Below are 144,179 nucleotides of genomic sequence, written 5' to 3' on the forward strand. Positions count from 1 at the left end.
CTTCCTTTTATGGCATGAGATGTTGAAGTTGCAAAGAAACTGAAAACAGGTGAGTATGGCAAACTAAAATCTCTGGAGTTTCTTATAGGCTTTTGCGGGTAATGTTTGATGCAACATTCTCTGGAGTCTCTGAGGTGTTAGCTGGAATTTTTCTACTGTTCTTACATGTGCAATTATCTTAGTTGATATTTATAAAACTCAGAACTGAACAGTTCATACCTTAAAAGTATGCTGGGGAGTTAATTTCTACTTCACTTGTTTGGATTTACGGAATTTGACCTTGCAATAATAACTGGATCTCCACTAGACATACAAGGATAATAGATGAAAAGGCAACGAAGTTTGTAACTGAAATAGATGCACAGTGGAAGGAATCCGCTAAACCAAGGAAACCAAATAAAAATTCTAGGCTCAATTACAATTACACTTTCGGGTTGGATATCTAAGTTTTTGAAATCAGAGGAAGTATTTTAGCAACTTCATTTATTGATTAACTTGGTATTAGTACAACCTTAAGGGTATGGAAAAATATAAGTAGATTGCATCTTCTTTAAGTTAATTTTTTTTAAAACAACTTATGTTTCACAAACTTATATAAAAGGAAATCCTTGGTGATTTTACCAGGACAGGTAGAGATAGAAAGAGAGAGTATGTGAAGGAAGTTTTGGTGGTGGTGATGGTAGATCCAAGTGAACATCTCAGATGCCGGTTCAGCGCATATTCGGATATTTGAAAGTTGGGTCCTCTTAGTTATTTGCTTTTAAGTAGGAAAGTTTATAATTGCTGAGGTTTCATTTTGTGAATTACTATGCTTTTCTGTTTTGCAACCTTGTATTATTCTGTTGAATTATTTGCATGTTAATACTTAATAGGACAAGAAAATGAGAGGCCTTTTTGATATGGAACGAAGCTTTTGAGAGAGTGCCTGCTCTACTAGATGGTAAACTTTTACTTACTCTCTAGTTTTAATTTATTTTACATTGGGTTGATGTCATAGTGTCTCTGCTTGTCAAACTGTCTGGGACTTGAGGATGGTGCATGGGGTTTCTCCAGCCTCTTATTGCAACTGCTTTGAATCTCCTCAAGGGGGAGCTGTTTTATTTTAGAAGCAAGAAAAAATATTAGCTTTAGCAAAAAATTACACTGAGACACATCTGGAAACAGGTAGTCCAAGACTGGCCTGTTTCGGTTCCATTTTGGTCAGTTCTCAAGCATCTCTTATTTCTGGTTTGATTCGGATTTGTGGTGAAACAGGTAAAAATTAGATTCCTCAAGTTTTCTTGTTCTACTTATTTTAGTTGGTATACTTAATGTATATTTAGTATGCTTAATGTATCGTTTATGTCTGTTTTATCAGAAGGAAGCCACACTCGGTTGTCGTAATTAATATTCTTTGACTTTGTCCAGTAAAGCCGTCCCTGTGATTTCATTGGTAGTCACAGGCCCAACCCAACATATAGGTTACCGTCCTCTTTTTCTGATCTGAGCTTTAAACAGTTATATCCGTCATTGATGAAGAATCTTATACGTGAAAACTACATGGAGATCCATTCTACAGATTTTTTACACCGTGAAATCCACGGGCGGAAAAGTTCACGCACGCACGCACCCAATTTTCGAGAGAAAATTTCTTCCAAACCCACAATTTATAAAATTTGGTTTCTTCGTATCTTTTCTTCTTCTTCTTCTTCACGGGAATTTCTTCTTCAATTATTTTTCTTCTTCCTCCCAACTGTGACTTACGATCAGTAATATTGATAGACAGTATAATCACATGAAGATTGGAAACAATAGATGAATGAAATCGAAAGTTAGGGTTTGAGGTGATGTTCTGAGATGAATCGAGATCTTGCTGTTTGTTATTTCCGAAAGATGTATGAATGGTTTTTTTTTAATTAGGTATTATGATTGAGAAGATGGATCTGAGATGAAGATAGGGTTTGTAATTGTTTCAATCAAGTAGAACAAGAAGAAAAGTTGAATTGAGATTTAGAAAATACAAGGAATAATAATAAAGCTTATTTGAGCTGGGATGATGAACAACGAAGAAGAAGAAGAAGAAGAAGATGATGATGTTGTTATGAGTGCATAACATGTCATGCAGTCGAAAAAATGGATGCATAACACATTATCCGGCATCTTTGTTATTTTGTGTGAAATTGAAAATTGATGCATAATGCATCATGCAGTCGAGAAAATGGATGCATAACCTGATAAATGCAACCTTAAATATGGCTGCATAACCAATTATGCATCAATTTTTTATGTACGCACTAAAATCAATTAAAACAATGGCTACATAACTCGTTACAGATGCACTTTGTTATGCAGTTGAGAAAATGGTTGCATAATTTGTTGTGCGTCTGCATAATGTGTTATGCATCTTTTTTGGAGGCTGCATAATGAATATGTAGTCAGTTTTCGAATTAAAACGATGATCACCTCCGATTTTTTCGTGAAAAACAAAAAATTGATATTGTTGTTTGTACTCGTTGCGTAGCTCTTTTAAAAAGATTTCCAACGATATAAAATTTGTAAATTTCAAGGTGCGGATTTTTAAATATGTTATATCCAAGTTGCGTTGCCAATTATACCCCTGATGCATAATCCGTCATGACGACATTTTTAATAATTTCATATAATTATGGGTGTCACGGAACTAAAAATTAATTGTGGGCCTGACAATGAGAATATTATTTTTTTTGGGCCTGTGCCTAAGTTTCCCATCTTATATTGAAGCCTATTATCGGGAGTCGCATTCCAAAAGAGGGGCTTCACTTAATAAGACAAAAACGGGTCACCCATAAGTAATTTCAATAACCCCTTATCTAAAATAATTTTATAATGACTAAATAACCCTTATGTGGTTAGTGCTAATAATCTAACTAACTAATAATTAGACGGTAAGATTTTTTATATAATTAGTGATAAAAAATCATATTAAGTGATTTTGGTGGAAGAAAAAGTTGAAAAAAATGAGAAACTTTTGAGATTTTTTTCTAACTAAAACCCTAGGTTTTAAATCACCCACCAATGTTCTTTTATTTCTCAAAATTGATGAAAGTAAGTAATTTTTTTTTGAAAATGTTAGCTTTTCAGAGCGGTTTACGGTTGGGTTTTTCGGACGTGTTTCATGGTATCACTCTCCATAGTTGGCTAGTAGAAGCCTCCTTCATATAGTTGTAGAAACAGTTTCCGCATTCCTTGATGTTCCGCATCGTGGGGCCGGGTCATGACTTCTACCGCTTCTTGATTTGACAGACACCGTAATGCGGCGTTACCATAACTTCTGCGATAAAGGACGTTCACGTGTATGAAGAAGCGCGTCGCTTTCCTTTGGACTTTAAGGGCCGCCTGTCTGTCGCTCGGTAATCTCCCGTGCTGGATGAAGTCGAAGTAGGGTTTCCTCCAATCTATTTCTTCGATGGTGCATATTTCCGCCGATTGTGGTGATGCTTGGCAATCAGCGCAGCTGTACTGGAGCGTTGGTGCTTGAGCCGACATGCTCGGCCAGTACATGCCCTTCCTCTGAAGTTTTCTGTAGAGGTGAACAACGGAAGTTTTTCCACACATTTCCGCGTGCAGTTTCTGGAGCAACTTCTCAGCTTCCCTTTTATTCAGACACCTCGTGAGAGATCCTCCGGCTGCCCTGTAATACAAGGATCCCTGGATTACGACGAATTTTTTCAAGGCTTGGGTGGGTATCACTCGTCCCTCGTCCATCCGGGTCAGATCGTCGATATACACTCGTCTTCAGTCATCTGCTTCTTCAATGGATAAGTCTTCTTTCCAAGTGCTGGGTAACTTCTTTCTCTTTATTGTGACAGTACCCTCTTCCTCTCCGTTCAATTGCACTTTGCTTTACAAGGTTTCCAGAGCGTCTGCGTGCTTGTTTCCACCCCTGCCGGTGTGATCCAGGGTTGACCCTGTTTGGTTCATCAATCTTTGGTCCTCTGCCCGGTAGGGCGCTAAATGCGTCTCTTTGACATGAAAATCATCATTCACTTGGTTTGTCACGAGTCTTGAATCACCTATGACTTCCGCGCTTCCTAGATTGAGCTCCTTAGACATTCGCAGTCCCGAAATCAAAGCTTCATATTTTGCGACGTTGTTACTAAATGGGAAGTCCAATTTAAACGAGTACAAAAGAAGCTCTCCTTGAGGCGCTTCGAATACCACCCCGGCTCCTCCGACAGTACCATATGATGACCCATTGAAGAACATGGTCCAAGGCTTGGAATATCAGCGGTCGCCACTTCTACGGGTATATATTCGTATACCGCGTCATCACCTTCTCCCGGGAACATTGCCATGAGATCGGTTATTGCATGTCCTCTCACCGCATTCATGCATTGATATTTGAGCTCGAATTCCGATAGATGTAGCAGCCATCAGGCGGTCCTTCCTGTTAGGACAGGTTTTGAGTCTAGATAGGCTATGGGGTTCGCCGCCGCCGCCACGATAGTCTCGTGTGTCAAGAGATAGGGCCTCAACTTCTGTGTTGCATACATGAACTCTAAGCACGCCTGCTCTATGCACGGGTACCTTAATTCCGCGTCTGGTAGAACTTGGCTAACATAATAGATAGGTGACAGTTCGTCTCCTCCCATGTCTTGCGCGAGGACCGCTTATTGCCGAATTAGTGAAAGCCGTGTAGAGGTAGAGTGGGACTCCTCGTATTGGGGGATTAAGGATTCTGGTGCTAACAAGGCATTGCTTTAGCTTCTCGAAGGGTGTGTCTTTTTTTCAGGAGAGGAAGGAACGCGGTCATCAGCTGTGCCAAACCGGGAACGAAAGGTCATATGTACGATATCCGCCCTATAAAAGATTGCAGTTCTTTGGCGCTGGATGGCGGTGCCATTGTTGTGATCGCCTCTACTTTGCTCGGATCCACTTGGATTCCTTCGTTAGTTACTATGAAGCCTAGGAACTTCCCCGATGTCACTCCGAAGACGCACTTGAGGGGGTTCATTTTTAGTTTGAATTTTCTGCACCTCTCAAAGGCTGTTTTCAGGTGAGAGATATAGTCTCCGGATTCTTGCGTCTTGACCACGATGTCGTCGACATACACCTCCACCGTCTGGTGCAATAAGTCGTGGAAAATGGAAGTCATGTCCCGCTGGTATGTGGATCCGGCATTTTTCAAGCCAAATGGCATTAGCACATAATGGAAGTTTCCGTACGGAGTTTGGAAGGAGGTTTTCTTGGGGTCTGAGGGATCCATCTTTACTTGGTTGTATTTGTTGAAGCCATCCATAAAGGAATACCTCCCTTTTCTCCCTGTCGCGTAAAGCGTCATATCGATGTTTGGTAGCGGGAAGTCGTCCTTCGGGCAAGCTCGATTCAGGTCTCTATAATCCACACAACATCTGACTTTCCCATTCTTCTTGGTTACGGGTACAATGTTTGCTAGCCAGGTAGGCTGCTGGATGGGCTTGATGAACTTGGCTTTAAGTAGTCGTTCGACTTCTTCCGTTATCGCGAGGGCAGTAGATCTGGGGAATTCCCTGCTCCTTTGTTTCACAAGTTTAAATTCAGGTGATACTCCGAGATTATATACCACGAGGTCGTTGTCCAGACCCGGCATTTCATCATAATCGTAGGCGAATACGTCCTTGTAATTTTTAAGTAGCGCAATCAAGGTTTCCCTTTCTTCCCTGTCTAAACTCTTGCTTATCATGATAGGGCGCTTGTCTCCTTGTGTCCCTATGTCAACTTCCTCAATTTCATCTGTAGTGAGATCTCTTGGTGTTCGTTCTTCGGCAACCTTGGTGATATTATCTACCGATTGGTTTCGTACCTCCTCATCATCGATCGTGCTATAAGGAAGCTCGGACAAGCTCTGTTCGGCGCTTTCATCGGGAGTTTCCGCTTCGTTCATTGTTATGTCGGCGTAATCTTGTGTGCTTGCGGATGCTCCCTTGGTTAATTTCTATAAGCGGTACACATGTCCCCCATTCGGCTTGGAGAAACGTTGAAAACCGGGTTGCTCACCTTGCTTCCTCTTCTTCTCTGTTGGAAACACTAGTCTTGACGGGATGAATACAGACTTGGTTGGCTCTGATTTTTCTTCTTCCCCCCACTTTGGTAACGGGATAAGTTGCACTTCTGGCATCTCGTCTTCCTTTTTGGGCTCATCATAGAATATTGCGTCTGCCATGTATGCTTCTTCTGGCTCGAAGGGGTTACTCGTAGCGGGGATCCGGTGCTGCTTACCACCTATATTGGTCTTTACGCACTGGTGGTATGTTGACGCGACCACCTTGTGGTTAAGTAACCATCCTCGCCCTAGTAACATGTGGAACGTAGTGTCATCCTCCAGTACGTAAAACGGTGTTGGCCCTCGGATGGGACCAGCCTTCATGACCAATCTGACGATTCCAATAGCTGTCTGAACGTAGCCTCCGAACCATTTCACCGTTGTATCCCACATTCTGATGGCATACCGTTGCACGCCTAGGACTTCTAGTGTGTGTAGTGAGATTAGGTTTAAGGACGCGCCCCCGTCAATGAAAGCCCTTTTTAGCGATTGACCGTTTATGTGCACTGTGATATACAACGGTCTGAGGTGTTCTCCCGGATAGTAGATATCTTCATTTGTGAATACGATCGCTTCCTTAGGGAGAAGACTACAGGGCCTTCCTGTCGCTATGGAAGATATAACCTTGGATGTCTTCGCTGAAGCCAAGGGAGTCGAATAATTGTTGAGCTAACACTGTTTTAGCGAACTGGACAGCCACACTGTCTGTGTTTGGAAATGTTGGGTTTTCCATCTCGACTTCGCACACTTCTTCCTCCTCGTCATCCCACGTCTTCCAAACATCCCCGCTCGGATCGTGGGAGAGCATCATGATTTGGTGTTGGGTCGTTTTGCCACCTTCCGGATTGTTCATCTTGGTCTCGTCTATGTTCAACTTTTTCTGGAACATCCTCCGAAGGTTGAAGCAGTCAATCGTAGGATGTTGTACTCTGCGGTGGTAATGACAATACGACGTCATTTTTGTCAACAACACTGGGGTCCGTCTTCGTCGGTGGAAGTTGGATTTCCTTGTTTGCTATCCATTGTTCTAATAATCCCCCAATTTGTTCTTTGCTGCAGGGAAAGGGCGGTGGAAGCGTCTGTGTTCCCCAACCCTCTCGACTGTTATTTGCGCGGATATTTCTGGGCGCGGTTGATATGGTGTTCACCGAATTTTTCCAGATGTAGTCTGAGTTTGGCTCCTCGATACAGTCAACTATTCTTGGGGCCGCTTCTTCTAACCCGACAAATGTGGGGAAGCGGAATTTGACCAAGCTTTTCTTAAAGGATAGGTTCATTCCTCGTACGCAAATTTATACTAGCGCTTCTTCCCTGACATCCTCATGGCAATCGAGGGTGAGCAGGCGGAACCTGACGATGTATTTTTTTATCTCCTCGCATGAGCGTTGGTTGCACTTATTCAAGTCTATTGTTGTGACTTTCCTCTTTGACGAGTAGAATTTTCTGAGGAAGAGTGTGGAAATGGTCGACCACGAAATGATGCTTCCCGAATTCAGGTTATCGTACCAAGTGAATGTTGTATCAGTTAGCGACTTTGGGAACTCTCTCAGACATAGTTTTCCATCAGTTGCGCGATCATTCATAGCGGATAGGAACCGACTGAGGTGCTCCCTTGCATTGCCTTGACCATTATAGACCTTGAATTTAGGTGAGGTTTAGTCCTCTGGGTACTAATATTCTGTTATTTCATAGGAATAAGGGCTCGCCATGAAGTCGTAATTGTCTTTCTTTACGACTCTATAATTCGCCTCTAAGTATCTTTCCGTCGCCTCTTGCGTCATAGCTACAGGTTCTTCCTCTTTTTCCTCTGCGTTCTCCGCTATTTCTTTGGCGCTCTTTTCGGCATTGGATACCTTCATGTGTTTTCTTAGTTCTTTTTCCCTGCGTACGTGGTCTTCAATTTCCTCCTGCATCTCCTTGAGGGAAGGCTGGGTGGGTGACGCTTCCTTTGTTTCCTGTTGTTCGTCTTCTTCACGTGTGGTACTTGGTTTTCTCGCTTGATCGGGTCTGTTACTATCCCCACCCTCTCGCTTTCTTGATTGTGTGAGGGAATGTTTAGGCTCCCTATCGCGCCCGAGTTAGCGCCTTCTATGTGTGTCATGGTGAGCTAGGCACGAGCCTCCTGGTGTGGTCGCCAAATGTTAATACCCAAATTCTCGTTAGGTCCTACCCGTCCTATCTAACCAAATGACCTTACCTTTGCTAAGAATAGTAAGAGAGATATTTATCTTTTCATTGTACCTTGTCCTTCCTTATATAGACTTTCCAAAATCCCTTTCCTTTTATGACATCATGCCATGTGTCCTAAACTCCTTTAATTACTACTAATGTCATCCCTTCCCTAATATGGTCTCTTCTTTCGTATTAATTCCTCCCTTATCCCTTTTGCTCCATAGGTGTTTTCTATTAGACTTGGGCCTAATTCCCAAGTCCCTCTTTCTTACATTGGATTACCTCCCCTTTGGGGGGAGGGGGGAGGGCACCCAGACCCGTTAAGGGGTATTATTTTTCATGTATCAACAGTAACTATATATGATTCTTTTGACTTTTTGCATTACTTTTAATTGATTTACGATTTTCATTAATTAGTTGTGACCTTGTTTGGTGGTGTATGCTTAGATGTAAGAGCTTTTGATACATCATGCTTATAGTTCACAATTGATGTTTTAGAAATCTTCTTTTGGCAAAGAAATAATGTCCATATAAAAGTTATAATTGTTAAGAATCATTATAACCTATTGAATTTGATTGATGGTGAAATCCCGAATCCCAGTTTCTCCCAATATTGTCATTATCTTTTGTATATTTTCTTGTTAAATTAGAATTAGGTCTAAAATATGAACCTTGTTTTAAGGCATACTAAAAAGTTTCGAAACATACTGAATAAAGACAAAAATGGGTTATAAATAGTAAATCCAAAAGCCCCTTAACCAAATATTTTTTGTAATGGAAAATGTGCCCTTTTTGTATTAGTGTTAATAATAATAATTAGTTGTTAATAATCTAGATTAATGGTTAATGTTAATGATTAGTGGTTAACATAATTAAGTTATAAAAATTTGTGTTGATGATAAATTTTGGGGACGAAAAAAATTTAGTTTTTTTTGGAGAAGGAGAAGAGGAAGTGAGGAAAAAACTTGTATTTTGATTCAAGTAATCTCAATGGATGAGGAGGGACAATCTTCATCTAAAAAACCTAGGAAAATACACATCAACTACAACAATGATTCGGAAATGGCTAATTTATTAGATTATGAGAATGATTTTACCCAAACTCAAAGTCAAGATCGAATTGAAACTCAAACCCATAACAATGATTTTTATGAGCCAAATCCAGATGATGAAACCAATGCTACTATCTTCAGTTTCAGTTATCAGAAGAAAGGTTGCGCGTGAAGATATCCGAATTTCGTAGCTTAAAGCTTTTATTGAAGTAGAGATGTTGAATATACTTTATATGTGTATATGTTTGTTAGTCTGTAAAACAATACATTAATAGATTCATATCACTCGAGATACTTCAGTTTCTATAATATCAGAGAGTTTGGGTTTTGTTATTAGCACTTTATGTACTTACGATTCTTAAAATCGATAATATGGATTTGATGCTTCAATTAGGTTGTAAATTTTTTATTTAAGCAGGTGATTAGGTTGGGGCGTCACAACATCTTTGTCAGTTTCTCTGCCTCCTGCTCCTAATTTTTTGTGACCTCCTCCTCAAGGATCGGGAGTTTTATAATTAGAAAGCGTAACCTCCATCTTCTTCCTCTTTTTAACTTCGTTATTCCTAAAAAAAGTATAGACTTGATTAATATATTGAACAAAAAAGCAAAATGGTAAATTAACTCAAGTCTAGGACTGTAAGTAATAGCAAATCGTCGGGTTCAGCTAGCCCGAAATACCCATAATGAGTCGAACCCAACAAAACTCATTTGCCTTTGAATAACAGTGAGTTGTTCGGCTTATAATTGGTATATTCTAACAAGCCGGACATCGAAGCTTATATACGAGTACTAAACTAGACGAACCATCTCCGTCTCAAAAGTAAAATCATCAAATAAGCTGAACACCAAATGCACCTATTATCCGTGACTAGGTTCGGCATAAAATATATATAAAATTTTAAGCCGAACTGTTCATAAACACTTTCAAAATGAAATTTCAGGAACAATTTGACTTATAATATTACTGATCAATTTGGAGCCGAACCCAATACTGTAACCGTCAAAAACTCTAGTTTTTCAGGAATTAAAACTATTCAATTGATGAAAAACAACAAATAAAGAAATGAGTTTTTAGAACTTACTTTCTTATCCTCAATTCAGGAGTTGGTGATTCACTAGGTCGAATTTCTGGCTCGATTTGTGGTTCAATTTTAGTTTCTACACCTTCATCTTCAATTGGTTCTTCTTCTTCAATTGATGGATTAGAAGACGATTTATAATGCCTAAATCCTTTTTTTTCTTTGTACGAACCATTATGTAGTTGAGTCTAACCGACGATTAATCACGACGAAGAAATTTTTTTTCTTGTGAGGGGAAAAATTCAGCTAGAGGAGGAAAACTGACTTTTATTTTTTAAAAACAGTTTTTTTTTTGTAGTAGAATATTATGGAAAGAGAAAGATAAAGAGGCAGGGAAAGACAAGGATTTCATTCATAAGAGTTCTCTAGGTTACATGGATAGATTATCCTTTATATACATAGAGAGGAGAAAACTAAAAGAATTTTGTTTTGGACCGCACATCCATGGGCATTGTCCCTTTAATACTCCCCCTTGTGCGGTTCGATAAAAATTCATATGCTGTGATTCACATACAGTTCTTCGAGTATAGTTCTTCAAATGTCGTCCTCTCTTTGATGACTTGTGCCGGAATCAATTTCCTCATTAAAACTTTGATAAGGAAAAACCCAGTGGGAGAAAACCTTCGTGCAACTCTTTACATGTTGTCTCGTACTTCACATGTAGTTCATCACATGCAATACAATCTTCAAAGACCGAAGAGTCTAAGTTAATTGCCTCACTAAAACTTCGTCAGGAAAACCCAAAGGGAAAAAACCTGAACTAAAGAAAGAGAGTACAATATTAAGCAAACTTAGAACACAGTTGGACTCGAATATGTTGCCTCGTTAAAACCTTGACAAGGAAAAACCCAGTGGCACAAAACCTTGACGAATGGAAAAGAGTACAACGTGACAGATGCAAGTAAAGATGATCAGTTACAGATGATCACTTTTCTCCGTTGAAGTTGACTAGTTGCTTCACAACTCCTAAGGTAGAAAATCCTTGTAGGAAAGACAATAGCCTTAGTGATTTAAGTTTTTTTTGATGGGTTGTAGTAATGAAGGTTCGAACTCTAAGACTTGTGAAGGTGAAGGATTTTTAGATTTATAAAAATTATATACAAAAATATTGACAAATTGGTAGAGAGGTACTGGGACTAATGATTCGGCCAATCTTCATAAAATAGGGCTCAATGAATTATTCTCGACAATAATCGCTCAAAACATAAGTTATATGGACTCTTATTTTTCCAAAGTAGATTCTCAAAAAATTGATTGTAAATGTTAAGCATGGAACATCAAATCACCTAAGCTAAGCATGACCCATCTAATCAAATAACACCCAATTTAATCAAATCATATTTCAATTAATTTTTAATGTAAAAGTCTTAAAAAGAATTAATAAAATTACCCATGTATGAAGCTCGGCCTCCTCCGTCGTCCCAGTGTTGGGGTTTAACTCATCACAGTAAAAATGCTCTCAAAATAATTTATTATGGCTCAAAAATGGTTTACAAATGATGAGAATATGAGAAATACAATAAAACCAGAGAACTACGACCCTCAGTGAGAAAATAAGACTGCTGGAGCTCTGTCGCAAACGCTATGGAAAATAAGACTGCCTGATTACGACCCACAGGTGTTAGTCGTTACTACTGTAGAAAAATGACAGATGTTGCAGGTCCGTTCTTCGTGTTCTTCATGTTCATCAGCAGCAGCAGCAGCAGAAACCGAGTTTGGGAAAACTCGAATTTCTTCTTCTCTGGCTCTCCTCAGCCCCCCAGACTCTCGACACCCTCTCTAGTAGACCCAAAGAGCCTATTTATACTGTTTAATGCCTTCAAATATTCACAATAACTCCCAGAAATCTCCATTAACGTCGGGAATATTTTCTTTGTATTTCATGCAGGATATGGGATTTTCTTCCCTGTTTAACTCTTCTACGCGTCTCTGGATTGTCTTAAATTGTTCGTATAATATCATGAGAGAATATCTTCCCAAATATCTTCTCCCAATCTTCACACAGCTTCCGTAATTAACATAATCTTCTAAAATATCTCGGTCCCCTGTTTACTTCCAAACTCGGATTTCTGGCCCAAGTTACTCGATCAAATCGCTTGCATATACCCTGTCTAGTGTATTCAGGCCCAGCCCAACCGTTTCTAGCGATTGAATCTCGCTGAAATCCCTCCAACAATCCGACCCAAAATCAACAGCGTCTGCATTAAGTATTCCCGCCAAAACCAAATTCAAACAAAGAAGATGACCTCCCCCTATTCAGTTCAGGGGTGCGAATAGCAAGTGGTCACCCCTTATCAAGTGGGTGTCCCTTATCCAAAGCAGGGAGTCCGAATAACAAATGTCCTCCGGGGATGCTCCGCATAATTTTTCGAGCCGATTATTCCAGAATTATTTATTTCCAAAAAAAATACCTACAAACACACAAAACACCATAATAAGGACGAAAACGAGTACTAACAAAACACACAAAAGAGATGAAAATAGACACATAAATGCGTCTATCAAATACCCCCAAACTTATTATTTGCTAGTCCTCGAGAAAATTTATTCTAGAAAGGAAAATCATTTGAACCCCTAGGTGGCCCTAGTGGTGGAGTGTTGTCTCCGGAGGGTTTACCAGAGGTGTACCCACAAAACCTTTACTCCAGACCCTAACTATCTACGCAAAATCTTGGAAAACACTAAATAACCTCCTTGGTTGGCATACTTATTAATTATAGGAGGAAGTACCTTGATGCGAAATTCCAATTACTGTACACGAGTTTTCACTCAAGCATACTAAAATTCATATAAGTGACAGAGCTCTACTAAGATAGTTGCACTATGGACATCATATTCGGAGTCAAACTAATCACATGGAAAGATTAAGAGATGGATATAGAAAAACATAGATGGTTTTGATGTTTACTAAGTGAACGGCGTTTCCGATATCTGTCTGAAGGCCTCCGCCAAAATGAACCTATCCTAATGGATTAAGATACTAGTCTGACTAATATCAACACACTGGCATATACAAGGGTACTAGTGGTCGATAACCTAACTCTAGGTCAACACAACTGGCATATACAAGGGTACCAGTGGTCGACTTTATTGAATTTATTCCTTTTGGTCAAATGGTCTGGTCTCAATTTTTTTTTTTCAACTTTTTGGTAACTACCATTTTTTTCTTTCATGGTATCTCAATCACTCTAATTCACCCTAGCATTGGTAACAACTTGAATCGTGGACCCCACCTATCACTTATAGAAACATAGTTTAAAAACAAAATAAAAATAGAAGTGAAAAGGACTCAACGAGATATGGTGCAACTATCATGTTATTTCTAACACCTGAGTTCTATGCTTTTATGAATAGAATCTATAGATGTTTCCATCTATTCAGATTGGTTCCTCAACTCCTACAACCAAAATGCTTCCATCCACTTAGATTGGTTAGTGCCATCCTAAATACGCATAAATTTCTAGGCTCTGGAGTTTATTTATTGCAACTAAAAAGTTTCTCCCATACCCCCAAACTTAAATCTAACATTGTCCTCAATGTTCTAAAGATGAAACTAAAAGCATGAACAAGGAGAAATTGTTACCATTTGAAGCGAAAGAGTTAAGGAAAGATATTACCGTGTTGCATGAGATTGGGTTACCTCCCAAGAAGTGCTAAGTTTAAAATCTTTAGCCAGACTTAGGAAAGGATTAGTCAACTCGAACCATAAAGTAACAGTCGAAATAACTGTGGGTCTTCAAAACAAAATAGAGCTGACCAAAGGAAACTACAATAACCCAAGAAAGTGAACAAGAATAACATGCCCTTTTCTAGTTTCCTGATTAAGATATTTATATCTAATTGTGGTTCAGGTTCAGGTTCTATGAAAGGGTCTAAATAAAATATTTTTCTCGGATGCATTTCCTCATAGGTTAGATCCAAATTATTAGGTCCTAGAGTCTGGAAAAACTCAAATAAGAACTTAGAATCACAAAATAATAATAACCTAAATAACTGAGGATCCTCTAAGTCAATCAGTTTTGACTTACATAAGTGACCACAATGAGAGTAGTGGTCATTCTTAAGCAAATGTGTCGATTCTAATTTCCTAAGGCATTTAGGTTTAGTCTCACAACTTAATATTCGACACATTTGAAATCTATATGTTCCCACATTTGGAAGAAAACTATTTGGTGGGAAAAGAAAATCAATCTGGGTATCATAGCTTGGGCAAACCACATCAACCAGAGGATGGGTTTCTAATAACTGAACTCCTTCATGGACATCATTAGGCTTGGGAAAACGAGTATGAAGGTAATCTTGTAAAATGGTCGAGGCACATATATCAAGTCCTAAGTGTGGGTACTTTCTGAGAGTTAAAGGTAAGGCACTAGGGAAGTGATAATCACCCCCAAACTTAGAGTTTTCAGTGTCTCTAGATAGACCTCTAATTATTTCTTGAATTTCCGTATCTTCAGAGTCCTTAAAATATTCAAGAGATTCTACTAAGTTATTATCAGGTAGTGCATCTTTACTCATCTCTACCGGTCTATCTTCTTCTTCCAAGACCATTAATTGTTTCTAAGTCGCTAGACTCTAAAACAGTATTTTCGAAATGAACCCGTTCCTCTAAACCACTATCGGCTTCGTAATCAAAAGGAAAATCTACATCGTCTAAAACGGTGGTATCCCTAATCAAATCCTCGTCCTTTTGAATAGGTGAATAATCATAAAAATTATTTGGATTTGAATTAGAAATAATATAATCACTATACAGCTCAATTGGATTACTAGACTCCTGATCACTATGCCTACATATTTCAGATTCTTCATCAATACTATCCTCATCACAGTCCTCATTATAATAACATGAAAAAGGTCGAACCTCATCAAAACAAGTAGTGTTACCAATTCTAACCTCGTCATCTTGATTATTTGAATAACTATCTTCATTCTCAAGGGTATTATTGGATACACTATATTGGCAATTCAAGTAATTTCGAGCAATTCTTTCGTTCGTCTCAGCTATCCGCTTGAGGTGGTCTTCTAAAGAAGGTTCACTCATTATTGTAGTTCTTTCGTCTATAATTATACTATTCATCTCAGCTAACTTACGCGTCGACTCAGCTAACTTCCTGAGGGACTCTTCTAAAGGAGGAATAGGAACAGAGGGATCATAAAAAGGACTACTTTTCAATAGTTTGATTGTATCCTCTAGAGATGAAGAACTCGTACTATAATCTTCTTGCTCGTAAGACTGATGCATGTGTGGATAGTAATTGGGCTCACCAGGGTATGACCCATATCCTTCCAAAGGATGGCGTTCCCAACCACTATTCCTAACATGGTTATAAAAAGGATGATGTCCATATTCAAATTCAGGTCGATACTCATTGTATTGGCTTCTATCATACCAGTTCGACATTCTTAATTGCAAGGAAATTCTACACAATCACAAACAAGGCTGACTCGACCAAATCAAACCTATAAAATATAGCAAACAAAAAGCATGATGGCTCCACTTAGATTGTTTCTAGACCAGCTTCTATCTTTCGAAAGGGAATTCGTTGCAATTTGAGCAAACCCCTCTGGAATCAATCCGAGCTAATGTAAGTTGAATCGAGGCGAGGGAAGCTTATTAGAGTTTTGATACCCAAGGCCTCACTGCATTAGAAGGCGGCGCAGTCACGCATTCAATTCACATAAACCATCATGAAATTTGAAGTGTGCTTAAAGAGCAACCAATATTTTTCGAACGAGTTTCCTATTAAGCTCGTTACCCTATCCGTCTCGTTCTATTCCAAATTTTAAAGCTTGGGTTCGTGTTAGGTTTCGTTTTCCTAAGGCGAGCAAGAAGGGAGCGGTGATGAAATCCGAACCCTTATCTTGTATTGGCCAGGCCTTGCCCTTTACTAGGAATTTAAAAACAGTCCAAATTCGTCCCCAATCAATGAATCACCTTAAGGAATACAGTAAACCCACTGACAGGATATTCGCGAGTGTTTCGATGGACTTACCTCCCGTACCAGACGGGGGATGAACCGTTGAAGTCGACTCCGGCCACGACTCTTATGTCATGTACGAACCCAAGGGGCCGAGACGATATAGTAATCGTCGTCCTTCCCTACACACAGTTTATATAATTTTTTTTTTAATAATAATACCCTTCCGTAGGGTTAAAAAAAAAGAATAAAGTCCAATCCCCGGCAGCGGCGCCAAAATGATTTAAGTTTTTTTTGATGGGTTGTAGTAATGAAGGTTCGAACTCTAAGACTTGTGAAGGTGAAGGATTTTTAGATTTTTAAAAATTATATACAAAAATATTGACAAATTGGTAGAGAGATACTGGGACTAATGATTCGGCCAATCTTCATAAAATAGGACTCAATGAATTATTCTCGACAATAATCGCTCAAAACATAAGTTATATTGACTCTTATTTTGCCAAAGTAGATTCTCAAAAAATTGATTGTAAATGTTAAGCATGGAACATCAAATCACCTAAGCTAAGCATGACCCATCTAATCAAATAACACCCAATTTAATCAAATCATATTTCAATTAATTTTTAATGTAAAAGTCTTAAAAAGAATTAATAAAATTACCCATGTATGAAGCTCGGCCTCCTCCGTCGTCCCAATGTTGGGGTTTAACTCATCATAGTAAAAATGCTCTCAAAATAATTTATTATGGCTCAAAAATGGTTTACAAATGATGAGAATATGAGAAATACAATAAAACCAGAGAACTACGACCCTCAGTGAGAAAATAAGACTGCTGGAGCTCTGTCGCAAACGCTATGGAAAATAAGACTGCCTGATTACGACCCACAGGTGTTAGTCGTTACTACTGTAGAAAAACGACTGATGTTGCAGGTCCGTTCTTCGTGTTCATCAGCAGCAGCAGCAGCAGCAGAAACCGAGTTTGGGAAAACTCGAATTTCTTCTTCTCTGGCTCTCCTCAGCCCCCCAGACTCTCGACACCCTCTCTAGTAGACCCAAAGAGCCTATTTATACTGTTTAATGCCTTCAAATCTTCACAATAACTCCCAGAAATATCCATTAACGTCGGGAATATTTTATTTGTATTTCATGCAGGATATGGGATTTTCTTCCCTGTTTAACTCTTTTACGCGTCTCTGGATTGTCTTAAATTGTTCGTATAATATCATGATAGAATATCTTCCCAAATATCTTCTCCCAATCTTCACACAGCTTCCGTAATTAACATAATCTTCTAAAATATCTTGGTCCCCTGTTTACTTCCAAACTCGGATTTTTGGCCCAAGTTACTCGATCAAATCGCTTGCATATACCCTGTCTAGTGTATTCAGGCCCAGCCCAACCGTTTCTAGCGATTGAATCTCGCTGAAATCCCTCCAACAATCCGACCCAAAATCAACAACGTCTGCATTAAGTATTCCCGCCAAAACCAAATTCAAACAAAGAAGATGACCTCCCCCTATTCAGTTCAGGGGTGCGAATAGCAAGTGGTCACCCCTTATCAAGTGGGTGTCCCTTATCCAAAGCAGGGAGTCCGAATAACAAATGTCCTCCGGGGATGCTCCGCATAATTTTTCGAGCCGATTTTTCCAGAATTATTTATTTCCAAAAAAATACCTACAAACACACAAAACACCATAATAAGGACGGAAACGAGTACTAACAAAATACACAAAAGAGATGAAAATAGACACATAAATGCGTCTATCACTTAGTTGGGAAATTACTTCCTGGTGTTTGTTGTTGTCTCATTACATTTGTGGAGTACAAGAATCAATATGAGACACAGTGGGAACACACCACGACAATTCATGTCGTTTCCTTAGAAAATATTTTTTCTTATCTCCCCTTAACGACGGGAAGACTGTCTCATTAAAGTGATAACCCGAAAATCTAGCGGTAAGAGATCTCCTGCCAAAAGGTTTAAAATGCGGATAATTGTTGGGAACTCATTTCCAACATAACTACTTAACAGTTTTGAAGACCCATCATAGTACGATGTGTAATCGTAATGGCACATATATAGTGCAACCAAAAATGCGTAAGAACGCGAATGTCAGGCTTAAATCCAGTTACCAAATGGTACGCAGAAAATCTTGAGTAATATTGGGTTCTAAAACGAATTAAGTGAAGATGCGTGTAATATAGCATATCCCCAAAGCAGTAAAAGGTAGGTTGGTACGTATAACCTATTCTTTAGACACCATGTGTAACCTTTGATGGTAGTCTCTACGAGACCATTGGGTATAAGACGCTCTATATTGATCCTATTAAACATGCAATATTCATCAAGTTCTTTTGATGTAAATTATCTAGCATTAAAAAGGGTGTTGAGCCTTTGCACTTTGCATTATCTAACATGTTCTAGGAGTTTTTAAACGCAAATTTCTTGGGAACTATAACTAGTCCAAAATGTCAAAACATTCACCAGAGCCATAAGTCACTTTAACGGTCCGCATTCTGCATGAATATTTTTCTCAATTTCACCTTATTATCTTTGTAATATGGATTGTTTACCATTTGTATATTAGGATAGTCTCGATCCTGTTTTACTGAAGACTTTGTAAAATGAATGATATGTTCTCTTGTTTAAAAGCATAATGGGAGGGAGGAGGGGGTTGTGCATCTAGTACTATAGAAAACACTTATTGAGAGATATGTCGTTACTTCGCATTCTGTCAATCTTTTTCCCGTTGTCTCGTCCACTCAAACACAGTTATGTACGTACGAGTCCTTTCAAAACGAAACATCATGTCAAAACTAAAATGCCTTTATGGTTATGTCAAAGTCTGTATGAGTCAATTTCCAACATTTCATCGTTGGAGTCAATATGGATTCAATAATCCAAATTAATAGTATAGTGATTTACATTTCAATAAATTGACTCATTAGATTCTCTAAAGTATGTTTCCTTCCAAATACATTAGAGACTATAAAAGACGCAATCAATTACATTATCATCACAGTCAACTTCCAAAGAAACCCATTTGCATGGGTTTCTTTGGAAATTAACAAGGTGTGATTATCTCTTGGTACATATAGAGATTTTGTAACGTCTTTGTTCTATCTTGAAAACAAATTTTTGAGCAGTGTTGGGCTCGATGATTGATAGGTGTCATAAACACCTTCATTTATATCTATAGTTTATGCTTTCTTTGTTATGTTTTCGTTTGAATTATGTATCTGATTCTTACTTTTGAGTTTATTAGGTGCAATGGAGTCATTTGGAGCAAAAGAAGTAGAAATCATCCATTTTGAGCTTGAAGGGTAAGTTAGTCATTTAGATGAGTGATATCCGGATCCCAATCAAGGATAAGGGGCAACCAGTTGGAGTCTAATAAGAATTGATAAAAGCACCCATGGGTGTTGATAGCTGTCCCATACTAATAGACCTAGTTAGGTCGAACTTAGCTGATTCACACAACATCTCATTTCTATTATTCGTCTGCAAATGGGGTGAACTGCTGGTGATTTTGGTTCAAGTTTGAGAAGATGATTTCGATGTTTAAGAAGGCAAAGAAAGGTTGGGTTTAGACAGAATTTGATGTTGCTATTAAGGAGAGTATGATTGTTGCTTCTGGGATTCGAATTGCAGGCAGAGGAAATGGGTTTGCTGATGCTGAGAAGAACAAGGAAGAATTTATGGTTTTGGTTAGGGTTCTGAGTCACAGATGGAGATTCTAGTTCGAAGACAAACAGGGAACATGGGTTTGAAACGGATTTGGTATATGGCAGCAGTATGATTTGAATTTGGGGATTCTGAGTTAAGGTTTGACCAAGAACATATGGCCGAGAATGAGAAGGAAGAATTGAAAGAATCAGTTGAGAATGGAAGCTGCAGAGATGGGTTTTGAGCTGGAATTGATGGAACTGGTGGTGCACAAGAATAGATATAGGCTCTGGTGGTGCTGTGGTTGCTGACAAGAACACAAGGGATTTGAAGTTGCAGCAAGAACAAGAAGGTAACTGGGTATTGAAGATTAGAAGCAGCCAAGAATATTTAACTGATAAATAGATGGTGCTGGTACTTTGATGGCCAAGTCAAGGAGGAGGAGAGAAGTTGCAGCTTGAGTTTTGTTGTTCTTGCAGCATCTGCAGTTGAGTGCCTGAGATGAAATCGTAGGAGGTTGCAGGTACTGGATTTGCTTACTGCAATCTGATGCCGAGAAGTGACCTGAGTAAGTGGACTGAAGTTTGACAAGATTTAGAATGCTTGAATGTTGCAGCTTAAGGAATTGTGTATGGCTGAGCTATGGAGGGCAGTTGCCGTGGTTCGAATGAAGGAATGAAAGCTTTGCAAGTGATGGGAGTTGAGCTGCAAGGAACTAGCTGGTGATGTGCAGTTCAGAGGATTGAAGTGGTTAGAATGAAAGTGTAGCTGCAGTATTGAGAGTTTGATGCAGTCTGTGGTGATAAAGTGCAGCTGGAGTTGTTGTTCAGCGGAGGGTTCTGGTACTGAGATTGGAGGAGTGTTGGTGATGCAGATGCTGCTCGTAGTTGTGTTGGTGTTGCGAGCAGGGAATGGAACTGATGCCATTAAGTTGGTATGGATGAGCAGCTGAAAACATTACAGGGAAGAGTATGGAAGTGTGCAGAAATGAATGTGAAGAACGTATATAGATGTATGTGTGGGAAATGGATATGCAGGGGCTGAGTGTTGCCGGAAGTAACGGGTGTGCTAGATAAGGCTGAAATCCGAATTGGCTTGTCAGTTCAGCGGAACTGACAGGCATATCATGTTATTGGGCCTGAACTGAGTTGGCCTGGGCTTGCCCTGGCGTGGAAACTAAATTGGTCTGAGCCGAATGCAGTAATGGGGTGACCTAGTCCTGGTAGTGGAAATACGATAAAAAGAAATCTCTCTGCACATTATTATCCTATCTCTTCTTCTACTTTTGTTCTAAGGTTTAGATTTAGAGACATGGAAACTCTTCTCTTTATTCTTGTTATGAACTCCATGAGCATGAGTACTTAATTTTCTTTTGGTTATGGATTAGTTGGATTTCATATAACATGGTTCTTTGATTCAAAAAAATAGTTTTGTTTCATATTTATCGTTCATGATTCTCTGAAAATATAGTTGCATGATTGATGTATTGCAACATGATTTGAGTATTTGTTTTGTCAAGTTGCAAATTGGTAGAACTCTTATCCATATCTATAGCTAGTTTAGGATTAATCATCGAGCGATAATCCTTGAACACAAGTAGCATAAATATGATTGTAGGTTATAGTGATATATCCTTGTAATCATATGTGAATCATGACCTTTGTTAAACTGTTTGCGCAATGTATTTCAGTTACATTGATTAGCCTTATTTCATGAATCTTAATGCTCCATGGGAATTGAACTTGATTAGCGCAAGGAGTTAGGTTATTCTTTTGGTAGAATTCATATTCGCATCTTTTAATGTGTTTGTTGATGATAAGAGGAAATTAGCAGGGTATCCTTTCGTCAAGGTATTCTAGGGCTTTTGATAATGAGAGATTAAATATCAATTCTAGTTATTAAGACAAGAACGTGTTAGTGAATGAAAAAGAAATCCTTAACCAATACTTTCACACATCCTTGATTTGTTTACTTTTATTTATTGTAGTTTACTTTATAAAAATCAAAAATCCCCCTTGCTTTACATAAGAAACCGAAACATATGACAACCTAGTGCTCTCTGTGGGAACGATCCTTTCTTACCCTTGCTATATAATATATTTTGAGTAGTGAGAAAGTAAATTATTTTTGACACATACGACAGCGATCAATGATCCAATCCGCGTAGTCACGTTATAAGGAAATAGTTCAACAACTAGTATAAATTCCTTAAGCTGGTGGGAGGGAAACCATTGTCTGTTAGACATTGAGTCTTGAGATATTAAATAAGTGGTGTGGCCTTATTAGTAACAAAAGTGAGGTTCAACTTAAGTACTTCAGAGTGAATATATGTTACGTTTCAGGGGGATGATATATATTTTTTTTTTATCTAGATATATCTCAAGTGTTATATAGAATTTATGTGTCGTGGGAATGATGTACTTTTCATTCCATGAGTGCATACATTGGATCTAGTTCAAATAAATAGTCATTTGGCCAGGCAAAGTTCTTCTTGTCATTAAAGTTGATGTCTAAAGTATGACCTTCTCATGGAAATTGGTTACTACTATGGTACCAGCATTGCATTGCTTGTACGAATACCAGTAAGAATATTCATTCCCAACTCTTTGGTGAGAGCTAGAATTACATCATAGCTTCATCCTACGTTCAATTGATACCTGTATTTTGGTGTCATTACTACCGGGGAAAAAATACATCTTTGTCTCATAATATATATGTCCCTTTTCAATGCTTTATATGAGTTGGTACGTCTAACCCTCATTACTTCGGGGTTCTTTCCATTTTCAATTTTGCTACATTTAACTGAACTTGAGAAATTTATTTATCTCAACAGGCCAAGAGAATCTCACTACACATGTCAACCACTTACTTTAGGTTGAATATATTACTAAAGATAGTTCTCTTGTTGTCATACTTCAACATATACCGGTTCGTTATTATCATGGATGAAGTATAGAAATGGAAATTTTCGGACTCATATAGCCTTTTGTGAGTTTTTCCACAAAAATTGGAATACATATGATTTTATTTGCAACGTATCTTTTGAAAATACCGACTCTTTCATAGTCGAGCCAGTGGATTACATCCCAAGGAGCATTTCAAATTTGGGGAGAAAATATCAAGTACACAATAATGGTGCTCAAGTACTTTTAAACCCCAAATAAATATATTGGAATCGTGTTGGTACAACCAATTGAACAAAATACACCATTCAACTATAACCAATATCATATTCAAGAGAACAAAATAACATTAAAACCAAAATTCTTAATGATCGAGATCAACAATCATAATTTAAATTGACTGTTTATATGTTATAGACTTGTCGTAAGACACAACTAAACAAAACTAGGCATATTCTAAAAACAAATAAATAAGCCTAGAAAATATTCAACGTAAAAACCCACGTTATAGTTACGTACCTCAAACTTTGGTTCACACAGTATACACAGAACCAGAACGTCCTTGATCGCGCACATCCCAAAACCAAAAAATCGGAACAACAACAGAAACATGATGTAACACAGGCTGGAACAAGACCGGAGTACTGGATCGACCGGGATGGAATCGGATCCACACGAACAGGGGTGGACTGGACTGGACCGAACCGGGATGGACTGGTCTGGACCGAAACGAACCAGAGATTTTTCATTTTCCAAAAATAGACGACATCCTTTACAAAATCTCTTTCTTTTTTACCAGAAACTCTTCTTTGTTCACACAACAGGAGATAACTAGAATGAAACGAACATAAGAATTGGAATGAAACAGACGGACTTTCTCAAGGATTTTTCTTCCACTGATTTAAAAGAAGGATTTTTCTAAATCCCTAATTACAAATCAAAATCCCTAATTACAAATCAAGATCCCCAAATCCTTAATTATAGATGACTTAAACTTCCATTTTCAAGCTTCTCATGATTAATCAAAAAATCTCCTTCGATTGATGAGAACCCAATATATTTTTTTTCTTTAGCGACGGGGAAGAGCTCGTGCTTGATAACGTTTTGTAGTAGAATATTAGGGAAAGAGAAAGAGGCAAGGAAAGAGAAGGGTTCCATTCATAAGAGTTCTGCAAAATATCATTCAGTGAACATGGTGAAATTAGAGTGAAACCGTTAGAAGAGAAAGAACGAAATATCAGATTAGAAGCAAGACGAATCATAGAATCAGAGAAGGAGAATCAGAAAGAAGTCATTGATCTAGGATATCACCATTTTCATAGATACCTTTACATTCTTACACAACAATATATATAGGCAAACTCAATAACCACCCGTAATAACTGCCCAAAAACCACTCAAACTGCCTGGTACACACATGCACATATCATTCCACTCCCCTTAAAACAACCTTGCCCTCAAGGTTGTATATAGAGAAATTTTGACTTCGATTTACAAAGTTTAATCAAATACATAAGAAAAAACAAAAGAAACAAATCTGCAATGAATGAATTATGCTACTGTATGATGTACTTGGAGTTTCATAAGGAACTTCTGACATTTCAGTGGAAGAATAAAACAACCACAAATCATTTGAATGTGTTGTGATAGAAAAGCATTAGTCCACCCCTTGAGATTCTTTGTCGAAATTGAAAAGAATCTTGCACATGATTTTGTTTTGTCAATTGCACCATCTTTTCCGAAACTTTCATAACATTTCCATGAACAATACTTTTCGTTCCTTTGGTGGAACAATAAATGATAACCATTTGCTATTGATAATGATAATTAGTAAATAATAATAAATAGGATAAACCGTCCGACAAGATCGAACGGATCTGCTACCTTTGATATGTGCAAACATATCATTCAGTGAACAAGGTGAAAATATAGTGAAACCAGTAGAAGAGAAGGGACGAAATATCAGATTAGAAGCAAGACGAATCATAGAATCAGAGAAGGAGAATCGAATAAGAAGTCATTGATCTAGGATATCACCATTTTCATAGATACCTTTACATTCTTACACAACAATATATATAGGCAGACTCAATAACCACCCGTAATAACTGCCCAAAAACCACTCAAACTTCCTGGTACACACATGCACATATCAGCAGGCTTTGAAATTTCTCTTAAAACCCCAAACTATCACTTTCGAAATTTGTCTCTCGTTCCCTTCAACTGATTTCCATCGTTGTCCTACTTTAACAGGTATGCGTTCTAGCAAAAAAATTAAAAATTGGAGTTCACAATTAAGGGTTTTTTGTTCTGGTAGGTACTAGATATAGTTACAGGTTCAATCTTTACTGGGTTCCAAATCATGTCTCTGAATAACTTTGATTTATTCTCAGAATTTGATCTTGGGTTATTATTCTTTTGATTGGTTACTGAATTTGACTTAACTGGAATACTGATACAGGAGTATCTTAGCAACATTTGAGCCATGTTAAGGCTAGTGAGTATCTAGAAGATACTAGAAGATTATATGTACATAAGTATGTGAAGATTATATGCACAGAATGATGTGCAGATCATATGCACAGAATGTAAGTGGTGTGAAGATTATATTCACACAAGCAAATAACAGAAGCAGAGGGACAGCTAAGGCTGCCAGACGAGGCTAATCATTAGCCTAGGTTTAATTGAGCCATATTACGGCTAGAGAATATCTAGAAGGTACTAGAAGAGGTGGAAGTTTGATAACTGATCCTAGAAGTTTGAGGTTTCCTACTTTAGATAGGATTCCTAGTTTAGATGAGTTCTAAAAACTCATGGCTTTATTTCTTTTCTAGCAAGTTTACACCCATATAAAAGGAGGTGACTTGCAGGTTAGCAGGTGTAGAGAAAACGAGAGGGAGAGTAGTCAGTTATTTATGGTAATAGAATTTTATTTCAAGTAATTAAGAACAAGAAGTTAGTAGGTGGAGAGAAACTCGAGAGAGAGTGCAGCCATAGTTTTGGTTTGTAATAGAGTTTTTTCTTTCACGGTTATAAAGAAGAAGAAGTTAGAAGAATCAATTGTGTTCTTTTCTTTGTATTTTATTATCTTTTTTTTTTCGTTCTTCCTAACTTCCTATTAAATAACACTGAATCTAGGTACCCTTGATCGATTACGTATCAAGTGGTATCAGAGCCACGTTCTGACTTTTAGGGTTAGTTGTGTTGCATGGACTCAGTACGAATTCAGTGTACGCGATCATGGGAATACAAAGAAACCTAGAGGAAGTATTAGAACCGAGATGGGAAGTGAAGAAGACGAGAAGAAACTAACAGATGGGGACAAGTTTGCTAAACGTGAACTTAAGATACAAGATTTAACAGATACCTTAGCTGCGATCATGAAAGCAAGTGTTGTCAAACAAAAGCCTAAGCGTAGAAAAGAAAGTACAAAGAGAAAAAAAGAAGAATTAAAGGAAGATGGTGTTTTCGTCCGTGAAGAGCTGAACTATGTTGAAGAGCAGAAACACGATGACTTTGCGAATGAAACCGAAGTCATTGTCGATTGGGACTTACCACCAGTCCTTGACTGCGGTCTAGAAGAAGTTGAAGATGGAGACAGTTGTCCAGAAGTTGAAGACGGAGTTGTTCTTACATCTGAAGATATTGATACCCTTATCAGGGAAGAGAAGGAAGTCGTAAACACTTGTAAATAAGAGTTTGGTCCTGAATAATTCTGTAGAGAACTTTGTGATAGTTTTTCAGAAGTTGAAGATGAAGTTTTTACAACAGGTCCTACTGATACTCTTATCAGAAAAGAGACTAGCATAAGTTTATTTTACAAATTTCGACATAGTAAAGATGATGTTTTCAACAAGTATGACGGAGAATTCCTAGTAGTTCAAGTTTTACATGGAGTTCATAGAATGGTTTTGTTTTTTGACCGTGTCAAGTCAAAACAGACATCATATGATGGTCGCCAGCTTGTACTTTCTATGATATTAGGTGTTCTAGCAGACGACAATGGGGTTAATAAGAATTTTTTTAGCTTTGATGGAAGCTATGTAGTGCAGATCTGCATATCAACAACTGTTGTGGATATTCAAGAATGGAGTTCTAGAGATGCTTATGCCGAGCATCACCGACAGAAAGGGAAAGAGGTGGATTTACCTCTGGCTCAGATTTGGGTCCTTAATATTAATGCAGATGGTGTTGTTCTGTTTTCGAAGTGTGGAGGCAATTATTATGAGAGAGGAAAAAAAATTTCAAAGACAACAAAGAAACTACTTCCGCTTTTTGCAAAGAGAGACACCAAAGATTTACTGCAGGACGAGACCGTGCTTCTAGATTAGGAGCTACATTTGGATTAGAAAATCAAGTCAAATGATGCTTGTGTTCGTGCTGCCCGTACTTGGAATAAGGATATTAGTAAGGACAGAGAGGGTTATACTGATCATATAAGAAGTTTGCGTCAACAAATACGAGCTACCAGTAGTAAGACTAATGAGAATTACCCAAGAGCAGCAAGTATTATTCGATGGCATGAAGATTTCCAAGGAAAAACAAGGAAAAATTTATTAATTATCTGTTGTGGTTTGATATTTAGCGTAGACCAGATATTAGCATGTTTCGAATATCAAGATAGGGAGAAAGAGTTGCAAACTTGCAGCCCTAATTGGTTGGTTCATATGATTGTCCTGAATGCAACTATTATGTTGAATGTGCAATATGCAAGCACAACAAATGCTAATCAAATTGGTCAGAAATTACAAGGAAAAGAAAGAAGAATTTGGTTGGTTGCTTGGCAAGATTTAATGGCTAGTTGGGAGAGGTTATTTTCTGAAACTAGAGATGGGGATCAAGTCAAGGCATTGCTCATTATTGGCGTGACTTTCGTTTTTGATCGAGGAAATAAGAAAAGGAAAATGATGGTCTCTGATTTCAAAATTGAAGATGATAACCAGAGATTAATATGTTCAGATTTTAAAGACAGAAGGAAGGAGCAGATGTTTTCTATTGGTGAAACTAAGCTCAATATTAGAAGCGAAGTTTTGGGTTGTGTCTATGACTGTGGGAGTTCAGAGCTTACACAGGAGTTCCAGCTTCCTAAATGGGGGAGCCATGATACGGGAGTATCTTAGTAACATTTGAGCCATGTTAAGGCTAGTGAGTATCTAGAAGATACTAGAAGATTATATGTACATAAGTATGTGAAGATTATATGCACAGAAGGATGTGCAGATCATATTCACAGAACTTAAGTGGTGTGAAGATTATATTCACACAAGCAAATAACAGAAGCAGATGGACATCTAAGGCTGCCAGATGAGGCTAATCATTAGCCTAGGTTTAATTGAGCCATATTACGGCTAGAGAGTATCTAGAAGGTACTAGAAGAGGTGGAAGTTTGATAACTGAGCCTAGAAGTTTGAGGTTTCCTACTTTAGATAGGATTCCTAGTTTAGATGAGTTCTAAAAACTCATAGCTTTATTTCTTTTCAAGCAAGTTTACACCCATATAAAAGGAGGAGACTTGCAGGTTAGCAGGTGTAGATAAAACGAGAGGGAGAGCAGTCAGTTATTGATTGTAATAGAGTTTTCTTTCAAGCAATTAAGAAGAAGAAGTTAGCAGGTGGAGAGAAACTCGAGAGAGAGAGTGCAGCCATAGTTTTGGTTTGTAATAGAGTTTTTTCTTTCACAGTTATAAAGAAGAAGAAGTTAGAAGAATCAATTGTGTTCTTTTCTTTGTATTGTATTATCTTTTTTTTTGCGTTCTTCCTAACTTCCTATTAAACAACACTGACTCTAGGTACCCTTGATCGATTACGTATCAAATACCCCCAATACATGTTAAATGTAATGCCCCAATAAAAACATAAATGCTAACTCTAGATTGTTCCTTCTCTATCATGTGATCCCAATTGTATCATAAGCTCACTTATTGTAGTAGGAGTCGATATTTCAAATTGGTTTTTAATGTCTACAATGACAGAAATTGCTTACCGGAGACTTACTACCAGTGTAATTTCTGCGTCTCTAAAGTTATTCATTAGTTTCCACTTAACCAAGTGTGTGGTGTATGTGAGATTTTCTATATGAATCGTTACTTTTGAATTTTCTCTAGTATTTTGATCCCACTTTATAAATGAATCCCTCGCAGGTAATTTAAACCTTTTCCTTTTGTGGTTATACTTTTCCAATGCACATCACATAGCTCCGGCTGGTTCGGCTTACTAATTTAGGAACAAAGACTTATAGTTGATTGGTTCTTTAACATTTGCAGGCAAAACAACTATGGAGGAAGATACTATAGTTGATCAACCTCCGTTTTTCTCGAAGAAGAAGTTTACTCCAAAAGTTTCCGAAAAACCACCCCCAGTTATAGAAAATCCTCAACCTAATGAACCCCTAGAAGTGGAAAAATCATGCGACCCTGAATCGTATACTCTTGGTTTCTCTGATCTTGGTTTAGCTGACTGGGATACTCGAACATGCAAGGAGCTTGGAATGAAAAACCCCACACAAGTTCAACATCACTGTATTCCTCGAATTCTTGCTGGGCAAGATGTTTTAGGTTTAGCTCAGACCGGTAGTGGAAGACAACGGCTTTTGCATTACCTATTTTGAACCGCCTTGCAGAAAACCCCTATGGTGTGTTTGCTTTGGTGATAACACCTACTAGGGAGCTGGCATACCAATTGGCAGAGCAGTTCAGGGCACTTGGAGAATCCTTGCACCTACGCTGTGCTGTTGTTGTTGGAGGAATGGATATGATCACTCAAGCACAAGCTTTGATGCGACGCCCACATGTTGTGATCGCAACACCAGGGAGGATTAAAGTCCTCCTTGAACAGAATCCAGATATTCCATCCGTATTCTCGAAGACCAAGGTAACATATTCCTTTACATTTCTCTAAGCACAGTATAGTCTTTGAACTGTTTGGGTTGCCGATGTACCATACAAACTGCTCCCAAATCGTTCTCTTGTGTCTTAGTGCAAGTGACATCAAAATGAAAATCTTAACATGCAACATGCTTTCTTCTCAGCACACCCACTCGCAGTATATATCAGATAGTTGCTTGTGAAGCCTTCTCTTACTTACCAGATATCATCGTAGAAGCACAGCGTGCCTCTAGTATAACCTGGTGGCAGTGATCGACCATACTCATCCTTCATAATATTAAACAGCACATACTGGCACTCCATGCATCATTGCTGATTTTTCACAACATGCCTATAAATTGCCTGCACATTAATGAACCATTTCTCCTCATGCCCATCTAGGATTTTTGAAGAATTGCCGACCTTTATCCCATAAAGATCTGGTGCCTGCGAGGTGGCTCATCGTGTTTCAGATCCAAGCCCAAAGTATTGGCCAATGCAACATTCTTACAGACACCACTGTTTCTCACGATGATGTTTTATTTAAAAGAAGTTTGTTAGGATCATTCACCTCGGTGATTTCTATATCCTTGGGCTTGGGAGCATATAATCTAATAATGACCCAGTGGTGAAGATAAGTTTCATACAGAGGGACAGAACAGAATTACCAGACTCATCAACTACTGCAGGAATATACTCCTTAATAGCAATATGACCTCTTCGGAAATCAACATCATATTAATATTTGTTAGAGACATATCCAGGCCTCATTACAAATTTAGGGGTAAAAAAGAGAACCATGATATTGGGCATACCAAAAACTTTCAAGGCATACAAAGGACTAGTCCTAACTTGGGTGACCTTATAAGGGGTACCCTATGGGTGGTTTAATTACCTATATGCCCTTAAATCCTATAAATTACTAATCTATCTCTAACCTTAATACAAAAATCTATAATCATAAACCTAAAATCAGTTTCAACCCCTTCTTCTTCCTCCTCATCCTCCACAGCCGAACCCACCTTCTCCTTTTTTTTCTCATCGTATCATCGCCGAAATTTAATCGTCGATTCGTGAAAATTTAGTCGACGATTAAACTCATCTATATAATGGTTCGTCGTAAGCCAGTATCTCGTTCTAATCGATCGATTGAACAACCCATTGAAGAAGAAGAAGATTTAGAGAGTGAAGAAGAAACTCAAAATCAACCACAAAATCAACCGGAAGAAGAGATTGAAGAAGAACCAACTCCAGAAATGAGAATAAGAAGGTTAGTTTTACAAACCCATCTCGTATTTGATGTTTTTGATTGGTTTGATTGATTTAATTCGTCAAAATCATGTTTCTGCGGCGGTTACACGGTATGGTTCGGCGCAAAACAAATCTTAGATGTGCGCCGAGCTGTTCTTGAAACTGAACCCTGAAAATGCATATGAACGGCTCGGCGTATATCTGAAATCCGTTTTGAGCCGAACTTAGTGAAACAGAGACTTATATTTAGGATCGGCTTATTCGATGGTGTTAGTTTTGTGCCGAATATGTTTTGTGAATTTCAGAAATTTTGCATGTGCGTAGGATCGGCTTGTATGGTAGTATTAGTTTTGTGCTGAATAATTGTTGTTTGAATTTCAGAATTTTTGCATGTGCTTAGGATCGGCTTGTATGGTTGTATTAGTTTTGCGCCGAATAAAGGTTTCAATTCATAAGTCTAGATTCGGCTTATTCGATAGTATTAGGGTTGCGCCGAATATCATTGTCAAAATTTCATAAATTTTACAAGTGTATAGGATCGGCTTATTTATATGATATCATGTTGCGCCGAATACATGTTTGAGTTCATAACCATAGACTCGTCTTATTCGACGGTATCGGTTGTGATCCGAATATATAGGATCGGCTTATAATTGTTTTGTGGTATGAGCCGATCCACTCTCTGTGTAAGCTAATAAAAATTTCAAGACATGATTCGGCTCATATGTGTTATTTCGGGTAAGCCGAGCCTTCTTATTTTCTTACAAGTCTAGATTCGGCCTATCATCAATTATGGACATAAGGAATATGATAGTGTGTCGGCCTCTGCATTTACCGAGCGTTTTTGTCCAGAAACTTACACATTTCAATTACCTTTTGGAGAGATGGCAATCACTCCTGATGAGGCTAGTAAGATTACAGGCCTTAAAGCAAGGGGTGTAAGTGTGGATGCTGGTTTTTATGACATGAGTTGGGATGAGCTATACAATTTGTACCTGGAATGCCTTGGTTGGGGTTCACAGAAAACTGAGTTGGAGTTTTGTCGATCAGTTAAAGATGTCGATACCGTTTGCATACCAGGTGGAAGAAATAAGAAGAATAAGAAGATCAAGTTGACTAACTTGAAAAGGGAGTTTGAGAACACAAAGGAAAGAGTCACACAAGGTTTGTTGATAATGGATCCCGTCAAAGTGAAGCAAACCGGAACTGCCTACTTGCTTTATACTCTTGGTAGAGACATCTTTCCCGACACTACCGGAAACAAGGTAAATGCTAATTATCTCCAATTGGTAAAGAATCTTGAAACTTGTAACAAGTTTGCTTGGGGAACGGCTATGCTCGCTTACCTACTGGACCAACTTGCCACCGCGTCTAGGTTGACAAGTACAAACATCGGAGGGAACTTCACTTTGCTCCAGGTAACTTTTGGGAGTTCAGAGTATGGTTCGGCTTATAACCATAAAATCTTTTAAGCCGAAGTGTTTACTTACTTGGTTCGGCTTATAATACTTGATCCATATAAGCCGAACAGTTCTCTGAGTTTGCAAACTTTAGTCTTACTTTGATGTTTCCAAGTAAAACTTGTTTCTATCAATTCAATTCCTTTGATTTTTTAATGTGGTTCTTTGGATGTAGGTGTGGATATATGACCATTTCCCAATCTTGAACTTGGCCAAAGTGTTTGAGAAAGATGTCGATTATGTTGATACTGAGCCAACTGCAGCACGATATGCGTACGAGGACTCCAAGAAAAGGAACAAAAAGAAGTTGATGGCAAGTTTGAGAGAGACGTTAGACCGTATTGGTGTTGATGATGTCACTTTTCAACCATATGAGAAGGAAGATGAATAAGATAAAGTTGTTGAAGATGAGGATATGCCGGTAGGTATGTATCATGGGCCATTGTGGTATCCCGGTGGTTATGTTATATACGATCCTAGGCGAGTACTCCGTCAATTAGGATGCGTCCAAAAGGTTCCTTTGTTTGACGAGAAATTCAGGTTGTTACCAAAGAGTGGTAAGGGAACTAAAAGCATCACTTCATCTTGGGAACCAAAGTATGATCCTGATCCCACCGTTGAGTTTTGGAATAATTTAGACAATCACACATTAGATGCGTCCAAGTTAACACCTTTACTTGATGATCCATGTGAAGAGGATCCGGGATATATGGATTGGTATAACCAAATTTCTCATCCCTTCATTATCAATAAGAAAAGGCAAAAGATAGCTGATAAGGGGAAGGCGAAGCCAATCAAGATCACCAACAAGTCTACTTCCGAAGATGTAGTCAAGGCTTTCAAGATTATGGTAAGAATGACTTCACTTTATACTATTTTCATATATTAGTTATGGTAAAAATGTCTTCAACCTCATGGTTATAAGTTGTTGACAAATGAAAAAATAGGTTGCCGCGGGTAGGGAGATGTTGGAAAATATGAAGGCCAAACTTGGTTGCAAAACACCAATGACCGTGGAAGAATAAAAATACCTCATCTACAAGTGGCATGCAATCATCAACAAAGGACAAGGACCTGAGGAACCCAAACAAAGGCCTACCACTAAGAGGTCTCGAAAAGTTGGTGAAGGTACAAGCCAAGGTGGTGCTACCGTCCAACCCGGTAATGATGCGTCGGAAGATGAAGACCAAGGTGGAAGAAGAGGTGGTCGTGCAACTAAGAATATGGGTCGTGGTTAAATGCCCTTTTATGTACACTTTTATGGTACACTTTTTCTTAAGTTTTAAGTACACTTTTATGGTGTTGCAAACACCTTTTCTTTTAGGTGCTGAACTTTGTTTTTAATGGTCCTTCAGGTTCGGCTTTTTCTATAATTTGAGTTATAAGCCTAGCCTTAAAAATCATTATTGGTGTAATCCAGTATTGGTGTTCCTCAAGCACGATCAGGTTGATGTTCCTCAATTTCATGTTTTAGTGATCCTTGGTATCCTCGTGAATTATGTCTACTGGATCAGGTTGATTTTCCATAGGTCCAAGCACGATCTACAAAGAATATCACAAGGTTAAACACTAGAAAGGGAATATAATAACAAGGTTCGGCGCATTAGATAATCACATTATGTGCCGAACTATAAACATTTACAGGTTTCGGCTTATACGATATCCTCAATATGTGCCGAACCACGAACAATATTTTAACCCAAAAATAAACAAATTATGTTCGGCACATACGATTTTGGATATGTAAGCCGAATTAGTAATGATTCTATTCCGGGCTATTCAGGATGTTGTTCGGCTTACTATGAAACTTTCATATAAGCCGAACTAGTGTCTAGCAAAAGGGTTGGAATTGGAAATTATAGGTTCGGCGCATGCAGTAAACAGATTCAGTAAGCCGAACCGTTCATCAATTGGTAGATTCGGCTCATAGACGTGAGCCGAACCTCAACCTGTTTCGCCGAACCATGATTCAAAAAACCTAACTTTTGATAATTGAGAGCTATAGAAGTGAGATTAAGTATAGGATATAAGTGTACCTGTGTATTAGAAGCATTGGGTTCCTCATCAATGTCTTCATCATCAAGATTTGGCTCATAAAAATCATCATCTTGAGTTTGTGTTTGAGTTTGAGCTTGAGTTTGAGTGGGTGTAAAATCATTCTCATAATCTAAGAAATCAGCCATTTCTGGATCATTGTTGTAGTTGATATGTATTTTCCTAGGTTTTTTAGATGAATGATGACCCTCCTCATCCTCCATTGAATCAACAATTAGAATTTTCTCACTTTCTCCTTCTCTTTCTCTCCTTCTTAACCAAACCAAAACTTTGATTTTTTTTTCCTCAAATTTTTCATCTAAACAACTCTTATAATTCTGAAAATTATTTTAATCACTAAACAAAATATTTAATCACTAATCAAGATTATTAACACTAATACGTAAAGGGCAGATTTGCCATTAAAAAAATTTGGGTTAAGGGGTTATCTGATTTTGATATTTCACAACCTCTTTTATCTTCATTCAGTATCCTTGAAAGATTTTGGTATGCCCAAAATCATAGTTCCAAAAAGACAGCGGATTTCTCCTTGTTCACTTTTCTGAACAGTGAAAATTGTAATAAGTGAAAGTAACACTCTCAGCAACAGTAGCATCAATCTAAAATGTTGCATAATTTTTTCCCTGCCCACATTGTTATTATACTGATATTATGAAAATATCAATAATACTAATAAGCATTAAACATAGAGTTATTTTGTAAAAGAGTCGTATCTTTTTGGCTATATTAGGGTCTGGGTCGTAAAACATGCAGTTGATGTATTTGGGTCGTGGACTAACGGAAGACTGTTAGGAAACGGTTAGCTGACGTTTTTAGTTTTTACAAAACCCCTGACCATTGGTTGACTGTGCTGACTGTTTGAGTAATGGTGAAGGGGTTCTGTTTAGCCCCCAAAATCATCACCAGACTTTCTCATTAAACCGTTCATCTCATTTCGAATTTTTGACTCATTAAAATCAGTAGTTGTTGTTCGATGCACACAACATACTGGAAAATTCCCCTTCCCGACCCACCGAGCCTTATTCCCCACACAAACATACAAGAAATATCACATCTAAGAACTAAAACCAAATACCTTATGTGCATCTGTGAAAAATTTTCAATCAACAAAAATTTGGGCATCTCCTTGTCAAAATTGGATCAACCTGAACCTAGTCTGTTCAAATTAAAAGTAAAAATCGAAAGGGGAAATCATTTGCCTAACAAAATTGGATCAACCTGAACCTAGTCTGTTCAACCTCTCAATTTTCTCCACAAGCTTTTGCAGTTCCAATCTCTTCTTTCCCCACTTGTTACGGTGATTCCAGCTTTAAATAGTTTAAGTAATCTAAATCCTTGTTTAAATTAGTTGGGGGTTGGAGCAACTTGGTTCTCGTATTAATTTAATATGGAAATTACTAAAGCTACAATTCTGTCATCAGCTAGCTGATCCTTTCATCTTCTCACAGACGCTTAACAAAAGAAAACCTAATTTATTTCAATCTTATCATCACCAAGTTACAACATCACTTCTTCAAACTCGAGATTTACCATCTCTACGAAACCTATCAGGAAGAACCCAAATCATATCTCAATCTTCTTCTGAAGTAAATTGATTTCTCCGCTGATCAACTTTGGTGAACCATGAGTTAAGATAGGAATTCCGTAAATTTATGTTGAAACGCATCAGTGGGTTATGAGCAGGATTGGTTGAGATTTAGCCCTAGCTTATACATCGATAGAAAAAAAAAGAAGACCAACTCACAATATATCGGGTCATTTTTTAAATGGGTCGGTTAGTTAAACCCGGTTATGTTTTTAACTGAGTTTTGGATATTAGGTCCTTTAACCATTTGATAAGGGTGTTTTAGTAAAAAAATACGCAGTCAAATTGAGTCAAAGACCCAAATGCATCAACTGCATGTTTTACGACCCAGACCCTAATATTGCCATAAAGATGCGACCCTTTTACAAAATATCGCTTAAACATACTGGTCTACTATTTCAATCACACTTCTAAGGCACAAACAAGAAATTGATGAACTCTTTTATAGTAAATTGATGAACTCTTTTATAGTTTTCATACCTGATTTATCTCAGGATATTCACTGCTTTAATTTTGTTTCCGCAGTATGAATTTGGCTGGCAACATATTTTGTTTATCTCGACTGTTCTATTTTTTTCTGCAGTTTCTAGTTTTGGATGAGGCTGATAGAGTTTTGGATGTTGGTTTTGAGGAGGAACTGAGTGCAATATTTCAGTACTTGCCCAAAGATAGACAAACTCTGTTATTTTCTGCAACAATGACGGAAAACTTACAAACACTGCTTGAGGTTTCTGCAAACAAGGCATACTTTTTCGAGCAGTACGAGGGATTTAAGACTGTTGAATCTCTCAAACAACAGTACGTGTTTGTTCCGAAAAACGTGAAAGATGTTTATCTGCTGCACATTTTGTCAAAAATGGAGGACATGGGCGTTCGCTCAGCCATAATATTTGTTTCTACATGCAGGTAAAATTCTTACGTGTTTTGCATCTGAAGTTTCTCCTAACTGTTAATACTCTGTTTACCAGACTTGTTGATCATTGACCTAGGTCTAGCTTTGACAAATGGGTTTTCTAGGAAGTTATTTATGCATGTTTATGCACACACAAGGCAAATCCTCCTTTGAGTGCTTCTATTTTATCTTTACTAATAAAATAATTCGGGTCAGAAGTTCAATCTACTTGGTGTGATAATTAAAAGATGAAACTAACTATTGGCTTGTGATTTCTCTGTTTTTAATTAGTGTCTTAATTGCGTCATTATGTGGCTATGGAATTCAGACTTAAGTCGAATTTTAGTTACCTTGTTTTGGCAGGTCTGTTCTACATGTGGTTTGCCATATGCATCATAGCTGCAATTGCATATAAACGTTATTGTATAGCAAATCACTTCAGAATTGACCCATCATCTTTTTAGATTCTAATTAGGCTTGTATACCCCAACAGAGCAGACCCACTCCAGCAGACCTTCCCTTGAGCATAATCACAACTACAGTTACCAAATGCCTCAATAGCCAACTGAGAAGATGCTTGACTTGTTACATTGTTACTTCAATTCGAAAATTTTGGTTGGAGTGCAAATTTGTGCACCCCCTTAAAACCCTGGTGTGCATTTTCTACCTTCCATGTGGGTAGTTTATTTAATTGGAAGCATGAGAAGTTAGAAAATGATGATAAGATTTTTATAGCCTTGATTTTTAGTAAACAAATCCACTTGCCATGAATGCACAACTCAATGTTACAATGCATGAATTTATGTTGAAATGACTGAACGTTTGAGTAGCTGCTTTCTTATTATTTCGTTTCTCTTTAGTGAATGCAAGCATGGATGGATCTTTCTTAAAGTGTTGATCTGATGTAGATTGTCATGCATTCCCATATTAGATGTCAAACTGTTCACATATCTGGGAGAAATATGCACAGTATGTGACTTGCCGAGTTACTCGGCTGGGAGCTGCCAGGATCGGGGATCGGTCCCCAGCCAGATCCGGGGCCGATCGGCTAGTCGTACTACATTGGCTACTTCTTTTATCAAATAATACTGACAAACTATCTTGCTGTTAATGTTAGTTTACAATAAAGAAAATTTACCTTGTTGAGAAACACATGCACAGAGTGAGAGTGAGAGGTCTATAAATTTCTTACTTGCCGCAATGAAATTATTCTTATAATATAGTGATATCTCTATGTTCATTGGTGTTACATCAGGAGTTGTCACCTTCTTAGTTTGTTACTGGAAGAACTTGAACAACCAGCAGTGGGATTACATTCACACAAGTCCGAGGCTCTAAGACTTTCTGCACTACATCGATTCGAATCTGGTCAGATTCCCATTCTGCTGGCAACAGACGTGGCTAGTTGGGGTTTAGACATTGATATTCCGAGGTTAGTGTTACTAGCAAACTTCCTTATAATTCAGAATTTCTGTAGTTTTGTTATGGAAAATGGCAGGACATGAATTTTTGACTAAACTTGATCCAACCCAGATATGCTAGAGATATGTTCATCGTGTTGGGCGTACAGCTAGAGCAGGCTGTGAGCTTTGTCACACAGGTTAGTTGTGGAAGTGTTGTTCAGCTCAGACTTTTGTCTCGAGGAACATTTGGTCACCTGGCTGGTTGTCATTGTAATTTTCATGTAGCATCTTTGTAAGTCCTCACACCGAGTGATTTTTGATGATTTTTTGCAGAACGATGTAGATCTCATTCATGAAATAGAGGCTGTCGTTGGGAAGCAGTTGTATAAGTTTGAGTGCAAAGAAAACGATGTTCTTGCTGAAATTACTAAGGTAACACCTCTATTGTACGGAATAAGTGATTGCATATTCTAAGATTTCACTAATTGCGTCGCTCTTTTGTTATATTCTAAGATTTCACTAATTGCATTGGTCTCTGAGGGAATTATGTCCAATGTCATAAGCTCGTCAATTAATTAGTCTTCCCCATTACACTCCTTGTGATTCATCTCTTTTGAGAAACTTTACATTATATCATTATATTGTTAGAAAAAAACGGGTTCTGAAAAAGCATGGACCTTGACTTGATCCCTAGACCTATTGACCACTAGTTGTTGTTTTTTTTAATTTGAATAGATAAAACAATAGTCCCACATAGACTAAAATCTTAAGAGTTTTAGACTTAAATACCATGTTTTGCCTAAGGGGCATGGCTCTTTGGGTCTACACACTTTTGTATGAGGGGGAAGACTTAGACTATGGCAAGGTTGTCTTTCTCGTACGCGCGGTACTTCACACGAAGCTCTTTGGGTCTACACACTTTTGTGTGAGGGGGAAGACTTAGACTATGGCAAGGTTGTCTTTCCCATACGCGCGGTGCTTCAAGCACGCACGCCGTGGTTCGGGTTCAAATGTACACATACCTATCTTTTTACTGAAATTTTCATTCGTGCTTTTCACACATGTAGAAGAATCTCTTAGCCTGTGTTTGTACGTGTTTTGTCACACGCATGAAGAATCTCTCTGTTTTGTCTGACACGCGTGCTTTGACTGACAAAAGCAAATGTCTTATCTCTGCTTTTCTTTTCAGCTTTTGTCAAAAGTCAGAAAATGTTTTGACTGTTGCTTTTCAGCTTTTGTCAGAAGTCAGAAAATGTTTTTGACTGTTGCTTTTCTTTTCAGCTTTAGTCAGAAGTCAGAAAATGTTTTTTATACGCGTGGGAATCTTTCTTTGTTAGTAACGAGTCATTTTTTGGTTGACTATAAAAGGATTTGTCCAGCTCGGTTTTAAATAGACACGACAGAAAAAAGTAGTTTCTTCCTCTCTTGTTCTTCTCTGATATTGTTTTAGTTTCTCTGTAACTATTTCATTTTCTTCATAAATCTCTGCCAAGCTCTTAGAGTACTCTCTTTGTATGCTACATTGAGGGGTACTATCAGTAGTTGTATCCTGGAGGTGACTTTCCAACTGTTATAGCATCTCTCTTCCAGAGGAGTAGCAGGCAATATTGCCTTTAGGTCAGCGTATCTCATACGTGTCTCTACTAGTTCCTGCTACCATATCAGTGCATCTCCAGGAACTTCAATCAAGCGTCGGTTTGAGCTAAGTATTTTCTTCTCAATTTATTACGATTGTTGTTACTGTCTCCAACAATCTAAAGGCAATATCTTTCATTACTATATTTTTTCTGTAACAACATCGGAAAAAGCACTATAGACAAACCCCTAAAGTTTAGTGGAAAACACATTAAACAATGGCAGTCCAAAATGCTATTTTTCTTAAAATACCAAAGGTTAGATGAATTTGCTTTGGAAAAACCCTCAAGAAGGCTTCATGGCCGTGGTTATGAAGATAGACTGGATAGGGGGACTAGGAAGAATTACATGTGCAAAAACCATATTCTTAACTGCCTGGATGACTCCTTTTACGACTTTTAGAATGCAAAGAAAATTTTACTGCTTTTGATTTATGGGAAGCCCTGGAAGAAAAATATCTTGCTGAGGCTGCTGGAAGCAAGAAGTTCTTGGTGGCTAGGTTCCTTGAATATAAGATGAATGATGAAAAGCCTGTAGTTGAACAATTCATGGAACTTCAGCTAATCATCAACGAAATTCTCGTTGAAGGCATGTTTATTGATGAAGCTCTACAAGTATCTGTAGTAATTGAAAAACTTCCACCCTCATGGAACGAGTACAAGAGGAGGCTGCGACACAAGACTCGTGAAATCACCATGATAGAGCTGGGGGAAAAGATCCAAGTTGAGGAACTATTATGCTGCAAAGACAAGAACCTGATGTCGAGCAAAGACATGTCCAACAAAGCTCATATCCTAAATGATAATGCCGCAACAAAGAAAGAACATGATGGAAAATCTGAATCTAGCAAAAATGGTAACAAACGTAACAAACGTAGTAACTCCAAAGGTAACCATCTTAAACCAAAGGGTGGTGTCTCTAAAAACACCATCAAAGGTGACTGCTATAACTGTGGTAAAACCGGTGATATGGCCAAAGACTGTAGGGCGCCTAAAAAGACCAAAAATGATCCAAAACAGAAAAATAAGGAAAAAATAGTAGATGAGTCTGGATATTTTACTGGCATGGTGTCTGAAGTCAACCTTGTCTCTAATGTGACCAATGTGAGAGACTGGTGGTTAGATTCTGGAGCCACCAGGCATGTCTGCAAGTTCAGAAATGCTTTCTCCTCTTATGACAAAGTATGAGATGATGAGAAATTGTTTATGGGTAACTCTTGAATAGAATGACGTGTATCACGTCCTGGACATATGCAACAATCTTATCTCAGAAACCATCTTACTTGGGAAAGGTTTTAAATTTGTAGCTGAGTCTAACAAAGTTGTAATCTCTAAAGGTTGTGACTTCGTAGGAAAAGGTTACGTCACTGAAAACATGATTAAGCTTAGTGTACTTTCATTGAACTTGAATGTTAATGCATCTTTTTCTGCTTATGTTTGTGACTCCTCACATGTTTGGCATGATAGACTAGGACATGTTAATTTCAAATCCATTGAAAGACTTGCTACTTTAGGTTGTGTTCCTAAAATAAACATTGACAAAGGTCATAAATGTGAAATTTGCGTTGAATCTAAATATGCAAGAAAACCCTTTAACAAAAAGGTTGAACGTAGTACAACTCCCCTAGAACTAATCCTCTCGGATTTAGGAGATTTGAAATCAACACCAACTAGAGGTTGTAAAAAATGGTGCATCACTTTTATCGATGATTCATCACGATACTGTCAGGTTTATCTTCTTAGAAGTAAAGATGAAGCCTTAGATACTTTGAAATTATATAAGCTTGAAGTAGAAAACCAAAAAGGTGTTACAATTAAAACTCTTAGGTCAGACCGAGGCGGTGAGTATGTGATGCCCATAGGAGAATTTTGCAAATTTAATGGCATCATTCATGAAACTACCGCACCTTCTTCACCTGAGTCAAATGGAGTAGCTGAAAGGAAAAACCGAACGCTCATAGATATGGTGAATGTTATGTTAGCTAGTTCAGGGCTACCTTCGAACCTGTGGTGGGAAGCAATTCTCTCTGCTTGCTATATCTTGAACCGAGTTCCATTTCAGAAATCTGAAGTCAGATTTCTTTTCAGCTTTAGTCAGAAGTCATAAAATGTTTTTTATACACGTGGGAATCTTTCTTTGTTAGTAACGGGTCATTTTTTGGTTGACTATAAAAGGATTTGTTCAGCTCAGTTTTAAATAGACAAAACAGAAAAGAAGTAGCTTCTTCCTCTCTTGTCCTTCTCTGATACTGTTTTAGTTTCTTTGTAACTATTTCATTTTCTTCGTAAATCTCTGCCAAGCTCTTAGAGTACTCTCTTTGTATACTACATTGAGGGGTACTATCAGTAGTTGTATCCTTGAGGTGAATTGCCAACTGCTATAGCATCTCTCTTCAGAGGAGTAGCAGGCAATATTTCCTTTAGGTCAACGTATCTCATACGTGCCTCTACTAGTTCATGCTACCATTATCAGTGCATCTCCAGGAACTTCAATCAAGCGTCGGTTTGAGCTAAGTATTTTTTTCTCAATTTATTACGATTGTTATTACTGTCTCCAACAATCTAAAGGCAATATCTTTCATTACTATATTTTTTCAGTAAAAACATGGGAAAAGGTATTGTAGACAAATCCCCAAAGTTTAGTGGAAGAGACTTTAAATGACGGCAGTCCAAAATGCTATTTTTCTGAAAATACCAAAGGTTAGATGAAGTTGCTTTGGAAAAACCCTCAAGAAGGCTTCATGACCGTGGTTATGAAGATAGACTGGATAGGTGGACTAGGAAAAATTACATGTCCAAGAACCATATTCTTAACTGCATGGATGACTCCTTGTACGACTTTTATAATGCAAAAGAAAATTTTACTACTTTTGATTTATGGGAAGCCCTAGCAGAAAAATATCTTGTTGAGGCTGCTGGAAGAAAGAAGTTCTTGATGGCTAGGTTCCTTGAATATAAGATGAATGATGAAAAGCCTGTAGTTGAACAATTCATGGAACTTCAGCTAATCATCAACGAAATTCTTGTTGAAGACATGTTTATTTATGAAGCTCTACAAGTATTTGAAGTGATTGAAAAACTTCCACCCTCATGGAACGAGTACAAGAGGAGGCTGCGACACAAGACTCGTGAAATCACCATGATAGAGCTGGGGAAAAAGACCCAAGTTGAGGAACTACTGTGCTGTAAAGACAAGACCCTTCTGTCGAGCAAAGACATGTCAAACAAAGCTCATATCCTAAATGATAATGCTGCAACAAAGAAAGAACATGATGGAAAATCTGAATCCAACGAAAATGGTAACAAACGTAACAAACGTCGTAACTCCAAAGGTAACCATCTTAAACCAAAGGGTGGTGTCTCTAAAAACCCCATCAAAGGTGACTGCTATAACTGTGGTAAAACCGGTGATATGGCCAAAGACTGTAGGGCGCCTAAAAAGACCAAAAATGATCCAAAACAGAAATATAAGGAAAAAATAGTAGATGAGTCTGGATATTTTACTGGCATGGTGTCTGAAGTCAACCTTGTCTCAAATGTGACCAATGTGAGAGACTGGTGGTTAGATTCTGTAGCCACTAGGCATGTCTGCAAGTTCAGGAATGCTTTCTCCTCCTATGACAAAGTAGGAGACAATGAGAAATTGTTTATGGGGAACTCTTCCACCGCAAAATTGGAGGGAAAAGGCAAGGTTGAATTGAAGCTCACTTCAGGAAAAACTGTCGCATTGAATGACGTGTATCACGTCCCGGACATATGAAAGAATCTTATCTCAGAAACCATCTTACTTGGGAAAGGTTTTTAATTTGTAGCTGAGTCTAACAAAGTTGTAATCTCTAAAGGTGGTGACTTCGTCGGAAAAGGTTACGTCACTAAAAACATGATTAAGCTTAGTGTACTTTCTTTGAACTTGGATGTTAATGCATCTTCTTCTGCTTATGTTTGTCACTCCTCACATGTTTGGCATGATAGACTAGGACATGTTAATTTCAAATCCATTGAAAGACTTGCTACTTTGGGTTGCACTCCTAAAATGAACATTGAGACAAGTTTATAAATGTGAAATTTGCGTTGAATCTAAATATACAAGAAAACCTTTTAACAAAAGGTTGAACGTAGTACAATTCCCCTAGAACTAATCCACTCGGATTTAAGAGATTTGAAATCAACACCAACTAGAGGTGGTAAAAAATGGTACATCACTTTTCTCGATGATTACTCACGATACTGTCAGGTTTATCTTCTTAGAAGTAAAGATGAAGCCTTAGACGCTTTCAATTATATAAACTTGAAGTAGAAAACCAAAGAGGTGTTACAATTAAAACTCTTAGGTCAGACCGAGGCGGTGAGTATGTGATGCCCATAGGATAATTTTGCAAATTTAATGGCATCATTCATGAAACTACCGCACCTTCTTCACCTGAGTCGAATGGAGTAGCTGAAAGGAAAAACCGAACGCTCATAGATATGGTGAACGCTATGTTAGCTACTTCAGGATACCTTCGAACATGTGGGGGGAAGCAATTCTCTCTACTTGTTATATCTTGAACCGAGTTCCATTTAAGAAATCTGAAGTCAGATTTCTTTTCATCTTTAGTCAGAAGTCAGAAAATATTTTTTATACGCGTGGGAATCTTTCTTTTTAGTAACGGGTCATTTTTTGGTTGACTATAAAAGGATTTGTTCAGCTCAGTTTTAAATAGACAAAACAGAAAAGAAGTAGCTTTTTCCTCTCTTGTTCTTCTCTGCTACTGTTTTAGTTTCTCTGTAACTATTTCATTTTCTTCATAAATCTCTGCCAAGCTCTTAGAGTGCTCTCTTTGTATGCTACATTGAGGGGTACTATCAGTAGTTGTATCCTGGGGGACTTGCCAACTGCTATAGCATCTCTCTTCCAGAGGAGTAGCAGGCAATATTGCCTTTAGGTCAGCGTATCTCATACGTGCCTCTACTAGTTCCTGCTACCATTATCAGTGCATCTCCAAGAACTTCAATCAATCGTCGGTTTGAGCTAAGTATTTTCTTCTCAATTTATTATGATTGTTGTTATGTCTCCAACAATCTAAAGGCAATATATTTCATTACTATATTTTTTCTGTAACAACATGGGAAAAGTATGTAGACAAACCCCAAAGTTTAGTGGAAAAGACTTTAAACGACGGCAGTCCAAAATGCTATTTTCATAAAATACCAAAGGTTAGATGAAGTTGCTTTGGAAAACCCTCAGAAGGCTTCATGATTGTGGTTATGAAGATAGATGGGTAGGTGGACTAGGAAGAATTACATGTGCAAAACCATATTCTTAACTGCATGATGACTCCTTGTATAACTTTTATAATATAAAGAAAAATTTACTGCTTTTGATTTATGGGAAGCCCTGGAAGAAAAATATCTTGCTGAGGCTGTTGGAAGCAAGAAGTTCTTGGTGGCTAGGTTCCTTGAATATAAGATGAATGATGAAAAGCCTGTAGTTGAACAATTCATGGAACTTCAGCTAATCATCAACGAAATTCTTGTTGAAGGCATGTTTATTGATGAAGCTCTACAAGTATCTGTAGTGATTGAAAAACTTCCACCCTCATGGAACGAGTACAAGAGGAGGCTGCGACACAAGACTCGTGAAATCACCATGATAGAGCTTGGGAAAAAGATCCAAGTTGAGGAACTACTGTGCTGCAAAGACAAGAACCTTCTGTCGAGCAAAGAAATATCCAACAAAGCACATATACTAAATGATAATGCTGTAACAAAGAAAGAACATGATGGAAAATCTGAATCCAGCCAAAATGGTAACAAGTATAACAAACGTCGTAACTCCAAAGGTAACCATCTTAAACCAAAGGGTGGTGTCTCTAAATACACCACCAAGGTGACTGCTATAACTTTGGTAAAACAGGTCATATGGCCAAAGATTGTAGGGCGCCTAAAAAGATCAAAAATGATCCAAAACAGAAAACAAGGCAAACATAATAAATGAGTCTGGATATTTTACTGGCATGGTGGCTGAAGTCAACCTTGTATTTAATGTGACCAATGTGAGATACTGGTGGTTAGATTCTGGAGCCACCAGGCATGTCTGCAGGTTCAGAAATTCTTTCTCCTCCTATGATAAAGTAGGAGACGATGAGAAATTTTTTATGGGGAAATCTTCCACCGCGAAACTGGTGGGAGAATGCAAGGTTGAATTGAAGCTCACTTCAGGAAAAACTCTCGCAATGAATGACGTGTATCACGTCCCGGACATATGCAAGAATCGTATCTCAGAAACCATCTTACTTGGGAAAGTTTTTAAATTTGTAGCTGAGTTTGTAATCTCTAAAGGTGGTGACTTCGTAGGAAAAGGTTACGTCATTGAAAATATGATTAAGCTTAGTGTACTTTCTTTGAACATGAATGTTAATGCATCCTCTTCTGCTTATATTTGTGACTCCTCACATGTTTGGCATGATAGACTAGGACATGTTAATTTCAAATCCATTGAAAGACTTGCTACTTTAGGTTGCATTCCTAAAATAAACATTGATAGAGGTCATAAATGTGAAATTTGCGTTGAATCTAAATATGCAAGAAAACCCTTTAACAAAAAGGTTGAACGTAGTACAACTCCCCTAGAACCAATCCACTCGGATTTAGGAGATTTCAAATCAACACCAACTAGAGGTGGTAAAAAATGGTACATCACTTTTATCGATGATTACTTACGATACTGTCAGGTTTATCTTCTTAGAAGTAAAGATGAAGCCTTAGACGCTTTCAAATTATATAAACTTGAAGTAGAAAACCAAAGAGGTGTTACAATTAAAACTCTTAGGTCAGACCGAGGCGGTGAGTATGTGATGCCCATAGGAGAATTTTGCAAATTTAATGGCATCATTCATGAAACTACCGCACCTTCTTCACCTGAGTCGAATGGAGTAGCTGAAAGGAAAAACCGAATGCTCATAGATATGGTGAACGCTATGTTAGCTACTTCAGGGATACCTTCGAACATGTGGGGGGAAGAAATTCTCTATGCTTGCTATATCTTGAACCGAGTTCCGTTTAAGAAATCTGAAGTCAGATTTCTTTTCATCTTTAGTCAGAAGTCAGAAAATATTTTTTATACACGTGGGAATCTTTCTTTGTTAGTAACGGGTCATTTTTTGGTTGACTATAAAAGGATTTGTTCAGCTCAGTTTTAAATAGACAAAACAGAAAAGAAGTAGCTTCTTCCTCTCTTGTTCTTCTTTGCTACTGTTTTAGTTTCTCTATAACTATTTCATTTTCTTCATAAATCTCTGCAATGCTCTTAGAGTGCTCTCTTTGTATGCTACATTGAGGGGTACTATCAGTAGTTGTATCCTGGGGGTGACTTGCCAACTGCTATAGCATCTCTCTTCCAGAGGAGTAGCAGGCAATATTGCCTTTAGGTCAGCGTATCTCATACGTGCCTCTACTAGTTCCTGCTACCATTATCAGTGCATCTCCAAGAACTTCAATCAATCGTCGGTTTGAGCTAAGTATTTTCTTCTCAATTTATTATGATTGTTGTTATTGTCTCCAACAATCTAAAGGCAATATATTTCATTACTATATTTTTTCTGTAACAACATGGGAAAAAGTATTGTAGACAGGCCCACAAAGTTTAGTGGAAAAGACTTTAAACGACGGCAGTCCAAAATGCTATTTTTCATAAAATACCAAAGGTTAGATGAAGTTGCTTTGGAAAAACCCTCAAGAAGGCTTCATGATTGTGGTTATGAAGATAGATTGGGTAGGTGGACTAGGAAGAATTACATGTGCAAAACCCATATTCTTAACTGCCTAGATGACTCCTTGTATAACTTTTATAATGTAAAAGAAAAATTTACTGCTTTTGATTTATGGGAAGCCCTGGAAGAAAAATATCTTACTGAGGCTGCTGGAAGCAAGAAGTTCTTGGTGGCTAGGTTCCTTGAATATAAGATGAATGATGAAAAGCCTGTAGTTGAACAATTCATGGAACTTCAGCTAATCATCAACGAAATTCTTGTTGAAGACATGTTTATTTATGAAGCTCTACAAGTATTTGAAGTGATTGAAAAACTTCCACCCTCATGGAACGAGTACAAGAGGAGGCTGCGACACAAGACTCGTGAAATCACCATGATAGAGCTGGGGAAAAAGACCCAAGTTGAGGAACTACTGTGCTGTAAAGACAAGACCCTTCTGTCGAGCAAAGACATGTCAAACAAAGCTCATATCCTAAATGATAATGCTGCAACAAAGAAAGAACATGATGGAAAATCTGAATCCAACGAAAATGGTAACAAACGTAACAAACGTCGTAACTCCAAAGGTAACCATCTTAAACCAAAGGGTGGTGTCTCTAAAAACCCCATCAAAGGTGACTGCTATAACTGTGGTAAAACCGGTGATATGGCCAAAGACTGTAGGGCGCCTAAAAAGACCAAAAATGATCCAAAACAGAAATATAAGGAAAAAATAGTAGATGAGTCTGGATATTTTACTGGCATGGTGTCTGAAGTCAACCTTGTCTCAAATGTGACCAATGTGAGAGACTGGTGGTTAGATTCTGTAGCCACTAGGCATGTCTGCAAGTTCAGGAATGCTTTCTCCTCCTATGACAAAGTAGGAGACAATGAGAAATTGTTTATGGGGAACTCTTCCACCGCAAAATTGGAGGGAAAAGGCAAGGTTGAATTGAAGCTCACTTCAGGAAAAACTGTCGCATTGAATGACGTGTATCACGTCCCGGACATATGAAAGAATCTTATCTCAGAAACCATCTTACTTGGGAAAGGTTTTTAATTTGTAGCTGAGTCTAACAAAGTTGTAATCTCTAAAGGTGGTGACTTCGTCGGAAAAGGTTACGTCACTAAAAACATGATTAAGCTTAGTGTACTTTCTTTGAACTTGGATGTTAATGCATCTTATTCTGCTTATGTTTGTCACTCCTCACATGTTTGGCATGATAGACTAGGACATGTTAATTTCAAATCCATTGAAAGACTTGCTACTTTGGGTTGCACTCCTAAAATGAACATTGACAAAGTTTATAAATGTGAAATTTGCGTTGAATCTAAATATACAAGAAAACCTTTTAACAAAAAGGTTGAACGTAGTACAATTCCCCTAGAACTAATCCACTCGGATTTAAGAGATTTGAAATCAACACCAACTAGAGGTGGTAAAAAATGGTACATCACTTTTCTCGATGATTACTCACGATACTGTCAGGTTTATCTTCTTAGAAGTAAAGATGAAGCCTTAGACGCTTTCAAATTATATAAACTTGAAGTAGAAAACCAAAGAGGTGTTACAATTAAAACTCTTAGGTCAGACCGAGGCGGTGAGTATGTGATGCCCATAGGATAATTTTGCAAATTTAATGGCATCATTCATGAAACTACCGCACCTTCTTCACCTGAGTCGAATGGAGTAGCTGAAAGGAAAAACCGAACGCTCATAGATATGGTGAACGCTATGTTAGCTACTTCAGGGATACCTTCGAACATGTGGGGGGAAGCAATTCTCTCTACTTGTTATATCTTGAACCGAGTTCCATTTAAGAAATCTGAAGTCAGATTTCTTTTCATCTTTAGTCAGAAGTCAGAAAATATTTTTTATACGCGTGGGAATCTTTCTTTGTTAGTAACGGGTCATTTTTTGGTTGACTATAAAAGGATTTGTTCAGCTCAGTTTTAAATAGACAAAACAGAAAAGAAGTAGCTTTTTCCTCTCTTGTTCTTCTCTGCTACTGTTTTAGTTTCTCTGTAACTATTTCATTTTCTTCATAAATCTCTGCCAAGCTCTTAGAGTGCTCTCTTTGTATGCTACATTGAGGGGTACTATCAGTAGTTGTATCCTGGGGGTGACTTGCCAACTGCTATAGCATCTCTCTTCCAGAGGAGTAGCAGGCAATATTGCCTTTAGGTCAGCGTATCTCATACGTGCCTCTACTAGTTCCTGCTACCATTATCAGTGCATCTCCAAGAACTTCAATCAATCGTCGGTTTGAGCTAAGTATTTTCTTCTCAATTTATTATGATTGTTGTTATTGTCTCCAACAATCTAAAGGCAATATATTTCATTACTATATTTTTTCTGTAACAACATGGGAAAAAGTATTGTAGACAGGCCCACAAAGTTTAGTGGAAAAGACTTTAAACGACGGCAGTCCAAAATGCTATTTTTCATAAAATACCAAAGGTTAGATGAAGTTGCTTTGGAAAAACCCTCAAGAAGGCTTCATGATTGTGGTTATGAAGATAGATTGGGTAGGTGGACTAGGAAGAATTACATGTGCAAAACCCATATTCTTAACTGCCTAGATGACTCCTTGTATAACTTTTATAATGTAAAAGAAAAATTTACTGCTTTTGATTTATGGGAAGCCCTGGAAGAAAAATATCTTACTGAGGCTGCTGGAAGCAAGAAGTTCTTGGTGGCTAGGTTCCTTGAATATAAGATGAATGATGAAAAGCCTGTAGTTGAACAATTCATGGAACTTCAGCTAATCATCAACGAAATTCTTGTTGAAGACATGTTTATTTATGAAGCTCTACAAGTATTTGAAGTGATTGAAAAACTTCCACCCTCATGGAACGAGTACAAGAGGAGGCTGCGACACAAGACTCGTGAAATCACCATGATAGAGCTGGGGAAAAAGATCCAAGTTGAGGAACTACTGTGCTGTAAAGACAAGACCCTTCTGTCGAGAAAAGACATGTCAAACAAAGCTCATATCCTAAATGATAATGCTGCAACAAAGAAAGAACATGATGGAAAATCTGAATCCAACGAAAATGGTAACAAACGTAACAAACGTCGTAACTCCAAAGGTAACCATCTTAAACCAAAGGGTGGTGTCTCTAAAAACCCCATCAAAGGTGACTGCTATAACTGTGGTAAAACCGGTGATATGGCCAAAGACTGTAGGGCGCCTAAAAAGACCAAAAATGATCCAAAACAGAAATATAAGGAAAAAATAGTAGATGAGTCTGGATATTTTACTGGCATGGTGTCTGAAGTCAACCTTGTCTCAAATGTGACCAATGTGAGAGACTGGTGGTTAGATTCTGTAGCCACTAGGCATGTCTGCAAGTTCAGGAATGCTTTCTCCTCCTATGACAAAGTAGGAGACAATGAGAAATTGTTTATGGGGAACTCTTCCACCGCAAAATTGGAGGGAAAAGGCAAGGTTGAATTGAAGCTCACTTCAGGAAAAACTGTCGCATTGAATGACGTGTATCACGTCCCGGACATATGAAAGAATCTTATCTCAGAAACCATCTTACTTGGGAAAGGTTTTTAATTTGTAGCTGAGTCTAACAAAGTTGTAATCTCTAAAGGTGGTGACTTCGTCGGAAAAGGTTACGTCACTAAAAACATGATTAAGCTTAGTGTACTTTCTTTGAACTTGGATGTTAATGCATCTTATTCTGCTTATGTTTGTCACTCCTCACATGTTTGGCATGATAGACTAGGACATGTTAATTTCAAATCCATTGAAAGACTTGCTACTTTGGGTTGCACTCCTAAAATGAACATTGACAAAGTTTATAAATGTGAAATTTGCGTTGAATCTAAATATACAAGAAAACCTTTTAACAAAAAGGTTGAACGTAGTACAATTCCCCTAGAACTAATCCACTCGGATTTAAGAGATTTGAAATCAACACCAACTAGAGGTGGTAAAAAATGGTACATCACTTTTCTCGATGATTACTCACGATACTGTCAGGTTTATCTTCTTAGAAGTAAAGATGAAGCCTTAGACGCTTTCAAATTATATAAACTTGAAGTAGAAAACCAAAGAGGTGTTACAATTAAAACTCTTAGGTCAGACCGAGGCGGTGAGTATGTGATGCCCATAGGATAATTTTGCAAATTTAATGGCATCATTCATGAAACTACCGCACCTTCTTCACCTGAGTCGAATGGAGTAGCTGAAAGGAAAAACCGAACGCTCATAGATATGGTGAACGCTATGTTAGCTACTTCAGGGATACCTTCGAACATGTGGGGGGAAGCAATTCTCTCTACTTGTTATATCTTGAACCGAGTTCCATTTAAGAAATCTGAAGTCAGATTTCTTTTCATCTTTAGTCAGAAGTCAGAAAATATTTTTTATACGCGTGGGAATCTTTCTTTGTTAGTAACGGGTCATTTTTTGGTTGACTATAAAAGGATTTGTTCAGCTCAGTTTTAAATAGACAAAACAGAAAAGAAGTAGCTTTTTCCTCTCTTGTTCTTCTCTGCTACTGTTTTAGTTTCTCTGTAACTATTTCATTTTCTTCATAAATCTCTGCCAAGCTCTTAGAGTGCTCTCTTTGTATGCTACATTGAGGGGTACTATCAGTAGTTGTATCCTGGGGGTGACTTGCCAACTGCTATAGCATCTCTCTTCCAGAGGAGTAGCAGGCAATATTGCCTTTAGGTCAGCGTATCTCATACGTGCCTCTACTAGTTCCTGCTACCATTATCAGTGCATCTCCAAGAACTTCAATCAATCGTCGGTTTGAGCTAAGTATTTTCTTCTCAATTTATTATGATTGTTGTTATGGTCTCCAACAATCTAAAGGCAATATATTTCATTACTATATTTTTTCTGTAACAACATGGGAAAAAGTATTGTAGACAAACCCACAAAGTTTAGTGGAAAAGACTTTAAACGACGGCAGTCCAAAATGCTATTTTTCATAAAATACCAAAGGTTAGATGAAGTTGCTTTGGAAAAACCCTCAGGAAGGCTTCATGATTGTGGTTATGAAGATAGATTGGGTAGGTGGACTAGGAAGAATTACATGTGCAAAACCCATATTCTTAACTGCATAGATGACTCCTTGTATAACTTTTATAATATAAAAGAAAAATTTACTGCTTTTGATTTATGGGAAGCCCTGGAAGAAAAATATCTTGCTGAGGCTGCTGGAAGCAAGAAGTTCTTGGTGGCTAGGTTCCTTGAATATAAGATGAATGATGAAAAGCCTGTAGTTGAACAATTCATGGAACTTCAGCTAATCATCAACGAAATTCTTGTTGAAGGCATGTTTATTGATGAAGCTCTACAAGTATCTGTAGTGATTGAAAAACTTCCACCCTCATGGAACGAGTACAAGAGGAGGCTGCGACACAAGACTCGTGAAATCACCATGATAGAGCTGGGGAAAAAGATCCAAGTTGAGGAACTACTGTGCTGCAAAGACAAGAACCTTCTGTCGAGCAAAGACATATCCAACAAAGCACATATCCTAAATGATAATGCTGCAACAAAGAAAGAACATGATGGAAAATCTGAATCCAGCAAAAATGGTAACAAGTATAACAAATGTCATAACTCCAAAGGTAACCATCTTAAACCAAAGGGTGGTGTCTCTAAAGACACCACCAAGGTGACTGCTATAACTTTGGTAAAACAGGTCATATGGCCAAAGATTGTAGGGCGCCTAAAAAGACCAAAAATGATCCAAAACAGAAGAACAAGGCAAACATAATAAATGAGTCTGGATATTTTACTGGCATGGTGGATGAAGTCAACCTTGTCTCTAATGTGACCAATGTGAGATACTGGTGGTTAGGTTCTGGAGCCACCAGGCATGTCTGCAAGTTCAGAAATGCTTACTCCTCCTATGATAAAGTAGGAGACGATGAGAAATTGTTTATGGAGAAATCTTCCACCGCGAAAGTGGTGGGAGAAGGCAAGGTTGAATTGAAGCTCACTTCAGGAAAAACTCTCGCAATGAATGACGTGTATCACGTCCCTGACATATGCAAGAATCGTATCTCAGAAACCATCTTAATTGGGAATGTTTTTAAATTTGTAGCTGAGTTTGTAATCTCTAAAGGTGGTGACTTCGTAGGAAAAGGTTACGTCATTGAAAATATGATTAAGCTTAGTGTACTTTCTTTGAACATGAATGTTGATGCATCTTCTTCTGCTTATATTTGTGACTCCTCACATGTTTGGCATGATAGACTAGGACATGTTAATTTCAAATCCATTGAAAGACTTGTTACTTTAGGTTGCATTCCTAAAATAAACATTGATAGAGGTCATAAATGTGAAATTTGCGTTGAATCTAAATATGCAAGAAAACCCTTTAACAAAAAGGTTGAACGTATTACAACTCCCCTAGAACTAATCCACTCGGATTTAGGAGATTTCAAATCAACACCAAATAGAGGTGGTAAAAAATGGTACATCACTTTTATCGATGATTACTCACGATACTGTCAGGTTTATCTTATTAGAAGTAAAGATGAAGCCTTAGACACTTTCAAATTATATAAACTTGAAGTAGAAAACCAAAGAGGTGTTACAATTAAAACTCTTAGGTCAGACCGAGGCGGTGAGTATGTGATACCCATAGGAGAATTTTGCAAATTTAATGGCATCATTCATGAAACTACCGCACCTTTTTCACCTGAGTCGAATGGAGTAGCTGAAAGGAAAAACCGAACGCTCATAGATATGGTGAATGTTATGTTAGATAGTTCAGGGATACCTTCGAGCCTGTGGGGGGAAGAAATTCTCTCTGCTTGCTATATCTTGAACCGAGTTCCATTTAAGAAATTTTAAGTCAGTTTTCTTTTCATCTTTAGTCAGAAGTCAGTAAATATTTTTTATACGCGTGGGAATCTTTCTTTATTAGTAACGGGTCATTTTTTGGTTGAATATAAAAGGATTTGTTCAGCTCAGTTTTAAATAGACACAACAGAAAAGAAGTAGCTTCTTCCTCTCTTGTTCTTCTACTATTTTAGTTTCTCTATAACTATTTCATTTTCTTCATAAATCTCTGCCAAGCTCTTAGAGTACTCTCTTTGTATGCTACATTGAGGGGTACTATCAGTAGTTGTATCCTGGAGGTGACTTGCCAACTGCTATAGCATCTCTCTTCCAGATGAGTAGCAGGCAATATTTCCTTTAGGTCAGCGTATCTCATACGTGCCTCTACTAGTTCCTGTTACCATTATCAGTGCATCTCCAGGAACTTCAATCAAGCGTCGGTTTCAGCTAAGTATTTTCTTCTCAATTTATTACGATTGTTCTCACTGTCTCTAATAATCTAAAGGCAATATCTTTCATTACTATATTTTTTCAGTAAAAACATGGGAAAAAAGTACTGTAGACAAATCCCCAAAGTTTAGTGGAAAAGACTTTAAACGATGGCAGTCCAAAATGCTATTTTTCTTAAAAGACCAAAGGTTAGATGAAGTTGCTTTGGAAAAACCCTCAAGAAGGCTTCATGATTGTGATTATGAAGATAGACTGGGTAGGTGGACTAGGAAGAATTACATGTGCAAAACCCATATTCTTAACTGCCTAGATGACTCCTTGTACGACTTTTATAATATAAAAGAAAAATTTACTGCTTTTGATTTATGGGAAGCCCTTGAAGAAAAATATCTTGCTGAGGCTGCTGGAAGCAAGAAGTTCTTGGTGGCTAGGTTCCTCGAATATAAGATGAATGATGAAAATCATGTAGTTGAACAATTCATGGAAATTCGCTAATCATCAACGAAATTCTTACTGAAGGCATGTTTATTGATGAAGCTCTACAAGTATCTGTAGTGATTGAAAAACTTCCACCCTCATGGAACAAGTACAAGAGGAGGCTGCGACACAAGACTCGTGAAATCACCATGATAGAGATGGGAAAAAGATCCAAGTTGAGGAACTACTATGCTGCAAATACAAGAACCTTCTGTCGAGCAAAGACATATCCAACAAAGCACATATCCTAAATGATAATGCTGCAACAAAGAAAGAACATGATGGAAAATCTGAATCCAACGAAAATGGTAACAAACGTAACAAACGTCGTAACTCCAAAGGTAACCATCTTAAACTAAAGGGTGGTGTCTCTAAAGACACCACCAAGGTGACTGCTATAACTGTGGTAAAACCGGTCATATGGCCAAAGACTGTAAGGCGCCTAAAAAGACCAAAAATGATCCAAAACAAGGCAAACAAGGCAAAAATAATAAATGAGTCTGGATATTATACTGGCATGGTGGCTGAAGTCAACCTTGTCTCTAATGCGACCAATGTTGGATACTGGTGGTTAGATTCTGGATCCACCAGGCATGTCTGCAAGTTCAGAAATGCTTTCTCCTCCTATGATAAAGTAGGAGACGATGAGAAATTGTTTATGGGGAAATTTTCCACCGCGAAAGTGGTGGGAGAAGGCAAGGTTGAATTGAAGCTCACTTCAGGAAAAACTCTCGCAATGAATGACGTGTATCACGTCCCAGACATATGCAAGAATCGTATCTCAGAAACCATCTTACTTGGGAAAGGTTTTAAATTTGTAGCTGAGTTTGTAATCTCTAAAGGTGGTGACTTCGTAGGAAAAGGTTACGTCATTGAAAATATGATTAAGCTTAGTGTACTTTCTTTGAACATGAATGTTAATGCATCTTCTTCTGCTTATATTTGTGACTCCTCACATGTTTGGCATGATAGACTAGGACATGTTAATTTCAAATCCATTGAAAGACTTGCTACTTGATGAGTGCCAAATATTGTATATTTTTATCCCTTTTTGTTGGCATTTTAACTCATCTTTTGTGCATTAATTCTACATTTTATCCCATATTCTGTATTTTCATTGTTTTCAAGAATAAATATTTTTCTTACTTAATTTTGCATTTTTAGGTAATAAATAAAGTCTGGATGAGTGGCGAAGCGAAAAGAGCAGAAAAGTAGTGAAAAGCCGGGAGAAATTACACAAGGAAGCCGCGAAGAATGGTGCGCACAACCTCATTTTCTACACACAAAAGCGCCTCCGTTCTCAGCCATCAGATCATTTCTCAGAAGCATCCGACGGTCGCTCCTTGCTGAGCATCAAAATCTGATGTCTCTGCCAGGCACCACAGCGCTGAAATTCCAAGCCTTCAGATTAGATGGTAGTTGAATCCAGCGGTCACCTCATCACTGTGCATCAAATCCCGATGATTCCGCCCAACACTACAGCACCTAACCTAATCTAGCACCGTTGACTTCGTTGTGTTCCACATCCAACGGTCGCTACAAACTGCTTCTCTCTTAGCCGTCCGATCTACCTACCATCTTCCCATCCATCGCTCCTTGTCGCAGATCATCGAACCTCGCTGAACCCGCCTAACACCTAAGTATCGAACACCCTATACCCCTAGCCAAACGCCCCCTAACCCAAAATCACTCGACCTCTTCTCCTCCATACCCTGTTGCAGAGAGCTGCTCTGCAACTCCATCACCTCCACCATGTCCTGCCACCACCAGAACACCACCTCTGCCACTGCCGCTTCATCACCAAACACCATAGCCACCCTACATCAAAGACATCGAAACCCATCCATCCTATTAGCCTATTTCGCTAGTTTCACAAACCCTCTCAAATTTAGGGTTTTGAAATTAGGGAAATAGAGTTATAGGCATGACAGAGATGGAAGAAGAAGCAATAGAAGCATGGGAAGAGCAGGAGGAACAAGAAGAGAGCATGGGTCGTCGACGTGGGTGAAGAATTTTAGGTAAACCCTAACCCTAGTTTTCTCGGTTTTGGGAATTAGGGTTCGTCATTCCTTTTTTTATAAATTGAGGGCTGGGTATTACTGTTGAGGTGTTCTTGGTTAGCCGAGATACCCCCTAATTGGGTCAATTTCAATTTCAATGTCCTGTTGTTATGCTTTTTGCAATTCTATTTTTCACTGTTATGTTCATGTTCTTGTTATGTTAATGTTCATGTGATTCATCATGTTAGTTATGTTCTAATTTACTCTACTAGGATGTAGATGAAACCCTGAGTCTCAGCTATGTTATTCATGTGAATTGTATTACTCTTGAATGTTTAAAATTGTTAGGATAGTTTCACTTTCAGTGCATCAATGCTTTACTCTCACATTGTATGTCAGGCATCCAGTGTAGTTAGGATAAAACTGTGTTGATAGTGCTGCAGCTCATGCCTTAGAGACTGTGATGAATCCTTTGACTAGTTGTACTTAAATAGACAATTAGTGCTTTGGGTTGATATTTTAGCTGCAATTGAGACATCCATTGGTGAAACACCTTAGGTAAGTGGTAGAATTGACACATCTCCCTTATCTGTTACAAGGACAAGAGTAGTATGATTAGCTGAATATATATAGAGTGAGTTAGTGGTGGATTTGACATTCCTAGTATCTCTATTCTCAGTGTTAACATCTCTGTAATTGCATCTTTATTTTACTGTTGTAATCTCTGCCAACGTCTTTGTCGTATCGACACAAACCCCCCCCTTTTGGTTACCCTCAATTTGAATCAGTAGTAGTTAAATTGTAGCTTCAATACACACCCAAGTCCTTGTGGTTCGACCCTGCTTGCCCTGTTCTATACACTAGACCCTGTGCACTTGCAGGTATAGTTTGTGACTCTTTTAGAGAGCCACCAAGTTTTTGGCGCCGCTGCCGGGGATTGGTGCTGTGTTTTATCTGTGTTTTTCTTAGCTATTTTTGCACTTCACTGCATAGCATTTGCATCTGCATCTGTTTCACTTCATTTGCTGTTGGACCTGCTGATTTGAACCTGTTTTTCCTCTGCTGGGACGCCACCAAGGAAAAGAACCAAAACCCAACTGGGTTTTTGCAACAATATCAGAGCAGCTGGGCTGTGCTAAAACGGTAAGCCTAAACCCATTCAATTGAGAGAACCCAACCTGTGGGCTTCCAAATTTATTTAATTGTGGGCTTGTAATAATTAACCCAATTTTTTGGGCTTTTTATTCCTCTATTTTGGGTTTGTAATAATTTATTTGTGGGCTTGTTGTTTAATTTGTGGGCTTGTATTTATTTTGTGTGGGCTTGTTTAAATTCTTCCATTGGACTTGTATTTTGAACTCTGGGTTTAAACCCAGCTGAGCTTGTAACCGATTGTGGGCTTGTTTCCACTCAAGAGTGGACCTCGAAACCAAAGTTTTAAAACAAACGTCGGGCCTTAACCAACTGGGCCAAATTAAACTTTCAAAAATTAAAACTTGGATTTTCGTAGGCCGCAGCCTTCATTCCATTTCATTAGAGGCTTGCGCAGTGGGCGTGCTCCCAATTCAAAAACCAAATTTTATTTTCTTTTTCTAAAAAAAAAAAAAAAAAAAAAAAAAAAAAAAAAAAAAAGTTTTATTTTTCTCCCATTTAAGTCCAATTTTAGTGTTTTAAAACTTCCTTTGTCTCTACACTTTTTCTTTTGGGTTGATCCTCAACTCTTTAGATTGTTAGTGTATGGTGAATTTTTTTTATATAATCCAGTAGCTAAAATTATTTAAAAAAAAAAAAAAAAAAAAACCTTTTGTTCCTTTTGTATATATTTTGCTAATCCAATATGATCTCCGCTGAAATATGTTGGATTTTTGCCTTGAATAACGGAGTTTTAATTCTGCTTTCGCCGAAATCGGGTATTCTCTCTCCTTTTACTCTACTCAGCATGTCCCTTTCCATATGTTGCATTTTAATTCTTTCCATATTTTGAAACATTGAGGACAATGTTTAGTTTAGGTTTGGGGGTATAGAGTAGATGCCACGATAATATGCTATAATTGAAAACAAACTCCTTCTTCTTTTTGAAAAAATTGAAAAATTCCAAAAAAATTAAAAAATCAAAATTCAAAAAAATTAAAAAATGAAAAAATCATAAAAAAATGGAGCTCATTTACCTTGAAATGCTGACTCTTGTGCAAATATGTATTTTTATTAGGAGTCTTAGTCTAGATATTTAGGCACCCTGATTCTAGCACAATTCACATAGTGATAAGAAATTTGCACGCGCACGATCTACCAATACATGTATGGCCTCGATCTTCAAGGTGTTGGATAGGAAGTTACGATTGCCAATCACTTTAGAATACTGAACGAAACTGGACTAGCTTGTTCTTTGGTTGGTTGGGATAGAAGGTGGAGGTTACATTAAGAAAGACAACCATCGAATTTAACTGGGTGCATCAAAAAGGGCTACCTCTTGCAAAACCCTCAAGAAGGCTTCATGATTGTGATTATGAAGATAGACTGGGTAGGTGGACTAGGAAGAATTACATGTGCAAAACCCATATTCTTAACTGCCTAGATGACTCCTTGTACGACTTTTATAATATAAAAGAAAAATTTACTGCTTTTGATTTATGGGAAGCCCTTGAAGAAAAATATCTTGCTGAGGCTGCTGGAAGCAAGAAGTTCTTGGTGGCTAGGTTCCTCGAATATAAGATGAATGATGAAAATCATGTAGTTGAACAATTCATGGAAATTCGCTAATCATCAACGAAATTCTTACTGAAGGCATGTTTATTGATGAAGCTCTACAAGTATCTGTAGTGATTGAAAAACTTCCACCCTCATGGAACAAGTACAAGAGGAGGCTGCGACACAAGACTCGTGAAATCACCATGATAGAGATGGGAAAAAGATCCAAGTTGAGGAACTACTATGCTGCAAATACAAGAACCTTCTGTCGAGCAAAGACATATCCAACAAAGCACATATCCTAAATGATAATGCTGCAACAAAGAAAGAACATGATGGAAAATCTGAATCCAACGAAAATGGTAACAAACGTAACAAACGTCGTAACTCCAAAGGTAACCATCTTAAACTAAAGGGTGGTGTCTCTAAAGACACCACCAAGGTGACTGCTATAACTGTGGTAAAACCGGTCATATGGCCAAAGACTGTAAGGCGCCTAAAAAGACCAAAAATGATCCAAAACAAGGCAAACAAGGCAAAAATAATAAATGAGTCTGGATATTATACTGGCATGGTGGCTGAAGTCAACCTTGTCTCTAATGCGACCAATGTTGGATACTGGTGGTTAGATTCTGGATCCACCAGGCATGTCTGCAAGTTCAGAAATGCTTTCTCCTCCTATGATAAAGTAGGAGACGATGAGAAATTGTTTATGGGGAAATTTTCCACCGCGAAAGTGGTGGGAGAAGGCAAGGTTGAATTGAAGCTCACTTCAGGAAAAACTCTCGCAATGAATGACGTGTATCACGTCCCAGACATATGCAAGAATCGTATCTCAGAAACCATCTTACTTGGGAAAGGTTTTAAATTTGTAGCTGAGTTTGTAATCTCTAAAGGTGGTGACTTCGTAGGAAAAGGTTACGTCATTGAAAATATGATTAAGCTTAGTGTACTTTCTTTGAACATGAATGTTAATGCATCTTCTTCTGCTTATATTTGTGACTCCTCACATGTTTGGCATGATAGACTAGGACATGTTAATTTCAAATCCATTGAAAGACTTGCTACTTTAGGTTGCATTCCTAAAATAAACATTGATAGAGGTCATAAATGTGAAATTTGCGTTGAATCTAAATATGCAAGAAAACCTCTTAACAAAAAGGTTGAACGTAGTACAACTCCCCTAGAACCAATCCACTCGGATTTAGGAGATTTCAAATCAACACCAACTAGAGGTGGTAAAAAATGGTACATCACTTTTATCGATGATTACTCACGATACTGTCAGTTTTATCTTCTTAGAATTAAAGATGAAGCCTTAGACGCTTTCAAATTATATAAACTTGAAGTAGAAAACCAAAGAGGTGTTACAATTAAAACTCTTAGATCAGACCGAGGCGGTGAGTATGTGATGCTCATATGAGAATTTTGCAAATTTAATGGCATCATTCATGAAACTACAACACCTTTTTCACCTGAGTCGAATGGAGTAGCTGAAAGGAAAAACCGAACGCTCATAGATATGGTGAATGTTATGTTTTCTAGTTCAGGGATACCTTCGAGCCTGTGGGGGGAAGAAATTCTCTCTGCTTGCTATATCTTGAACCGAGTTCCATTTAAGAAATTTGAAGTCAGATTTATTTTCATCTTTAGTCAGAAGTCAGAAAATGTTTTTTATACGTGTGGGGAATCATTCTTTGTTAGTAACGGGTCATTTTTTGGTTGACTATAAAAGGATTTGTTCAGCTCAGTTTTAAATAGACACAACAGAAAAGAAGTAGCTTCTTCCTCTCTTGTTCTTCTACTATTTTAGTTTCTCTATAACTATTTCATTTTCTTCATAAATCTCTGCCAAGCTCTTAGAGTGCTCTCTTTGTATGCTACATTGAGGGGTACTATCAGTAGTTGTATCCTGGAGGTGACTTGCCAACTGCTATAGCATCTCTATTCCAGAGGAGTATCAGGCAATATTGCCTTTAGGTCAACGTATCTCATACGTGCCTCTACTAGTTCCTACTACCATTATCAGTGCATCTCCAGGAACTTCAATCAATCGTCGGTTTCTGCTAAGTATTTTCTTCTCAATTTATTACGATTGTTATTACTGTCTCCAATAATCTAAAGGAAATATCTTTCATTACTATATTTTTTCAGTAAAAACATGGGAAAAAAGTACTGTAGACAAATCCCCAAAGTTTAGTGGAAAAGACTTTAAACGATGGCATTCCAAAATGCTATTTTTCTTAAAAGACCAAAGGTTAGATGAAGTTGCTTTGGAAAAACCCTCAAGAAGGCTTCATGATTGTGGTTTTGAAGGTAGACTGGGTAGGTGGACTAGGAAGAATTACATGTGAAAAACCCATATTCTTAACTGCCTAGATGACTCCTTGTACGACTTTTATAATGTAAAAGAAAAATTTACTGCTTTTGATTTATGGGAAGCCCTGGAAGAAAAATATCTTGTTGAGGCTGCTGGAAACAAGAAGTTCTTGGTGGCTAGGTTCCTCGAATATAAGATGAATGATGAAAAGCCTGTAGTTGAACAATTCATGGAAATTCAGCTAATCATCAACTAAATTCTTGTTGAAGGCATGTTTATTGATGAAGCTCTACAAGTATCTGTAGTGATTGAAAAACTTCCACCCTCATGGAACGAGTACAAGAGGAGGCTGCGACACAAGACTCGTGAAATCACCATGATAGAGCTGGGGAAAAAAGTTTAGGTCATTCTAAGTTTATTGCCTTGGATAAGTTTAGGTCCTACCTATTAGGTTCTAAGATCATAATCTATACAGATCATGCTGCTTTGAAATACCTTTTATCTAAGAAGGATACCAAACCTAGATTGATTAGATGGATCCTATTTTTACAGGAATTTTCCCCAGACATTAGAGACAAAATGGGTGCAAAAAATGTAGTAGCAGACCACTTGTCTAGGCTAGTTGTTAGTTCCCCTAGTGATTCCATTCCTATAAGGGATAGCTTTCCCGATGAACAATTGTTCTCTGTTTCCCAATCACCTTAGTATGCAAATATAATGAATTATCTTGTTACTGGTCGAACCCCTCAACATTGGGGTAAGCAAGATCATTCTAAGTTTTTAGCCGAGGTTAAGCATTTCTTTTGGGACGATCCTTATCTGTTTAAGTATTGTCCGGACCAGATTATTAGGAGATGTGTATCTGAGAGTGACCAGTCTAGTATTATCTCCTTTTGTCATGAACATGCATGTGGGGGTCATTTTAGTGCTAATAAGACTGCTGCTAAGATTTTGCAGTGTGGATTTTACTGGCCTTCGTTGTTTAAAGATTCCCTTAATCATTGTGTTTCTTGTGAGCGTTTCCATAAGTTAGGAACCATTTCCCGTAGAAATATGATTCCTTTGAACCCTATTTTAGTGATTGAGGTCTTTGATGTGTGGGGCATTGATTTTATGGGCCCATTTCCTATTTCGTTTGGTTATCTTTACATACTTGTCGTTGTAGACTATGTGTCTAAGTGGGTTGAGGCGGTTCCGTATAAAACGAATGACCACAGGGTCGTAGTCCAGTTTTTGAAAGAGAATATACTTACACGTTTTGGTACGCCGCGATCTATAATTAGTGATGGAGGTTCACACTTTTGTAATAGACCGTTTGCTCTTTTAATGAAACAATACGGTATTACCCATAAAGTAGCAACCTCATATCACCCTCAGACTAGTGGTCAGGTAGAGGTTTCCAATAGGGAAATTAAACGTATTCTAGAGAAAATAGTTAATCCAAATAGGAAAGACTGGTCGTCGAGACTTACTGATGCCTTATGGGCTTACCGTACTGCGTTTAAGACACCCATTGGAATGTCACCTTATCATTTAGTGTTTGGCAAGGCATGTCACCTGCCTGTTGAGTTAGAGCATCAAGCCTATTGGGCTATTAATAACTTAAACTTTTCACTTGACAAGGCAGGATCTCAAAGAAAGCTCCAGCTCAATGAGTTGGACGAGATTCGTTGAGATGCATACGATAGTGCTAAGGAGTATAAGAACAAAATGAAACTTGTGCATGATATGAATATTTTACGAAAGTCATTTTCTCCAGGTCAGAAAGTTCTTCTGTATGACACTCGTTTGCATCTATTCCCCGGGAAGTTGCGCTCTCGGTGGACCGGTCCTTTTGTGGTCCGTACTGTTTTTCCTCATGGCGCTGTTGAGATTGAGACACCAGATGGTAGTAGTTCTTCAAAGGTTAACGGTCAGCGATTGAAGACCTTTTTAGAGCATTTTCTTATAGGTGATGTTGAGGAGGTCCCTCTGGAGGACCCTGTTTACCTTGATTGACCATCGAGGCGATTTTGTATGTTGTATAATATTTTTGTAGGTTTTTGGTTACACTTCACCCAGGTACTATCTTTCCGACTTCTCTCTTTACTATTTCCTCATGTTACTTATATTTTTGGTACTGTTCTTTGATTAGAAACATTGAGGACAATGTTAGATTTAAGTTTGGGGGTGGGGTAGAACTTTTTGTTACCTTTTCGTTAGAATAAATAAACTCCAGAGCCTAGAAATTTATCCCTATTAAGGATGGCACTGACCAATCTAAGTGGATGGAAGAATTTTGGTTGTAGGAGTTGAGGAACCAATCTGACTAGATGGCAACATCTAAAGAGTCTATTCATAAAAGCACAGAGCTCAGGTGTTAGAAATAACATGATAGTTTCACCATATCTCGTTGAGTCCTTTTCACTTCTGTTTTTATTTTTTTTTAGTTTTAAACTATGTTTCTCTAAGTGATTAGGTGGGTCTCACGATTCAAGTTGTTACCAATGCTAGGGTGAATTAGAGTGATTGAGATACAAAAAAAAAAAAAAAAAAAAAAAAAAAAAGCAAAAGAGACCAGGCCATCAGACCAACTGGAATAAATTCAATAAAGTCGACCACTGGAACCCTTGTATATGCCAGTTGTGTTGACCTAGAGTTAGGATAATCGACCACTGGTACCCTTGTATATGCCAGTTTGTTGATATTAGTCATACCGGTATCTCAGTCCATTAAGATAGGTTCATTTTGGCGGAGGCCTTCAAACAGATATGAGAAACACCGTTCACCTAGTAAACATCAAAACCATCAATGTTTTTCTATATCCATCTTCTTGATCTATCCATGTGATTAGTTTTGACTCCGGATATTGATGTCCATAGTGCGACTATCTGAGTAGAGCTCTGTCACTTCATATGAATTTTAGTATGCTTGAGTGCAAACTCATGTACAATAATTGGAATTTCGCATCAGGGTACTTCCTCCTGTAGTCAATAAGTATGCCAACCAAGGAGATTCTTTAGTGCCTTCCAAGGTTCTGTGTAGATAGCTAGGGTCTGGAGTATAAAGGTTTTGTGGGTATACCTCTGGTAAGCCCTCCGGAGACAACACTCCGCCACTAGGGACACCTAGGGGTTTAAAGGCTTATTGCATACGCTAAATGCAATCGACAATGCCTGCGACAGTGAGTTAGGATTTTATTTCTATTTTATTTTTGCTCGAGGACTAGCAAATAATAGGTTTGGGGTATTTGATAGACACATTTTTGTGTCCGATTTGTCTCGATTCTATATATTGTTAGGGCTCATTTTTGTACTTATTATGGTGTTTTATTTATGTGTAGGTATTTTTGTCCAATAAACATTTTTGGAAAACAATTGGCTCGAAAAGTTATCGGAAAGCACCCGGAGGACATTTGCTATTCGGATTCTCACTTTGGATAAGGGGTAACCTAATTACTAAGGGACATCCCATTTCCAGGCAGTTGCTAATCGCACCCCTACCCTGGATAAGGGGCAACCATCTTCAACATTTCAAAAACCAGGTTTTGGCGGGAAAATAGGTGTATTGAAGAACAGTTTTGGCAATCGTGATTTGGAGGAGTTTGAGGTCGATTAAACCTCTGATTTTCATAGGATGGACTCCTTATGGGTCTAGGAATATGATATGGGTGTTTAAATCGATTATACTAGGCTCAATCGACGGATTTTTCTCACAACAGAAAATATGGAAAGTCACATGTGTGACCTGTTTTAGGGAATTTTAGATAGATTAAAGTGTTGTAAACCTTCCCAAAGATTTGTATCTATCTAAGGAAGAGTTTAGAATAAAAAAGGAAAGCTCAGAAACGCGTAGAAATTCTAAAACAAGAAATTGCCGCAACTTGGCCGTGAAGAGAAGGAAAGAGATTTTGGAAGATTTGGGAGAGATTTAATCGGTATTTTTGATATAAATAGATGTCTTGGGTCATATATAAGAGGTGTCGAGAGTTTGGGAACCTAAGGAGAGCCAGAGAAGAAGAAATCAGAGCTTTACCGAACTCTGTTTCTGCTGCTGCTGCTGCTGAAGAGGAAGAACGCGAAGAACATTGACGCACGGGAAACAGTCGCAGAACAGTGTCGTTATTTAACAGCTGAAGAACATTAAGCTGTGCAGGGCAGTCGTATTCTAGGGTCTTAAAATCAGCGACAAAGCAACAGTACTTACAACAATTTTCTGTAACAGTTCCATTGTAACAGCTGTTTTGCAGCACCAATACACTGTTGCAAACAGTTTGTGTTATTATTTTTCACTCTTTTAATCATCTTTTGAGCAACAAACACATATTTTGAGATCATGATTAATATGAGGAGCTAAACCCCGTTGCAGGGGCGATAGAGGAAGTTATTTTTCCAACAAAAAGTGGTATATTCTATTTTATCTTTTTATTTGCAATAATTATATGATTATTTGCCTTGAACTATTATTGAATATGATTTTTATTTGAGTGATTGTGATCTATTTTGATGGCGTATGCTTAGTTTTAAGACTTTTGATGCTTCATACTTGGTTTTTACAATTACTACTTTTGAAATCTACTTGTTGCAATATTTTAGAATCAAATTAAACGAGAAAATTGCATAAATATAAGTATTGGTTTAATCACATTGAACTTGGAAAATAGTGGAATCTTAGCCTCAGTGTTTCTTTTAGTATTGATATCATCTTTGATTGAGTTTGCTATAATTTTTTAGTGAGTTTTCTATTTTAATATTAGAATTTAAGTCTAATTAATATCCTTCACAAGTCTGAGAATCGAACCACTTTTACCACTATCTACAAATCACATCATGTATCACGTCCCGGACATATGCAAGAATCTTATCTCAGAAACCATCTTACTTGGGAAAGGTTTTAAATTTGTAGATGAGTCTAACAAAGTTGTAGTCTCTAAAGGTGGTGACTTCGTAGGAAAAGGTTACGTCACTGAAAACATGATCAGGCTTAGTGTACTTTCTTTGAACTTGAATGTTAATGCATATTCTTCTGCTTATATTTGTGACTCCTCACATGTTTGGCATGATAGACTAGGACATGTTAATTTCAAATCCATTGAAAGATTTGGTACTTTAGGTTGCATTCCTAAAATAAACTTTGACAGAGGTCATAAATGTGAAATTTGCGTTGAATCTAAATATGCAAGAAAACCTTTTAACAAAAAGGTTGAACGTAGTACAACTCCCCTAGAACTAATCCACTCGGATTTAGAAGATTTGAAATCAGCACCAACTAGAGGTGGTAAAAAATGGTACATCACTTTTATCGATGATTACTCACGATACTTTCAAGTTTATCTTCTTAGAAGTAAAGATGAAGCATTTGACGCTTTTAAATTATATAAACTTGAAGTAGAAAACCAAAGAGGTGTTACAATTAAAACTCTTAGGTCAGACCGAGGCGGTGAGTTGTGATATCCATAGGAGAATTTTGCAACTTAATAGCATCATTCATAAAACTACTGCACCTTCTTTACCTGAGTCGAATGGAGTAGCTAAAGGAAAAACCGAATGCTCGTAGATATGGTGAAAGCTATGTTAGATAGTTCAGGGCTACCTTCGAGCCTGTGGGGGGAAGCAATTCTCTTTGCTTGTTATATCTTGAACCGAGTTCCATTTAAGAAATCTGACAAAACTCCATATGAGTGATGGAGAGGTAGACAACCTTCCTATGCATTCTTTAAAGTGTGGGGGTGTTTGGCCAAAGTGGCCATTCCTCGTTCCAAGAAAACCAAAATAGGACCTAAAACTGTGGATTGTGTTTCCCTAGGCTATCATAAGCACACTAGTGCTTATAGGTTCATGGTCATTGGTCAGAACACCATAATGGAATATAGAGATGCAGTGTTTTTTGAACACATTTTTCCTTTAGGGTTTGGACCTCGCAAAAGGGTCCGCGATGACCTCAAAGATGTTCTTTCAACTAGTCATCCCCCGTCTCTAGATAATGAGACCGAACCTAGAAGAAGTAAGAGGGTTAGAACCGAGAAAAGTTTCGGTCCAGATTTTGTGGCTTTTATGGTAGAGTCTGAACCCCAAACCTATAAGGAAGCTCCCTTCTGGGAAGAAGCTTCGATTAATGAGTGGGATTCCATTCAAAAAAACAAAACTTGGGAGCTTGTAGACTTACCTCCTGGTAGTAAAACTATAGGTTGCAAATGGGTCTTCAAAAGGAAGCTTAGAACAGATGGAACTATAGAAAAATACAAATCTAGGTTGGTAGCTAAGGGCTATAGACAACATGAAGGATTAGATTTCTTTGATACTTATTCACCGGTCACAAGAATCACTTTTATTAGGATGTTAATTTTTATTGCTTCTATTTATGATTTGCACATACATCATATGGATGTTAAAACTGCATTTTTATATGGTGAATTGAATGAAGAAATTTATATGGACCAATCTGAAGGTTTTGTTGTGAAAGGTTTTGAAGACAAAGTATGCAAATTGAAAAAATCTTTGTATGGTTTAAAACAATCACCTAAACAGTGGCACGAAAAATTTGATCATGTAATGGTATTTAATAGCTTCAAGGTTAATGAATCTGATAAACGTGTTTACATTAAATCTGTGGATGATTATCATGTTATGGTGTGCCTGTATGTTGATGATATTCTCATATTAGGCAGTAACCTTGATATTATTATTACCACTAAAAGCATGCTTAACGAAAATTTTGACATGAAAGACTTAGGCCCTGCTGATGTAATCTTAGGGATGAAAATCAGAAAGACGTCTGATGGATATAGTCTTAGTCAATCTCATTATGCTGAAACAGTACTTAAGAAATTTAATCATGAAAATTCTAAACCTGTATCTACTCATTATGATCCCAATTGTAACTTGAAAAATAACAAGGATGAGGGAATTTCTCAACTTGATTATTCTCGCATTATTGGCAGTTTTATGTATTTGATGAACTGCACAAGACCTGACATTGCCTACACTGTGAGTATATTAAGCAGGTACACTTGCAACCCTGGGCGGGATCACTGGAATGCTCTCTACAGATTTCTACGATACCTGAGAGGAACTTCAAACTATTGCTTAAGTTTTGGGAAGTATTCTGCTGTGCTAGAAGGGTATTGTGATGTTAACTGGATATCAGACTCAGATGAGTGCAAATCCACTAGTAGGTACATCTTCACACTTGGAGGTGCGTCTGTGTCATGGAAATCTTCCAAACAGACATGTATATCTCGATCCACTATGGTGTCTGAGTTTATAGCCTTGGATAAAGCTAGAGAGGAAGCTGAATGGATACGAGGTTTCCTCGGAGGAATTACACTCTGGCCCAAGCCTGTGTCTTCGATCGCAATCCACTGTGACAGTCAAGCTGCTATTGGTTGCGCAAGGAATAGTGTATACAATGGAAAGTCTATACATCTACAAAGAAGACACAAGACAGTGAAACAAATACTCTCTACCGGTATCATCTCTATAGAATTTGTGAGGTCTAAAGAGAATATTGCAGATCCTTTGATGAAAAGTTTATTAAAAGAGGTAGTTAGATCCACATCGATGGGGATGAGACTTGATCTCATTGAATAATCACCATGAAGGATACTCAACCTTGTGAATAGAGCTCCAAGATCAAGGTTCAATGAAACAACTAATTTATGGTGATATCGAGACAGCACTATCTTTGTCCCTCCCTATGATGTTACTGTGTAATAGTGCTACCTACATGAATTAGGATGATCTGTTGAGATCTTAATGATTTCCATGGCTTTGTTTAAAGCGGGGTGTAGAAGGACACTCTTAATGGACTCACCTATGTGGATATTGGAAGTGGGTCCACTTCCTATGAGAATCTGAGATGATTCTCTAAAGACATTCATTAAGTCCGGGATTTAGCCCACGGCCAAAATGGGCACAACGGCAAGAGATTGGCAGCTTTCTTTTGTAGCATCAAGTGTGTTTGTTATTTCTGAATTGCATTCACTGTTGGCGGTTCAAGACATTGTGTTCACCGTTTCAACAAGAAGTTCAGGTAACCTCTCACTAAGTTAAGGTTCAATCTCTGGGACACCTTAGCCTAATTTTGATGTATTCTGTTTTCTCGTGTTTTATCGATATGTTTTATCATTCATGTGGGGTATTGTTAGAAAAAAACGGGTTTTGAAAAAGTATAGACCTTGACTTGATCCCTAGACCTATTGCCCACTAGTTGTTTTTTTTCATTTGAATAGATAAAACAATAGTCCCACATAGACTAAACTCTTAAGAGTTTTAGACTTAAATACCATGGGTTTTGCCTAAAGGTCATGGCCCTTTGGGTCTACACACTTTTGTGTGAGGGGGAAGACTTAGACTATGGCGAGGTTTCCTTTCCCGTATACGAGGTGCTTCGCACCGAAGCACGCACGACGCCGTCCGGGCGGGTCGGGTCGGGTTCGGATGAGGGTGTAGGTGTGCATTCACAGACCTATCTTTTTACTGAAATTTTCATTCATGCTTTCCACACATGTAGAAGAATCTCTTAGCCTTTGTTTTTACATGTTTTGTCACACGCATGTAGAGTCTCACTATGTTATTTTCCGACACGCGTGATTTGACTGACAAAAGCAAATGTATTATGTCTGCTTTTCTTTTCAGCTTTTGTCAGAAGTTAGAAAATATTTTGATTGTTGCTTTTCAGCTTTTGTCAGAAGTCAGAAAATTTTTTGACTGTTGCTTTTCTTTTCAGCTTTAGTCAGAAGTCAGAAAATGTTTTTTATACGCTTGAGAATCTTTCTTTGTTAGTAACGGGTCATTTTTTGGTTGACTATAAAAGGATTTGTTCAGCTCAATTTTAAATAGACACAACAGAAAATAAGTAGCTTCTTCCTCTCTTGTTCTTCTCTGCTACTGTTTTAGTTTCTCTGTAACTATTTCATTTTCTTCATAAATCTCTGCCAATCTCTTAGAGTACTCTCTTTGTATGCTACATTGAGGGGTACTATCAGTAGTTGTATCCTAGAGGTGACTTGCCAACTGTTATAGCATCTCTCTTCCAGAGGAGTAGCAGGAAATATTGCCTTTAGGTCAGGGTATCTCATACGTGCCTCTACTAATTCCTTCTACCATTATCAGTGCATCTCCAGAAACTTTAATCAAGCGTCCGTTTGAGATAAGTATTTTCTTCTCAATTTATTACGATTGTTGTTACTGTCTCCAACAATCTAAAGGAAATATATTTCATTACTATATTTTTTATGTAACAACATGGGGAAAAGTACTATAGACAAACCCCCAAAGTTTAGTGGAAAAGACTTTAAACGATGGCAATCCAAAATGCTATTTTTCTTAAAAGACCAAAGGTTAGATGAAGTTGCTTTGGAAAAACCCTCAAGAAGGCTTCATGACCGTGGTTATGAAGATAGACTGGATAGGTGGACTAGGAAGAATTACATGTGCAAAAACCATATTCTTAACTGCCTGGATGATTCCTGGTACGAATTTTATAATTCAAAAGAAAATGTTACTGTTTTTGATGTATTGGAAGCCCTGGAAGAAAAATATCTTGTTGAGGCTGCTGGAAGCAAGAAGTTCTTGGTGGCTAGGTTCCTTGAATATAAGATGAACGATGAAAAGCCTGTAGTTGAACAATTCATGCAACTTTAGATAATCATCAACGAAATTCCTGCTGAAGGCATGTTTATTGATGAAGCTCTACAAGTATCTTCAGTGATTGAAAAACTTCCACCCTCATGGAACGAGTACAAGAGGAGGTTGCGACATAAGACTCGTGAAATCACCATGCTAGAGATGGGGAAAACGATCCAAGTTGAGGAACTACTGTGCTGCAAAGACAAGAACCTACTGTCGAGCAAAGACATGTCCAACAAAGCTCATTTCCTAAATGATAATGCTGCAACAAAGAAAGAACATGATGGAAAATCTGAATCCAGCAAAAATGGTAACAAACGTAACAAACGTCGTAACTCCAAAGGTAACCATCTTAAACCAAAGGGTGGTGTCTCTAAAAACACCATCAAAGGTGACTGCTATAACTGTGGTAAAACCGATCATATGGCCAAAGACTGTAGGGCGCCTAAAAAGACCAAAAATGATCATAAACAGAAAAATAAGGCAAACATAGTAGATGAGTCTGGATATTTTACTAGCATGGTGTCTGAAGTCAACCTTGTCTCTAATGTGACCAATGTGGGAGACTGGTGGTTAGATTCTGGAGCCACCAGGCATGTCTGCAAGTTCATAAATGCTTTCTCCTCCTATGACAAAGTAAGAGACGACGAGAAATTGTTTATGGGGAACTCTTCCACCGCGAAAGTGGTGGGAAAAGGCAATGTTGAATTGAAGCTCACTTCAGGAAAAACTGTCGCATTGAATGACGTGTATCACGTCCCAGACATATGCAAGAATCTTATCTCAGAAACCATCTTACTTGGGAAAGGTTTTAAATTTGTAGCTGAGTTTGTAATCCCTAAAGGTGGTGACTTCGTAGGAAAAGGTTACGTCACTAAAAACATGATTAATCTTAGTGTACTTTCTTTGAACTTGAATATTAATGCATCTTCTTCTGCTTCTGTTTGTGACTCCTCACATGTTTGGCATGATAGACTAGGACATGTTAATTTCAAATCCATTGAAAGACTTGCTACTTTTGGTTGCATTCCTAAAATAAACATTGACAGAGGTCATAAATGTGAAATTTGCGTTGAATCTAAATATGCAAGAAAACCCTTTAACAAAAAGGTTGAGCGTAATATAACTCCCCTAGAACTAATCCACTCGGATTTAGGAGATTTGAAATCAACACCAACTAGAGGTGGTAAAAAAAGGTACATCACTTTTATCGTTGATTACTCACGATACTGTCAGATTTATCTTCTTAGAAGTAAAGATGAAGCCTTAGACGCTTTCTAATTATATAAACTTGAAGTAGAAAACCAAAGAGGTGTTACAATTAAAAATCTTAGGTCAGACCGAGGCGGTGAGTATGTGATACCCATAGGATAATTTGGCAAACTTAATGGCATCATTCATGAAACTACTGCACCTTCTTCACCTGAGTCGAATGGAGTAGCTGAAAGGAAAAACCGAACGCTCATAGATATGGTGAACGTTATGTTAGCTAGTTTAGGGCTGCCTTCGAACCTGTGGGGGGAAGCAATTCTCTCTGCTTGCTATATCTTGAACCGAGTTCCATTTAAGAAATCTGATAAAACTCCATATGAGTTATGGAGAGGTAGACAACCTTCCTATGCATTCTTTAAAGTGTGGGGGTGTTTGGCCAAAGTGGCCATTCCTCGTTCCAAGAAAACTAAAATAAGACCTAAAACTGTGGATTGTGTTTTCCTATGCTATCATGAGCACACTAGTGCTTATAGGTTCATGGACATTGGTCAGAACACCATAATGGAATCTAGAGATTCAGTGTTTTTTGAACATATTTTTCCTTTAGGGTCTGGACCTCGCAAAAGGCCCCGCGATGACCTCATAGATGTTCCTTCAACTAGTCATCCCCCGTCTATAGATGATGATACCGAACCTAGAAGAAGTACGAGAGTTAGAATCGAGAAAAATTTCGGCCCAGATTTTGTGACTTTTACGGTATAGTTTGAACTCCAAACCTATAAGGAAGATATGACTTCTCCGGAATCTCCCTTATGGGAAAAAGCTTCGATTAATGAGTGGGATTCCATTCAACAAAATGAAACTTGGGAGCTTGTAGAATTACCTCCTGGTAGTAAAACCATAGGTTGCAAATGGGTCTTCAAAAGGAAGCTTAGAACAGATGGAACTATAGAAAAATACAAAGCTAGGTTGGTAGCTAAGGGCTATAGACAACATGAAGGATTAGATTTCTTTGATACTTATTCACCGGTCACAAGAATCACTTCTATTAGGATGCTGATTGTGATTACTTCTATTTATGATTTGCATATACATCATATGGATGTTAAAACTGCATTTTTATATGGTGAATTGAATGAAGAAATTTATATGGACCAACCTGAAGGCTTTGTTGTGAAAGGTTTTGAAGAAAAAGTATGCAAATTGAACAAATCTCTGTATGGTTTAAAACAAGCACCTAAACAGTGGCACGAAAATTTTGATCATGTAATGGTATCTAATGGCTTCAAGGTTAATGAATCTGATAAATGTGTTTACATTAAATTTGTGGATGATTCTCATGTTATTGTGTGCTTGTATGTTGATGATATGCTATATTAGGCAGTAACCTTGATCTTATTAATACCACTAAAAGCATGCTTAACGAAAATTTTGACATGAAAGACTTAGGCCCTGCTGATGTAATCTTAGGGATGAAAATCAGAAAGACGTTTGATGGATATATTCTTAGTCAATCTCATTATGCTGAAACTGTACTTAAGAGATTTAATCATGAAAATGCTAAACCTGTATCTACTCCTTATGATCCCAATTGTAACTTGAAAAAGAACAAGAGTGAGGGAATTTCTCAACTTGAGTATTCTAGCATTATTGGCAGTCTTATGTATTTGATGAACAACACAAGACCTGACATTGCCTCCACTGTGAGTAGATTAAGCAGGTACACTTGCAACCCTAGGCAGGATCACTGGAATGTTGTCTATAGAGTTCTACGGTACCTGAGAGGAACTTCAAACTATTGCTTAAGTTTTGGGAAGTTTGATGCGTGTCGTAATCACAACAAATTAATTAATATTTTTTTCACTAATTAACAAGTAATATAGCGATAGTAAGGACCGTTCCCACGAGGAGGAAGAGGTTTTAGTCTTATAATGTCACAAAAAAAGGGATTTTAGATTTTATAAAGTAAAAGAATAAACAAAGCAATTAAAAAGATAAAGTTGAAATCAATAAGAGAGATTAGATTAAGGAATCCTTCTTCGTTGCAAAACAATGATTCAAGTTATGTTCTTTTCCACTTTTTATTAGTCACAGATTATCACCAACCGTAGGTAAAACAGCTAGCTCAGTGTTAAACCCCTAAATCCCTAGTATCACCGGGTACGGAAGTTCTCGACTACCGGATTCTATTCACCAAACCACCTAGTAGTAGATCACTCAAGATGTAATTTAGTTAAACGCATTAAGATTTATGAATTTATTAGGTTGGTATTAGTAGTTAGACTCTTAGCTCAAGGTCTACTTGCTAACGTTGTTTCCACACACAATTTCTCCACAGAATCCCTCCGCAAGGTCTCGTGTTTGCTACTTGTGTAAAGAGTCAAGAAACGATTACTTATCCCCTAACTTTCACTAGCTTTATATCAATTAACAAATCAATTTAGTATGCATCCTAAACGACCTATCAATCAAACATGAATATATAAACATTCCTATTAGTAAAAACAAACGATAATCATGTGAAAAACTTCAAAGTAGATTTACAACAAAACTCAAAACATGTTAAGAACTAGGAATTCATCCTCAATCAATAAAATTAGCTACTCATGCTAAGGAGTTCACACAAAGAATAAAGAAAAGAGAAGTGTTGTGTGTGTAGAGGTGTAGAAGTATTTGTAGAGAACTTCTCTATTTATAGGCTTCAATTTCCTAGCAATCCTCTTAGGAATAGAATCCCTTTCCCTTTTTAAATCAACTTCCAAATCCAAGCCTTTCTCAAATCTTTCATCTTCTCTTTTCAAATGCAAGTCCAATTCTTCAAACCAATGAGTCTAGATGAGTCTAGAAAATTCTTCATTAATTGAGTCGCCGGAACTTCATTGGTACTACTGGAATACGGCACTGGAAAGCTCCCAATAGCATGTGAAATGACAATTATGCCCTTTAGCACAACTTTGGATGATTTCTTCTTCTTTTCCTCCGTGCGACTCTAAAATACCTAAAACACTCAAAACAAACGTAAAATACAAAATTCACAAGAAAAAATAGCAAAGAAAGCATAACTACTACATAGTAAATTAGGTGTTTTAGACACCTATCAAATTCCCCCACACTTAGACTTTGCTAGTCCTCGAGCAAATCAAACTAAAACTTACAACTTCAAAGCTTTCCAGCGTCCCAAGCATCCAAAGAGTTATGAGGACATAGAGTTTCTGCATGCTAGTAATAAGAAGTTAGAAATACTAAAGAACATATTCTCATTCTTAAATGTTGAGTGAGAAATAACCACACCATAATGAGAGAACGCGTGTTTGAGAAGCGATCAATAAGCATTTCTCCTCGACTTCTGCCTTACCAAAAAGGATTTTATGAAATTGCACTCAAAAGACGGCTTTTTATGGGTCTCACATGTGTGCAGGTAGTAATTAAGAGAGAATTCCTGCAACACGTTGAATGGTGGGAAAGACAACTTCCGAAATATTTTAAAAACCCTCATCTTTTAACATTTTGGAAAAACCATTTTTCTGACGATCTCTAAGAAAGGAAATCAACCACTATTATCGAGGACGAGATTACTGATTTACCTTCACATCCGATTGCCAATTATGGTAACACCACTCTCACGGCATCCAATAGAAACGTCTTCGCTCCTCGTCTTCATCTTATTGGTCTTCGTCTTCGGCTCCAACTATTGATGATAAACTTTTGAACTTCATAGATCCTTGACAATTTGTAACTCTTTACCTTAAATCCTTGTCGCTTGAAACTCCTTTATAAATTTTCCTTCCCCATGGCTTATTAAATAAAACAAAAATAAAATTTCTCTTGTCTCGTTTTTTTTTTTAGTAAACTTTTTTTTATTTTACTTTTTTTTTGACAAGAGAGATAAAATACAAAATAAACCATGGCCTTGGGAAAAGCACTTTACCGCTTGATTCTTCACCACTTGTGTCGTCTCGAAATCATAAACTTCAATAATTCTCACCTTTTGCTTTTCTTTGCTCTTGTAAATAAGTCTTCAACTTGGATATAAAATTACGCTCCTTATATGTAAGTCTTCAACATGTATATATAAAAATCCGCTCATTAAATGTTGCTTTACTTAGATATGAAATTTACTCTTTTCTTGTTCCGTTGCTTGTAAACCTTGAACGTTTTCAACTTTCCTTGTAGATTTTGATGTCGCTCCCTTGTTGATGATGATGGTGTTTCTATGGATCCGTTTTTGTCGAGAGAGAGAATGGTGCTAACTGCAAATCGAACTACAAGAAGGAGGCTTTCATCTATAAATGTCACCCTCATGATTGACAAAATTAGCACTCAAGAGATCAAATAGTAGCGCTTCTATTGGTGGGAGGTTGGGTAGCTCACCATTCTACCAGGAATTAACGTACGGTGACACACACTCAAAAGAAAGCTCTTTAGTTATTTATAAATAAATCTGGTCGGTGCCTCGCATGATATAAATAGGGTAGTCTCCACTAATGATTGATCAACAACTCTAATAATGCATATCTCCCTGCTCCTAATCTGCATCATCGGCATGATTAAATCCATTATTTAACACTCTAACAAGCAAGAAATCCGAACGTAGTTCCCTAACACTTCCAAGTTCAATCATGTCGGTCAGAATTTTCTATGTAAACATACCTAGAAGTATGCTAGTGACTCTAAAATCTCTAAAAGTTGGAGGTTTTATGCAAAAAAAAATTTTTAATATGCTTAACCACTCCCCCACACTTAAACCTTACATTGTCCTCAATGTAATTGAATCCTCCTAGTAAAGTCAAGGTGGGAAATCCTAACATGATATGGAACAAGAAAAATAAATAAACAAAATAAAAACCAAAAGGATAAGAAATACAAACCTATGGGTTTCCTCCCATGAAGCGCTTGTTTTAAAGTCGACGGCCCGACTTGGCTCTTGTAAGATTTACTCCCCATATACTAACAGTCGGAAAATTTGGGGATCCACCCATAGTACCTGTTTTGCAAACACTTGCTTCATACAAATATTAGCACAAGAAAACAATAGTGAAATTATCGCCCGGTAGAAATTTCCTCCACACTTATTCTTATCCACACTCGAAAGTGTATAAAGAACATAGAATTTGGGAACTTCCATGGTTTCTTTTTGGCAAACCTGCATAGTGTTAGCATCAAGTATTTCCAATGGTGGATATCGAAAAACAAAATCATCCAAAAATATTTTCGAAGCACATACATTCAAACCAATAAGAGGTAAAGGAGAAGAATCAATGTGAAAAGGGTTAGACAAACCTTGCAAAAACTCTTGTATTACGTAATCCTCTTCATCCTTAGAAAATTCAAGTGAATTACTTACCTCTTGTATATCGTGGTCCTCTATTAAATCTTGCAACCATTCTTCGTCATTTTCTACCTTCACCAAAGTCTCGGCATCTTTAAAATCATTGGCAAGTTCAATTGGGTCTTCCACAAAATCAATGAATTTGGTTTCATCCTCTAGCATCATCTCTTCAACATTCTCATCATCGGAATCGGGCCATTCACTAAAATGATTTTCATCGGTATAAATTTTAAGATCTTGTGAGGGTGTTACACCGTTTATAACAATAGGTAAGTCACACCCAATCTCCTCGTTTTGAATAGGTGAAGGATCGTTATTATGATCCGGAGTTGGAATAACTTTATCCTTGTTACAATAATTTTCATAAGGTTCAAAATCATCATCGTTACCCATATAATAACGTTTTTCACGCTCCATTCTTAAAGCTCTTTTAGCTTCAAGAATTTCTTCATCCGATGCTAGGCCTTCATCGATCAATTGATAAAACCTTCTCTCAAGTTCCCTCAAACTAGGTTGTCTTACACCGAGGAGATCATGCATACATTTAGAAGCATAACTATCCTCCCCTCCTAGTGATTGTTCACTTACATACCCGTCATAAGGTTGTTGATATGTATGAGAATATCCATGAAGTCTGTACCCTAAGGATGGTTGGAAGTTGACATAATGTTGAGGTTGAAAATCGTATTGATTGTTGTAATATGCTTGCTCTTGTCCACCGTACATGGAAAACTGGTACCTAAAATAAAAATTCTAGAAAACAAAGTTAAAAACAAAAATAAAACGAAAAATAAAAACAACTAAAGCTGCTCCGCTGCTCCCCGGCAACGGCGCCAAAATTTGATGCGTGTCGTAATCACAAAAAATTAATTAATATTTTTCTCACTAATTAACAAGTAATATAGCGATAGTAAGGATCGTTCCCACGAGGAGCAAGAGGTTTTAGTTGTCTTATAATATCACAAAAAAGGGGGGTTTTAGATTTTATAAAGTAAAAGAATAAACAAAGCAATTAAAAAGATAAAGTTGAAATCAATAAGAGAGATTAGATCAAGGAATCCTTCTTCATTGCAAAACAATGATTCAAGTCATGTTCTTTTCCACTTTTTATTAGTCACAGATTATCACCAACCATAGGTAAAGAAGCTAGCTCAGTGCTAAACCCCTAAATCCCTAGTATCACCGGATACGGAAGTTATCGACTACCTGATTCTATTCACCAAACCACCTAGTAGTAGCTCACTCAAGATTTAATTTAGTTAAACGCATTAAGATTTATGAATTTATTAGGTTGATATTAGTAGTTAGACTCTTAGCTCAAGGTCTACTTGCTAACGTTGTTTCCACACACAATTGCTCCATGGAATCCTCCCGCAAGGTCTCGTGTTTGCTACTTGTGTAAAGAGTCAAGAAACGATTACTTATCCCCTAACTTTCACTAGCTTTAGATAAATTAACAAATCAATTTAGTATGCATCCTAAACGACCTATCAATCAACCATGAATGTATAAACATTCCTATGAGTAAAAACAAACGATAGTCATGTGAAAAACTTCAAAGTAGATTTAAAACAAAACTCAAAACATGTTAAGAACTAGGAATTCATCCTCAATCAATAAAATTAGCTACTCATGCTAAGGAGTTCACACAAAGAATAAATAAAAGAGAAGTGTTGTGTGTGTAGAGGTGTAGAAGTATGTGTAGAGAACTTCTATATTTATAGGCTTCAATTTCCTAGCAATCCTCTTAGGAATAGAATCCCTTCCCTTTATCACTCAACTTCCAAATCCAAGCCTTTCTCAAATCTTCCGTCTTCTCTTTCCAAATCCAAGTCCAATTCTTCAAACCCATGAGTCTAGAAAATTCTTCATTAATTGAGTCGCCGGAACTTCACTGGTACCACCGGAATACAGCACCGGAAAGCTCCCAATAGCATGTGAAATGACAATTATTCCCTTTAGCATAACTTTGGATGATTTCTTATTCTTTTCCTCCGTGCGACTCTAAAATACCTAAAACACTCAAAACAAACGTAAAATACAAAATTCACAAGAAAAAATAGCAAAGAAAGCATAACTAGTACATAGTAAATTAGGTGTTTTAGACACCTATCAAAGTATCCTGTTGTGCTAGAAGGGTATTATGATGCTAACTGGATATCATACTCAGATGAGTGCAAATCCACTAGTGGGTACATCTTCACACTTGGAGGTGTGTCTGTGTCATGGAAGTCTTCCAAACAGACATGTATAGCTCGATCCACTATGGAGTCTGAGTTTATAGCCTTGGAGAAAGCTGGAGAGGAAGATAAATGGCTACGAGGTTTCTTGGAAGGAATTCCACTCTGGTCCAAGCCCGTGTCTTCGATCGCAATCCACTGCGACAATCAAGCTGCTATTGGTTGCGCAAGGATTAGTGTATACAACGGAAAGTCTATACATCTACAAAGAAGACACAAGACAGTGAAACAACTACTCTCTACTGGTATCATCTCTATAGACTTTGTGAGGTCTAAAGAGAATATTGCAGATCCTTTGACGAAAGGTTTATCTAGAGAGGTAGTTATATCCACATCGAGGGGGATGAGACTTAATCTCATTGAATAAGTCACCATGAAGGGTGTAGCAGGACACTCTTAATGGACTCACCTATGTGCATGTTGGAAGTGGGGCCGCTTCCTATGAGAATTTGAGTTGATTCTCTAGATACATTCATTAAGTCTGGGATATAGCCCAAGGCCAAAACGGGCACAACGGCAAGAGCTTGGCAGCTTTCTTTTGTAGCATCAAGTGTGGTTGTTATTTCTGAATTGCATTCACTGTTGGCGGTTCAAGACATTGTGTTCACCGTTTCAACAAGCAGTTTCGGTAACCTCTCACTAAGTTAAGGTTCAATCTCTGGGACACCTTAGCCTAATTTTGATGTATTCTGTTTTCTCATGTTTTATCGAATATGTTTTATCATTCATGTGGGGAATTTTTAGAAAAAAACGGGTTTTGAAAAAGCATGGACCTTGACTTGATCCCTAGACCTATTGCTCACTAGTTGTTTTTTTTTTCATTTGAATAGATAAAACAATAGTCCCACATAGACTAAAATCTTAAGAGTTTTAGACTTAAATACCATGGGTTTTGCCTACAGAGCATGGCCCTTTGGGTATACACACTTTTATGTGAGGGGGAAGACTTAGACTATGGCAAGGTTGCCTTTCCCGTACGTGCGATGGTTCGCACCGAAGCACGCACGTCGCCGTCTGTCCGATCGGGTGGGCTGGTCGGGTTCGGGTGTGGGTGTGGGTGTGGGTGTGGGTGTGGGTGTGGGTTCACAGACCTATCTTTTTACTGAAATTTTCATTCGTGCTTTCCACACATGTAGAAGAATCTCTTAGCATTTGTTTGTACGTGTTTTGTCACACACATGAAGAATCTCACTTTGTTTTTGTCTGACACGCGTGCTTTGACTGACAAAAGCAAATGTCTTAACTCTGCTTTTCTTTTCAGCTTTTGTCAGAAGTCAGAAAATGTTTTCACTGTTGCTTTTCAGATTTTGTCAGAAGTCAGAAAATGTTTTTGACTGTTGCTTTTCTTTTCAGCTTTAGTCAGAAGTCAGAAAATGTTTTTTATACGCGTGGGAATCTTTCTTTGTTAGTAACGGGTCATTTTTTGGTTGACTATAAAAGGATTTGTTCAGCTCAGTTTTAAATAGACACAACAGAAAAGAAGTAGCTCTTCCTCTCTTGTTCTTCTCTGCTACTGTTTTAGTTTCTCTGTAACTATTTCATTTTCTTCATAAATCTCTGCCAAGCTCTTAGAGTACTCTCTTTGTATGCTACATTGAGGGGTACTATCAGTAGTTGTATCCTGGAGGTGACTTTCCAACTGCTATAGAATCTCTCTTCCGGAGGCGTAGCAGGCAATATTGTCTTTAGGTCAGCGTATCTCATCCGCGCCTCTACTAGTTCCGCTTCCATTATCAGTGCATCTCTAGGAACTTCAATCAAGCATAGGTTTGAGCTAAGTAGTTTCTTCTCAATTTATTACGATTGTTGTTACTGTCTCCAACATATATTTGGATCCATCAATGTAGGTTTACAAAGCTAAACATATTGCGACTATGAAGATGATGGATGACGGTTTTGAAAAAAAAGCAGAAGAACGAAAAGCCCAGAAACTAAAAACACTGTCAGAGAAAGGATTGGTGAAAGAAAAGACTAAAAAGAGAAAAAGAAGCAAAACTACTTCTGCAGAAGAATCAAAGTAGGAAATTTTTTACCTGAGATAATATTTTAGAGAAATGTCTGCGAATATTGATGTGTAGTACACACATTTGCAAAAAATTTCAATTATGAAGAGATCTTTCGTGTATTAGCAAGCTAGCTCATGAGTACTACCATTTTTTCTTCTTTTGCCAGAACCTCAAATTATGAAGATCTGAGGTTGTAAAGTCAAATCAATTTTGTGATCTTAGTCGATCTCAATCCAACCAAACTTATTTTTCCCGAGCTTGCATATAGGTTGGACCACAACAACAGATATTATCATCTTTCTTTTTAAGAGCATCTCCAATAGAGGGTGAATATTTTTATTTTTCATGACACATAGGATTTTAGACCCCCAATTAACACAAATCCATCTGCAATGGTTGGATCCTAAAAATTAGGAGGGATGTGAAAATAAATATGAAGGTGTTCAAGAAAGTCTTATTTACATCTTCACTTGCACCTCCACGTCATATTTTCATTTATTTTTTTTTTGAAATTAGTTAAAGTAAAAATAAACGGTTAAGATTTTATCATACAAAATATTCTAAGGATTATACCTTTCACTATTGGAGATAGTTTTTTAACCATGGGGTCTTATATTTACTGTATGTATAAAATCTCCTAAATAAAGGTCTTAATTAGACTTCCACGTAGGATTTTTTACCCCCACTGTTGGAGATGCTCTAAATGACCATACAGGCACGGCCCTCTATTTATGTCTGCACAGGCACGGCCTTGAGCTTATAAAAACCTCATCGAAACCCCAAAAAGAAAAATTAGTCAGAGACTCAGAGCAGAGGGGGAAATGGCGAGAAATTCATCATCAGCACTACTTCGAAGTCTTCTTCGTTCTCGTAAGAACAAACCCTTTTCTTCTGCTTCGATCAAAACCCTAACAACAAGTACTCAAATCTCTTCATCTAGTTTTGGCAATATACTTGATAATCAGATGAAACCCTTGTCTTCTTTTGCTTCAACTTGTGTTCCTCTCTTTTCTTCCCTCTATTTCTCTTCAGCAGCTCGATCTTCTGTTCTTCTTCATCATCTAGTAAGTACTATTCTTGGTTTCTTTTATTTTGTCTGATTTGACTGAATTTATTGAAAAAATTATAACTTCTTTGAGGATTTCAGGTGCATCTAATTTTGTCGTTATCAACTCAGAACAAGGGTTTAACAGTTCTCTCAAGAAAGCTCAAGGTGAGTTGTTAAGACCACTGGGGTGCCTACTTTACTTAAGAGTTTGTCTTTGTTGATTGTAAACATTGGATTTGTTGAATTTCTTATCATTGCAGATGATAACTTGCCGGCAATCTTCTACTTCACTGCTGTCTGGTGTCCTCCATGTAAGTTTTTGATCTTGGTGTTGGATTCAACCCATTGTCTATTTGAAGATTTCTGCACATATAGAAAACTAGTACTGTGTCACCAGTGGAATCAGCCTGTTGCTTGAACTATAAATATAGCACGTTGTAGTTAGAGTTATTGAGAGCTAAGAAGTATTTTAAAGAATTCTTTCAGCAATTGAAAGTCCAGACTTTGGTCTGTTCTTCTTCCCATTTCCGTGAACCACTATATTTCCTCAAGTAGGTTTCAACAGACATAATCTTAGTCAAGTTGACTGTGTGATTTTCGCATATTGAGTTTTAAGCAATTAATATAAGAACTAAACATGTGGTCAAGTATAGTTTATTACCAGTATTATGAAAATTCTGCAGCATATCCAGCTTGATTTGACTCCATTACCCAAATCCAATACACTGCATTATATATAAACCGGAGAGACAAGCCAATCAAATCAAGAGATTCAGATTGCATATTGAAGAAGTTAGGGTTTCTTGATGGAATTCTATTTGTTTCCGTAAAGATTAGATTTGATTATGTCATTCCTTCCACAAAGTGAAAACACGAGTACAAGTGTAGAGAACTACTTCATATTATTTAAGTGGGAAGTAGGAACGGATGAGCAGTTTAAAAAACATGTCCGTCTGGGAATGACTAGGTTGTCTGAGCCAATGAATGTCCGCCTGGGAATGACTAGGTGGTCTGAGCCAATGAAGTAGTAGAATTGTTGACTCTACTCCATTAGTCAAATTGAGCAGTACCTAGCTAAATCTTTATTGGTTAACTTCCATTATAGTTTGAAACTAAATCTTGTTTTTTTTGTTGATGGTATTAGGCAAACTAATTTCTCCCATCATTGAAAGTTTAAGCAAGAAATATCCACACGTGATGACCTTCAAAGTCGACATTGATCAGGTAACAAGGATTTTGAGCACATCCGCGGACGTATAATTTCGATAGTTTTTAGTTTATGATTTGCTTAAATTTCTGTTCGCATCATGGAGAGTTAATTGAGAGTTTTTTTCTTGTAGGAGGAAATCCGGAAGAAATTAGAGGAACTGAATATTATGTCTGTGGTAAAGTTACTTAACCCTAAACTGTTTTGAGAATGTTGTGAACGTTTTCGTGTTCGTTTTCTAGTAATAATCAACAAAGTATGTTTGCTTTTAATGTTAAAATTATGTCACTCCATGTTTAAGCTTGTGTATTACAAAGAGTAGGTTATTTGAAGAGACTTTAGGCTGCTAGATGGGAATGATAAGTAGCTAGTAATAACTGGAGCTTATGCCTGTTATAAAACAACATCTTCATCTTCAGTGTTCTACTTAGACCTAATAAACTTGATTTGTTCAGTGAAGTGCTAAATGGATTTAACTTAAATCTTGATGATAAAACAAATATAACTGTAAATCTTTAGTATGGAACTATCCCTTTTAGCATATACATAAAGTAAATGACTAGGTCTTAGATATTGCTCTTTAGTTACGGAAAATAATGAAGACAAGACATGGATATCTAGCTAGCAAGAAGTGAAGATAAGCAAGTTCACCTTAAAACAAATAACATATAGACTGAAGATAAATAAATAAAATGAGAGTGAGACAGGTGTTGTTGAGGTTAGCTGTTCAGAGCTTCAAATCTCTCACTAAAAACGAAATTAGAGTGTGAGAGAGAGAGAGAGGTGGAGGGACACTCATGACTTGATAGTACCTTTTCGGTAATTAATTTTTACCTGCTCCCTCAAGAAAGCAAAGCTGTGTAATACTGTACACACTCTTTGCTTTCTCCAGGGAGCGAGCAAGTAAGTAAAAAAGGAGGGGGGTCATGATCGTAACTGGTGATAATTGTTAAAAGAAGAGTTGATTCTGTGTTTCGTAATGTAGCATCAGAAGTAAGGTGATTCAAATGAAAGCAAATAATGGCAAAGTCCTGGCCTAAATCAGCTGGTAGTGAAGTTTCACCCTTACAACTGTAAGAAACTAGTTGCCAGTTGATCTCATCAATCAAAATACTTAACATTGGTCTTAGGTGATTGGTTCTGGTGGGGCTATGTGAACTAATAGCCTCAAATAGCCTTCTAGATATGGCATCACAGTGTTCCCTAGGGAAAAGGGTACCTTATATCTCCAAGTAAAAGAGGTGGCATCACAGTTCATATTCTGTACAAATGCTTCTTTTGAATGGTTTCGTATCACTTACCGAGGTCTAGATCCTATGATTTTAGCTTCGTGAGACAACTGTTGAAATCTTATGATATATATGCTTGATTGAATTTATCTCGTCTTTGTTCCCCAGAATTTTTTAAACCTCCCGTGGTGGATGAAGTGCTGAGGAAGGTTTTTTCTTTCTTGTTCTTTTTATATTTTGCAGCCAACAATTCACTTCTTTCAAAACGGGAAAAAGGCTGACGAAATGGTGGGTGCAGATGTTGCACGACTGAACCAAATTGTGGAAAGGCTTTACAGCACCAAGAACTAATCAGTTGTCTATCCCCCAAGTTTAAGCTGCTAAGTAAAGACGGAGATGAGGTTTGGAGTATGTGTAGCACGTAGTGCTGCCATTACTGTGTTTTAAAGTTTTTGTTTTAGAAACTTGAAGAGTAGTTCAGTAGAAATGGTTATAAAGGAGGAAAGCAAGGATTTTATTGTTTTAAACAGTACCTGCTGCCAGTTTTTTCTAGTCTTCTTTGTTCTCACACAGTTATAGAAGAGTTTATTTACAACAATTTTCTCATTCTTTCTTCTTGGTGTAGAGGATAAGCATTTTCATCTTTGCTTTGCCTGTCTGATCCGAAGTAGCTTCCATCTTTAACTGCCTGCACAGAAATAAATGAAATCTTTTTAGTCATCTGTTTGTTTGTTTTTTTAGATCCTAAAGATTGCGAGGTACATTTATAAATCCCAATTAACCCCGTTCTATATAATAACAGAGTTTTTTCACCGGAGCTCCGCGTTAATTCTGGCTTCTGGCCCCACTATTTGTTTTTCCTTTGTAATAGAATATTAAATTTTAACTCATATAATAATGTTTTTTTTTAAATAAAATAACTAAATCTTAAAAATCTTTTTTCTTTTGTAATAGAATATTAAATTTTAACTCATATAATAATGTTTTTTCTAAAAATAAAATAACTAAATCTTAAAAATCTTTTTCTTGTCTCCCGTAACAAAATCTTAAAAATTTCCTAAAATACCAATAATATATCATTCCATCATGATAATCAAAAAAATAAATCTAATGATCATCATGTGATGAGAAAATGGATCGAATGATCATCACGTGATGGAAAAAATTGATCGAATGATCATCAAGTGTCCAGTGTCCATTGTCCGTTTACATACACAAAAAACGTTATTTTCCTAATTACATCCCAAACTATCAATTAAATCGAGAAAAAAAAAATTCAAAAAAAACCTGATTAGTCCGGTCATAGATCTGTATTCTGCAAAACTTGATTGTCCCGGTCATAAATCTCTTTTCCGCAAATCTTTGTTGGTGGTCCTGCACATCAATTAGATTTTTTTAGTAATCTGTATGAATAATTTGGAACAAAAATTATTGTTTGAATAAAGCGAATAGAAAACAAAAAAAATGCACTGATACAAAAGAAACTACGATTTCCAAAAATCATTTTTCTTAATTTGTTCTTTTTCTATAATTAAAAAAAACATAAAAAAAATGTAAACAAAATCCTTACAGATTATTTTCCTTATTAAAAAACAAAGAAGATATAAACAAAATCTTGAAAATATTATTTTACTTAATTAAAAAATGTTATTTAATAATTAATAATTAATATACGATTTCTATAATCTTTTGTATGAGATTTTAACTTAGGCATTTTTTTTCCTATTTAGTCGTTATTTATAATTGTAAAATTTGGCATGATGCTCTCTATATAGTGCTGTAACAAGGGTGGAATCTCATCGATCTCCCGGTAGTTTTTTTTTCTATACACGCGGTTAGGGTTTTGCATATTAGGGTTTATCAATTTTACTGGAAAAAATAAATGATGGTGGTTGTTGACGGTGGTTATTTTGATTTTCAGGTACTTGATACCCAAAGAAATCGGGGAGCTTTGCTGCGGACTAAAACCAGGAAAGAACGGAAATATTATCAAGGTGGCTTTTCGCTTTGCACATCATATTTTCGAGTTTTTTTTCTAGCATGATTTTCGTTTTTAGCAAGGTGGAAACGAGTAATATTATTTTCAACAATACATTTTGTGAATAATCGATGTCTCCCTATAAAAGGCGTTGGCCAAAGTACGCCCATTGTTCTGCGTTTGTTTACCAAAGTATCTTATTAAAAATGTATTTGATTTCTTTTTTCATTTATTCCTCTCTTTTTCTCTTTGTTCTAATTATCAATTTTGCACGTGCGACTTTGGTAGAAGAAGAAAACAAGTATAGATTGGTAAAACCCTAAACATTTTTCTTTCCTTATAAACTGCATTGTTTTCCCGTATTTTTTCTTGATTTTTCCCAGTAATTTTTAGTAAAACAAATTTTCTAAAAATGCAAGTTTTAGATATTAGTTGATGTTATTTCCATAATCCCGGAACTTCTAGGTCTGCTGACTCCCTATATAAAGCTATCAAATATAAGCTTTTCTCTTACGGTTTTTTTTTCTTTTCTTGCGATTTAATATTTGTGATCTAATATATATATATTTTTTTTTGTTATGCATTTACTGTAAAATCAATTGGTCTAATGGATGCGACAATGAGAGCTTCATTACTAAGACATGGTGAAACAATAGCATAATATTAATTCTTTTGAAGCTTAATGGTATTAATTTTGAGCTCACGTATATATCTCATTTATGGTTTTCGTTTTAACGGTGAAATCAAGTTTTTTTGGGTATTTTTAAGGTTTTCTTTCGGTTTTGTTTTGCAGGTATTGGTGACTCCGCATAAGGTAACAAATTACTTCTTCATCTTTTTTCTTCTTTTCCCCTTTTTTTCTTAGGGTTTTCTTTGTTTCTTTTTTTTACCTCATTTATGGTTTTCGTTTTCACAGTGGGATCAAGCTTTTTGGGTATTTTTAGGGTCTTTCAGTTTTGTTTTGCAGGTATTAGTGACTCCGTATAAGGTAACAAAATCCTTCTTCTTATTTTTTTCTTTATTTTTTCTTAGGGTTTTCTTTGTTTCTTTTTTTTTTCTCGTTTTTCTTTATAGTTAGAGGTTTTGCTAACTGATTTCCGTTAATAATTTGCAGGTATTCTCAGCTAACTGATTTGCGTTTATGCCCTACATGTATTCGTAATAATCAAGGATTTATTACATGACGCCTGTAATCGGGTTTGCGGTAGTGAGATCATTTTCTGTTGTTATTCTTAAGGTTTTTCTTTGATTTTATTACCCGAGATATTTTACACGTCTAAATAATGTATGTGCTTTTGTTTTCAAGGTCTCAAGATGTTTTCCCTTTGATTTGGTTGAACAATGAATAATAGTTTAAATTACTTCTGCTATTCGTTGGGACTTTTGGTTTGCATGTCGCTTAGTATTTTTATAGCAATCAGTTGATTAGCTAAATTAGTTCAAGCATATGACTTAATTCGCCTTTATATATATGTTTTTTATTCTTTCCGTGGTTACCTTCGGGTAACTGGATGTGCTTTTTCATTTTTGTTCAGTGTCAAAGCCACATGTTGTTAATGGTCATCGCCGATTTACCCATGCAAGCCTAAGGAGCAATGTGAGAACCCAAGATGATAGACCATACTATACACATACAAACATAGACGGAAATAGAGTTCATGAAATAAGATGCATATGGAATCGAACGCAGTATTATTTTTAGTTTTCGAAGTTATGAACTTTATCCTGTCATTAAGTTTCAATCACGATCCCTCCCCTATAGTTCAGACTGCAGAAGGTACGTGAATATGTAACTGTATCTTCTATTGGTTCTCCTGATAAAGAATTTTTTCATGTTCGAATTATGTTTAGAAGGTTTCGCCTGTTATGCGCATGGATTACGTGAATAGTATTGAAGTAGTGCGGATGACAAAGATGAGGCCATGAGCTGGGTAAATAATCAAATTTACCACCTCAGTGATAACAAAGAAAATTATGTAAATTAAGTACTTAAGACATCTCTGGCTTAATTTTCTACTTAGGTTGTTATCAGTGTCATTTAATATGGTGCATATGGTGCTTATAGTGTTTTGAAGTAAGTATTTATTATATCTCTGACTTAAAATCCTGTGTCGAGTAGTTATCGAGTTTCATTGAAGCAAAAAAGGTGTGGCAGTGAAGGTGGACTATGATTTTATTGGTGCTTACCAGTGTCTTTTTTACATGGTGCATACTGCATAGGATGTAATGATATTATATGCATGTCGAAAGACCGTTTCCCAGCTTCTACTAACAAAATGGGAGTCCATATACGAGACATAAGAATGTTAAGTCAGAGACGTGTACTTTGTACAATGACATCCATCTTTTGCTCAGTGATGTTATATGCGTGTCTCTGTGTCCTATTTATATAGGATCTAAGTATCATTGACCGATGCTGCCAACCAGACAGTAGTGTTCCATTTACCACAGACAAGATAAAATGATTAAATTATGTTATAGATGGTTAAATTTTGTGAAAGTATCCCGATATTCCTAGAACCGTAATATGTTCAAATACTAACTTTTAAAAAAAAATACTAACTTTAAAAAGATTGTAAAGTGTCCAGATGTTAACTCGGAAAGTCCACTGAAAATTGTTTCAAATGTTATCATCTTTACTGGAATGACTCGATTTAATTTTGCCAAATAATTATCCTTGTGGCATAATAGTTTTGAAGTGAGTAGTAGTTGGAACACGTCACACTTCATTTGGAATGAACATAGAAGTTTTGAAGTGAGTAGTAGTTGGAACACGTCACACGTCACAGTCACACTTCATTGAATTTACGAGTTTTCTGCCTACAAGAATTTAAGAACTACTTTGTATCACCCCTGTTGAAATAGCCAGCTACTAGCTACCAGTTACATGTACTTGAAAACCCGCAAGATAGCAGTTTTCGGGGAATATCGAGTGGTATCCCGGGGCCTCCAAATTTGTATAGTCTGCCTTCTTGAGTAGTCTGCCTCTTTGAGTGGTCTCCATGGTAGTGGACGTGGGGTTGGTAATGATAGTGGGTTTAAACTAATGGTGGTGCAAGAATCTTCATTGATGATCTCCTCCCAGTAAACCATTTTGTTTCTTATAAATTGTTGTATTTTATGAATTTCAGAGTTCCAATTTTTATGCTAACATATCGTATTTATGTTTGCAGTATCTGAACAACTGCCGGTCCACAAAGAAAGGGTGGATAATAAGGATGAGGAGTCGTGCACACGGTAGGTGTCAGGTGAACCGGTACTCAAGTAGTCCACAATCCATTTCCAAATAAGCAAAACAAAAACCAACTTTTTTTTTTTTTTTTTTCCGAAAGAGAACAACAACTTACTATAAAGACATTTATTTTGAATTTGGACTACTACCACAATCGATAGATAATGAACATTATGAATCGTTACAATTAGTAGATAATAAATATCACAAAACTACCAATACAGAAATTCAAAATTCCATTGATTTTGAAAATTTTCAATTTTGGACTACTACTATAATCCGTAGATAATGAACATCACGAAACTATCGATTGTACAATCGATAAATAATAAATATCACGAACCTACCGATTGTGGAAATAGTGAAATTAAAAATTCCATTGGTTTTTTTAAAAAAATGAATTTGAGACTACTACCACAATTGGTAGATAAGGAATATCACGAAAATACCGATTGCACAACCGGTAGATAATTAACATCATGTAACTTCCGATTGTGTTTCTCTATTGGAACACATGAGTATAACCGGTAGATAAAAGTACTTTGTAATCTACTGATTCTGGGACATCAATGCCATCAAATGCTATATGATCGTTATCGAACCTTCAAAATTATGTTCTTCATGATGTTTCTTAGCTTTTTCTTCATACCCATCCATTTTTATAGTGGGATTTAAGAGAAAATGGTTTTGATCTCACTTCTTCTTCTTCCACTCTAAAAACTTAATATTAAATAACTTAAATAAATTTTCCTAACACAATATACTAATTAACTCCCAATATACTAATTGTCTACCAATTATAAAGGACATAGTAGTCATTTAAAGTTAATTAAAAGTGGCTTCATTTTAGATTTGGATGATCCGTTTTTGTCTCATTAATCGCTCATAATTCTATAAGTGTAGCCCCTAAATATGTCTGGTAAAAAGATGAGGGGTACAATGTTATCTATGGTACGGTAGACTTTGGATAGTTGTTTTCCTTCACCCTAGATGTATTAGTTCAACTATTTGTAATCATGTCCCATCTTTATTAGTAGTACGAATTTCTAGCCGAAAAAAATAAATTCACACTCATCTATGGAGACACAAAAGGAACCGGGACAGACAAGTGACCCAAGCTAGAGCTGTCAAACGGGCCAAGCTAGGGTCAACCCGTCCCTAGCTTGCCAACCCGTACTAGGGTTAGGGTCAATCCTAATCCTAGTACTATTCACGAACAAGCTCAAAACCCCAACTCTAGTCCTAGACGGGTCAATCCTGACGGGTTGGCGGGTTGGCTTGTTAATGTTATCAATTTAAAAATTAAATTTAAAATTTAGGATTGTTTAGGATTATTCATTTAGTAAAGGTCGAACCTAGGTCAATTTGGTGTTTAACTAGAAGCCCCACCACTGAGTTGTAAAGTGGACGTTTTTATTGCCACTTAATCAACGATATAGCCGGTTACGGCGCTTTAGTTTTCTTAGGCAGAGAACCCTAACATCAACTAAGCATTTTACTTTTTTTTATCATTTTATAAGTTTAAATTAATGTGAGTAAGACTAACTCACTGTTTAAATTATGCTAGTCTTTTTATCAATTTAGGACATCCTGAATAAATATGTGATTGATGAATCTAAGTTGTAATTTAATTTATTGATTGATTATTTAAAATCTAAAAATTGTTATATTTGTTTGGGTAGATCCAAAATTAGCTTTATTTATTGATTTAAAATTAACTAATTCTAATATATGTTTGCAAATCATGAATTTTAAAGAGTTGGTGGGATTGAGAGATATATTTATTAATTTTGACGGGTTGACGGGTAACCCGCGGATTGGCCCTAGCCCGGCTTGTTTTCTAGTAGGGTTGTATATGTATACCCTAACCCGGCCCGTTTAGACAACAAGCCAAGCCGGGCCGGGTTGAAACAAGCCGGGTTAGGATCAACCCGCAAGCCGGGTTATAAATTGACAGCTCTAACCCAAACGCACAAATGCATGTTTTCGAGGTGAGAGAAATACCACAGTGAGAAACTTTTAACCTTTTAGTGTTGTGTGACTTATGTCGGCTTGAACAATACTTTCCATGAAAACTATCAATATTTAATCTTATGGTTAGGAATATATTTTTCACTTAACTATCGAATATATCTATATCCTTTATCTTTTATATAATTATATATTATTTTAATATAAATCCAATCCAAAATCTTAAATAGTGTCTCTATATATATAATAAATAAAATATTCACGATTTTAAGATCTTAAAGTCTAACCAAATATTTTTATTTTTATTTTTGAAAGAGCAAATCTGATCATATATAAAATCCATAATATAACCAAGACATTTTTTATCAATTTTTTTAAGCATTTTTCAAAATAATAAAATTACTTAAAATATTCTTTTTTATATACTACAAATGTTAGTTTCGATTATAATAATATTCTAGCATTTAATAAGGTTAGTCATGACATTTCCTCTGATTCCTATAATATTTTGACTTAGACAACTATAACAGTAATAAAAGGTTGAGCATTAGATAACATGACCACTAACAACAAAATCTGAGATTTGAGAATTCGATATTATCGCTGGCATTTTTTCGTGTCCTTTCAACTATTCAAAAATTCACAGTGATAACCATTATGACCAGCATTTAGGTGAGGTCAATTAGCCACGCCTGGAGCTAATTAATTTGTATCCACTTTTAGTTATCAGTTAACCAAACCTCGAGGTAATTAGTATGGATCCATTTTCAAAAAAGCAAGCGATAAAGAATTTGATATCGTCGAGTTTTTATTTATTTTTTATTTTTTAGGTGCATTGATTTTTATGAATTTGTTAAATATCTTATTAGATTTACGGGTCATGAATTTATTGAATGTTTTATTAAAAATTAACTTCATAACATAAATCCGGTATTTCATAAGAGAGAAACCAACCAGTGCATCGCACGGGGGAAAAACTAGTTCACATAAAACTAGATGACCGCTGCCACAAAACTAAATTTTGTTCTCACAATTTAGTTCCGCCATAATGGCACGGAATCAGATTTGTAAATTTGTAAAGCGAAATTGTAAAGCAAAGATATGTTCAAACAAATAAACAAACTAACAACCAGTAACGAGGAATCAATGGCTCTGTTCCACGAATAAAAAATCCATTGTTATAATAAATTTAAGGTACTATAAACGCGTTTTATTAGATTCAAATAACTAAGATGTAACCATTTATATGCAAATCATCAAGTGGTTTGGTGGTTGGCATGCTCCCTCCCATTGCAAAAATAATTTCATTCGGAGTTAAGGAAGTAGTCTAAGATCACGGTTCCAAACCATGAAAAAAAATATTTTGCCGAGTTTTTATTTATGTTCACTACTAAACAAAAATAGTGTGAATCGATGCCATCTTTGCTGAGGTTAGACGTTGCACATTAGATGTATTGTATGTGAGTTTAAGGATCAATTTACGGAAGAAGAAGAAAAAGTGAAAACTACAGGGAGACCCATTTTTCAGATTTTCTCCACTGTGAAACCCACGCCCAGAAATCTGAAGGCGCGCACCCATTTTTTAGGGAAAAATTATTCTCAAACCCATAGTTTATAAAATTCTGTTTCATTCTTTTTTTTTCTTCTTCCTCTCCACTCTACCTTGAGCACAATTATCCATCGGAAAAACCCTAGAAATCAAATCAGTCAAGAGAAGAATGGAGGCACCTAAAACTCAGAAAAAGGGAGAGATTCATGGGTTTGTGGGAATTGAATTCGAACTTAAGATTGAGAAGACGGATGTTGATATCGGGAGATGAAATCGATGAAATTCAGAGTGGAATCGAACTAGAATTTGAGCAGAGAAGGAGATGAAGTTGTTGGAGCTGAGATATATGTTGATAGTTAGGATTTGTGAGAAGAACACAGACGAGAAAAGATTGAGAGATGAACTGAATAGAGATGAAATTGAAGGTGATTAAAGGGCGAAATCGAGAGAGAAAGGGAAAGAATTCGAGTTATGTATGATTGGAAATGTTGGTTTTCTCAGATTTGATATATAAGTAGATCTGGTGTTGTTGTTGTCCGAGAAATTGGAAGGAAAATCAAAGAACAGAGAGCTGAGAGTTCTGGTGGATTGAAACAGGGAGAAGAAGATGGGCCTGCTGTTTGAATCAGAAAGAGGTTACAGTGCTACTGATGATTTTCATGGAAAAGTGGTTGTGGTTGAAGGGTTACTGCGATTTGATTTCTAAGAAAGAAGAAATGGATTTGAAGCTGATGATTACCGTGGGTTGATCTATAATAAAGAATTAAAAGATGAGTTTTGTTATTTTAGTTGATTGGGAGTCTGCTGGTGACGATTGAGAATTGGTTAGGTGTTGGTGGTGCTTTCTGAGTTCGAGAAGAACACAGAGAGGATGAAATTTTACCATTTACTGAAGCTTCATCCTTGGAAATGGAGATCTACATTGTCGATGGTGGATGCAGACTGGTTGTTGCAGTGGTAGATGCAATAGAATAGAAGATGGAGGAGATTGAGTTAGTGCTGGTAAAGATGCAACAGAAGAATACAGGGAGATGCAGCTGCAGGTATTAAGCTGAGCTACTACAAATGGATGCAACTATAGGTGGAAGTACTTTACAACAGCTGATTAGAGCTAAAAGGATGCTGCAGTGGCAAGGCAAAGGAGATGGAAGTGCAGATGGGTTTGGTGTGCGTGTGACGTGCATTTAAAAGAAAATGGAGGTGTGAATAGTGATGCATAACAGGTTATGCATCTAAAAATTTGTTGCATAACTTGTTATGCATTCTCGAAATTGGTTGCATAACATGTTCTGCAGTTTTTTTTTTTTATACAACTTGTTATGCAGTCCAGAAAACGGTTGCATAACACGTTATGCAGCTACTTTTTTCTTAGTATTGAAACCAACAAAAAATAAGTTTGCATAACTTGTCATGCACCTACAATAATATCTACATAACATGTTATGCAGTCATGAAAATATGACTGCATAATGCATCGAGAAAATTGTTGCACAATCTTTTATACATCAAGAAAATAGATGCATAACCTGATATGCATCTGTAATTATGGATGCATACTGCATTATGCATCAAACACTAAAATCAACCAAAATAATGGTTACATAACTTGTTATAGATGCATAACTTTGTTATGCAGTGGAGAAAATGGTTGCATAATTCGTTATGCGTCTGCAGAATGTGTTATGCATCTTTTTTGGTGGCTGCATAATGGTTATGTAGTCAGTTTTCGATATTTTGCTAAAATGATGATCACCTCCGATTTTTTCGTGAAAAACAAAAATTTGATATTGTTGTCTGTACTCGTTGCGTAGTTCTCTTATAAAGATTTCCAACGATATAAAATTTGTAAAATTCCAAATCGCGGATTTTTAGATATGTTATATCCAAGTTGTGTTGCCAATTATACCCCGGATGCATAACCCGTTATGCGGACGCATAATCCGTCATGCAGACATTTTTAATAATTTCATATAATTATGGGTGTCACGGAAATAATTATGGGTGTCACGGTACCTAAAATTAATTGTGGGCCTGACAATGAGAATACTATTTTTTTGGGCATACGACTAATTTCCCCCCCCCCCCCCCCCCAAAAAAAAAAAAAAAGACTACGACAATTCTTCCCAAAATAATATCCAAGTGCAGATTTAGAATGATAAAATAGAACAAACATATTTGGGTTTCTAGGAATATCTTGTGGGACAATGGAATCCACCCAGAAGTTCAATCCTTTGATGAGACGAAATGGCTGTGAGGGCTAGCCCCAGGCGGATTCTTTATATTGGCAATGGGCTAGGTTCAGTTTATGGGCCCCTACCCATCGGATGATGGGGTCTACTTTTCCTAGCGTCAAAAAAAAAGAATAAATTAATAATTATTACAGTGGAAAATATTGAGAAAGTAAAGAGGTAAAGAGAAGTATCCATTGATCAGGATAATTAGGTTACATGGATATAATTTCCTTTATATACATGTAAAGGCAAACTCTAAGTAACTAGATGGACCGCACATCCATGGGTCGTAAGCCCTGTAACACTCCCCCTTGTGCGGTTCAATAACAAAACTTTATACATAGTGCTTCACATATATTGATTTGAACGTAGTTCTTCAAAAGTCGTTCTCTCCTTGATGACTTGTGCCGAAATCAATTGCCTTACTAAAACTTTGACATGGAAAAACCCAGTGGGATAAAACCTTGGTACAACTCTTCACATGTTGTCTCTTACTTTACATGTAGTCCATCACATGCAATACGATCTTCAAAGATCGATGTTAATTTCCTCGTTAAAACTTCCCCAGGAAAACCCAGAGGGACAAAGCTTGAACTAAATAAAAAGAGTACAATATTTAGCAAACTTAGAACATAGTTGGACTCGGATATGTTGCCTCATTAAAACCTTACCGAGTAACAAAACCCTGTGGGAAAAAGCAACCTAGGTGAAGGAAAATAGTTCAACACACTATTAGGTGCTCCCCTTGATGTCAGACAATTTTCATTAGTCTAATGCAGTCAAAAGGAGTTTATCACACTTTAGTTTGGTGACTTGAATGTTTAAAAGACCCTGTTGTTGATTCTGGAAGTTACGTTGCTTAAAGACTATCACGTTTCATTTCTTTGATCCAGATATTTTTAGTAATATCAACGCGATCTTTATGTCTTCAACGTTCAACATACTTGATGTTTTTAGTGTTGTCTCGCTAAAAACCTTGTCGAGTAATGAAACCCTTTGGGAAAAGCTATTATCGATCGAAGGGAAAAAGAGTATAACACAACTTCAATTTAAAATTAAAATATGTCGACATCATATCCTTGGATGCTCCCCCTGATGACGGAATCTCCCCCTGATTAATTTCAGAGTTGTTCCAGACAGTTCCTTTAGTCATGTACTTATCGAACTGAATATCGATAATGACTTAGAAAATAGTCTACAATATCTCCCTATGATTACTTTCATAGGAAAAGAGGTTATTTTTCTTTCATAATCAACAACCTTTCGATTTCACTTTCGTTATCATTCCTTTTTATGTCTTTGCAGGGATAAAACAAATTTATGTCAATGGTTACTTTTAAGTACATGATTACATTCACTATACCATTCCAATGACGTTATGTTGGCGCTGAGTTATATCTAGATAACAAGTTCACTGAGGATATAACATTTGGTCGAATATACTATGTTGAGTACAATAATGCGTCTATTAATTATACTTAGATAAGGAATGTTCATCTCCCGACACAGCTTCGCCATCTTCCTTTAGACGAATTGGTCATTTATGTAATTTGAAACTCGACTAATCATGGGAGTGCTAGGAGGATGCATGTCCTTCTTAAATTGCAGGACAATGGACATATGCAAACTAGTAGAATAATATACCACAAGCTCGGTCTTCTAGTTCAAAACATAGATAATATTGAGATTTTCCAGGATTTTCATCTCAAATTCAAATTTAGATATCTTGTAAGATATATTATTCCATTATGATTACCTATCATGTCCATATCGTCGACATAGATAGCTATAATTATGAATCAGGAAATTATTTAATACGCATGGCACAAAAACCGTACTTGTTTATCCCTTCCCAATCAAATAATCACTTAGACGGGTATACCACATCCGCCTGATTGTTTAAATCAATAAGTGAGTGTTCCAGTGTAACTGCAAACACACTCCGTGGTTTAGAGTCATTCGACTTGAGAAGCAAAAGGCCATCATGAACTTTTGCAAATATCTTTGTGTCTAAATCTCCAGAGATATAACCACATATACTATGTTTCAAGTTATTTTGAAACTACCAAGCAAACTAATTAACTGAACATTATGATGTTCAAAAGAGTAAGCTATCCAGGGGTTTGTGAGAAACCTCGCACCACAAGGTGATTCTTTATACCTTAAGACCTCATTCTTCTCACTATACTTTGTGACAAATAACCACATATGTCCCACATGATTTACACTTGGTTGGTTAGCATTACCACACCAAATACCCGTATAATTATCAAAGAACTAATCAAAAATGAAAATGCGGGGGTCTAACAACCACACCCAACAATTCGTTTGGCAATCTGAGAGGACTTACTCCAATACACTTTCTAGAGAATCTATTAGACAGTCAGACTCAATCTAGATTAAAGTATATCTAAGAATTTAATATCTCTAACTCTTAATTCAATCTGCAACATCAAATAGAAACCTGCGAGCCCGATTGAATATAAGAGGAGTAACTTGAACGGTACCAAAGACCAATGTTCAAGTGTCAATCAATGTAAATCAATAACCCAAGGTTGGATATTCTAATTGATTGATCTTAACGCACAACCTATGATATTTCATTATATAACAAAATATAATGCGGAAAATAAATAACACAGACACCAGAATTTTGTTAACGAGGAAATCGCAAATGCAGAAAACCCCGGGACCTATTCCAGATTGAACACCACACTGTATTAAGATGCTACATACACTATCCTACTACCAATTAACTTTGGAATGGACTGTAGTTGAACCCTAATCAATCTCACACTGATTCAAGGTACAGTTGCGCTCCTTACGTCTTTGATCCCAGCAGGATACTACACACTTGATTCCCTTAGTTGATCTTAACCACAACCAAGTGTTGCTACGACCCAAAGTCGAAGACTTGATAGACAAATATGTCTCACACAGAAAAGTCTATAAGATTGAATAAATCTGTTTCCCACAGAAATACCCAAGAGTTTTTGTTCCGTATTTTGATAAATCAAGGTGAACAAGAACCAATTGATAACCCAGACTTATATTCCCGAAGAACATCCTAGAATTAGCAATCCCCTCACAATAAACTTAATCGACTAGCGAAACAAGTTATTGTGGAATCACAAACGATGAGACGAAGTGTTTGTGATTAGTTTTTTATCTTGCCTATCGGAGATATAAAATCTCGAGCCAATTATTTCAATTGTACTCAACACGATAGAGACAGCAAGATCAGATCACACAACTACAAAGATAATAGTTGGGTCTGGCTTCACAATCCCAATGAAGTCTTCAAGTCGTTAACCTATAGGGTCTCGAGAAGAAACCTAAGGTTAAAGGAGAATCGACTCTAGTTATGAAACTAGTAACACACATGAGGTGTAGGGATTAGGTTTCCCAGTTGGTAGAGTTCTCCTTTATATAGTTTTCAAATAAGGGTTTGTAATCCAAGTTACCTCGGTAACAAAGCATTCAATAGTCACCTTCAGATGAAAAACCTGATCAACCAAGATAATATATTTCAACCGTTAGATCGAACTTAGCTTGTTACACACAAATGAAATGTACCCTCATATAGGTTTATGTAACCGTACCTAAATGTGTACACCATGTTGGTTCACAAATAGTTAACCGAGGTTAGCCATATGATTACTCTCATCTCAATCATAATGATAGACACATTTTGTGACTGAATTGTCCTCAATTTTTAGTATTGTTGGTACTCGATTTTCTACTTATTATGGTGTTTTATGTGTTTGTAGGTATTTTTGGAAAATAAACATTTTTGGAAAATTCGGCTCGAAAAGTTGGTATAGGCACCAGGAGGCCACATGTTATTCGGACTCTCAATTTTGTATAAGGGGCACCTAACTGATAAGGGGCACCCCAGGGAGCCAGCTGCTAATCGCACCCCATCACTGGTTAAGGGGACTCCGTCTTCTTCCTTGATTTGAAAAGAAAAATTGGCAGGAAATTTGGTGTCAACGGTAAAGGATTTATTATCTTTAAGATAAGAATATCTTATTGCCTTATAAACATGAAGTTTTGAAGAAAAAAGAAGTTATCTTGTATTAAACAAGAAACATATCCTTAGAAGATTTTATCTTGGATTTTATTCTGCGAATTAAAGAAGATATGAGTTTAGTAAAGAAATATATAGAATAAAGAGAACGAAAAATTCTGAAGATATTTTTAATTAAAAAGAAGAAGATTTTGGAGTTATGGAAGAATATATTTGAGTAATGTGTATTTTTGTGTATAAATAGAGAGCTTGAAAGCACATTTGGGGAGGCAGGTAGTCCGGAGCCAAGAGCGTTATTTCATTTGGAGTTTAATATTTTCAATTCTATTTTCTACTCTTTCTGATTATTATTATTTTAGAAAAAGGATTGTACGGTTTATTGTGAGAACTCCAATGGTGATTAATAAAATAAATTTATTTAATCATATTATCGTCTCTGGTATTATCATGAGGAGCTAGGCCCCATTTCTGGGATGACGGAGGAAACCAAATTTCATGAATGCGGTAATTATATTAATTTTATTATGACTATTTGCACTGTTATTTAATTGATTTATGATTTTCGTTGAATGGTTGTCATTTCAATTGATGGGTTATGCTTTCTTACATTATCAACTCTTTTTTTCATCATTGAAACATTCTTATATAATGACAATAGCCGTTTTCACACACTATTAGCATCAAAGCAATTTCCAAGATATGGAAATAATCATTATCGAAACATTCCAAGTCTTGCACCAAATGATTGTATCACACAAATCATGTAAGATGTTACTCGACAATTTTCTCATGATATAAGATGAACTTGGTCGAAGCGAAAGCTTACCAACACATATTTCGAGAATATGTAAGCGAGTTATACTCAGCTCGAAATCTCAAATGTGTATAGAGAAAACTATATCTTAACACGACTTATGTCTCAATATAAGAGATAGTAGAAATAGACTTTCCAAGTGATAGATGGGTTCAAGTATCCACATACCTTTTGTCGAAGAAGTTCCACAAGCTCCCCTTAATAGTTCTTCGTCTTCAAATTATAAACTCTGTGAAATCTAAGCTCAACTACACTATCTATGTCCTAGTCCGAGACATCTATAAATAGGCTAGAAATCAAGACTTATAATTTTGATCACTAACATTGTCAAATATGCTTGAGATAGCAACGCATGCGAGTTCGACCGAGCAGTGCTCTAACAATCTCCCCCTTTGTCAATTTTAGTGATAAAACTATCATTACATACGGATTACAAAATAAATAAAAATTGTAGCTTTTCATCCAAATGCTTTATCTCCTTGGCATCTTCAACACGACTCGAAATCTTCGTCACTTCCAAGTACTCCATGATCCTAAAGTTTGTAAGTTCAGCATCATAGTTGTTGAAGATCCGTAGCAATAACAATGAGAAAACAAATGCTCTCAATCATTGTTATACAGTGTCATAGTATTATTACACAACATCAAAGTTCAATTGTATCACAACTTTGACAACAATACTATGGTGATATGTATCACTCCCCCTTAGTCAATACTTCATCTCAACATGAAAACCACTCCCCATTACATAATGATCCGTAAACCATATGTATTTGTAGTATCACACTACACATTAATTCTCCCCCCTTTTGTCAATATAAATTGGCGAAGGTACGAAAACTAGTGGGATCCTCATGAAATTTTCACAGAGATGCTTCATGACCAAAAGATAATACCATATCAACTTATTTAGATGCCATCATAAAGCCGAAGATAAATGCATTCATCAAGGAGTTTATAAAGACACAAGATAACCCCTATAATATTCCACAGCCGCACACCCCAAAAATATTTGGCAATTAAGCACAAGTTCAAAAGAACTCTCTCCCATAAAATGTCATTCCCTAAAGAACAACAAAGGCGACCTTACTTTCACAAGAAAAGAAGGATTTCTTTGGACATAACCAAATCACATGAAAACGTGAATTCGAATCCAAAGTATTCAATTAAATTATTCACAAAAGAATTCATGATTAATCCAATCGAAGTGCACAATTAAATTAAACACAAAAACACCCATGATTAATTCAATCGGAATTACACAACTAAATTAACCACAATAGTGATCAATTCAATTGGTCATGCTCTTTATAAGAGAATCTTATGGAGCAATAACTAAACTGACCACAAGAGAATGATCAATTCAATCAGTCATGCTCAAACATAAGAAAACTTATGGAGCAACACAGTATATGCACAAAAATGTGGATTAGAGATCGACCAATACTGCGAAATAGACAAGGATTCATTCTATTTTCCATCACTATTTACACAATGACATACAATAGACTTAATCCTTGTAAACAAAAGTTTTATCCTTTCTTCCATCAAAATAATGACATAAAAGGCTTTAACTTTTATAATGTCAAAAGTTCATTCTATCTTCTATCAATACTTTCATACCTACATAATAGAGATAACTATTGAACAAGTATAGGACAGTCACAGGCTCACGGACATAAACAACATATCTCATAAAAGTTTGCAATATATAAAATCATAAAGATTAAAATTGCAAAAATCATCTTCCAATAACTTAGGATTTAAATAAATAAATCTAAAAACATTGAAGATGAAAATCATTAGACATAGCTATGTGTACTCACAATAATGGCTATTCCAAACCCTAGTTATTCTTTTAAAAAAATAAAAAGAAGATTTACTAGACATTGAGAACTCTAAAGAATTCTTTATCATCCCCGAACTCCTTTTCGTCAACAACCATGGGAACATAAGGTTCATGGAGAAAGGAGTCAATTCCAACAAACCTTCTAGGCTGATGATGTCGAACCAGGGCCTTCTAAATTTGGAGAGTTCTCATAACAAAAGCCTTTATTTGCTGAATCTCCATCCTTGCTTCTTTCAACTCTTCAAGAACATCAGAAAATTCATGAGAATTTGAAGGAACATCTCTTGGCTTCCTCACATTTATTTTTTTTCTTTTCAAAGTTGGAGGTAACAGAGATTTATCTTTTTCCTTCATGATTGATGGATTAACAATCATATTAACATCTATACGATCAGAACACATGATGCTTGGAGTCTCCATACATGTATGGGTTTGTGAGAGGAAATCACAATTTGAACTCAACAGGCAGTCTTAAGTTGAAAATAGTTTCAGAGAGGAAAAAGGAATGTCGGGTTACAAAAACTTTTAACCACATAAGTTCATGCACACTCGATTCACGACCCTAAAGAGAGTAGAATTGACGAGAATAACCCTCTTTTCTATTGAGTATACAGGGAAGTCCCTTCCAATATCAATTAGATATGAAAGAATTCCAAAAACATACAGCAAACCAAGAAAACAAAAACAAAAAGTTTTTTTTCTTTAAGCCTGAGGTGTGCACAATCTTTTCTCTTTTAATCAGGCACCTGACACAAGATGCACTAAAACAACACACTCAAGTTGTGCTTCGGTGAACCACAATTTGTCCACCATAACCTCTTTGAAAGGAATTCATAGAACCCCGTCTATCAAATTGTTTAGACCATACTCTTTTCTCTAGTGGTCTTGACCTATCTCTGAAAACCAACTTCTTTGAAGAGGATAAAGTCTTACATACCTCAGCAGTTTTTTGAACAAGTTTGAGCTTGTTTGATTGGCGATTTGCTCTTCTTTGAAGTCTCTTGACATGTCTCATCTTGTGTTTGTACTTGAAACACTTTTAAAGTTCATCACCCTTGAGTGAACAATAAGAACATGTCACTGGATAAGATGATTCAGACGCCCGAGATGTGCAGGATGCTAGGCACAAAGTGGAACCTGAAAAATCAAACATAGAGCTTCCAACAGAAGGGTTAATTTATTCTTTTAGATTGGTTGAGTCTTCTTCTGGAAGAATATCAAAATTGATGTATGTATTGTTACAATTATCAAAATCAATATCTTCACAAAAGAAGTGCAACACTTGATTTTTCGTCTTCGTTGGAATCATATTGATCAGACATTTCATCAAGGGTTGCAGCAAGACCTTTATTTCCAGTGTATTTTCTACGGTACGGACACTCATTCGCAAAATGACCAAAACCTTTACACTTAAAGCACTGTGGCATATCCTCGTCATCAGCCTCGTCAACATCCCTGTTTTTAGGAGGAATGCGAGGTTTAACTGAGGACCTCGGTTTGTCTATGGAGAACCGTTTACTTATCTTCAATAGAAGATCTCTAACCTGTCTTGTGATCATAGAGACTGATTTGTCAAGATCTCCATCTGATGAATCAGTCTCAGAAAGATCATCCTCAGAGACATAAACACTTTTACTTTTGTCAAGTAATTTAGTGTTCCTTTGTACTTTGAAGGAAACATCCTTTCCAACATTGGATGTATGCTCATAATCAAAGATCTTAAGCTTTCCAACCAGCGTATTTATGGAGAGAGCATCAAGGTTATTTCCTTCAACGATGGCATGCTTCTTAGAATCGTATCTAGATGGCAGCGATCTGAGACTTTCATCACAATGTCCTTTTCAGGAATAGTCTTACCCAATGCGAAAGATGCATTAACAATTTCAGACACTTTGTGAATAAACTCATCAAATGAATCTTCATCTGCCATACAAAGGTTTTCCCAGTCGGAATTAAGGTTTTGAAGCCTAGCTTCCTTTTCACTGGTATTTCCTTCAAATACAGTTTATAATATATCCCAAGCATCTTTAGACCGAGTACACGTAGTCACATGGTGTTGAAGATCTGGGGTAATGGCATGTATGATGGCATTCAAACCGTCGGAGTTTTGCTTTGCAACAAGTATCTCTGCAGCATCGTATGCACCAATGTTCTTTGGAACGGTTGCATTACTTATTGCCACAACGGGAGCCTCATAGCCATTAGCTACATAAACCTATGATTGAAAATCACGCGCTTGAAGAAAGGCATGCATAGCAATTTTCCACCATAAGTAATTTGAGCCATCGAAGACTGGTGGTACGTTTATAGAGATAACACCTCTGTCCATATCAGATCGCTACAAACACATACTTGTAAGATCTTTAACGTGTTTGCTTGATCTGATACCAATTGAAAATGTGGGGATCTAACAACCACACCCAACAATTCGTTTGGAAACCTGAGAGGACTTTGTCCAATACACTTTCTAGAGAATCAACTAGACAATCAGACTCAATCTAGAATAAAGTATATCAAAGAGTTTAATATCTCTAACTCTTAATTCAATCCGCAATCAGCAAATATAAATCTGCGAGCCCGATTGAATATAAGAGAAGTAACTTGAACGGTACCAAAGACCAATATTCAAGTGTCAATCAATGTAAATCAACAACCCAAGGTTGGATATTCTAATTGATTGATCTTAACGCAGAACCTGTGATATTTCAATTATATAACAAAATATAATGCGGAAAAGAAATAACACAGACACCAGAATTTTGTTAACAAGGAAACCGCAAATGCAGAAAAACCTCGAGATCTAATCCAGATTGAACACCACACTGTATTAAGCCGCTACAGACATAGCCTGCTACCAATTAACTTCGGACTGGACTGTAGTTGAACCCTAATAAATCTCATACTGATTCAAGGTACAGTTGCGCTCCTTACGTCTATGATCCCAGCAGGATACTACGCACTTGATTACCTTAGTTGATCTCACCCACAACCAAGAGTTGCTACGACCCAAAGTTGAAGACTTGATAGACAAATCTGTCTCACACAGAAAAGTCTATAAGATTGAATAAGACTGTCTCTCACAGAAATACCCAAGAGTTTTTGTTCCGTCTTTTGATAAATCAGGGTGAACAAGAACCAATTGATAACCCGGACTTATATTCCCGATGAACAACCTAGAAATATCAATCACCTCACAATAAACTTAATCGACTAGCGAACAAGTTATTGTGGAATCACAAACGATGAGACGGAGTGTTAGTGATTACTTTTCTATCTTGCCTATCAGAGATATAAAATCTCGAGCCAATTATTTCAATTGTGCTCAACACGACAGAAACAGCAAGATCAGAGCACGCAACTAAAAAGACAATAGTTGGGTCTGGCTTCACAATCCCAATGAAGTCTTCAAGTTTTTAACCTATAGGGTATCGAGAAGAAACCTAAGGTTAAAGGAGAATCGACTCTAGTTATGCAACTAGTAACACACATGAGGTGTGGTAATTAGGTTTCCCAGCTGTTAGAGTTATCCTTTATATAGTTTTCAAATCAGGGTTTGCAATCCAAGTTACCTTGGTAACAAAGCATTCAATAATCACTGTTAGATGAAAAACCTGATTCAACCAAGCTAATATCTTTCAACCGTTAGATCGAACTTAGCTTGTTACACACAAATGAAATGTACCCTCATTTAGGTTTATGTAACCGTACCTAAAGGTGTACACCATGTTGGTTCACAAATAGTTAACCGAGGTTAGCCATATGATTACTTTCATATCAACCTTATTCATCTCAACCATAACTAGTTCAGATGACTCAAATGAAACTAGTTAAAGAGTTGTTCAATTGCTATACAAAATACAATTGAAATCAAATCGGTTTGATTCACTTGAATCAATCATGAACATTATAGCCCCGATTTGCAAAGATTGCATTCCTTATGATTTAAATGTTTAAGTCCATGAACTGACCGATTTGACAAAGTAACCAGCTTAAGTATGCGTACGGGTATGCGTACTTAAGTAACCGGATTTGAGTTTCTTTAGTTTCCAAAATCAGCAGAAATTTCGGTTCGAAAACTTTCGCTAGTATGTGTACGAGTACGCATACTTAAGGTGACTAGTTTAGGAGTTTGTAATTCCCAAACTCAGCAGATATTTTCGGTTCGAAAACTTCTACCAGTATGCGTACGGGTACGCTTACTTATCTTGTCTCCTTCACCAATTTGGTATACACACATATGCATACACTTGGTTCCCGGTTTATGGATTTATACACTTATGTGCAAACACACTATATTTGCTTATATCCAAAGATGGTTACATAATCAACTCTTTATTTCAATCACTGAAACATTCTTCTATAGTGACAATAGCCGTTTTCACACACTATTAGCATCAAAGCAATTTCCAAGATATTGAAATAATCATTATCGAGACATTCCAAGTCATACACCAAATGATTGTATCACACAAATCATGTAAGATGTTACTCGGAAATTTTCTCATGATATTAGATGAACTTGGTCGAAGCGAAAGCTTACCAACACATATTTCGAGAAATATGTAAGCGAGATATACTCAGATCGAAATCTCAAATGTGTATAGAGAAAACTATATCTTAACACGACTTATGTATCAAAATAGAAGATAACAGAAATAAAATTTCCAAGTGATAAATGAGTTTAAGTCTCCACATACCTTTTGTCGAAGAAGTTCCACAAGCTCCCCTTAGTAGTTCTTCGTCTTCAAATGATGAACTCTGTGAAATCTAAGCTCAACTACACTATCTATGTCCTAGTCCTAGACATCTATAAATAGGCTAGAAATCAAGACTTATAGTTTTGATCACTAACATTGACAAACATGCTTGAGATAGAAACGCATGCGAGTTCGACCGAGCAGTTCTCTAACAATCTCCCCCTATGTCAATTTTAAAGAAAAAACTATCAATACATATGGATTACAAAATAAATAAAAATCATAGATTCTCATCCAAATGCTTGATCTCCTTGGAATATTCAACGCGACTCGAAATCTTCGTCACTTACAAGTACTCCATGATCCTAAAGGTTGTAAGTTCAGCATCATAGTTGTTGAAGATCCGTAGCGATAACAATGAGAAAACACTCTCAATCATTGTTATATAGTGTCATAGTATTATTACACAACATCAAAGTTCAATTGTATCACAACTTTGACAACAATAGTACGGTGATATGTATCACTCCCCCTTAGTCAATACTTCATCTCAACATGAAAACCACTCCCCCTTACATAATGATCCGTAAACCATATGTATTTTTAGTATCACACTACACATTATTCTCCCCCTTTTTGTCAATATAAAATTGCGAAGGTACAAAAACTAGTGGGATCCTCATGAAATTTTCACAGAACAGAGGTGAACTGGATCGAAGCAAACCGACTAGACTGAATCGGGGTGGATTGGACCGGGCCAAACCAGGGTGGACTGGACCGGACCGAACCGAATCGAAGATTTTTCATTTTCCACGAACAGATGGCATCCTTTACAAAATATTTTTCTCCGTTCACCAGAAACTCTTCTTCCTTCGCACAACAAGAGATAACTAGAATCAAACGGACAAAAGAGTTGGAATGAAACAGACGGACTTTCTCAAGGATTTTTCTTCCACGAATTTAAAAGAAGGATTTTCTAAATCCCTAATTAAAATTCAAAATCCCTAGTTACAAATCAAGATTCCCAAATCCTTAATTACATATGATCTAAACTTCCATTTGTAAGTTTCTCATGATTAATCAGAAAATCTCCTTCAATTGATGAGAACCCAAAAAAAAATATTCTTTCTTTAGCGACAGGGAAGAGCTCGTGCTTGATAACGTATTGCAGTGGAAAATATGGAGAAAGTAAAGAGGAAAAGAGAAGTTTCTATTGATTAGGGTAATTGGGTTATATGGATACAATTTCCTTTACATACATGTAAAGGTAAACTATAAGTAACTATATGTACCACACATCAATGGGCCGTAGACCCTGTAACAATAATATGATTTCAGGTGAATTTCCTCTGATGTGGTTAAAAGCTGAACAAATCTCTCTTCTTAGAGCTTGTGGCCCCACTTGAGAATATTTAGACCAATAGAAAACTTTTGTTTTTCCACCACCCATATTTCCTTTTTTTTTGATGCAAAACAACTTCATTAAGAAATCTTAATTTACATAACTTAGATTGAAAGATAGTTGGTCTTCCCTAATAACATGACATAAATTTTCTGGGATATGACCACCATAATCAAAAGAGCATCTGTCAATCCTAGCAGTCTTAGCTATCATATGAGCAGCATTGTTAGATGTTCTTCTTACATGATGAAAAGGAAAGAAAGAAACATAAAGTAGTAAGTTCTTAATATCATCTATGATTCCTTGATTCCTTGACCCATATTTCCTATTTTTACCCCACTTTTCTTCTCTCCTTCGTATGATTTTTGGTTTTTAAAAGAATCTTGAATCAAGCTCTATTTGTTTTCTCATAAACCCTACATTAGTCTTTTGCTTTTCAATTGAAACCTAGGCAAAAGAAAGAAAGAAAAGGGTTTTTGTTTCTTTTTGATCGTTTTTTTTTTGCATGCTACATGTTTCTCTCCAAACCTAATTGTTATTTTTTCTTTTATTTTCTTTACCGCATACTTTTTCTCTCTCTTTGTTCTTATTAGCTCTCTTTTTTTCTTCGCATTCCTGTTGGTTTATATGCTTATCGAACTGTTCTGTTTATTTTGCAGGTATGATTTCCTTCTCCTGCCCGGTTTATCCACCAGCTCCACTATATACAACCACGTAAAAAACCTAACATTAGCGAAGGAGAAAAATTAATGTTCTCATGGAAGTATAAAAGTCTGATTACAGTCTAGGGGTTTTGTAGTACTTACTTTGATTGTGTGATTCTTTTTATTTTTGGGTATTTTCTGAGAAGAAATGGGTGATCTATGTTTGAAAATTGTGTTTTTCAAGTTAAGGTTTGATTCTATGATTCGGTAGGAATATTCAAATTATGTTGATTCTGTTTGGTAAGCACAAGAGGAAAACCTTATTGTGGGGATTGAGATAAGACCTAAGCAAGAGCAGATATATGTTTTGTGGGGATTGAGAAAGTCCCTAACCAAGGGAAAATGGTAGGGTTTTCTTCAATTTTAAGTTTGAATTAAATATTGGATCGTGTTCTGAACAGATTTTCAAGTTTTAATTATGTTTCAGGTAATATGTGAATTTCAGCGTTATGTGATATGTATATCTTCATACTTTTGTATACTAATTTCTTTTGTTATAATTTCAATTACTATTTAGGTTTACCACTTTAATGAATTGAAAGTGAATACTGCAATTGAAGTTATGAAACATGGTTCCAGCTTGCTAATTGCTAGCTTTTAGATTCATCTTAAAACATGTAGTTTATTTATGGTTTGTGCATCTGTGATGATAAATGAAATGCACTCATGTGATCAGATCATCTTTTAGAATACTCCAGTCACTCTTAGCCAAATACTTCATTTACATTTTTTCTATTGAGAGCTACATTATACCATATATCTATATCCGTTACTAAATATTTAGTTTATTGTTCTATTACAACTCTTTCACCCACCTAGACACATGAATGATGAGACAATTAATATTGTTGTAGACCTTGGTGATAGTCTCGAGATCGCATGTAATTTTCTGTATGAACCAATTATTTTCAATTAGTATCCTTTCTCATGATTCCTTTTAACTTAAGTAGAGATAACTTCAGTTTAATCAGTTTCTCTTTCAATTGCTATTAGATTATAAACTATAACTGGGAATTTGAGTCTATAGAGGACATAAAATGACAAGACCACTTGAATGAGATGAATGCATGTATACATAATCTATCACATGATTGATTTTGCAATCTATCTTCGATTAAAATGTAGACTGCGTTCACTTTTTTTCTGGATATTTATAACTTTTTATATTGGCTAACTTTGTGTTTCCTTATTCTAAGGTGAAATGATTAAGTTAATGTCCCATACCCAGGGAAAGCAGGTGTAACTTTAATACCTTCCGGTTGGTACCTAGCATATTACTTGCAAACAAAAGGAACAAAATTTTCTGATGTAGCCTGTTGCGCCTATTTTTACCTTCCAGTTGAAGACCAAGCAGTCTCCTATCTGTACATTCATAGTACATTGTGTAGTTATTGTTGATACCAAAATTATTTTATTTGTAGGGAGCTTTAGACAGTAAAATAGCAGGCTTTTTCGTGTCATGGTATGCATAGTTAAAAGTTGTTTATTTGTAGCCTCTTTTGCTCCACTGTCTCTTCTTATCACCACCATCTTAGGAACCATATTTCTAGGACATACATGGGAACTGGTAGGAAAACTAGGTATAGGTCTTGGATATATACTGCAGAAATTTAAAACACAAATGATCAAAGGGTGGTACACCCTATACAAATGGGCTGGTAGGTAAACTAGACAGCTGCTATTTACATGATAACCCAGTTATATGTCGAAGAGAAGAAAAAGATCTTCCATTTGAAGGTAAATTCTCTTCTTGGTCTATCTATTTATGCCTATGAGTCATTTACGTTTAACTATCATTAAGAGATGATACATGTTGTCTTAGCTCAAATGGTAGAGCACATGGTTATCAACCATGTAGTTGTGGGTTCGACTCCCATAAATAACACAGTTATTTGAGTAGGTTAAAACATTATATGGTTGGAAATATTATACATATATAGAGCATGGCATATATCATCTTGGTACCAGTAGCAAAATAACTCCTTCAGCCCTAACGTTACCAAATGTCATATTGCTTTAATTGTGATTTGTAGATAGTATAATACCAGCCCAAAATTGTCGAAAAACTCTTTCGTGTTGCACTCGACAAAGTAAAGATAAATAGGTAAAACAACTTGCGTTAAGTTGTAACATAAGGTAATTTAAATAGGTAAATTTAGTATTTTAGCCCTTATTTGAATTTTGTAAGATATTTGTACCAAAACTTTGAGTTCGTTTTCCAAATATCTCAACTCATTGTACCATCAGGATTTTAATCATATTCTTCCTCTTCATTTCAGTTCATTGTTAACTTGTTATGATGTCGTAAATATATAGACATTGAAATGAATTTTTGATGGTCACCTACTTCGAATACATTCAGGTGAAAAAGAATACAGTTAGGTTAGATAGAACCGTGCAGGTGATCTCTACTACTTTACCTTTCCGTGAACGACTTCAGCCCGTGCAGAGCACGGGCACAACACCTAGAAAATATATAGTTGCGTTCTATAATTCTTTTCATCCCACCGGTCAATACCACCGTCAAACCCACCTTTGATGTGTCGCTGACGTGAGTTGACTTTTATGTTTTCTTAAGTTTCATCTTTCTTATGACGTGTTTTCAGTTTTCCTTTTTCATTCATTGTTCTGGTCTAAAACCAGGATGAAGAAGATGTTCAAGAAATCTTCATTTATCATATAAAACTTGAAACAAATAATATCAGATCCGTCGAACACCCATAGTTTAGTAATTGAAGAAATCAATGCAATATCAAAGGAAACCCTGATCTCATTTTCGTATACTCATTTAACCTTAGTTTTTCCATTTTTTGTATTCTCATTCTTCGTTTCGTTCAATTTCAGGCTGAAAAAAAGTTCACAATAGCTTATAGATCTGAACTGATACCATTGAATCCAGATATCATACAGTTGCTCATCATTTCAGGTAACTTTGTGGATCTCTCTGTTGATTTCGATTGTGTCTTTTGTAACGGGTACAAGGTTGTTATTTTATCGAGTTGGCAAAGTTATATAAGCTATTTTTTCAGGTCCACCAACAAGGTTATCTTAATCACAGAGACATGAAGGTAAAGTATTGTGCACCCTACAATACCCTGTAAACAAAATTGTGTACCTGTACACTTAATCAAGTATCTCGCACTAGCACCTAGTGTAACTAGATTCTTTACGAAATCACAAGAGGGCACATCGTTCTAAGTTGAATTACAACATCAGTTTTGATAATCAATTTATGAAGGGTGTGACACTTATGGTTGCCCTTTTATCCTTTTGCATGCTGCCATTTCAGGTTGTTATGTTCATGCATTGCGTATTTAATCAAGGACTATTTTGAGTTGAACCTTTAAGTGTGGTCACAATTGCTTCCGGTTTGTCGAACAACATCCTCGAACAAGCACAACTGTAGGGATAGACTAAAAATAAAGTTTTGAGTATTCTATTTTAGGATTTGGGTGCATTTGTCTTCAAATGACTCAGCCTATCTAAATAGGGTGCTTATCAAATATAAACTTCGTTCCAAGATTTGAGTTTGTAATTCGATATTTAATCATTAAGATCTCTTTCTTCTCCTCAAAAAAATAAATAAATTATGAGTTCTTCCACTGAAAAGAGTCTTACGTTTGTTTTCTTTTGTGGTATTCATTCAGATGGAATGACATAATTACCAGTGGAAAAATCAACAAAATGAAGCGTGTATTATTTCAAAGAAGCATAAAAATACATTGATGAGTTTATGCAGTAAGGACGGAAATGAAGCCAAGATTATGGTCAAGCCTCTCAGTCGGGTTAGAGAAAATGCAAGTTTTTCAATGTGGTTTTGAAGAATGTTGTTCTCCTAAGATAAGACTAAACAAGCTTTGAATCTTGCCGATTCTTTTTAACCAAAAAATAGTATGTTTCTTTAAGTTCATTGTCGGGTAAAGTGTTGCTACTCTGATTTTTTATATCCGGCAATGCCATCATTTTATTTTTTGTAAGAGGCCATTGTTGGATACATAACATAATTTAATTTTTTTGCTAACCACAATTCATATGTTCACCATTTTCTTTTATGTTATATTCTTTTACTTGTTCAGTCTATAACCTTTTGTAACTATGTATGTTGGAAAATAGAAGAGTGGTCATTAATTTGGACATTAATATTCCCACCAGAAAGAAGAAACTTAATGTTGCATAATGAACTTGGCAATTGCGTATTCCCACTAATTTCTACTCCTGGGAACTCTGACATGTCCCATGTAGCAAGAACTGTTCCAACAACTCTTCCCCTGGTAACAACTCTACCTTAGATTCTCCCCTGGAACAGTTTCACTAGCTCAATCCCTTGTGGCATCAGATCCAATTATTGCAGTAGCAACAACAACAAAATTGCCACTAATTCTGCCGCTTGTAGCAGCACTATATCTACAGATCACATCTAACCATGGAGTTGTTAATATCTAAATCTTGCAGCTTCATATTCACGCGTGTAACCGAACACATCTTCAAGATTCTAGGCAAGAGAGTAAACCAGCAACATACCTAAAAGAGGAATCAATAGCGATGAATCAAATAAACGATTAACATATAGCCAAAGAGGAATATAAATGAAAAAAAAATGATTTTGAGCATGTGGATTTAGCAAACCAACAAACCAAATTGTTCACATCAAATCAAATCCATTTAAGTGCATATGTAATACATGAAAACTCATACAAAATGCATTTTGTTCTCAACGAATCACGCGTCAATATAATGGTTTTGAATGAATTCTGCAAAGGCTACACTATGAAGTCTATTAACAATGCAAAGTGCAAATCATGGAGGATTCCAACAAAAACACTTAGGGGAGCAATATGAAAGTCGTTTGCGGGTGATTTCACATTGTTAGTAACTTTGTTCCAGTACTGAACTATTGGTGTTCGATGGATCCGATAATTTTTGAAGTTTTACATGATAGATTGAAGATTTCAACATCTTTTTCAGCCTGATTTTAGGCCAAAACGATGAACGAGAAAAGAAAATTGAAAAACACGTCATTAGAAAGTTAAAACCTAAGTAAACAGAAAAGTCAACCCTTGTCAGCGCCACATCAGCGGTGGGTTTGACGGTGGGACTGACTAGTGGGATGAATAGAAATACTGTCTTTTGTCTGAGGATTCTATGAACTAAGAATAACATACATGTATAGGTCAAACTAATAACCGGTTAGTGGTTTGATTTATACTTACCGAGAGCCCGCTCAATGTTACGTACAGTCATTGAAATTTGGAGTTCAGATGTCTGGTCAATGCCCTGATATGCTGGGTTTCTCATTACACTTGTACTTGCATGCTAATGCCCGGTGAACGCATGTTCAACATAGCTTTAAAGAAAGGGAAAAAACGGTTCAGTCCAAAAATGCGTCTAAAAGTACAAATTGGTCAATTTAACTAGGTACATCTTAGTCCAAAAGTCATTTAAAATATGAAAAATATACAAATAACCTTCCTGATTTACAATTTGGTCCAAATATTTACAACTTAATCCAAAATGATTCATGATGATGTCAGCAATTTTAAATAATATAAAAATATTTAAAAACGATTTATCTTTCGCACCGCTCGTCCAAAATTCACAAAATTTATATATTCGAAAAGATCTTTCCGAAATCTACAAAAAGAGTACCCATATGACTATATAATTTTCAGTTTAAAAAAAAATTAATTGTCCCTCATCTTTAACTGATGTGTACAAAAAAGGTACTCCATGCACAAAAAATTCATAAGCTTATGCAATCAGTTTTTCACATGTGCACCATTTTGTACACACCTACAAAACATGCATGAAATTAGTCACTCATACATACACTCGAACCTACTTCTTCATGAGAGTTATACTGACCAGTACGTACACCCCTGCAAAACATGCATAAAATAAATTATTCATACCTACACACAAATCTATTTTTTCATGGAAAATAAATACACTAGTGCATTAATATGTACACCTTTGCAAATCGTCCATAAAATCTATTATTTATAACCACACCCAAAACATGCATAAAACGATTATTCATAACCACATACAAACCTACTTTTTCATGGGAATTACACTGGTGCACCGCTTTGTACACCCTTATAAAACATGCATAAAACCGATTATTCATAGCCACTTACGAACTTACTTTTTCGTGGAAGATATACTAGTGCACTAATATATACACCCCTGCAAAATATATATAAAATTGATCATTCATAGCTGCACATAAACTTATTTTTAATGGAAAATACACTAGTGCACCAATATCTACACCCCTGTAAAACATGTATAAAATTGATCATTCGTAGATATAACAAACCTACTTTTTCATGGAAAATACATCGGTGCATTAATATATATATAACCTTGCATTCATAGCTACATAAAAACCTACTTTTCAAAATCACATCTGATAGTTTACATTTCTTATGAATTAACAATACAATGCTCCAAAAATTGTACAATGGTGACGAGTTAATCTTTTAAAGGATATTTCGATAAGAATAACAAGCAACTAGAAAAAGGTCATGCTTGTACCTTAAAACTTCTCTGGAATGATTAAGACGCACAACCATCTACACCATTTCCATTCGTGATGGCATTAGTCACCTACCATATATCATAGGATGCATCACATATCAAACCCACTCCATGAGAAAATGCAAACTAACATCAGCAAAGAACCGAGCCTACCAACATGAGCACATAATCACAGAGTACAAACAGACCAACATGTTGAAGTCCACCAATGGAAGACATGCTACCATATGCAGCAACAACAGTCACACCATATGGATTCCATACCGATAATAGAGGTACACTGGAATAGGTGTAGACTTGTAAGTATGAGATGTATCAGATTATTGATAGACACATTTTTGTGTCTACATTGTCCTTAATTTCATGTATTGTTGGTACTCGATTTTTGTACTTATTATGGTATTTTATGTGTTTGTAGGCATTTTTGGGAAATAAACATAATTGGAAAAATCGGCTCGAAAAGTTGTCTAAAGCACCCGGAGGACACATGTTATTCGGACTCGCACTGTTAGATAAGGGGCACTCAGTTAATAAGGGGCACCTCAATGGATAAGGGGCACTTTCCTTACTATTCACACCCCATAAGGCAAGTGCTAAAGGAACAACCGTACAGGATTAGGGGGAGGTCATCTTCTCCATTTGAATTTGGAATTTGGCGGGAAAAGCTATTATCAAAACACCAAAATTAGGGTTCGTGATTTGAAGGCGTTTTAGGGAGATTCAATGGCTGAAATCAAATGGGTTTGTTGCTAGGGACTAAACAGGGCTGGTAAGGTCCTTGGAATCGATTAGATTTGGCCGACGAATCGTGTGGAAGCAAAACACGAGTGAGGGAAAACTTTGGTATTCCTACTTTCACGAGGGTTGATATTCTCTTTCCCGAGTTATTCTACGGTTGGCAGGAGCCTGGAGTGTGTATGGATCATTTTATTTTCAATATTCAGCGTGTTGAATGGAGTTAGGAAGCTGCAGACGCGTGAGAAGGAAAATCAGGGAAGAAAATATTCCGAGAATATTTTTCTTCACTGTCGAGTAATGGGAGATTTCGTGGAGTAATAAGGAGTTATCCTTGGCCCTGTTGATTATAAATACAACTCTGGGGTAGCGTAGAAGGGACACGGAGAGTTTGGGGTCGAGAGGAGAGCTCAGGAGGCCAGAATCAAGAGTTTACAGAACTCTGTTTCTGCTGCTGCACCAAGAACACGAAGAACAAAAGACCACCAGAGGCAGTCATTTATGAAGAGTGACAACGACAGCCACCCGAGGGTCGCAGAGTTACAACAACAACAGTTCTTTTCTATTTGTAACAGTGTTTTGCAACAATTATAAACGTTGCAAACACCCAATTTTCATCATTTTCTCCATTTCATCATTTGTACACCTACTTTGAGCAATGAAATCAACTTTTGAGCGTGTTTCCAACATCATGATGAGCTAAACCCAATCCTTGTGTCTATGGAGGAAGCCATTGTTCCGGTAAAAGTGATATATTTCTATTAATTAATTACAACAACTCTATTATGATTTTTGCATTGAACTAAAAATTGTTTATATGATTTTGATTAGTTAGGTGTATTTTCTCTTGATAGAATATGCTTGCTTTAGGGTTTTGATATTCTATGCTTGGATTAACTTTTATTCTTTTCGAAATCTACATGTCTAGGAAATATTATTAGAATCAATTTGAATGTTGAGTTGCATAATTATTGTTTCATTAAATCACTAATATCAACCAATGGTGGAATCCTAACCCTATTCTCTCCATAATTTTCACAACATCTTTTTAATTTAGTTCGCTATTTTTATTTATTAAAAAAATCTAAAAATCCGCTTTCACAAGTCTTGAACGAATCATATTACTACAACAACTTTGAAAACACATCAAATTTTTGGCGCCGCCGACGCGGACTTGTCTTTAGGTTAGAGTTTTTAGATTTTTTTTTTTAGGTTTTTATTTTTATTTGTTCTTCTTTACGTTTTTGGGTTTTTGTCTTTTTCTTTCAGATTTTGGAATTTGGAGCGAAAGAAAGTTTTGCCAAAGCTTTTGGTGAATACTTAAAGACTGGAGTAAAAGGCAAAGCGAAAGGAGCGAAAGAAGAAGATTTCTTTTTATAAAAAAAAGAGAGACATTTTTTTTTGTAGATTTTTTTTTTAGACTTTCTTTTTCTTTTGGACTTTATATTTTTGGAATTTGGACTTTAAATTTTGGGACATTATTTTTAAACCCTACGGAAGGGTAGTTTAAATATAAACTGTTTGCAGAGAAGGACGGTGATTACGATATCACCTCGGCCCCTCGGGTTCGTACATGACATAGGATTCGTGGCCCGAGTCGACTACAAAGGTTCATCCCCCGTCTGGTACGGGAGGTAAGTTTGTCGAAGCACTCGTGAATCTCCTGTCAGCGAGTTACTGTCTTCCTTCGTATGCATATATGTTGAGGACTTGAAAACGGCTGCTTTAATTTCCTAGTAAAGGGAAAGGAATGGCCATACAAGATAAGGGTTCGGATTTCATCATCGTTCTCTTCTTTCCCGCCTTAGGAAAACGACACCAAACGCGAACCTAAGCCTAAAATTTTGACTAGAACGAGACTGATAGGCTAACGAGCTTAACAGGAAAGTCATTCGAAAAATATTGGTTACTCTTTTAAGCATACTTCGAAGTTCTTGACGGTTTCTGTAAGTTGAATGTGTGACTGCGCCGCCTTGTAATACCGGTGAGGCCTTGGGTATCAAAGCTCCACCGAGCTTCCCTCGCCTCTATTCAACTTACTTTAACTCGGATTGATTCCAGAGGGATTTTCTTAAATTGTAACGAATTCCCGTTCGAAGGATTAGAAGCTGGTCTAGAAACAATCTAAGTGGAGCCATCATGCTTTTTGTTTGCTAGAGATCAGTAGGTTTGCTGTGGTAGAGTCAGCCTTGATTGTGTTTGCATAGAACATCCCTTCCTTTTTAGGGCTTTTCTTTTTGATTTTATTTTTCTAGTGTATGCCCGAAGTTTTTAAACGGGCTTGGAAAAGAAACACTCTAGGTCGTTTGATTAGTGACAAACCTAGTAGTTCTTCTTGTGAAAGCGGGGAGCTCGAAGACTCTTCTTTTGAGAGCCCCGTTTTTGGAAACTTCGGTATTGAGAATCTGTCTCTTTGTGAGGAAAGTACTCCTAGTACTCCTAGTCCTTTGGTAGTGCCAGACATGGCAACTTTGAAAGCTTTGCTAAACCCAACTAGGACCTCTCGTCCGTCTTGTATCAAGTTAGCTGAAACCGAGGCAAATTATGAACTGAAACCTGGGACTTTACAGATGCTCCCAATGTTTTTAGGGAAGGAGAATGAGAACCCATATTTTCATGTTAGGGAATTTGAGGAAGTTTTTAGTACTCTGAAAATTAAAAACCTAAGTGATGATGCATTGAAACTTAGGTTATTCCCATTTTCCTTAAAAGATAAAGCCAAATCTTGGCTGTATAGTTTGGACTCTGAGTCAATTGAAACCTATGACCAACTTACTTCTGCCTTTATACATAAGTTTTTCCCAAGGCATAAAACATCGTCTATTAGGACACAATTATGTACTTTTTCCCAACAAGAGAGAGAATCTTTATATAGGTACTTAGAAAGGTTCAATGACTTGATATTTCAATGTCCTCATCATGGTTTGGAGAAGGTTAGGTTAGTTCAGATCCTCTACGAGGGTTTAGATTATTCAAAAACAACCATGGTTGAGTCCTTATGCACATGTGGGTTTGAGAATAAAAATGTTGATGAAGCGATGACATTTTTGAATGAAATCGCCGATAAGACCCAACAATGGGAAAATAGTAGGGAACCCCAGAAAACAATTCTTCTAAGTAGAGGAAATGTTAATAGGGTAGAAGGATCTTATGAGTCAGATGCCAAAATAGCAGTTATATCCAAAAGGTTAGAAGCCTTAGAATTAGGTCATTCTAGTGGTAGTAGTGGAAGAAATGAGCCTTTTTGGGAAGGCCATGCTATTGAAGAGCAATCCAATGCTCTTTATAACAACACTAGGTTTGATAACCAACAGAAGTTTGACCCATATTCTGAAACCTATAACTCTGGCTGGAGAAACCATCCAAACCTTTCTTGGTCCAAGGGCCAGAATCAAGGTAAGTCTACTAATGCTCAGGTTCCCCCAGGTTTTGGCTATACTAAGAATCCTTCAGCTCTGGCACAGTTTCAGAACCCTTCGGATAAGAAGATTATGAGTTTAGAAGAGTCTCTTGCTTTGTTAACTCGTAACATTGTGCAGTTTCAACAATCTGTTGCTCAAAGAAAATAAGAGAATAGGTCAGGCTAACTCTCAGGCTATTTCCGAGTTGAAAACCCAGGTTAGTCAGATAAATGAGACATTGAGAGAAAAAGGAAAGTTTCCTAGTCAACCACAACCCAACCCTAGGGGATTCCATCAAATATCTTTAGCTGGTGAGAAATCATCAAACCATGTGAACTCGATAACAACCCTTGGGAGTGGTAAAACGGTAGACAATAAGGTATCCATGCCTAGTGGACATACTGTAGTTCCACCTTCTACTTCCCAAGAGGAGCCCGTAGACGAGGAAACTGAAACAGTCTCTAAGGATTCCCAAGAAATTCCTGATAGGTCTACCTTTGTGCCCCATATCTACATTTCTTAGCCCCAACAAAGAAGGAGTCGACTTTCAACGAGATAATGGAAACATTTAAGCAGGTGAACATCAATATTCCGCTATTAGAAGCAATTAGGCAGATGCTTGCTTATGCCAAGTTCCTTAAAGATCTTTGTACACGAAAGCGTAAGCTTAATGTCCATAAGAAAGCTTTTTTAGCTGGTCAGGTAAGTTCCATTCTTCTGAACCAAACACCCCCTGAGTATAAGGATCCTGGATGCCCCACCATATGTTGTGCGATTGGTTATCACATGGTCGATAAAGCTTTACTTGACTTAGGAGCTAGTGTTAACTTACTCCCGTATCATGTATACACCCAGCTAGGTCTTGGTAAGTTGAAACCGACTAAAATGACACTACAATTAGCTGATAGGTCTGTTAAAGTCCCTCGTGGTGTCATAGAGGATGTTCTGATTGAGGTTGATAAGTTTATTTATCCTGTGGATTTCGTTGTTCTAGACACCCAGCCTGTTCAGGACCCAAGTCGTCAAATCCCAGTGATTTTAGGTCGCCCATTTTTAGCCACAGCTAACGCTGTCATCAACTGTAGGACTTGTCTTATGAACATATCCTTTGGTAATATGACCACTGAACTAAATGTCTTTAATGTTACTAGACAACCTTCTGAGAATGATGATTTAGAAGAAGTGAATATGATTAGCACTTTAGTTCAGGATTTGGTTCAGGATAATTGGCTTGACACTTTACTAGTAGATTCTTTAGATGATTTTTAGGGAACCATTCTCTTAGATCAGATATGTAATCAATCTTTAGAAGAATCTCTTGAGTATTTTAAGGACTCTGAAGATTCGGAAATTCAAGAAATAGGTAGAGGTTTGTCTGTGAATCCTAAGTTCGGGGGTAGTGATGGTTCTTGTGATTGTATCATATACCTAATTAGAGTCCCTAACTTGGGACTCGAGCCTTGTGCATCTGAGATATTACTTGAGTCTTTTCAGACTCCGCAACCCGATCCTCCTAATACTGTCCAGGAGGTAACCCAGGTATTAGAGACCCTTTTTTCGGATGAATCTATTTATCGATACACACATATGAAGTTCAATTACGCGCCGCAGATAAACCCAGTTGTCTTGACAGAAACCTTAAATGAGGACGTGCTCCTTCTTTTCATTTTTCCGAATCAGTGCAGTTGTCTCATACTGGTGTCATCTCTATTTGGTCTTATGGACCCACAATTGTTTCGACTATTGATATATGACTTTGGAAGGTGACAATCCTTTTTGAGGTATTTGATGCCTAGCTAAAGACTTTAAATTTAGCATTTCCTGGGAGGTACTCATGCTTACGGTAATATCATTCCTTATTTCTTTTTCCATCCATCAAGTGGTAACAGTTTCTTATTGTTCGTGCTTTTAATTTCATCTTTAGAACATTGAGGACAATGTTAGATTTAAGTTTGGGGGTGGGGAAGAAACTTTTTGTTAGCTCTTAGCTACAACAAATAAACTCCATAGCCTAGAAATTTATTCTTATTAAGGTTGGCACTAACCAATCTAAGTGGATGGGAACATCTTGGTTATAGGAGTTGAGGAACCAATCTGATTAGATGGAAACATCTAAAGAGTCTATTCATAAAAGCACAGAGCTCAGGTGTTAGAATTAAAAAAAAATGGTAGTTTCGCCATATCTCGTTGAATCCTAATCCTTCTGTTTTTATTTTTTTAAGTGATTTGGTGGGCACACGATTCAAGTTGTTACCTTTGCTAGGGTGGAATAGAGTGATTGAGATACCAAAAAAAAAGAGACTAGACCATTAGACCAACCAGAATAAATTCAATAAAGTCGACCACTGGTGCCCTTGTTTATGCCAGTTGTGTTGACCTAGAGTTAGGTTTATCGACCACTGGTCCCCTTGTATATGCCAGATGTGTTGATATTAGTCAGACCGATATCTCAGTCAATTAGGATAGGTTCACCTTGGCAGAGGCCTTCATACAGATATGGGAAACACCATGCACTTTTAACCATCTCTTTATCCATCTTATTAATCTTTCCATGTGATTGGTTGACTCCGGTTATGATGTACAGAAACTATCTGAGTAGAGCTCTGTCACTTATATATGAATTTTAGTATGTTGAGTGCAAACTCGTGTACAACAATTGGAATTTCGCATCAGGGTACTTCCTCCTATAGTCAATGATTGTATGCCAACCAAGGAGATTCTTTAGTGCCTTCCAAGGTTCTGCGTAGATAGCTAGGGTATGAAGTAAAGGTTTTGTGGGTACACTTCTGGTAAACCCTACGGAGACAACACTCCGCCACTAGGGCCATCTAGCGGTTTAACGGCTTGCTGCACGTGCTAAGTGTAGTCATTTTATTTTTCTAGATTAGATTTGCTCGAGGACTAGCAAATAATAAGTTTGGGGGGTATTTAATAGACACATTTTTGTGTCTACGTTGTCCTTAATTTCATGTATTGTTGGTACTCGATTTTTGTACTTATTATGGTATTTTATGTGTTTGTAGGCATTTTTGGGGAATAAACATTATTGAAAAAATCGGCTCGAAAATTTGTCTAAAGCACCCGGAGGACACATGTTATTCGGACTCGCACTGTTAGATAAGGGGCACTCAGTTAATAAGGGGCACCTCAATGGATAAGGGGCACCTTCCTTACTATTCACACCCCATAAGGCAAGTGCTAAAGGGACACCCGTACAGGATTAGGGGAGGTCATCTTCTCCATTTGAATTTGGAATTTGGCGGGAAAAGCTATTATCAAAACACCAAAATTAGGGTTCGTGATTTGAAGGCGTTTTAGGGAGATTCAATGGCTGAAATCAAATGAGTTTGTTGCTAGGGACTAAACAGGGCTGGTAAGGTCCTTGGAATCGATTAGATTTGGCCGACGAATCGTGTGGAAGCAAAACACGAGTGAGGGAAAACTTTGGTATTCCTACTTTCACGAGGGTTGATATTCTCTTTCCCGAGTTATTCTATGGTTGGCACGAGCCTGGAGTGTGTATGGATCATTTTATTTTCAATATTCAGCGTGTTGAATGGAGTTAGGAAGCTGCAGACGCGTGAGAAGGAAAATCAGGGAAGAAAATATTCCGAGAATATTTTTCTTCACTGTCGAGTAATGAGAGATTTCGTGGAGTAATAAGGAGTTATCCTTGGCCCTGTTGATTATACATACAACTCTGGGGTAGCGTAGAAGGGACACAGAGAGTTTAGGGTCGAGTGGAGAGCTCAGGAGGCCAGAATCAAGAGTTTACAGAACTCTGTTTCTGCTGCTGCACCAAGAACACGAAGAACAAAAGACCACCAGAGGCAATCGTTTATGAACAGTGACAACGACAGCCACCCGAGGGACGCAGAGTTACAACAACATCAGTTCTTTTCTATCGTTTTTTGTAACAGTGTTTTGCAACAATTATAAACGTTGCAAACACCCAATTTTCATCATTTTCTCCATTTCATCATTGTACACCTACTTTGAGCAATGAAATCAACTTTTGAGCGTGTTTCCAACATCATGATGAGATAAACCCAATCCTTGTGTCTATGGAGGAAGCCATTGTTTCGGTAAAAGTGATATATTTCTATTAATTAATTACAACAACTCTATTATGATTTTTGCATTGCACTAAAAATTGTTTATATGATTTTGATTAGTTAGGTTCATTTTTTATTGATAGAATATGCTTGCTTTAGGGTTTTATATTCTATGCTTGGATTAACTTTTATTCTTTTGGAAATCTACATGTCTAGGAAATATTATTATAATCAATTTGAATGTTGAGTTGCATAATTATTGTTTCATTAAATCACTAATATTAACCAATGGTGGAATCCTATCCCTATTCTCTCCATAATTTTCAGAACATCTTTTTAATTTAGTTCGCTATTTTTATTTATTAAAAAAATCTAAAAATCCACTTTCACAAGTCTTGAACGAATCATATTACTACAACAACTTTGAAAACACATCAATTATGGCGAACATCATCTGCATGCACGGTATGCGATATAGAGAGAAAGTCAATTTCATTTCGAACACCCAAGGTGCTTATAACCTAATAGAAGGAAAAACTTAACATAAGCGAAAGAGCACAAAAACATACAAAAAAAAGAAGAAGTCTTTTGTGACTAGTGGGAAGTGTATTGTCCCTTATTTAATACAAGCAATGACACGACATTAACTTTTACAACCACTCAACTACGAAGAGATTATAACAGATACTTCTACACATAGTTGGACATTGTCACATAGTGAACCACATAAGAAAGAGAGATAATCAACCACTTGTAAATAAATAGATACTTACTTTTATCTTTGTCAGTTAGGGTGGGAAGGTCGATGTGAATTTGAGAGATGTGCAAAATGAATAATGATCCTAATAGTACTGCGGCATTCTTCACTGTGCAAATCACATTTACCTCTTTTCACCTCAGATACCTACAGTCAAATTAAAAATATGTGCACATTAAAAATCAACATGTGTACAATCATGTACACGTTAAGAATCGATATGTGTACAAATATGTACACATTGGAAGTTTAAGGATTTATGTTCTACTACGATAACATTTAAAAACACACCTTGATCTACTTTTTAAGTAAGGGCATGGCACATATCTGACGTCTAAAATGTTGAGACGGGTCAAGGTTCCTTATCTTCTCTCTAGAACTAACTTTGGCAACATGAGAATGAATTTTGCACATGAGACACAGTAAAACATCTTGGCATGTATGCAATTTAGATAAATAGTATCCTACACATAAAACGCCTACTCTTAAATCCATCCAGGCAGCAGTATGCCCATTGTATATGTGAACTCATTAATAATCAACACAGGTACAGTTATATGCACATTAAGGATCAACATGCATGTCTACAACTATGTGCACATTAACAAACACATGTACAATTATGTACACATTAAGAATCACCATGTGTACAATTATGTACACCATAGTTATTTATGTAAGAATAATTTTATGGAGTCACTTTTTTCACATGTGCACCGGTTTGTACACTCTAGTTATCTATACAGGCATAAGATTATGGAGTCGTTGTTTCACATGTGCACCAATTTTTACACCCTAGTCAAGCGTATGCATATGGAGTCAATTTTTCACACGTGCATCAGTTTGTACACCTTACCTATTAACACAATTATAAGCTTATGAAGTCATTTTTTTCACATGTGCACCAGTTTGTGCACCCTAGTTTAAGAAGCAACTACAAGTTTTAAACCATAATTAGAGGCAAAAAGAAATAAAAACATCTTGTGGATAATGAATAATTGTAAACCAAAATCCAACCACTCAAGAAGTTGCGATCCAAACTATTCTACTCAGTAAGATTGAATTTTTGGTGAAAGGAATGCATAATTGCAAGGATGATGTGTGTTAGGTATCGTAAGAGGGTTGATATTACAGGGATATACTATTGGTCCTTTCAAAATCTATAATTACAAGGACTGTCAATTGTACCTCACTGTTCATTTGGTACCATTCCAAACTTCAAGTAATGCTCCAATCAAAGTTACCAAGCAATCTGCTGCAAGATCAATAGGTGGTTAGAAACATAAAAAGAAAGAACTTCAGAAATGGTTAATCAACACATATGATATTTGTAGCATTCCGTTAATATAATCAATTTTTTGTACCCTTCAAAACAAACTTAAAAGATGAACTTCACAAATGGTTAACTACACAAATGTCAGTAAACTTAAAACCGAATTTTTAATTAAGTTCACTTATGAATTTCGTAATTAACATCCTAATCCCTCATAACTACTAGTCTGCAGATATAATCTTGTGCGTTATAAATGGTTGTAAAGACTGCAAAGCCAATACACTTACTCACTGATGCGAAACTTCCAATATATTGTATGACACAATGATACTCAATTAATAATCAACACGTGTATAATTATGTATACATTAAGAATTCAATAAAAAAGGCCATTGGTTAAAAATTAATTAACCATGTACGGTTTCAATAACAAACTTGACGAGGTTAACAATTTGAATTTCCGAGACAAGTTTCTATTGGCAAGTCTGACCTGATCTGAGTTTTGCAATTTTGCAGATGACATTCTAATTTTGGCCTCTATGACCTTTTGCTTTTCCTGAACCACAAATAAAAATTGAACAGTTTAAGCTTAATTACACTCTTACATATACAAAGTTTATTGTGGCTAATGGTCTTGCAAGTAATAAGATATTGTATGTAACACCGAAATGATAATAAATTAGGTATTAAAAATTAGATTCATATATCTTGTTCAATGGACATTTCTTCCTTCGTTCTTGCCCCACAGCACTCAACAGTATAGCAGGAGCATTTGTGAAACACCTTTAATTGTTAAGGATTACAATTCATAATATATGACTACCTTAAAAATGGTTAGTGTCAAAATTACATGACAAGGACATTTCACATTTTAGGATTTTGCAACGACGCATGGATACATGAACAACATGTCACAACTTGCAGATACTTGGGTGCTCACACATCACAAAATTTGATGTGACGTGTTTATCCCTTATGTACTTACACTTCGCTGTGTGCTACACGACACTCATACCTATATAAATATTGCTACATAGGTTATCAACACAATACTTTATATAACAATCCTATACGTACCGCATCCATATCCAGGCATTATGTTCACTAATGTGTAAGCAAGAACATTTCAGTGTATCATATATGAAAATCAGTAAAATACAAATATACCTTTCCAAAAGACGAGCATTGTGTAATCCATAAACCACACATACATCCAACAACCTATTAGATCAGAACAATATATCCTGATTTATTTACATTCAAATGTATCTTCACAAGTGAAATCAAATTTTCTACGAATAACGAAGCAGTTACGAATTCGTCTATGCATAAATGTACACCTTTATGTGTTTAATTTAATTTGAAAAAGAAAAAAACATCATTCTAAATTTTCTTTACAAAAAAAAAAACACTTTTTGCAGATGAATCCATCTTCTGTCACATATCTAACTATGTATCCTTTTTAACTATTTCTCATGCAGTTTGATTACAATTTCATAAAAACCTTTTAGAAAACCTTATCAGTACAAATTCCTTTCATACAACATCTGGATTGATTCAATTTAGGATACGACTGCTCAAAAAATCACTATCCTTGAATCAATAAATCAAAAATTATGATTAAATTAAACAATAAAAGTAGATTGAACTTATCCTTCAAATGGATTCAATTACAAAATCTTCAAATTAATTTGCTGAAACTGAATCTCATTATCTATTCCCCTCCTTTTCGAATTAACTTTAAGAAATTGCACTAATGATGACAATCCAGGATTTCAAGTTGAATCGATTTGGTTAACATGTTTGTTTGATTATCAGATTTATATTTAGGGATTGAATCTTCATGGAGACGAGATTAAGCTCTAGGATTTGTTCTCCACTAGAAAACAAAGAAGAAATAGAAAAAAAAAACCGAATACAACATTTGGTTGATGTGTATTTTTGTCTTGAAAAAATAACATTTTGGACTAAATCGTTCACAAAAGGATCGACTTGTTTCAAATTGTGTAAATTTAGACCTCCTAGTACTAAGCTTGAGATGAGAGGACTAGAGTGTCTAAAGCCCGGCTAATCCGGGATTAAACGTTAATTCATACTTAACGAAATAAAGAAATAAGGATGTATAGGTAAATTTAGCTATCTCTTCGATCAGAAGAAACATAAATCATCATATTCTCGTTTTTTTTCTTTGATCTTCTCTCAATTCCACTAAACCCCATTCTTTTGTTCCGCACATGATCAAAGTTTTAAAAATTTGTTTTTTGGTACGGTCAATTGATCTGTGAATACATATAAGATGTTTAGATGCTTTTAATTTTATTAATGGTGTTTATTAGCGGATTTTGGGGATATTTAAGATTCGAGTAAGAGATTAATGCCTTAGGAAAAGGTGGTTTTTTTTTTATTGAAGATCAATAAAAGAATTTTGAGAAATAAACAACGTCCCTTCAACTGCAAGGTTGCATAGAAGATCAATTTGTTGGAGATATAGTCAGAACAATAGTAAGTATCAAATGCTCCATACTTCTTCTCTTTCTTAGAATTTTTCCCTATCTCTTATAAATTTTTGCTGGTGTTGATGTTGTTATGTCAAGTGAAGAAGCTATGGGTTTTGTACGTCCAGTAAAAAAAGTTGAAACACGAATTGAAATTGTAATTTCAGTCTCCAGTTCTTAGTTTTTTTGTTCAATTTTGTTCATTTTTTTCTCAAAAAACAAAGGTGTTAATAATGTGGGTCGAATATGGGGTAGTGGGTTGGATGAAGCCCATATCTAAACCTTCATCGTCTTCAAAGTGATCAGTTTACAATACTCTGTTTTTATTCAAAGAAAACATATTTTGTAATTGTGAAATTTGTTATAATTGGCTAAAAAAAAAGGTTCGATCGATGAAATTGGTAACTTTACGTTCTCTTTGCAATAAATGGAATGGATTTTTTGTCTGATTAACTCATTCAAATGGATTTTTTAAAATCTAAAGTTGTTTTTTCTTTTTATTTTGAATGATAAGGGTACTAAAATTGATCGTTTCCGATCGATTTAATGGAGTTTTCCCAGAATTTTGAACTTGAAATTTGTTTAACTGACTGTATATGAAATAAATTTGTGGTAAATTTGATTAATAATCTCAAGATTAATCGAATGACTAACAATAATTATCATTCAATTTATTAATCTCAAAATCAAGAATTGAAGATGCTGCTGCTAGTAGTGGAGGAGCTATCAGTATAGAAGGTGGTGGATCTGTGGGTAATAGTGGATGTGATGTTCGTTTTTTCGGAGGTGGTGGTCGTGGAGGTGTATTCGGAGGTGGTAGATGTGGGTGAAGAAATGTGATGACGAAGGTGGTGGTGGTGGAGGTGTTATCCGTAGAGGTGGTGGCATTGTGTTGTTTGTGGTGTTGTTGTTTTTGCTGGTGTAGGTGACGGTGGTGGTTCTGGTGGTGCAGGTGTTATCGTTAAAGGTGGTGCGGAGCTGTTGGTGATTGTGGAGGTATTGTTGTTGTTAGAGGTGGTGGTGGAGCTGCTGGTGGTTGCGGACGCGGTGGCAGAGGTGGAGGTTGTGGTGGGACTGGTGATGGTGGTGGTGGTGGTGGTGGTAGGTGAAGTTGATTTTGAGCATAAGTGTATTAATGGTGATTTTGGTGGTGGTGGTGTTACAAAAGAGGCGGTGTTGGTGGAGACATAGATTGCGCATGTACCAGCGGTTGTGGTGTTCGTTATTTTAATTTTAATGGTGTTCTTTCATTTTTAGGAATTTAGATTTAAAGGGGATACTGAGTAATAACTCAGATTTAGTGGGGATATTTTGGTCAGTAAAAAACGACCACCAAACTTTTGTCACCAACACCAAATTTTTTTGTGTTAAATTGGAGAAAAAAGTTATGTGCCACATTGACACAAAGTCACCATATATAGAGTCCTCCCTCGCTTCGCTCGGTAGGCCTAATTATATCCGAAAATCTCACTTCGTCCGGTGAGGGGGCCACGACGATGGTTAGTGTTAGCTTAGTAGGTGGCGCCCACAACCAGTTGGCTAGTAGAATAACTAAAAAGGAATTGAGTACGTGGAAAGTGCGTGCGATCCCTGAGTCTAGCTAGCAATTAAGAGGTTAAGCTTGCTACTTTGCCGTGAAATTACACAAAGAAAAAGATTTTTTTTTACCTATTTTCCATCGCAACTTTCCCTAAATCCCATCCAAACCATTTAAATTCATTTCTGTTTAACTTTATCTAGGTCGGGTAAACAAAACTTACCTTATTTTATGGATAATCATCTTCATCAAACACAACTTCCTTCTCCCCCTCTCCCTAAATCGTCGATTTTTGTTAGAGGGAAAGCAAAAATGGATCTGAGGAAACCAAAAACTTTAGTTAACTCGGTATCCTATTCAATATATTTTTCTAACTTGGACCAAAATACCTTTGCTGACACACAATCCATTAACACGCACACATCCTGTTTACATTTGTTAACCTAATCTAGGGCTTATATCTCGACAACACCACCCGCTCACCACCATCATCATCTCCACCACCTAAAACCAACGAATTTTACAATGGAGTAAAATGTTTGATCTTCATTATTTTGGTCCCATTGCGTCCAGTACCTCTTCAGTAGAAGGTGTTATCATTCTAGGCATAAAATTCCAAGAAAGATAGATTTTTCATGTTAGCAACAAGTCTCCTCGAAGCATCCGCAACTACTTTAATATGGAGAGCCAGTTTAAAAACTCAATCAAAATTACTTAATTTTAATTAGTTATGGTGACCCATTAATTCATCACATAACTGTCTCACTATCATCGATTCAAGAAGAATCCACAAAAACTACAAGCAGTAAAAAAACTCCCAAAATTCATGAATTCTCGAAACTCCTAATAATCCCGCCACTATCTCTCAAGTTTTTTTTTTGTAATAACTCCATATACTCAATATCCTCTCTCTCCATTACGACTTCTAATATCATATGATATTCTGTCGTTATATATTTCCTTGGCTTCTCCACTGATATCTCTTTAGATCTATTCAATCCTATATCCAAATTCTTAGGTTCATGTTTCACTAACCCCAACCTAGATTTCTGGTATTTAATAATTTTCGATAAGGTGATAGTCGCCATCGGTGTTTGAAAGTGGAGATGATGGTGCTGGAGGTTTGTATAGGAATGGGTATCATTTTGGTATAGTTAATGAGTGCGGTTAATGGCGTAGTAAAGTCATAATTTGAAAACCATGATCGAATAGGTTTTATTAGTGATTCAACAACGATTGTTGCTCTCCTCGAATCCATTTTCCCCCTCCCTTTAACAAAATTCAAAAAAAGAAAATCTAATCCTATGTCAAGACCACTGTCGCACCACCTATATATACTATCATTACTGATTCACTAGCATTGAATTGCTAAATATCTTTCTCTATCAGATTTTTAATTTCTATACTGATGCTAATGAAACGACGTGTCAATGAACCAAAATTGGCTTACCAGGAAAGCATACTATGCTAACGAAACCTAATCATATAATTAGGTTTTTGATTATATCCAATTGTTTGAGGGTGAAAACGATTTCTACTGATTTTGGTAATGTGCGTGGGTGAGAAACGAGTTTAAACCCTAAACAATGTACTGTAAGGGAGTACTTTAGATTCGAGAGATCAATCTATACAAATCCGGCCTAAACCAAGAAATGTCGTTCCAGACTTGCTTCGGTCACAAAGTGAAGGAGAAGGGTTAGTTTTGGGGAGGGAAGCGAAGAGAGTGTTGAGACCAAAATAGTTGATTCTGGAAGAATAGTTGTTTCACGACTTGTATCAGAAAGTGGGAAGCTAACAGATGGAAAGATAGCAAATATTTTCTGAGTGTTGTATCCTCCTGACCTGAACTTGTTGTTCGATGGAAATAGGTAAGACCTATTTATACAAGTCGAAGTGAGACGTACTCTGGTCTCGTAAGAAATGGAAAATGGGTGAGTAAATGGGAGGAGGTGGCAACCGGTAATGCCTGGAATTGATGTTCCATAAAAGAAAGCGTTTCACCATTACTCCCTGTATTTACTAACCGCCTCATCCCTATGACACTGTCTTTAACGGGCGTAGTGTATGTCGCATGCTGTAAATCGCCAAACCAATACCCAATGAGCATCCCCCAGTTTTTGACGTGTGTTGATGTCTCGAGTGTTTTCGTGGAAAACATGTTGTTGTTCGGCAAGTTGAGCTTGGGAGACTTGCCGGCTCGGTGGTGACCTTCGACGATCGAGATTTTTCATCTTGAGAGGAAGGGTAGTCGTTGATTATTGCAACCCTTCGTTTGGTAGCCAGTGGCATGAAAGCATGGCCGGTACATCTTTCATATGGCCTAGTATAGGCGCGGCCAAAAGTTAGGGTTTTGGCTTTGTTTTGGCGCGACCAAACTAGGTCTTGGCATCGGGCCAAAGGTTTCCATGCGTTAGCTGGTAACCTTGGACGGCTAAGATCTGCATCTTATATGGAAAAGTGGCCGCTGATCTTCGCAAGCCTTTGTTTTGGTAGCTGCATAGGGAAGGTCGGCATGGTATGGCGCGGTAAGGTGGTTGGCATGCCATTGGCACATATGGCATGGCTGGCATGCCTTGGCGTGGTTTGGGAGTTTCCAAAATAAAGGTTTTGGCGTTGGGCCAAAGTTTACCATGTGTTGGTTGGCGACCTTGGACGGCTAAGATTTGCATCTTAGATGGAAGGATGGTCGTTGATCGTCGCGAGCCTTTGTTTTGGTAACCGCATAGGGAAGGCCGGCATGGTGGCTGGCATGCCATTGGCAAATGTGGCATGGCCGGCATGCCTTGGCGCGGTTTGGGCGTGACCAAAACTAGGGTTTTTGGCCAAAGGTTACCATGCATTGGTTTGCGACCTTGGACGGCTAAGATTTGCATCTTAGATGGAAGGATGGCCGTTGATCATCGCAAGCCTTTGTTTTGGTAACCGCATAGGGAAGGCCGGCATGGTATGTCGCGGCAAGGTGGCTGGCATTCCATTGGCACATGTGGCATGGCCGGTATGCCTTGGCGCGGTTTGGGCGTGACCAAAACTAGGGTTTTGGCGTTGGGACAAAGGTTACCATGTGTTGGTTGGTGACCTTGGACGGCTGATATTTGCATCTAAGATGGAAGGGTGGCCGTTGATTGTCGCACGCCTTCGTTTTGGAAGTCGTGAAGGGAAGGCCTGCATGGCATGGCTTAGGCGCGACAAGGTGGATGAAGCGGCATGCCATTGACACATGTGGCATGGTCGGCATGCCTTGGTGTGGTTTAGGCGCGTCTAAACTAGGGTTTTGGCGTTGGGCCAAAGGTTACCATCCGTTGGTTGGTGACCTTGGACGGCTGAGATTTTCATCTAAGATGGAAGGGTGGCCGTTGATTGTCGCACGCCTTCGTTTTGGAAGCCGTGAAGGGAAGGGTGACATGGCATGGCTTAGGGCGGCAAGGTGGATGGCGCGGCATGCCATTGGCACATGCGGCATGGTCGGCATGCCTTGGCGTGGTTTAGGCGCGTCCAAACTAGGATTTTGGCGTTGGGACAAAGGGTACCGTGCGTTGTTTGGCGACCTTGGACGGCTAAGATTTACATCTAAGATGGAAGGGTGGTCGTTGATCATCGCACGCCTTCGTTTTGGTAGCCGCATAGGGAAGGCCAGCATGTCATTGGCACATGTGGCATGGCATGCCTTGGCGCGGTTTGGCGTGGCCAAAACTAGGGTTTGGGCCAAAGGTTACCATGCGTTGTTTGGCCACCTCGGACAGCTAAGATTTGCATCTAAGATGGAAGGGTGGTCGTTGATCATCACACGCCTTCGTTTTGGTAGCCGCATAGGGAAGGCCGGCATGATATGGCACAACAAGGTGGTTGGCATGCCATTGGCACATGTGGTGCGGCTGGCATGGTTGGCATGCCTTGGCGCGGAGGTGGGGATGACATGGTTGGCATGCTTTGGCGTGGAGATGTGGCTGGCATGGTATGCCATTGGCACAGTGGTGTGGATGGCATGCCTTGGCGCGGTGACATGGATGGCATGGTCTGCCATTGGCACAGTGGTGCGGCTGGCATGGTTGGCATGCCTTGGCGCGGTAGCATGAGAATTAGGGTTTGCATAGATGATGTCAGTCAGTGTTAAGGGTTCTGCCGTGGAACATGACCCATGTAAAAAAAAAGGGTACCTCGGTAATTCTTACGTAGGCATGCTGATTGACTCAATAAATGTGCTAATGGTCATAGTGACATCATGTCAGATGTACAGTTTTACGATTTTGACCCTAAGCTAAAAACCACCATCAACACCAATCATTCTCAAATTTAACAACATTATACTATCTGAATTTTTTTCTTTAGATGTCCAGACTGTCATATTGTGCACAAAAATAAAAGTTATTTTTCCAATTGAATCATCAAACCAGATTAATGGTGATCTGGAATCAGTTTTCAAACCTGATTAATTTTAGGGCCGCGATTAGCGTTTAAGTTAATTATGAAAAATAAGAGAGTGAGTTTTGTTTACCCTATATAAAAAGAGTTATACAAAATCTGAATTGTATAGTTGGATGGAATTTAGGAAAAATAAGGATGAGAAATAGGTAAAACCAAGATTAATGAATAATCGAATTAGGTGCCCGATATCAATTAGTGTGGTTGGATTAGTAGTGTCTGAGGACCCTTCTTTTATACTTGAAAAATGAATGTTGGTCTTTGAGGGAAATTGGCGATTCGGAATTGGGGTTTCGGAACGTTTTGAGGTAAGTTTTGTTTTTTCTTCGAAACCAATTTACGTAATACCATCACGAATCAAATCTAGGATTTATTCAATCAACTAAGCTGTACATCCCATATAATCACTGATTTGGTCCGATTCAAGTCCTTCTGCCCAATTGTGAATCTGCTTTAAATTTTAGACCAATGTTTTTATGAAAGAATCATAGTAAGTTAGTTTAATTAATCTAGTGGATTTGATTCTTTTCTTAGCTCAAATATTTCCATTTGAGCAATTATTTGGAGCTTTTTCTGTATTTTAGATTGTTCTCTAGTGATTTGACTTGTTGTTGTTGGTTAGCTACTAGGTAAATTTATAAAGAAAGACTAAAGCAATAGGAATGGAAATGATGGCGAGGAAATCCCCACGTCTTCTCTTTCGGTCTCTCACTAGTTCACCAATGAGACCCCTCTCGTCGTCTTGTTCTCCTCGGTTCCTTTCTTTGTCATCCAAAAAGAAACCACCAGCATATCATCGTTCTGAAGATGATGAACCATCAAAAACACCAAAAAAATGTAAACTTCTCGGAGGAAAAACTTTACTTGATACTCAAAATCATATCTTACTAACAAATTAGGATACCCACATTTTTGTGAATTGTGTATTATCAAAATTACAAGATATGCAACATCATTAGGATTATTTAAAATCAAATGTCACTACAAATCAACCATGTTCATCAATAACTAACCAATCAACCATGTTCCTCAATAACTAACCAAAATTAACCACGTTAAATAAATTTTTGACAAACACAAAGCACTAACTAGTAGTTATGGCATTCAATTTGTTTTAATAACCTATCAATTTTATAAAATTAATCTTAATTGAAAAAGAAAATGGAAACTAAGGTCACAATGGTTTACCTTTAAAGATTGAGTTGATAAAACGCCTTCAATTCAACTGCAACTTCGAATTCTCCATTTCTTCCACAAACCCAAACAAAAAAAGTGGAGAAAGCAATGGTTTTTGATTTTTACAGAGGGGAAGAAGATGAACTGTGAAGGGAAAAAAAAGGGAGGAAGAACCAAAGTTTGCCGAGTTCTCTGGAACTTTTAGGTGAAATTATAGAACGGGCAATGGTTAGTCGGTTCAATCGGGTTGGACTAGTCAAAATAAGGAAAACGGGAGATGTGTGACCGTTATTTGAAAAACAGTTGATTACTTACCGTCTTTTTTGGCTTAGAGCGGCTAACCATTAGCCATCCCTGAATTTCTCCGACAAAAACCCTAAGAGATAGGCCCTTCCCGGACTGAGGTGTAAAGACATTTGGGAAATGGCTAGGCATCTCCATAAGACCCGGTCTAATAAGACAAGATGCAGTAGGCGAATCTTTTTCTTTTAGGTGCCGTGCCGCAGCACAATGCGAAACTAACAAACGATGAGAGAAGAAAATAAGACCCAGCTGAGTGGGTCCCTCGTCGTTAATTACAAACACAAAAAGAGTGTCCGTATTTTTGTGGCTAAATAATCAGTGACGTGGTGGTCATTTAGGAGGGGTTTTAATACGCAGAAAAGAGGGAAACTCAGTGAAGATAGTAGTAGTGGTTTTCTTCAATGGCAGAGACGAAAGAGCAGTTGAGTACAAGAAGAAGTATTGATGGAGGAATTTTATTGGTGGATCCTAACCCAAACAAAGGAATTGCTTCAAAATTCGTCGATGTTGTCGAGAAGTTGATAGTGAAGCTCATGTACGATTCTAAACAGACTCATCACTACTTAACTGGGAATTTCGCTCCAGTACTTGAAGAGACTCCTCCTTGTCAGAATCTCCCTGTCAAAGGATACCTCCCTGTAAGACAAATTCATTTAGTATTACTCTCTTTCTCAGAATTTACAAAACTAAACAACTAATATCTGTGGTTACAGGAATGCTTGAATGGAGAATTTGTTAGGGTCGGTCCTAATCCTAAGTTTATGCCTGTCGCTGGATATCACTGGTATATTAATTGACTTCCTGTTTGTGATTTCGTTTGTTTTGGTTACCTACAATATTTCTATAATTTTAAAACTCACTCCAAATAATCCTTTGATTATCTGGTGCAGGTTTGATGGAGATGGGTATGTGTTTGTTTCTCTCTTCTTACTGTTTCTTCTTTATTTCATTTGTCCAAATAGCATTTCGGTTTTTACAAACAGTTGATTGCGGCTCCTATGATGAACATTCCAAGATGCTTTTTTTTTTTTGTCAGTCATGATGTTTAAACATTAAATTGCGGAAATTGAACATACGGTTTGATTGTGTTGGCTTACTCTATGTACCTGGTGACACAGGATCATATAACTTATACTGAATTCATGCAGAATGGTTCACGCTATGTAAGGATTTCTCGTCTAAAACAGGAAGAGCATTTTAAAGGAGCAAAATTCATGAAGGTATACTAATGTCAAATGATTCTACAACTCCAGTTTTGCTGTTAGATTTTACACACCTGTGATATTTAGCAGGCACCATAGTTTCCTAATTTGGTTTGTACAGCACTACAGCTCCAGTAATTCCATTAGATTCACATGTTTTGCATCAAAGTGCTGTTTGCTAGATATGATACTTGGTTCCATTCCATTATATTATTCTAGTTTTTATGTGGTACCCAGCTTAATTCAAAAGTTAAATCGTTAGCTTCTAATTGGTGCACGACATCTGGGAGTAATTCTGCCCAGATCTGGAACAAAATGTCAGAAAATTCAAAATTTAATTCAGAGCAAATCATTGGTGCATAATATGAACTATTATGAAAGACAAATTTAATTCAGAGCAAATCATTGGTGCATAATATGAAATATTATGAAAGACCCCATGATTCATTAAACATTTCCATAATTTTGAGTATAACAGATTCCTTTCGTTAATCAATGCTCATTTGTGATATTTTTTGACGGCACTCTAGTAAGAAACATTGATGGTTGAAAAGTGCATTTTAAACTTGTTGATGCATGTATGCTTTAAATGCCAAGTGACCTCCTAGCTACGTCATTCGCAGATTGGAGACCTTAAAGGACTGTTTGGTTTATTTATGGTTAACATGCAATTACTTCGAGCAAAATTCAAAATATTGGATGTTTCATATGGAACTGGAACAGGTGGGTTTCTTATTTCTTAATATGATATTGTTTTATTCATTCTCAGTGATCACAATTTACCTGAATTAGTTTTGGTTTTTTGGGTGACTCGATAGTTTTAAAATTCATTTTAGGTTGATTAAATGTCACTAAGTTTTAAGTGTTTGGCTGAAGCTGAATTAAATTATTTATGCCTTTTGTCAGGTAATACTGCTCTAATATATCACCACGGAAAACTATTGGCCCTCTCAGAAGCAGATAAACCCTGTAAGTGTGCTTATGAACCAATTAGTTGTACTAGATATATGTAAATGCCTCGTCTGTTATGTTTCTCTCTCCTTCCGGATAGATTAGCACCTTGCTTTTTCATGTAAAGAGGACACATCTGTATTTCTCTTCACCAGCGCCAACATTTTTTATTCTGTTATTTGTATTTTTGGGTGGATCTACTGCCAACTTTAAACTTGTTGCTACAGTATTCTCATCCTCCTCAGTAGTTTAAAATAATTCTCCCCTTCATCCCATAGATGTGCTTAAAGTTTTGGAAGACGGTGATCTCCAGACGCTTGGGATGCTCGATTACGACAAGAGATTGGCACATTCCTTTACCGCTCACCCAAAGGTCGACCCATTTACTGGTAAGCACATCCCTCAAGTTTGCAGATTGTGGCTCATACAGAAGCGTAGTTTTTTTGCTTATCTTTTCTTCTGGCAACTGGTAATGTTGAATACAGGTGAGATGTTTACCTTTGGGTATTCACACGCACCACCTTATTGTACATACCGAGTCATATCTAAGGATGGTTTCATGCATGATCCTGTACCAATCACCATAGCAGATCCTGTCATGATGCATGACTTTGCCATCACAGAAAATTATGCAGTTTTTATGGATCTGCCTTTGTACTTCCGGCCAAAGGTACCAGGTTTTGTTGCATTATGCTGTTGTGCTTTTTGCGTCACTGGCAACCCATTGTCCTTATGCCTCAACTTCGTGGGTGTAAACAATAAATTTGAATAAAGTAAATGCAACCAATAATTTGCATATAAAAACTGCATCTTACCCTATAAACTAATCACGTCCCAAACCATACACGTAACAGCGTTTAGGTGAACCTAAGTCTGTACATTAGTTTGAGCAATAGCCTCACGCAGAAAAATATGAGATTTTATTTCCAGTAAATTTATAAAGTAGCAAACTGCAACCTGAAATTCTGGCGGCATAACAAAAAACGCATTAAAAAAACACAAAAACCGGAGAGGAAAACGATGAACAAGCGGAGACGGAGGATAAAAAAGAAATACAAATATCACAGTTGAAAATGTCAAAGTAATCTTGATGGAAGTTTTCTTAAGACAATATTCCGTTCTTTGTTTGTGATTCTTTATTCATCATATGTATGGTTGCCCCAATGCTTCATCAACTTAAGTCGTCTCTTTTCATGTCTTATATTTCAGGACATGGTGAAGGAAAAGAAGCTAATTTTCACATTTGACGCAACAAAGAAAGCTCGGTTTGGTGTTCTTCCTCGATATGCAACGAATGAGCTTCATATCAGATGGTTCGAACTTCCAAACTGTTTCATATTCCACAATGGTAAGCTATAGCTGCCTTTATTTTTGCGTATTATACTATTATGACTTATATTGAGGGTTCACAACGGATGCTAGATTGTTCACTGTGGTATTGTCAGTAAACAATGCTGATACTCTTTTTTTCTTTCACCTACATTTTGACTATAATTTCTTAACTATTTCCACTGTCTCGGCTTACTATTCTAAGATTTCTTCCTTGTTGACTAGCCAATGCTTGGGAGGAAGGTGATGAAGTAGTTTTGATCACTTGCCGCCTTCAGAATCCAGATTTGGATATAGTCAGTGGAACTGTGAAAGAGAAGCTTGAAAATTTCACTAATGAGCTGTAAGTCGTTTTGGTTTCATAAGTAAATTATATGTGAACCAATTTTGCTGCCTGGAATTCTTTAACTTTATATATTTCGTCAGGTACGAGATGAGATTCAACATGAAAAGTGGTTTAGCTTCCCAGAAGAAACTGTCGGTATCTGCTGTAGATTTTCCACGGGTTAATGAGAGTTACACTGGCAGGTAATTTTCTTCTTTTTACATTTTGCTAATTCTGAACAATTGGAAGTGGACAGTCCGCTTTCCAGAGCGGACCGGCAGTCGTGATTATCCAGAATTTTCATCTTTTCTCCATGAAATGGAATTCTTGCTGCTGATCTATGTGTTATCCTTACTCCCTAGTTTCCAAAGTTTCTGAAACAGAAAAATGAAGATTAAAATCATTTTATCTAGAGCTTAATATAGTGCCATGACTTAAGAAGCATAGGTGGTCTACTGTTTCTCCTTTACCATTCAGAGCTACATTCCTCATTCTTCGCTGTTTTTTAAGAACTGTAGGAACTTTATTAACTTCGACAGAGTAATCATGAATGCTAAGAACGAAGTTCTGTTTTTGTAAATGTATCTTCTGCAAAATTCAGGAAACAAAGATACGTTTATGGAACTATACTGGACAGCATTGCTAAAGTGACAGGAATTATCAAATTTGATCTCCATGCTGAACCAGATCTTGGGAAAAAAGAACTTGAGGTTGGAGGAAATATCAAAGGGATCTTTGACTTGGGACCTGGAAGATTTGGTTCAGAGGCTATTTTTGTCCCCCGTGAGCCTGGTGTAACTTCTGAAGAAGATGATGGATACTTAATATTCTTTGCACATGATGAGACTACTGGGTAACTCCTCTCTGCTTTTTCTCATTATCGAAAACAAAGTTATTATGTATTGGGAACTTATGAGCCAGATAAACGTGTCAATGAATAGACATGTTTTGGTCACTCTCTTCCTGACCCTCCCCTACCTCCCTCCATTTTGGTCTTGCCTAACATTGTGTTTAGTCTTACTAGTAACGTTCACCTCAATCCTTTTGGGAGTGCTCAACGCCTTTTTAGTTTACTGGCATGACGATAGCTCACATGTTAGCATCAGTTTCACAAGAGCATGAGTTATATTACGAGTATTGTGCATAAGTTCAAAAGAGTAGCCAGCTTTCCACATTTGCCAATAGAGTTGATTCCCCAAGATAAGGATAATGAGAGTAGATATGTATTAGTACATTTTGCATTTAGTAATATAAACAATTTCAGAAAGTTAAACATACATAAGATTATCAAGAATGTTGCCTTGTTGGTTCATTGCCAAAGCCTTGGAATTTCCGAGCAAGGATTTTGGTTTTCGGAGAATCAAAAATAAATATGGAGAGAGGAAAGATTATGAGCTATAGAGTAATTAAGGATAAGAAATACTGAAGAAGTAAGTATCAGGAGAAATTACCCATGTAAATTTCTACTATTATTGACCCTGATCTTCCTTTATCAGCTAACAATTCCAAATATATAATTGATATTTAAATGGGTGATGCAGAAAATCTGCAGTGAATGTAATTGATGCGAAAACCATGCCATCTGATCCTGTAGCAGTTGTTGACCTACCTAATCGTGTTCCATATGGATTCCATGCTTTCTTTGTAACAGAGGTAAGTTAAAGTATCTGTCTAAAGAGTCATTAAAATCTTTGATGTCCATTCTAAATGTGTTAAGGATATTGAGTTTCTATCTTGTATGAGACATCAGTTGGAAGTTAGACTAGCCCAGGAATTGTCGACTGGAACTGTCGAAAGCAAAATTATGGCAACTTTTCATTTCAATTGTGTTGACATGTTTTAGCCATCTTGACATTTTCAAGATTGCTGCCAACTAGATTTGATTTTGGCGTAGGAAAAACTTTTGACATGTTATCCTGTTAAAGTATGTAAGACCTCTCTCTCAGTGCCTACTCGATTGTGTCCCTGCACTGGCCACAGTTGACTCTCGAGGGTTTTAGGAAGAGATGGAATAGACCTTGGGCAACATTAGACAGGAGGTCCAACACTTAAGGATCTTCACACCACGGCTTTACCTTGACCGATGTGCTGCTAAAAAAATGTAGCAGTAAATGGCAATTTCTGTAACTAGTGCGCACAGCTACAATAATTATGTCAGGATGGTTGGGTCGGGTTCTTATATTTGGGATGACAAACCAAATAGGTTGTCCTAGAAACCTTGCCGAAACAACCCACAGTTTGGATGGTAGTCCCATTGTTGACTCTTCATGGCAGAAGGCAACCAATTTATTTTTCCAATTTATAACTAAAATACTTTAATGGTATGACTCCTACTGTTATGATTATTATCTGGTGCCATTTCACCTCTGGTCTCAGTTATCCTCTCTCTGTTATGTTTTTACCATCTCTTGAACCCTCTTTTTGTTCTTTTCAACACCTTTGTGTTTTGTACAGGAGCAACTCCGTGAACAAGCAAACATTTGAAGACTGAAGGAACAAGCTGCTAGCTTACGTTGAGCCTGCAACCCTACTACCAATCTATCCTGAAAAGTATGGTCGAATTTAACAGACACCTGATACTAAAGATGATACCATGCTTTCATGCACGCCAGTAAGTTCTCTAGTCAGTTACTGTTTTTTCACTTTGATCTGAATTTCACAGTGAGGGGTGGTATTGTAGCCTGCCATGAGTACTTATTTGAGCTTCAGTCTCTTCTCAAGAGTGAATTTCAAACTCAATAGTCATGTAAAGTAAATGGAAGGGTCAGCATGACTGGCTATATATATGTCTGTGGTATTTGTTATTAGAAGTTTAATCTTCTAGCGTCTCAGTATATGATTCCTCGCATGTCGACGTGTGAACATCTAATATGTTTATAG

The 144,179-nt window shown here is 36.9% G+C and overlaps 4 protein-coding genes, 1 non-coding gene and 1 pseudogene across 6 annotated transcripts in view; 5 read left to right on the top strand and 1 right to left on the bottom strand.

The window, feature by feature from the left end:
- The window catches only part of LOC113287414 (probable serine/threonine-protein kinase PBL21), a 5,398-nt gene extending 4,557 nt beyond the window's left edge, over positions 1 to 841 (bottom strand). For both annotated transcript variants that reach the window (XM_026536163.1, XM_026536161.1), the window contains exon 1: positions 1 to 841. This exon is cut by the window's left edge. The gene's annotated coding sequence lies outside the window, so the exon portion shown is untranslated.
- A 28,269-nt stretch (positions 842 to 29,110) lies between these two features.
- LOC113290767 lies at positions 29,111 to 82,875 on the top strand (annotated as a pseudogene).
- Positions 82,876 to 83,681: 806 nt separating this feature from the next.
- Positions 83,682 to 86,950, top strand: LOC113290768 (thioredoxin O2, mitochondrial-like). Its single transcript, XM_026540351.1, has 7 exons — positions 83,682 to 83,730; positions 83,823 to 83,924; positions 84,008 to 84,073; positions 84,169 to 84,219; positions 85,053 to 85,132; positions 85,249 to 85,293; positions 86,588 to 86,950. The coding sequence occupies exons 1-7, from the start codon at positions 83,682 to 83,684 to the stop codon at positions 86,693 to 86,695; spliced, it is 501 nt and encodes a 166-aa protein (XP_026396136.1). The 3' UTR covers positions 86,696 to 86,950.
- A 25,663-nt stretch (positions 86,951 to 112,613) lies between these two features.
- TRNAD-AUC lies at positions 112,614 to 112,686 on the top strand. The gene has a single exon. It is a non-coding gene; the product is annotated as a tRNA-Asp (tRNA).
- A 17,917-nt stretch (positions 112,687 to 130,603) lies between these two features.
- Positions 130,604 to 131,248, top strand: LOC113290769. Its single transcript, XM_026540352.1, has 3 exons — positions 130,604 to 130,649; positions 130,757 to 130,879; positions 130,983 to 131,248. The coding sequence occupies exons 1-3, from the start codon at positions 130,604 to 130,606 to the stop codon at positions 131,246 to 131,248; spliced, it is 435 nt and encodes a 144-aa protein (XP_026396137.1).
- A 6,580-nt stretch (positions 131,249 to 137,828) lies between these two features.
- LOC113287416 (carotenoid 9,10(9',10')-cleavage dioxygenase-like) lies at positions 137,829 to 144,168 on the top strand. Its single transcript, XM_026536171.1, has 14 exons — positions 137,829 to 138,130; positions 138,206 to 138,276; positions 138,383 to 138,401; positions 138,611 to 138,712; positions 139,318 to 139,417; positions 139,601 to 139,663; positions 139,924 to 140,034; positions 140,131 to 140,315; positions 140,855 to 140,993; positions 141,200 to 141,317; positions 141,401 to 141,502; positions 141,901 to 142,152; positions 142,841 to 142,952; positions 143,754 to 144,168. Exons 1-14 carry the CDS (start codon positions 137,894 to 137,896, stop codon positions 143,781 to 143,783), a joined length of 1,641 nt encoding a protein of 546 aa, XP_026391956.1. The 5' UTR covers positions 137,829 to 137,893; the 3' UTR covers positions 143,784 to 144,168.
- The last annotated feature ends 11 nt before the right edge of the window (positions 144,169 to 144,179 follow it).

Source organism: Papaver somniferum, chromosome 6, assembly GCF_003573695.1.
Source record: "Papaver somniferum cultivar HN1 chromosome 6, ASM357369v1, whole genome shotgun sequence".
NCBI classification, from domain to species: domain Eukaryota; kingdom Viridiplantae; phylum Streptophyta; class Magnoliopsida; order Ranunculales; family Papaveraceae; genus Papaver; species Papaver somniferum.

What these genes read in the sequence shown, in the direction of transcription:
- LOC113290768 (XM_026540351.1), top strand. Translation starts at nt 83,682, where the DNA reads ATGGCGAGAAATTCATCATCAGCACTACTTCGAAGTCTTCTTCGTTCT. An exon ending in TCGAAGTCTTCTTCGTTCTC is followed by an intron (nt 83,731 to 83,822) that starts GTAAGAACAAAC and finishes ATACTTGATAAT; the next exon opens with CAGATGAAACCCTTGTCTTC. An exon ending in TCAAAGTCGACATTGATCAG is followed by an intron (nt 85,133 to 85,248) that starts GTAACAAGGATT and finishes TTTTTCTTGTAG; the next exon opens with GAGGAAATCCGGAAGAAATT.
- LOC113290769 (XM_026540352.1), top strand. Translation starts at nt 130,604, where the DNA reads ATGGAGTTTTCCCAGAATTTTGAACTTGAAATTTGTTTAACTGACT. An exon ending in TGAAATTTGTTTAACTGACT is followed by an intron (nt 130,650 to 130,756) that starts GTATATGAAATA and finishes CAAGAATTGAAG; the next exon opens with ATGCTGCTGCTAGTAGTGGA. An exon ending in TGTATTCGGAGGTGGTAGAT is followed by an intron (nt 130,880 to 130,982) that starts GTGGGTGAAGAA and finishes TTGCTGGTGTAG; the next exon opens with GTGACGGTGGTGGTTCTGGT.
- LOC113287416 (XM_026536171.1), top strand. Translation starts at nt 137,894, where the DNA reads ATGGCAGAGACGAAAGAGCAGTTGAGTACAAGAAGAAGTATTGATGGA. An exon ending in AAAGGTCGACCCATTTACTG is followed by an intron (nt 140,035 to 140,130) that starts GTAAGCACATCC and finishes TGTTGAATACAG; the next exon opens with GTGAGATGTTTACCTTTGGG. An exon ending in CTGTTTCATATTCCACAATG is followed by an intron (nt 140,994 to 141,199) that starts GTAAGCTATAGC and finishes CTTGTTGACTAG; the next exon opens with CCAATGCTTGGGAGGAAGGT.